The sequence below is a fragment of the Musca vetustissima genome, unplaced genomic scaffold (assembly GCF_032173495.1).
Source record: "Musca vetustissima isolate MV318-11 ecotype Yass unplaced genomic scaffold, APGP_CSIRO_Mvet_v1 utg49227, whole genome shotgun sequence".
NCBI classification, from domain to species: domain Eukaryota; kingdom Metazoa; phylum Arthropoda; class Insecta; order Diptera; family Muscidae; genus Musca; species Musca vetustissima.
The window spans coordinates 1-144,179 of record NW_026878644.1 but is presented as its reverse complement, the minus strand read 5'-3'; the positions used below and the strand labels follow the sequence as shown (position 1 = coordinate 144,179).

Genomic DNA, 144,179 nt, shown 5'->3' with positions numbered 1-144,179 from the left:
GAAGAAGAAGAAGCTGTTGTGGTAAATGACAGTTATAGAATATTTTATGACATACTGACATACACACACATACATAACTGGAATTTTGTGTAAATTAAAAGTAACAAACAGAACGACAACAACAATAATAATCATAATGGAAATATGGAAGATGATCATTTGACAGATGGTGTCAAGGTTAAAAAAATATGAAATTTAATATTCTAAATCTGAACAAATTTTCACGAAATTCAACACACATATTTCTATACTTAATTCGGTACCCTATACAAAATTCGCGCAAATCGAAAGATATATAGGGGCTTTGGTGCACCAATTACCTAAAATCGGACGAAAATATATATGGAAGCTATATCTAAATCTCAACCGATTTTCATGAAACTTTGCACACATCATTTTAGACTTAATTTAGTACCCTATAGCAAAATTCGTGCAAATCGAAAGATATATAAGGTCTTTGGTGCACCATTTCCATTAAATCGGACGGAAATATATATGGGAGCTATATCTAAATCTGAACCGATTTTCCCGAAACTCACCACACATCATTCTAGACTCATTTCAATACGCTATACCAAATTTCGTGCAAATCGAAAGATATATAGGGACCGTTTACAGAAAATCGGACGAAAATATATATGGGAGCTATATCTAAATCTGAACCGATTTTTCAGAAAACTTAAAACACATCATTCTATACCTAAATCATTAGGCTGTGCAAAATTTCATGCAAATCGAACGATATATAGGGACCGTTTACATTAAATCGGACGAAACTATATATGGGAGCTTTATCGAAATCTGAACCGATTTTCCCGAAACTCACTACACATCATTCTAGACACAATTCAGCACGCTGAGTCAAATTTCGTGCAAATCGAAAGATATATAGGAACTTTGGTGCCCCATTTACCTAAAATCGGACGAAAATATATATGGGAGCTATATCTAAATCTGAACCGATTTTCACGAAACTTAACACACATCATTAGTTATCCAATTCATTACGCTGTGCCAAATTTCGTGAAAATCGAACGATAAATAGGGACCGTTTACATTAAATCGGACAAAAATATATATGAGATCTGAACCGATTTTTCCCAATTTCAATAGGGTTCTTTATTGTGCCAAATAAGTCATCTATGTCAAATTTCATCCTATTCGGATAATAAATGCGACCTGTACTTTGTTTACAATTTAACATGGACAGACGGACATGCATAAATCGAATTAGAAAGTGAATCTATGCATATTCTCAAAAGGAACCATGTGTCTGTCATGTTTTCTTTTGCCTGTTACAAACATATGCACAAAGACATAATACCCTGTACCACAGTGTGGTGAAGGGTATAAAAACCAGTGAGTGGGACAGTATAGTCGGACGGGGCCGACCATACGATACCCTACACAACTACCACGGAACTCTAACTTTCTGCGGATGTTTATTCCGAGTCTGGGCTATACTGAGTGATATTTGCAGAGGTCAAAAGCACCTCACTACACTTACACACATTTACCGAATATTACTAATATTCAGCACAGCCCTTCTAATTACTTGTCCAGATACTCTTCACCGTGGGTTGTGTTGTGTCGGCTTTCAACTGTGGCCACTTGCGATCCACTTCATCCCAATATTATTATCTGATCATCACCGAAAATTATAGGCGTTGTCCTTGACCATACCGGGATCATCATGGTAAATTTCAAAGCGATCAGCTCTATATTTCCGCCCTCTAGTGTGGTAATGGGTTACTAAATAACATATGAATACGTGAACACCTGTAAATATTTAAGTGTAACTCCCACAACTGAGTACATATGTTCACCTTTGCCTCTCGTATTACCTTTTCCAGCAGAATGTTAAAAACTATCAACTTGTCAGAATCCTCGTTCGGTATTAAAGGGCTTCGAGAGGTCCTTTCCGACTTTAACTACTGATCTTGTACCAGTCAAAGTTAGCCTGCATAGCCGTATTAATTTTGCAGGTATGCCAAACGCAGACATGGCTTTATACACCTTCTAAACCGATAAGGCTGTGAAATACGATTTTATAGTCGACGAATAGGTGGAATGTGTCGATGTGTTTTTTTCCGTGGGTTTTTTTCAGGATTTGGCGCACAGAGTGAAAATCTGATAAATGGTGAATTTGCCAGGTCTGCAGGTGCATTGGTGGAATGTGTCGATGCGTTTTTCGTAAGGTTTTTCCGGGATTTGGCACACAGAGTGAAAATCTGGTCAATGGTGGTCTGGTATGCTGCATTGGTATGGTCTAATAATGTCATTGTCCATTGGTTTCAATCGTTCACACAGTACGCTGGATAGCACTTCATATGTGATGGGAAGGAGACTTATTCCTCTATAGTTGGCACATATCGTCTTGTCTGCTGGTACATGGAAAATCGCAAAAAAAAACGTAGAAACCACTAGAGAATCTCATAAAAATTGATTTTAATATTCCGCTCACCACCAGGGCGTATAAGTAGTGACAGCAATCATACGCCATGATGTGCTATTTAATCCGAATGACATATGTCTCTCATATTTTATTTATATAGTTTTTAATACCTTTAAGCGTGGATTTAAAAAACAAAAAAATTTATTTTATAGCCAAGATGAAGTCGGAATACCAATCAAAACAGCAGGTACCTATTTAAGACTGATGGTCAGATGCTGGTAAATCTGACCAACAGTCTTGAATAGTTCGGCTTGTAACCCATCGGCACCTGCTGCTTTATTATTCTTCAGCCGATTGATTGCTATCCTGACTTCATCTTGGCTATAAAATAATTTTTTTTTTAAAAAATCCACACTTAAAGTTATTAAAAAAATATATAAATAAAATATGAGAGACGTATGGCATTCGGATTAAATAGTACAGCATGGCGTATGATTTCTGTCATTACTTATATGCCCTGCAGGTGCGATATCTTAAATCGATTTTTATGAGGTTCTCTAGTGGTTTCTATAGATTTTTTTTGCGTTTTTTCCAATCTCATTGATGTTTTGTTTTTTATAAAATAATTTAAAAAAATTTTAATTCAATTTTTTGAATTTTTTTTTATTTTAAATTTAAAAAATCTGTTTTTTTTCGTTCACCTTCATGAAAAATCATTTCAAACCTATAATTCCATACAAAATCCTTTCAAACCGTTGAGTAAAGCAAAATGTTACTGCCAGCTAACATTAAATGTAATAAAGTAATTTATATGTCAAAATAATGTTTTTTTTTCTTTTCTTAAGCTTGAAGTCACGTCAGCACAACTGAACATGATTTAAAATAAAATAGCTCATAGCCATAAAGTAATCGTCGACATGACAGGCAAGCAAACAAACGAATAGTGTGACGGATTGTAAAGTAAACACCCACAAGAAGGAAAAAAAATATTTTTTTCAATATTTGTATGCACACGCTTACAATTTTTTATTGTTGAAAAAAATATTCAAAAGATAACCTTTAGAAAAATATTTAAAACAAGTGAAAAAGCGTTAAGTTCGGCCGGGCCGAACTTTGGATACCCTCCACCATAGTTATACTGACAGATACATGCAATGAAAATATAGGGAACATACCAAAAAGTGGGCACATACCGATAATACCGATTTATGTAAACCATTATGTACATTAAATACAAACTTCGGCAATTTTTAATGGGGATTTTCCCTAAAATCTGTATGATCCAAAAAGTGGACTGATATTTATAACGCATTGTAGAGTATGAAATCCTCAAACTACTGTAATTTAGATTACAAAGTTATATGAGGCTATGCCTAGAGAGGGACCAATATTGATTACATAGTGTAGGAAATAGTGAATATTTGGGGATATCATCATATGAGGGCTATGCCTAATTAATGACCGGTATATGCCAATTTTGAACCAAATATTTTAATTGTTTATCTCAATTCTTTCCTTCAGGAGGTATCACGATATTGAGGATATGCCTAAATGTCTGCCGATATATTTCATTATCATGTAAAAATTGACTATTCCCCGTAACGACTTACCAACCGCAACACACGGAACAAATCAGATAACTATCTTAATATAAAAAAGGGGGTTATATGGGGACTACCCCTAAAAAGCGGTGAATATTAATAATTTTTGGTGGGGAGATTTGTTACCATATACGACTACAAATTACCAAATTTCAGCGAATTCGGTTGAAAAACGCGCCCAAGAACCTCAAAATATCGAAAATCGGGGGTACCCTTATATGGGGGCTACCCGAAAAAATTGACCTATATTTATAATTTTTTTGTGAAGAGATTTGCTATCCAATAAGAACTCAAATTACTAAATTACAGTCAATTAGGTGAAAAAATCCGGTCAAAACCCCCCAAAAACTGGAAATTGGGAGGTACCCTTATATAGGGGCTACCAGAAAAAGTGGACCTATATTTATAATTTTTAGAGGGGAAATTTGGTACCCAAAAAGAACCCCATGTACCAAATTTCAGCGAATTCGGTTGAAAACCGCGCTCAAGATCCCTAAAATACCGAAAATTGGGGGTACCCTTATATGGGGGCTATCCGAAAAAATGGACCAATATTCATAATTTTTGGTGGAGAGATTTGTAACCTATTAGGAACCCAATGTACCAAATTTCAGCGTATTCGGTTGAAAAACGCGCTCAAGAACCCCAAAATTCCGAAAATTGGGGGGTACCCTTATATGGGGGATATCCGAAAAAATTCACATATGTTTATAATTTTTTCTGGAGAGATTTGGTACATATTAAGAACTCGAAATACTAAATTATAGCCAATTCGGTGGAAAAATACAATCAAAACCCCCAAAATACTGAAAATTAGGAGGTACCGTTATATGGGGGCTACCAGAAAAAGTGGACCTATATTTATAATTTTTTGTGGGGACATTAAGTACCCAATAAGAACCCAATGTACCAAATTTCAGCGTATTCGGTTGAAAAACGCGCCCAAGAACCTCAAAATACCGAAAATTGGGGGGTACTGTTATATGGGAGCTATGTCTAAACGTGGACCGATATATCCTATCTTCGAACTTGACCTGCCTGCAGACAAAAGACAACCCTATGCAAAATTTCAGCATCCTATCTCAATTCCTTCAGAAGATAGCGTGATTACAACAGACGGACGGACAGACGGACGGACGGACGGACGGACGGACATGGCTAGATCGTCTTAGAATTTTACCCTGATCAAGAATATATATACTTTATAGGGTCGGAAATGAATATTTCGATGAGTTACAAACGGAATGACAAAATTAATATACCCTCCATACTATGGTGGAGGGTATAAAAATATGTTCCACATCATTTGTTTGCGAATATTATTCGCTTATATTGTTCTGTAATATTTTATGGTTATGTGTTTCATGCGTGTTTAATCGTGTAAAATTTTGTATTCGGATTTCTTCCCTCTGACTGTCTCATTATACTCACTAATATTTATTTGCATATTTTTTTTCAACATATTTTCATAATTTTCTATTAATTTTGGCACACAAATGCCCTGAGAATAAAAATATTTAAAAATAGCCCAACAACAATTTTCAAAATTATAATAAAAAAAATCTATAAATAATGTGCTAATAAGCGGCAAATTCGGCAAAAAAAAATTCAAATTCTAATCAAACGATTAGTCGATATTTTTTGCTGGAATAAAATTTGACTAAAGGAATTTTTTTCCAAAATTTGTTTCTTAAAATTTTTTTTTTTTTTTTTTTTTTTTTTTTTTTTTTTTTTTTTGAGAAAAAGTGAGGCTTGAATTTTTTTTTATTTTAAAAAATATTTTTTTACAAAGACTATTTCTTATATGCATTAAAAACTATGATAATTTCTCTCAATTGTCCACCATGTCGTATGAATTCTGTCACTACGTATACGCAATATGGGTCAAGAATTAATAAAATGCAGATTTTCTATAAGAAAATAAATTGGAAAATGCCTAAGGAAATATTTTCTAAATAATTCGGAGACAGGACATTTTAACAATGGGGCAGGACATTAGCCGATATTTTTTGGTGCAATAAAATTTTGCTATTTTTGAAATTTTGGATCTTTTTTTCCAAAATTTGTTTCTTTATTTATTTAATTTTTTTTTTTTTTTTTTAAAGTGAGTCTTAAGTTATTTAAAAAAAATATTTCTTTTCAGCGACTATTTTTTATATGAATCAAAAATATTAAAAATGTTCTCAGTTGTCCACCATGACGTATGACTGGTGTCACTTCGTATACGCAATGGGGGCCAAGAATTAATAAAATTCAGATTTTCTATAAAAAATTAATTTAAAAAAGCCGTAAAAATATTTCCTAAATAATTCAGGAGCAGGACATTTTAAACAATGGGGCAGGACATTTACAAATAATGCAATAACAAATTCTAGACAAAAAACTAGCCGATATTTTTTTTTGTGCGAATAAATTTGGCTAAAGGAAATTTTTTACAAAACTAGTTTTTTTGAAAAAAATATTTTTTTATAGAAAAAGTGAGTCTTAAGTTATTTAAAAAAATATTTCTTTTCAGTGACTATTTTTTATATGAATCAAAAATATTAAAAATTCTCTAAGTTGTCGTCCACCATGGCGTATAAATGCTGTCACTACGTATACGCAATGGGGGCCAACAATTAGTAAAATGCAGATTTTCTATAAAAAATTTATTTAAAAAAGCCGTAAAAATATTTTCTAAAGAATTCAAAATTAAATGACCAATTTTCAAGTTTCTGCAGGTTCTTTTGACTTTTTTGAACACTTCTCCAAGAGAATTATATGTGAAATTCATTCAACTTGGCCCCCATTGCGTATTAGTGATATCACTACGTATACGCCCGAGGAGACCTGTAATCAATAAAATTCCGATTTCTTAGGAAAATAAACTAAAAATGTCTTAATAAACAATTTTTAGGCCCCAGTAAAGGGCTTCTGAATCATCGGGTATCATAGCTTTGTGCATATGTTTCGTTCGTTCTGAGAATATGCATAGAATCACTTTCTAAGTCGATTTATGCATGTCCATCCCGTCCGTCTGTCTGTCCATGTTAAATTGTAAACGAAGTACAGGTCGCATTTATAATCCGAATTGGATGAAATTTGGCATAGTTATCTATTTGGCCCAAGGACGAACTCTATTGAAAGTGGGAAAAATCGGTTCAGATTTAGATATAGCTCCCATATATATTTTCGTCCGATTTAAGGTAAATGGTGCACCAAAGTCCCCAAATATATTTCGATTTGCACGAAACTTGGCATACGGTACTAAATTAAGTCCAGAGCAATGTGTGTTAAGTTTCATGAAAATCGGTTTAGATTTAGCTATAGCTCCCATATATATTTCTGTCCGATTTTAGGTAAATGGTGCACCAAAGTCCTTCAAAATCATTAGATTTGCACGAAATTTGGCATAACGTACTGAATTAAGTCTAGAATGACGTGTGCTAAATTTTGTGAAAATCGGTTCAGATTTAGATATAGCTACCATATATAGTTTCGCCCGATTTTAGGCAAATGGGGCAACGAAGTCCCTAAAAATCCTTCGATTTGCACGAAATTTGGCAAAGCGTACTATATGACATCTAGATTGATGTGTGTATAATTTCTTGAAAATCGGTTCAGATTTAGATATAGCTCCCATATATAGTTTCGCCCGATTTTTGGATAAATGATATGCCAAAGTCCTTATATATCTTCCGATTTTCATGAAATTTGGCATAGCGTACTGGATTGGGTCTAGAATGATGTGTGTAAAATTTCTTGAAAATCGGTTCAGATTTAGATATAGCTACCATATATAGTTTCGTCCGATTTTAGGTAAATGGTGCACCAAAGACCCTATATATCTTTCGATTGGCACGAAATTTGGCTGAGGGTACTGAATTAAGTCTAGAATGACGTGTGCTAAATTTTGTGAAAATCGATTCAGATTTACATATAGCTACCATATATAGTTTCGTCTGATTTTAGGTAAATGGTGCACCAAAGTCCCTAAATATCTTTCGATTTGCACGAAATTTGGCATAGGGTACTGAAATGAGCCTAAAGTGATGTCTGCCAAGTTTCATAAAAATCGGTTCAGATTTAGATATAGCTCCCATATATACTTTCGTCCGATTTAAGGTAAATGGTGCACCAAATTCTTTATATATCCTTCGATTTGCACGAAATTTGGCACAACCTACTGAATAAAGTCTAGAATGATGTGTGTTAAATTTCGTGAAGATCGGTTCAGATTTAGATATAGCTCCCATATATATTTTCGTCCGATTTAATGTAAATGGTACACCAAAGTCCCTATATATCCTTCGATTTGCACGAAATTTGGCATAGGGTACGGAATTGAGCCTAAAGTGATGTCTGCCAAGTTTCGTGAAGATCGGTTCAGATTTCGATATAGCTCCCATATATAGTTTCGCCCGATTTTAGGTAATGGGTGCACCAAAGTCCCTATATATCTTTCGATATGTACCAAATTTTGCCTAGCGTACTGAATGAAGTCTGGAGTGATGTGTGTTAAGTTTCACGAAAATCGGTTCAGATTTCGATATTTTATTTCCATAATAATTGTTTTCAAAATAATAAATTATGAGCAAATCTCTTTAGTTGGCCACCATTGCGTATGAGTGGCGTCACTATGTATACGCAACGGCGGCTGGGTAATAAAAAAGGCCAGATTTTTACATGAAACTCAATTGAAATTGCAGAAATAAATATTTCCTAGAGATGTATGGACAACCACAAGAGGGTATTTGATAGCTTGGGAGGAGAAATTTAAATTTTTTATTAATAAAATATTTTTTTTTAATGAAAAAATTATATTTTTTTTATTACTTCAAAAAAATGTTAACCTGCCAATACTAATTTTTCCCATTTATTTTCTGTCTATTTTCAGGTTTGTTGAATTTCTAAAATTTGTTTCATAAAATTAATTTCTCCATGAGTAAGTGATTTAAAAAAAATATATTGCATCATATTTTTTTTTTTGGAAAGACTTTGAACATATTTCCCACATGTTTCCATATTGATCACGCACGCTCGGCTACAACATGTTGTTCCCGAAATCCGCAAATCTTCCTCTAAGAACTGCATACATATGTGCATTGCAGATTTTTATTTTATTGGGCATGACTTCCTCCATATCTTGTCTGTAATGAAAATCTTTAATTTCCGTTTTTTATTGCTTCGTCCGCGGCTAAATGGCAGCATAGCAGCCGCAAATATCAGACAGCCGAAATAGAAAAAACAGCAATAATTTCCAAAACCGATAAAGACATTAGGTCACTGAGGCAAATATCGGTTTTTGTGTGTTTATAAATGCCTTTACACATTTTGGCAATAAAGAAAATATGTTTTTTTGGAACATAAATTGAGCGACTGGGAGCCCACATTTTTGTTGGAGAATTTCCTATAAGACTTAGAAAATGTTTTCAATATTTTTTTTCCTGCAATAACCTTTCCCATTTTATTTTTAAATATATTTACCTTGTTTTTGCTAATGAGTCTTAAGGTTATTTATTTTTTTTCTGTGCTTCTTCTGTTCGCTGCCTCTCATACATCTGCCACTTAAAAGTTTTGTGGCCTATCCCGGCACAGAAAACCACGAAAGGCAAGAACCACTCAGTCATGTGACGAGCCAGGTAGTCAGTCACTTCATCAGCCTTCTCATAAAAGTTTTGCCATCTTCAACATATCTTCTCAAAGCTGTAACTAAATGATGGCGATGATGATGACGAAGAAGGCCTAAAGGGGCCTAAGGCCCACCAAGTAATGCTAAATATATGTGCGACATATGGCATTCGGATTAAAACACAATGAAGAAATGAAAAAATAAAATTAAATACAAAGGACCTCTTCAAGCAAAGGATTTAAAAATAAATAACAAAAGGTTAAAAATCGCGGCAAAGGGTTAAATATAAATATGAGGATACTAGCTACAAAAATAGTCAAGAAGTTAAAGAATAGAAATGGAAAAAAATCGATTGAAAAAGTCCTGAATTGCAATGGAAAATCGCCAAAATAACAAAAATGGTACCGCATGACGTATGATTGGTGTCAGAACGTATTCGCCCAGGAGTTCAAAAAAAAAGTATTGACTTTTAAGAGGTTTCCCAATAGATTCTGGTGATATTTTTGAACACTTCTGAAAGAGAATTTTCAGGGCATTAATTACAAATAAATTTTTTCTTGTCTTAAAAAAGGAACTTACAACTAAAAAAAAAGGTTCAAAATGGTGGCAAAGGAGTAACTAGAAATATCAGATTTCTCGCTATAAAAAAGTAGTCAAGAAGTTGAAGAATAGAAATTAAAAAAAAAAATCATTGAAGAAATCCTGAAATTCTATGAAAAATCGCCAAAATAAATATGGTACCGCATGGCGTATGATTGGTGTCGCAACGTATACGCCCAGTAGCTCAATATTAAATAATCAACTTTTTATGCGGTTTTTCTGCAGGTTCTCTTGTCTTTTGTGAACACATCGCTAAGAGAATTTTCAGAGCATTAATTACAAATAATTTTTTTCCTGAATTTTTCAAAGAGGATTTAAAAATCAAAAAAAAATCTCGGCCAGAATACTAGCTTCAAAGATTGTCAAGAAATTCAAGTCCTGAATTGCAATGAATAATCGCCAAAATAAAAATGGTACAGCGTGGCGTATGATCGGTGTCAGAACGTATACGCCAAGGTGTTCAAAATTAAATAATCGATTTTTATGAGGTTTTCCTGCAAATTCTCTGAATTTTTTTGAACTCTTCTCTGAGAGAATTTTCAGGGCAATTATTACAAATAATTCTTTTCTTCACTTCAAGAAGGGGACTTAAAAATAAATAACGAAAGCTTAAAAATCGCGACAAAGATAGTCAAGAAATTAAAAAATAGAAATGGTAAAAAATCAATTTAAAAGTCCTGAATTGCAACGAAAAATCGCCAAAATAAAAAAATGGTACAGCGTGGCGTATGATTAGTGTCACAACGTATACGCCCAGGCGTTCAAAATTAAATAATTGATTTTTTATGAGATATTCCTGTAAGTTCTCCGAATTTTTTGCACTCTTCTCCAAGAGGTCTTTCAGGGCATTAAATACAAATTACATTTTTTTTGTAAAATTTTAAATTGGAAAGCCAAAAAATCTTTGTGGATTTTTTCCTTCAAAAAAGTCAAAAAAAAAAAAAAATTAAATAGAAATATCAAAATTTGAAGTGGAAGGTAAAGGAGGAGGAAATAAATAAGAATTTGAAAATCTATTTCAAAAAAAAATCTTAAAATTCCCTAAAAAATTCTCAATATTGAAAATAATGCATCACGGCATATGATTTCTGTCACTACTTATACGCCCAGGAGTTACGATATTTTTAATTTGATTTTCTTTGAGGTTTTCTTACAGGTTCTGTTGACTTTTTTGAACTTTTCTTCAAGAGCATTTTCTAGACATTAATTACAAATAAAATTTTCCAGATTTTTTTTTTTTATTTTAAGCCAAAAATCGTCGCTAATTTCTTGTCTGTAAAGAAAACCAAACAAATTAATAGAAGTAGCAAAAATTTGGTCTGCAAAGTGGAAGGTAAAGGAGGATATAAATACGAAATTGAAATTCTATTTCAAAAAATCTTTCAAATCCCTATTAATAATACTGAATATTAAAAATTATACATCGTGGCGTATGATTAGTGTCACTACGTATACGCCCAGGGGATACGATATTTTTCAATCGATTTTCTATGAGGTTTTCCTGCAGGTTCTGTTGACTTTTTTGAACTTTTCTTCAACAGAATTTTCTGGACATTAAATCCAATTTATTTTATTATTTTTTTTTTAAATTTTTTAGGAAAATCAAAATTTGTTGCTATTTTATTTTCTTTAAGTAAGTCCAAAAAAATTAAATAGAAATATCAGAATCTGATCTGCTAGGTGAAAGGTAAAGGAAAAAATAAATAAAAAATGGAAATTATATTTCAAAAAACAATCTTAAAATTTGCTCAATGCTCCATATTAAATACAGAACACCAGGGCGAATGATTGCTGTCACTACTGATACGCCCAGGGGATTCGATATGTTAAAATCGAGTTTTATGAAGTTTTCCTGCAGGTTCAGCTGACTTTTTTTGAACTTTTCTTGAAGAGAATTTTCTGGACATTAATTACAAATAATTTTTGTTTCCAGATTTCTTTGAATCATCAATCGTCAAAAATCCTTGCTAATTTCCTTTCTTTAAGTATGACCAAAAAATTAAATAGAAATATTACAATCTGATCTGCTAGGTGAAAAGGTAAAGAAAGATATAAATAAAAAATGGAAATTATATTTCCAAAAAAAAATCTTAAAATTCCCTAAAAGTATAGTCAATATTAAACACAGAACACCAGGGCGTATGATTGGTGTTACTACGTATACACCCTTTTCTCATACCTCACTTTCTTGCCATCAAATAAATTTTTTCCAGATTTCTTTGTATTGAAAGGTTAAACATCCTTGCTAATTTATTTTCTCTTTAAGTAAGACAAAAAATGGATTAGAAATATCAGAATCTGATCTGCTAGGTGGAAGGTAAAGTAGAAAATAGCAATAGCAAATTGAAATTCTATTTCAAAAAATCTTAAAATTCCCCAAAAGAATGCTCAATATTAATTGCAGATCACCAGGGCGTATGATTGGCGTCAGTACTTATACGCCCTTAGGGTGTGAAGTTTTTAAATCGATTTTTAATGAGGTTTGCCAAAAAATTAAATAGAAATATTACAATCTGATCTGCTAGGTGAAAGTTAAAGAAAGATATAAATAAAAAATGGAAATTATATTTCCAAAAAAAATCTTAAAATTCCCTAAAAGTATAGTCAATATTAAACACAAAAGACCAGGGCGTATGATTGGTGTCACTACGTATACGCCCTTTTCTCATACCTCACTTTCTTGCCATCAAATAAATTTTTTCCCGATTTCTTTGTATTGAAAGGTTAAAAATCCTTGCTAATTTATTTTCTTTAAGTAAGACAAAAAATGAATTAGAAATATCAGATTCTGATCTGCTAGGTGGAAGGTAAAGTAGAAAATAGCAATAGCAAATTGAAATTCTATTTCAAAAAAATCTTAAAATTCCCCAAAAGAATGCTCAATATTAATTGCAGAACACCAGGGCGTATGATTGGTGTCGCTACTTATACGCCCTTAGGGTGTGAAGTTTTTAAATCGATTTTTAATGAGGTTTGCCTGTACTTTCTCTTGACTTTTTTGTACTTTTCTCATACCTCATTTTCTTGCCATAAAATTCAAATAAAGTTCTTTCAGATTTCTTAGTATCGAACCAGGGCGTATGATTGCTGTCACTACTTATACGCCCTGGGGGTGTGAAGTTTTTAAATCGATTTTTATGAGATTTGCCTGTAGCTTCTCTTGACTTTTTGTACTTTTTCTCATGCCTCATTTTCTTGCCATGAAATACAAATACAGTTTTCCCGATTTCTTTGAATCGAAATGACAAAAATCCTTTCTAAATTGTTTTTGTTTAAAGTATGACCAAAAAATTAAATAGAAATATCAGAATCTGATTTGCTAGGTAAAAGGTAAAGGAATATATAAATACAAAAATAGAAATTATATTTCCAAAAAAATCTTAAAATGCCTTAAAAGATGCTCAATGCTCCATATTAAATACAGAACACCAGGGCGTATGATTGGTGTCACTACTTATACGCCCAGGGGGTACGATAATTTTTAGATCATTTTTTACGGTTTTTACTGTAGCTTTTCTTGACTTTTTTGTACTATTCTCACACCTTATTTTCAATATTCAATATAGAACCCCATTGCGTATGATTGCTGTTACTACTTATACGCCCAGGACCACGAAATTGAACAAATTTATTTTTAGGAAGTTTCTCAGCTGTTTCTCCCGATTTTTTTGGACTTTTCTTCAATCTCATTACCACTTCTTTCCATTAATTAAATAATAATTTATCAAATTTAAGTCCATAAATCTGTAGCCCAATTTATTTCCACTAATTAAGACACAAAATTAATTAGTGGCGAAAAAAAATTACATAAATTATTGCATTTTTTTCTTCTTCTCTTAAAAAATATCTTTTTTTAAGCAAATTAGAAAATCTCATACATCTATGACCACTTAAATGATTGCATATTATATAGAACAATAAAAAAAAAAAAAAAATCCGCTTGACAATAGTTCTGAAGATGAATGAATTTTTTTAGTTTGTTCTTATTTTTGATATTACAGGCTATAGAGAGGGTGGAAGAAGAGGTGTGAAGAGACAGATTTTTTTTATTTTTGATATTAGAGTCTATAGAGAGAGATAGAGAGGAGGTCTGAAGAGGCAGATCATAACGCTGACATATTACATGTATTTGATCAAAATGTCACATAGCCGCATCTCATTATATCTGGTCTTTTGTCTTTTTTTAATTTTTTTTTTGTTTTCATTCCCTTGTGTTTTTTAGACTTAATAAAGAATGACAGATTTTCTTTTCTAGTTTTATTCTTTGCATTTTCTTTGGTTTATTTTCGTTGATCTTGTGTAGAGATTTATGACAGCTAAAGAAACAAGCAAGGACATTCGGGTATAATTTTCTAAGTGCTGAATAAAAAAAAATCACCCCAAATTTAAAAAGAAATCACCCCAAACCCGAATAACTAAGATTTTGCTCCTTGGGAACACCATGGCGTATGAGTAGCATCAACACGTATACGCACCCTGGGTCGTCAGACACAAAATCCTATTATTTCAAGGTCAGCAAATAAGTGTGGATTTAAAAAAAGAAATTTTTTAATGCCCTAGGGCAGGTGTGAATTTAAAAAAAAAATTTAAGATCCCAGAACAGCATTGGATCCACAAATAGGTGTGGATTTTTAAGAATATTTTTTTCAGGGTCTAAAAGGGTCTTTTAAAAATAAGTTTTAGGGTCTAGAAAAAGGCATGGATTTTCAATTTTTTCGGGGTCTAGACATTTAAAAAAAAAATAAACATTATCCTGAAACATCGATTTTTTATATATATTTTTTTCTAAATTCCCACTCCCTCTTTACAAGAAAACAACCCAAATAGAAAAAAAATCACCCCAAACTCGAATAACTAAGATTTTGCTCCTTGGGAACACCAGGGCGTATGAGTAGCGTCAACACGTATACGCACCCTGGGCGTCAGACACAAAATCCTATTATTTCAAGGTCAGCAAATAAGTGTGGATTTTTAAAAAAATATTTTTAACGCCCTAGGGCAGGTGTGAATTTAAAAAAAAAAAATTAAGATCCCAGAACAGCATTGGATCTACAAAAATGCGAGGATTTTTAAGAATATTTTTTTCAGGGTCTAAAATGGCCTTTAAAAATAAGTTTTAAGGTCTAGAAAAAGGCATGGATTTTAATTTTTTTTCGGCTTCTAGACATTTAAAAACATTACCCTGAAACATCGATTTTGTATATATATTTTTTTCTAAATTCCCTCTCCCTCTTTACAAGAAAAATCCCAAATAGAAAAAAAATCACCCCAAACTCGAATAACTAAGATTTTGCTCCTTGGGAACACCAGGGCGTATGAGTAGCATCAACACGTATACGCACCCTGGGCGTCAGACACCAAATCCTATTATTTCAAGTTCAGCAAATAAGTGTGGATTTTTTAAAAAAATAATTTTAAGGTCCTTTGACAGACGTGGATTAAAAAAAATGTAAGGTCCCAGAACAGGTGTGGCTTAAAAAAATATTTTGAAGGTCCTAAGACAGACGTGGAATTTTTAAAGAAATATTTTTAAGGTCCTAGGACAGACGTGGATTTTTAAAAGAAATATTTTAAGGTCCTAGAACAGGCGTGGATTTAAAAAAATATATTTTTAAGGTCCCAGAACAGGCGTAGATTCAAAATATATTTTTAGGGTCCGAGAAAAGGCGTGGGTTTTAAAAAATATTTTTAGGATCCCAGAAAAGGCGTGGGTTTTTAAAAAATATTTTTGGGGTCCCACAAAAGGCGTGGGTTTCTAAAAAAATGTATATTTTTGGGTCCTAGGACAGACGAGGATTTTCGAAAAACTATTTTTAATGTCCTACGACAGGTGTGGATTTTTAAAAAATATTTTTAAGATCCTAGGACAGACGTGGATTTTTAAAAGATATATTTATAAGATCCTAGAACAGGCGTTGATTTTCAAAAAATCCTAGAAGAGGCGTGGATGTTAAAAAAATATTTTGAAGGTTCTAGAACTGGACTTCTTAAAATATATTTTGAAGGTTCTAGAACTGGATTAAAAAAAAAATTACTTAGCCTATCTTGGGGCTTGGATTTTTTAAAATGTTATTCTAAGGTCTTAGCATGGGCGTGATTTTTATACCCTACACAACTATGTTGTCAGAATATTATAGCTTTGTGCAGCCCCAAAAGTTTGTAACGCCGTGAAATATTGGTCCTAGACCCACCTTTAAGTATACCGATCGTCATATCTCGACTTGCTGAGTCGATCTCGACATGTGTGTTCGTCTGTCCGTCTGCCCATTATAATTTGTAAACACGATACAGGCCACAGTTATGGATCAATCTTCACGAAATTTTGCATGTAGGATGAGTTCTGGTCAATGAAGACCCCTATTGGTTTTGGTAAAGATTTAAGGGGATGAAATGGACCAGATACTTAGTTTCTGTCGGGTTTTCTGGTCGCTCCACAGTTCGCAATTATGGCCGAAACATCTTGAAATTTTACATAGAGAAGGGGATCGGACCAAAGAATAAGCATCCCTGTTTTGATAAAGATCGGTCAATATTTAGCGGGTCAAATGGACTCCGACTTTTGTGTGAAAAATTACAAAAATTGTATTCTATGGGGTATATATTTGCACCTGAAGGTCCTAGACCCCAGAAGTTGATATTATATCCAAATGGAGTCGTTGACCTTTAAATTGATACCAATTATATTGTCGTATGTACTCGGACGCGGGACTTACACCTAATTATTTACAGGTGCTTACGTATTCATATATTATTTAGTAACCCATTACCACGCCGGAGGTCGGAAAAATAGCGCTGATCGCTTTGAAATGTTCCCTGAGGTTCCAGTTATGGTCAAGGACAACACCGATAATTTTCGGTGATGATCAGATAATAATTTGTGGATGAAGTGGACCGAAAACTTAACTTTTTGTTTGTGTGTGTGTTTTTTTTTTTTTTTTGAGTCGATCTATAGGCCACAATTGAAGGTCCAACAGTTGTGTAGGGTATTATATGGGCGGCCCGTCCGACTATACTGCTCTGCTCATTGGTTTTTTTATTGTATAGTGTACTGAATAAAAAAAAAATGAAAAAAAAAATCACCCCAAACCCGAATAACAACGATTTTACTCATTGGGAACACCAGGGCGTATGAGTAGCGTCAACACGTATACGGACCCTGGACGTCAGACTAAACAGCATATTATTTAAAGGCCACCAAATATTTTTTAATGTCCCAGCATATTAAATATTTTTTAAAAATATTTTTCATAGACTATCCTGGGCGTGACTATGATTGTTATTATAGTCAAGCCTATGGCGTGGATTTTTGTAAATATTTTTTTATGAGGCCTAGATTTTAAAAAATATTTTACGTGGTCTACAAAAAGGCTTTTTAAAATATTTTTCAAGGTCTATTTTTTCGTAGGCTACCCTATGGCTTCTATTTCTATTCATTTCCTTACCTAGATTTCCCCACGTTGTACCAAGTTATAGGGTGCGTATGACTGTTGTCATTACTTATACGCCCAGGGTGGGCATAAAACAGATAAACCGTATTTTCTATTGTCTCAACTAACAATTTTAAAAATTTCTAACTGGAACTAGGTTCTACTGGCCCCATTATTTTTTTAATTTGTTTTCTGTTTTCTAGTTTAGTTTTTTTTTAATGTTTTGCATAAATTATGCCCAACTCACGACCCGTATATCTATCTCTGTGTTAATGGTTTCTAAGCGTGCAGCGGCGCATTTTTCGCATCATAAAATATCGTTTTTCTACAAATTATTTTGCACTTGCTCCGCTGATCTAAATACTTTGCTGTCATGTCGTCCGTATGGCATGCAAGATTTTTTTTTTGATTTAAACATCGGCTAATAAAATGAAAGACTAAATAAATATTCTGATGTATGTATGTAGGTATGTCGGCCTGAAGATGCTACGAATTTACAACTATTTTGTCTGGCATTGTTTTTTCTTCGTTTCGTTTCATTTTCGTTACTACTATTTCCATTTAGCTGCAATTACGCCTACACTTGATCTACAAATGGTTTTGCTATGGCCCACAAGAAGATACGATTTTTTTTTTGTCTATGTGGCTGTGGAGGAAGATGACACGATGCAAAAAAATGCAAATAAGTAAAGAAGAAGAACGACAACAACAAAAACAAATCTGTGTATAAATATGCCAAATGATTAAGTTAAGTACAGATGAGTGCATCCTATCAGATTCGTTTTGTTTTTTTTTACTACTAGTAGCTGAGGGAGGTTCTCTCGTGTGGCACGGCACCGTGTGTGGGTTTATCTTTGAAATTTAAACTACTTTTTCAGTTCAGCCATAAAATATTATGAAGCAGATAAACATCATGTCTCCATAAAGTCTACATATAAATTTATCAATGAATTATTATCAGCTAAAGAATTAAATCGGGAAAAACAAAGTTCGAAGTTCTGCAATGAATTGCCAATTGCTATATATTGTGGCAAAAATACGGCATAACTATTCCTTTCTGTTTAAATTTTTTAACACAGAAAAAATTCGACATCCAAATCCATGCTACGCTGGAAAATCTTCCATTGAAATCCGCCTCTAATTGTCTTATAAGCTGATTTTTTTTATTTTGCATAAAGTGGTGCGTATTACTGACATCAATACGTATACGCAACCATGATCCCAATGGAATACTTGTAAAGCTGGCTTAATTCAGTATACTACACCAAAATTCGTGCAAATCGAAGGATATATAGGGACTTTGTCGCACCATTTACCTTAAATCGGACGAAAACATATATGGGAGCTATATCTAAATCTGAAACGATTTTCACGAAACTTCGCGTACGTTATTCTAGGCCGTCCTTAGTACGCTATGCCAAATTTCGTGCAAATCGAAAGATAGTTAGGGACTTTGTCGCACCATTTAACTTAAATCGGACGAAAATATATATGGGAGCTATATCTAAATGTGAACCGATTTTCACGAAACTTCGTGTACGTCATTCCAGACTTAATTCAATACGCTGTGCCAAATTTCATGCAAATCGAATGATATATAGGGGCATTGGTGTACCATTTACCTTAAATCGGACGAAAATATATATGGGAGCTATATCTAAACCTGAAACGATTTTTACGAAATTTACCACACATAATTCTAGGCTTAGTTCAGTACGCTGTGCCAAATTTGTGCAAATCGAAAGATATATAGGGGCTTTGGTACACCATTTACCTAAAATCGGACGAAATTATGTATGTGGAGCTATATCTAAATCTGAACCTATTTCTGCTAATTTCCAGAGGGTTCGTCCGTGGGCCAAATAAGTGACATATGCCAAATTTCATCCAATTAGGATCATAAATGTGACGTGCGACATTGGTTTACAATTTAACATTTAAAGACGGACAGACGAACGGACATGCATAAATCGTTTCAGAAAGTAATTCTATGCATATTCTCAAAATGAACCATGGGTCTATCTCGTTTCCTTTTCCCTATTACAAACATATGCACAAAGACAAAATACCCTGTACCACAGTGTGCTGAAGGGTAAGAAAACCTCACCAAAAATGGGGCCCGGAAAGTTATTTTCCAAAAAAATAATGACGAAATGGGACCAAAAAAAAACCCGCCCCTATTTGTAGACCTTAAATATTGTTTCTTTTTACCCAAAAAGCGAAAAATTAACTTGTTTGCCCGCTATTATGCAATCTGACCCCCGAGTGCGTATACGTATTGACGCTATTCATACGCACTGATGTCCTCAAAATGGAAACTGCTTTAATAAGGTCATATAAAAAATCCACGCCTATTTCTGGAACCTAAAAAGATCCACGCCTATCTACAGACCCCAAAAAAATATTTTTTAAAAATCCACGCCTATCTACAGACCCCAAAAAAATATTTTTTAAAAATCCACGCCTATCTACAGACCCCAAAAAAATATTTTTTAAAAATCCACGCCTATCTACAGACCCCAAAAAAATATTTTTTAAAAATCCACGCCTATCTACAGACCCCAAAAAAATATTTTTTAAAAATCCACGCCTATCTACAGACCCCAAAAAAATATTTTTTAAAAATCCACGCCTATCTACAGACCCCAAAAAAATATTTTTTAAAAATCCACGCCTATCTACAGACCCCAAAAAAATATTTTTTAAAAATCCACGCCTATCTACAGACCCCAAAAAAATATTTTTTAAAAATCCACGCCTATCTACAGACCCCAAAAAAATATTTTTTAAAAATCCACGCCTATCTACAGACCCCAAAAAAATATTTTTTAAAAATCCACGCCTATCTACAGACCCCAAAAAAATATTTTTTAAAAATCCACGCCTATCTACAGACCCCAAAAAAATATTTTTTAAAAATCCACGCCTATCTACAGACCCCAAAAAAATATTTTTTAAAAATCCACGCCTATCTACAGACCCCAAAAAAATATTTTTTAAAAATCCACGCCTATCTACAGACCCCAAAAAAATATTTTTTAAAAATCCACGCCTATCTACAGACCCCAAAAAAATATTTTTTAAAAATCCACGCCTATCTACAGACCCCAAAAAAATATTTTTTAAAAATCCACGCCTATCTACAGACCCCAAAAAAATATTTTTTAAAAATCCACGCCTATCTACAGACCCCAAAAAAATATTTTTTAAAAATCCACGCCTATCTACAGACCCCAAAAAAAAATATTTTTAAGAATACACGCCTATCTACAGACCCCAAAAAAATATTTTTCTAAAAATCCACGCCTATCTACAGACCCCAAAAAATATTTTTTAAAAATCCACGCCTATCCACAGACCCCAAAAAAATATATTTTTAAGAATACACGCCTATCTACAGACCCCAAAAAAATATTTTTTAAAAATCCACGCCTATCCACAGACCCCAAAAAAATATTTTTTAAAAATCCACGCCTATCTACAGACCCCAAAAAAATATTTTTTAAAAATCCACGCCTATCTACAGACCCCAAAAAAATATTTTTTAAAAATCCACGCCTATCTACAGACCTCAAAAAAATATTTTTTAAAAATCCACGCCTATCTACAGACCCCAAAAAAAATCCACGCCTATCTACAGAACCCAAAAAAATATTTTTTAAAAAATCCACGCCTATCCACAGACCCCAAAAAAATATTTTTTAAAAATTCACGCCTATCTACAGACTCCAAAAAAATATTTTTTAAAAATCCACGCCTATCTACAGACCCCAAAAAAAATTTAAAAATCCACGCCTATCTACAGACCCTAAAAATAATTTTTATCTATCTGCTGACCCCAAAAAAAATAATTTTAAAAATCCACGCCTATCTACAGACCCCAAAAAAATATTTTGTAACAAATTTCACGCATCTTAAATCCTATTTTCGGTAATTTTCTTTGTGAGAACCCCATTGCGTATGACTAACGTCACAACGTATACGCCCCCCATGTTGTTAATGAGATAATTCCCTATAAAATATATTCGGAATAGAAAAATATAAATATTGTAACACAATAATAATGAATTTTATTACCTCTCTCTCCCTTCCTCTTTGGGGCCTCCCTCCCTCCCCTCTCCTCTAACACCTATAAATATCAATAATTAGATAATTTAAGTTAATTTGCCATGTCTAAATATATACCTCGTGCCAAGCCGAAGCCGATGTAATTATACCAATAATATGAAGCACTTAAATGAGACTACAACAACAACAAAAAGAAGAAGACATAATGAACAATTGCAGTTTGAGGGTGCTTCTTTGCCCCCACACATCTGGAAAAAAATTAGGCTTACCTTTGCCGGAGAAAAATTTAACTGCACCCTCTGCCAAATAACCTCAGATTTTTTTTTTTGGTTGAGCGATGCTGGAATACAAATTGGACAGACCCGGAGACACATACACACACACACGAAGTGTGAAAAAAATAATCATCATAAACATCAGACGACACTGACAGTGAAGGAAATGGGTGATGACTATGGCACCACTAATAGAGATAAATGAAGCTCAGGGTGGCTGTGGTTGCTTGGTGGTGGCGGTTATGACGTGCCAACAACACCTTAACCGAACAACCATGACAATAATAATGACACTTACATTATTATTATTATCACCGTCGATGTCGTCGTCAGCATCGCCACTATTTGTCGTTTAAGAAGGTGTAAGGCATCCGACACGGCAACTAATGACGTGACAAAGTTCAGGTATTAACAACGTGACATTATATTTCGTAGCTAACCTCTCGCTACACTTCTACTTCACTCCTGCACTGCTCCGGGATATTTTTGGAGGTGCGGAGATTCTCCCGATGCTGTTAAGAATTAAAACTTAAGTAATAGGAAATTATGTACTTCGTTTTTTTTTCTCTTAATATTATGGGCAACTAGTTCGCAGCCTAGGATCCTGTCGGAAAATTCTAACTAGCCCAAGTGCCAGTCTGCTTTTTTTATCAAATAAGCCCTCTCTATTTAGTGGTGAAGTTTTGTTTGGCAATATTTTTTAGACAACAAAAAAATTCCGCAGCTCAGACTCTATTCATTGTGCGATGATGATGATGATACCAGTAGCAGAACATGGCAAAAAAGAAAAAAATAAACTCACAGAGTTAAATTGTTGTTAGCCGAGGACCAAGCAGCAGGAAAAAATTGCTTTGTACGTGTTGCTGTCAGCAAGACAATAAAATCAAGGGAGACAATCCGAACCGCTTAAAAACAGTGACAGTGGTTCGAAGGAATTTTAGAAGAAAAATTGAAAAAATATGGTCCCATGGCCTTTTTAATGAAATTTTCCTTTAGATGATATCAGGGCGTATGATTAGCGACAATACGTATACGCACACAGGGGGTCAGAATGAAGAATAGCAGGAAAACAGGTTAATCGGAATGTTTTTCGGGCGGAAAAAATGGATTTAAGGTCTACAAATAGGCTTGGATTTTGTAGAAATATTTTCTGAATCCCGAACCGCTTAAAAACAGTGACAGTGGTTAGAAAGAATTTTAGAAGAAAAATTGGAAAAATATGGTCCCATGGCCTTTTTAATGAAATTTTCCTTTAGAGGACATCAGTGCGTATGATTAGCGTCAATACGTATACGCACAGGAGGTCGGAGTGAAGAATAGCAGGAAAACAGGTTAATCGAAAGGTTTTTTGGGCGGAAAAAAAAATTAATTTAAGGTCTACAAATAGGCTTAGATTTGTTAGAAATATTTCTCGGCGTCCCAACATTGTGCGAGGATTTAAAAATAAAAAATCAGGGCCCTATCCAATAAAATCAAGGGAGACAACCCGAAGCGCTTGAAAACAGTTAGAAGGAATTTTGGAAGAAAATTTGAAAAATATGGTCCTATAGCCTTAGTAACGAAATTTTCCCTTAGAGGAGAACGTCCCAACATTGTGCGAGGATTAAAAATAAATCAGGGTCCTATCTTTCTATTTATCTGTTGAAGACATCAGTTCGTATGATTAGCGTCAATACGTATACGCACTGAGGACTCAGAATGAAGAATAGCAGGAAAACAGCCTCATCAGTAGGTTTTTCGGGCGGAAAAAAATTTATTTAAGGTCTACAAATAGGCTTAGATTTGTTGGAAATATTTCTCGGAGTCCCAACATTGTGCGAGGATTTAAAAAAAATCAGGGCTCTACATTTCTATACACACTGGAGACTCCGAATTAAGAATAGCATGAAAACAGCTTAATCAGTAGCTCTTTCGGGCGGAAAAAAATTAATTTAAGGTCTACAAATAGGCTTAGATTTGTTAGAAATATTCCTCGGAGTCCCAACATTGTGCGAGAATTTAAAAATAAAAAATCAGGGCCATATCCAATAAAATCAATTGAGACAACCCGAACCGCTTAAAAACAGTGACAGTGGTTAGAAGGAATCTTAGAAGCGAATTTGAAAAATATGGTCCTATAGCCTTGTTAGCGACATTTTCCTTCATAGGACATCAGTGCGTATGATTAGCGTCAATACGTATACGCACTGAGGACTCAGAATGAAGAATAGCAGGAAAACAGGTTAATCGGTAGGTTTTTTGGGCGGGAAAAAAATTAATTTAAGGTCTACAAATAGGTTTGGATTTGTTAGAAATATTTCTCGGCGGCCCAACATTGAGCGAGGATTTAAAAAAAAATCAGGACCCTCTCCAATAAAATCAAGAGAGACAACCCGAATCGCTTAAAAACAGTGGCAGTGGTTAGAAGGAATTTTAGAAGAAAAATTGGAAAAATATGGTCCTATGGCCTTTTAACGAAATTTTCCTTTAGAGGATATCAAGGCGTATTATTAGCGTCAATACGTATACGCACTGACGACTCAGAATAAAGAATAGCAGGAAAACAGGTTAATTAGAAGGTTTTTTGGGGCGGAAAAAATTAATTTAAGGTCTACAAATTGGCTTAGATCTGTTAGAAATATTTCTCGGCGTTCCAACATTGTGCGAGGATTTAAAAAATAAAAATATTAGGGCCCTATCTTTCTATTTATCTTGTGAGGACATCAGTGTGTATGATTAGCGTCAATACGTATACGCACTCGGGGTCAGAATGACGAATAGAGGGGAAACAGGTTAATCGGTAGCTTTTCGGGCGGTCTACGAATAGACATAGGTCTTAAGGTCTATAAATAGACTTAGATTTGTTTGTATGCGTATGATTAGCGTCAATACGTATACGAACTGAGGACTCAGAATGAAGATTAGTAGGAGAAATGCTTCATTAGTGGATTTTTCGGACGGAAATAAATAATTTAAGGGCTACAAATAGGCTTAGATTTGTTAGCCTTATGCGAGGATTTAAAAATAAAATCAGGGCCCTATATTTCCATTTATCTTTTGAGGCCATCATTGCGTATGATTAGCGTCAATACGCATACGCACACGGGGGGTCAGAATGAAGAATAGCAGGAAAACAGGTTAATAAGTAGGTTTTTCGGGCGATAAAAAAATAATTTAAGACCTACAGATAGGAGTGGCGTGGATTTTTTAAAAATATTTTTTTTTTTGAGACTATCCTGAGGCGTGGATTTAAAAAAATATATTTTGGAGACTATCCTGAGGCGTGGATTTAAAAAACAATATTTTTTGGAGATTATCCTGAGTCGTGGATTTTTTAAAAATATTTTTTGGAGACTATCCTGAGGCGTGGATTTTTTTAAAAACTATTTTTTGAAGACTATCCTGAGGCGTGGATTTTTTAAAAATGTTTTTTGGAGATTATCCTGAGGCGTGGATTTTTTAAAAATATTTTTTGGAGATTATCCTGAGGCGTGGATTTTTTAAAAATATTTTTTGGAGATTATCCTGAGGCGTGGATTTTTTAAAAATATTTTTTTGGAGACTATCCTGAGGCGTGGATTTTTTCAAAAGTATTTTTAGGGACTACCTTTAGGCTAGAATTTTTATACCCTTCACCACACTGTGGTACAGGGTATTACGTCTTTGTGCATATGTTTGTAACAGGCAAAAGGAAACGAGATAGACACATGGTTCCTTTTGAGAATATGCATAGAATAACTTTCGAAGTCGATTAATGCATGTCCGTCCGTCCGCCTGTAGATGTTAAGCTGTAAACAAAGTACAGGTCGCATTTATGATCCGATTCGGATGAAATTTGGCACAGCTCACTTATTTGGCCCAAGGACGAACCCTATTGAAATTGGGAAAAATCGGTTCAAATTTAGATGTAGCTCTCATATATATTTTCGTCCGATTTAAGGTAAATGGGGCACCAAAGTCCCTACATACGCTTCGATTTGCACGAAAGTTGGCATAGCGTACTGACTTAAGCCCAGAATGATGTGTGCTAAGTTTCATAAAAATCGGTTCAGATTTAGATATAGCTGCCATATATATTTTCGTCCGATTTTATGTAAATGGTGCACCAAAAACCCTAAATATCTTTCGATTTACACGAAATTTGGCACAGCGTACTTAATTAGGTCTAGAACGATGTGTGGTAAGTTTCGTGAAAATCGGTTCAGATTTAGATATAGCTCCCATATATATTTTCGTCCGATTTTATGTAAATGGGGCGCCAAAGTCCCTATATATCCTTTGATTTGCACGAATTTTGGCCTAGCGTACTGAATTAAGTCTAGAACGATGTGTATAAAATTTCATGAAAATCGGTTCAGATTTAGATATAGCTCCCATATATATTTTCGTCCGATTCGAGGTAAATGATACACCAAAGTCCCTATATATCCTTCGATTTGAACGAAATTTGGCCTAGCGTACTGAATTGAGTCTAGAATGATGTGTGGTATGTTTCGGGAAAATCGGTTCAGATTTCGATATAGCTCCCATATATATTTTCGCCCGATTTATGGTAAATGGGACACCAAAAAAATATTTTCCCCTTCCTCACCACTGTTTCTCCCCGCTTTTTGCGTTTTCACCTTTACCTACCCCTTCCTTAGTTTTACGACCACGGCATAACTTTACAATACTCGGTAATGCTTCAAATGGAGCAGTTACTCCTTAAACACATGTTAACAACAACAGGCAACTTAGAGGTCTTAGTGTTAGCGATGGTGGTGGGGGTGGTAGTGGTGGTTGCGGGGTTGGGGGTGTCCTCATTGTCATCACCGTTGTCTCATCAGCCGCTTTCTGGCTTCCCTGGTTTTTTTTTTCCTACGAAATGTAAGCGCAATATAATGGTCGTTTATTTTATGAGAAATTGCAAAAACGTGCCTCGAATGCAGAACATGCAGTTCTGTTTCGGATTCGCCTTCGTCGTCATCGTGGCTTCTTGTCATGTTGTAAGTCTCTGAGACATAACAAAACTGTGATTGTCTTAAGACAGGCAAGCGAAGAAAAAACATAAAACTGTAACTAAAGCTCTTTGAAAATTATATACATCACCGGTTATGGCTCTATAACCCGACATGGGCACATACACAGACACACATGCATACCCACTCGAATAGAGCCTCCTTAATGTTTCTGTATGAACTTTTGATGATGTGCGAATTATGAATGAAGGATATAAACAACCAGTCGCTGTTACATATAAAAAGGACATGATGACTTAGATTTAGCCTCACCGAAAGGATAAAAAGTCGGAGAACCAAAAATGAGCTATAAAAACGAATGTTAGTTTCGCTATTTTTAATATTAACGCCTAAAGATAGGCTAAGGAAAAATATCTTTCAAAAATTAAGACCTAAGGATTTGTCAGGTTAGTCTCTAAAAAATATTTTTAAAAAATCCACGCCTTAGGAGAACCTCTAAAAAAATATTTTTAAAAAATCCACGCCTTAGGAGAACCTCTAAAAAAATATTTTTAAAAAATCCACGCCTTAGGAGAACCTCTAAAAAAATATTTTTAAAAAATCCACGCCTTAGGAGAACCTCAAAAAAAATATTTTTAAAAAATCCACGCCTTAGGAGAACCTCTAAAAAAATATTTTTAAAAAATCCACGCCTTAGGAGAACCTCTAAAAAAATATTTTTAAAAAATCCACGCCTTAGGAGAACCTCTAAAAAAATATTTTAAAAGGTCCACACCTAAGGGTAGGCCATGAAAAGTATTTTAAAAGGTCCACGTCTTAGGAGAACCTCTAAAAAAAATATTTTAAAAGGTCCACGCCTAAGCGTATGCCATGAAAAATATTTTAAAAGGTCCGTGAAAAGTATATTAAAAGGTCCACGCCATAGGATAACCTCTAAAAAAATATTTTATAAGGTCCACGCCTTAGGGGAACCTCTAAAAAAATATTTTAAATAGTCCACGACTTAGGGGAACCTCAAAAAAATATTTTAAAAGGTCCACGCCTAAGGGTAGGCCGTGAAAAGTATTTCAAAAGGTCCACACCTAGGGGTAGGCCATGAAAAGTATTTCAAAAGGTCCACGTCTTAAGAGAACCTCTAAAAAATATTTTAACTTTTATAAAATCCACGCCTATTGGTCTTAAGAAATTTCTTTATAAAATCCACGCCTATTGGTCTTAAGAAATTTCTTTATAAAATCCACGCCTATTGGTCTTAAGAAATTTCTTTATAAAATCCACGCCTATTGGTCTTAAAAAATTTATATATAAAATCAAATTTCTTTATAAAATCCACGCCTATTGGTCTTAAGAAATTTCTTTATAAAATCCACGCCTATTGGTCTTAAGAAATTTCTTTATAAAATCCACGCCTATTGGTCTTAAGAAATTTTTTTATAAAATCCACGCCTATTGGTCTTAAGAAATTTCTTTATAAAATCCACGCCTATTGGTCTTAAGAAATTTCTTTATAAAATCCACGCCTATTGGTCTTAAGAAATTTCTTTATAAAATCCACGCCTATTGGTCTTAAGAAATTTCTTTATAAAATCCACGCCTATTGGTCTTAAGAAATTTCTTTATAAAATCCACGCCTATTTCTTTATAAAATCCACGCCTATTGGTCTTAAGAAATTTCTTTATAAAATCCACGCCTATTGGTCTTAAGAATTTTTTTATAAAATCCACGCCTATTGGTCTTAAGAAATTTCTTTATAAAATCCACGCCTATTGGTCTTAAGAAATTTCTTTATAAAATCCACGCCTATTGGGCTCTTTATAAATTTCTTTAAAAAATCCACGCACTATTGGTCTTAAGAAATTTCTTTTATAAAATCCATAAAAAATCTAAGCCTTAGGATAAGCCCCGAAAAGACTTTTAAAAATCTTTTTAAAAATCCACGCCTTATGATAGGCTATAAAAAATATGTTTCAAAAATCTAAGCCTTAGGATAGACCCCGAAAAGACTTTAAAAAATATTTTTAAAAAATCCAAGCCTTAGAGTAGTCTCTAAGAAATATTTTTAAAAATCTAAGCCTTAGGATAAACCCCGACAAGTTTTTAAAAAATTCAAGCCTTAAGATAGGCTATAAAAAATATGTTTAAAAAATCTGAGCCTTAGGCTAGGCTACAAAAAATTATTTTAAAAAATCCACGCCTTAGGATAGGCTATAAAAAATATGTTTAACAAATCTAAGCCTTAGGATAGACGCCGAAAAGACTTTAAAAACTATTTTTGAAAAATCCACGCCTTAGGATAGGCTATAAAAAATATGTTTACAAAATCGAAGCCTTAGGATAGACCCCCAAAAGACTTTCAAATATATTTTTGAAAAATCCAAGCTTCAGGGTAGTCTCTGAAAAAATGTTTTTAAAAATTCTACCAAACTAAACATATCCTCCCCTCCTCGGTAGGGTATCCTAAGACCACTTATTTATGAGCGATATCCCATTTAATATCTCAAATAAATAAAACAAGAAGAAGAAGACGAAGTCAGAGATTTTAAACAAAATAACCCCACTTTAGAACCTTAGACAGGCAAACAGTCGTATAGAAATGGAACTTCGTTCGTAATAATTCCAAAGGGGGGAGATAACAATGCCACTTTGAGAGCAGATGCCGCAAAGTGTGCCACAATGCCACAAATTTGTAAACACTTAAACAAACACCCACACACATGCACACAACGACAACAGGCAACAATTGCAGACAAACAAACAAGCAAATAGATAGACGAAGTATCAGACATACCGACAATCACAGAGAGACTCTGAAAGACTCCAAAAAATATGAAAAAAGGCATCACCCAAAACCACCATCCCCTTCCACGGAAATCAAAAAACAAACAACCCGACCAGAGATCAATAACAAATTCGTGGGGGGAGGGGGAGTCTGATATTTAACGACATCATTATTATCAACGAACATCTTCGGCTGACAACCAAAACAACAAGGTTCGATGTATCGAAGTGCTAACAAGCCAAACAAATCAGTCATCATTGGGATTTTTAATGGGAGAATGAAGGAGAGGAGGGGAGGGGGATTGATAAATCGGATTGAGACAAAGCAATCTGTTATTGCACCTGTCCAATGGAAATTGAAAAGGGGAAGGGAATATCCAGGCCTAAGGGTAGGCCTTGAGAAAAAAATATCTATAAAAAATCCACGCCTTAAGGTAGGCCTTGAGAAAAAATTCTCTAAAAAAACCCCACGGCTTAGGGTAGGCCTTGAGAAGAAATCTTTAAAAAATCCACGCCTTGAGAAGAAATCTTTAAAAAAATCCACGCCTTGAGAAGAAATCTTTAAAAAATCCACGCCTTGAGAAGAAATCTTTAAAAAAATCCACGCCTTGAGAAGAAATCTTTAAAAAATCCACGCCTTGAGAAGAAATCTTTAAAAAATCCACGCCTTGAGAAGAAATCTTTAAAAAATCCACGCCTTGAGAAGAAATCTTTAAAAAATCCACGCCTTAGGATAGGCCATGAGAAAAAAACTCTTTAAAAAATCCACGCCTTAAGATAGGCCATGAGAAAAAACTCTTTAAAAAATCCACGCCTTGAGAAAAAACTCTTTAAAAAATCCACGCCTTAGGATAGGCCATGAGAAAAAAACTCTTTAAAAAATCCACGCCTTAGGGAAGGATTTGAGAAAAAAATCTTTAAAATATCCACGCCTTGAGGGTGGGGTAGGCCTTGAGAAAAAAACACTTTAAAAAATCCACGCCTTAGGGTAAGCCTTGAGAAAAGCATATTTAAAAAAAATCCACACCTTAGGATAGACCTTGAGAAAAAAAATCTTTAAAAAATCCGCGCCTTACGGAAGGCTTTGAGAAAAAAATCTTAAAAAAAAAATCCACGCCCTAGGGTAGGCCTTGAGAAAGAAATCTTTAAAAAAATCCACGCCTTAGGGTACGCCTTAAAAAAATATTTTTAAACCAGTGAGGAAAGTAAGTAGTAAAGTCGGAGTTCGGTGTACCATTTATGTAAAATCGGACGAAAATATATACGGGGGCTATATCTAAAACTGAACCGATTTTCACGAAACTTAGCACACATCATCCTAGGCTTAATTCAGTACGCTATGCCAAATTTCGTGCAAATCGAATGATATTTAGAGACTTTGGTGTACCATTTACCAAAAATCGGACGAAAATATATACGGGGGCTATATCTAAATCTGAACCGATTTTCATGAATCTTAGCACACATCATTTTAGGCTGAATACAGTACGCTGTGCCAAATTTCGTGCAAACCGAAAGATATTTAGAGACTTTGATGCATCATTTACCTTAAATCGGACGAAAATATATATGGGAGCTATATCTAAATCTGAACCGATTCTCATGAAACTTAGCACACATCGTTCTAGGCTCAATTCAGCACGCTATGCCAAATTTCGTGCAAATCCAAAGATATTTAGGGAATTTGGTGCTCCATTTACCTAAAATCGGACGAATATATATATGGGAGCTATATCTAAATCTGAAGCGATTTTCATGAAACTTAGCACACATCATTCCAGACTCAATTAAGTGCGCTGTGCCAAATTTCGTGCAAATCGAAAGAAATTTAGGGACTTTCCTGCACCATTTACCTTAAATCGGCCGAAAATATATATGGGAGCTATATCTAAATCTGAGCAGATTTTCATGAAACTTAGCACACATCATTCGGGATTTAATTCAGTACGCTGTGCCAAATTTCGTGCAAATCGAAGGATATTTAGAGACTTTGATACACCATTTACCTTAAATCGGACGAAAATATATATGGGAGCTATATCAAAATCTGAACCGATTTTCTTCAAACTTAGCACATTTTATTCTAGGCCTAATTCAGTTCGCTGTGCCAAATTTCGTTCAAATCGAAGGATATATAGGGACTTTGGGGCACCATTTATCTAAAATCGGACGAAAATATATACGGGGGCTATATCTAAATCTGAACCGATTTTCACGAAACTTAGCACACATCATTCTAGACTTCATCGAGTACGCTATGCCAAATTTCGTGCAAATCGAAAGATATTTAGAGACTTTGGTGCCCCATTTACCTAAAATCGGAAGAAAATATATATGGGAGCTATATCAAAATTTAACCCGATTTTCATGAAATTTGGCGCACAACATTCTAGACTTAATCGAGTACGCCACGCCAAATTTCGTGCAAATCGAAAGATATTTAGAGACTTTGGTGTAACATTTACCTCAAATCGGACGAAAATATATATGGCAGCTATATCTAAATCTGAACCGATTTAAATTGTATAATTTTTTTATTGTTGTTTTTTTATTACTTCCCCAATCATTACGTCAAATTACGGCTGTCTGGAATGTCCGATGGCCCTTATCGGCAATCCAATTTTGTTGTTTTTGGAGTGCATTAAAGTAGTGCAACCGAGCACCGAGATAACGAGGAGTAGCTGCCAGCCTTCGCTTTCTATTCTGCAATAATGGAAGTGAATTAGAAAATCCCATCATAAACCCACATTTAACTACCCAAACCCCACTCCCTTCCCAAAAACAAAAAAAAAAATCTGAAGTAGGGGGGAGGGTTTGATTAATAACTTTGTATTCTATTATCGATAAGAGCCTCTGAAATGCATTAAATATTTGTGTGTGTGTGGACACTTTTAATCGTTTGTAATTTGACCTAGTTTTGTGCCGAGTGTGTGTGTGTGCCACCCTACCCTACCCTACCCCCATCCCCAATCACCTCCTTTAACTAATTTTTTGTCAATGAGGTTTGTTTTTTTATTTATCTTGTCGCTATTATTGTGTGTTCGTTCGCCTGTTCGTCTGTTTGTTTGTTTGTGTGTTAAACAAACAATCATTGATAAGTTGTTCGATGCCGTCAAATGTTGCAGTGGGAAAAAACAGTCGGGCGGGAAAAATGCATACAATTGTTATCGGCCACCCTCAGGCCAAAATGTTATGTATCGGAAAACAATTCTTTGACAAATTGTTGTGTTACATATTTCCATTGTTTTACCGAGATGATAAGGCCATGGTATTGTTTCCTCCTCGTGGAGAAGAAAATCTCTCTCAAGCCCTTTTTGATCTTCACAAAAAGAAGAAAGGAAGGAAAAAAGAAAACAAAGAAATTATTTGTGATGTAGTTGGATGCAGGTCCAAGACCACGAATTTCCCATGCTCTAAATTTGGTGGCAATGAATAAAAAGAAATAAAAAAAAAATCGAAAGATATTTAGGAAATTTTGGTGAAATTTCGTCCTAAAATCGGACGAAACTATATATGGGAGCTATATCCCGATCTGAACCGATTTTCATGAAACTTAGCACACATCACTCTAGGCTCAATTCAGTACGCTGTGCCAAATTTCGTGTAAATCGGATGATATTTAGAGACTTAACTGCTTCATTTACCTTAAATCGGACGAAAATATATATGGGAGATATATCTAAATCTGAAACGATTTTCATGAAACTTAGCACACATTATGCTAGGCCTAAATCAGTAGGCTGTGCCAAATTTCGTGCAAATCGAAAGATATTTAGGGGCTTTAATGCACTATTTACCTTAAATCGGACGAAAATATATATGGGAGCTATATCTAAATCTGAATCGATTCTCATGAAACTTAGCACACATCATTCTGGACCTAATTCAGTAATCTTTGCCAAATTTCGTGCAAATCGAAAGATATATAGGGACATTTACATAAAATCGGACGAAAATATATATGGGAGCAATATCCCGATTTGAACCGATTTTCACGAAATTTAATACTCATCGTTCTATACTCATTTCAGTACGCTGTGCCAAATTTCGTGCAAATCGAATAATATTTTGGGAATTTGGTGCTTCATTTACCTAAAATCGGACGGAAATACATATAGGAGCTATATCTAAATCTGAATCGATTTTCACGAAACTTAGCACACATCATTCTAGGCCTAATTCAATACGCTGTGCCAAATTTCCTGCAAATCGAAAAATATATAGGGTCTTTGGTACACCGTTTACCTCAAATCGGACGAAAATATATATGGGAGCTATATCTAAATTTGTCCCGATTTTCATGAAATTTGGCAGACATCACTCTAAGCTTAATTCAGTACGTTATGCCAAATTTCGTGCAAATCGAATGATATTTAGGGACTGTTGTGACCCATTTACCTTAAATCGGACGAAAATATATATGGGAGCTATATCTAAATCTGAACCGATTTTTAAGAAAATTAGTACACATCATTCTGGACCTAATTCAGCACTCTTTGCCACATTTTGTGCAAATCGAAAGATATATAGGGACATTTACATAAAATCGGACGAAAATATATATGGGAGCTATATCTAAATCTGAAGCGATTTTTCCGCAACTTGGCAGACATCACTCTAGGCTCAATTCAGTACGTTATGCCAAATTTCGTGCAAATCGAAAGATATTTACGGAATTTGGCGCCCAATTTAACTTAAATCGGACGAAAATATATATGGGAGCTATATCTAAATTTGTCCCGATTTTCATGAAACTTGGCAGACATCACTCTAAGCTTAATTCAGTACGTTATGCCAAATTTCGTGCAAATCGAATGATATTTAGGGACTTTGGAGCACCAATTACATTAAATCGGACGAAAATATATATGGGACCTATATCAAAATCTGAGCCGATTTTCATGAAACTTAGCACACATCATTATAGACTTAATTTAGTACGCTATGTCAAATTTCGTGTAAATCGAAAGATATATAGGAACTGCGGTACACCATTTACCATAAATCGGACGAAACTATATATGGGAGCTATATCTAAATCTGAACCGATTTTCACGAATCTTGGCAGACATTATTCTAAGCTCAATTCAGTACGTTATGCCAAATTTCGTGCAAATCGAAAGATATTTAGAGACTTTGGAGCAGCATTTATTTTAAATCGGACGGAACTATATATGGGAACTATGTCTAAATCTGAACCGATTTTCTCCAATTTCAATAGGATTCGTCCTTGGGCCAAATAGATGAGCTATGCCAAATTTCATCCAAATCGGATCATAAATGCGACGTGTACTTTGTTAACAAAAATACATGGACGGACGGAACCATGGGTCTATCTGGATTCCTATTGCCTGTTACAAACATATGCACAAAGTCATAATACCCTGTACCACAGTGTGGTGAAGGGTATATAAACCACGCCTTAGGATAGGCTCTTAAAGATATTTTTAAAAATCCCCGCCTGGGAAAAAATATATTTTTTTTAATTCCAAAAATTTTTTACCCTTGAAAAAAATCTCTTTGGCCCTTAGAGGGTTAATTCTTTTTACAAATTTGTATTTCAATTTTTTGTCGGTGTTTTTTTCTTTTAAATTTAATTTTCAATTATTTTTTTCCGCCACTACCACTGCCGGTTAAGACTAATTGAAGTTTGTCAGGTTTATTGTTACGACCATCCAACCACCACCACCTCCATCTGCTCCGAACTAATTGATAGGACATGTGAGTAGATTTTGCTGCTATTGTCTGAGGTTATGAGCAAGTTTCGTCTGTCTATTCTAACAAATATTGTATCTGTTTTGACTGTAAATAAATATTCCCAGTACAGATTTCACCTGTATGAACCCCAGACCTGATGGAGAGGAGGAGGAGGTTCAGTGGAAGGTGGTTGCCACTGAAACTTTCTTTTGAAACCTTTTTCTATTTAAATGGTTTCTGTTTCTGCCAAAACAATGGAAAATGTTGTTGGTTGATGGTTTTAGAGGTTATTGGGTTCAAATGGAGTTGGAGAAAATTTTTAAAAAATTAAAAAAAAATAAATTTTTGGTTAAAAAAAATTTAAAAAAAAAATATTTTTAAAAAAACAATTTTTTTTTTTCATAAAAATTGATATTTTTTCCACTCACAGAAAAATCTGAAATAAATTTTCCCGAACCTTAAACAAAACTCTCCACAACAATTCTCTCCAACACTCTCCACATTCACCATGTTAGCAAAGCCAACACAAATGCAAATGAACACACCACGACATAGCAAAGCCACAAACCTCATCCAAGGCAACAGCATTGCCAACCACCTTTGGCAAGTCTAGAGTAGCCAAACACCTGAAATAGCTTTCAAATTTAATAACAAATTTTTCAAATATTTTTTCAAAATTAATTTTCAAAAATTTTATTAATTTTCTCTCCCTCTTTGCAGGATTTACAAAACGATTTATCCTTCGATGACACCTTCGATATCGATCAAATTGACGACTCAAAGCTACGCAGTTCACGCGACCTCGAAGAACAGGCCTTTATCGAAGATGAACTCCAGCCGGTCGACGAAACGGAAGCCAACAGCGAAGGCAGTTGGTTGGTCCAAAGTGTAAAACGTGTCCGACGTGAATTGGGTCGTTTGTTCGGCGGGGAGAAACAAGCTGCCACCCCCGGCGAACACAAAGTCCGCAAACATCACAAAAAACGTTCGGAACGTAACAATGAGCTAGCTGGTGCAAAGAAATCTCATCCTGAGGGTCACAAAAAGGCTCATCGCGGAGAACATCAACAACTACAAAATGGACATACCAAACATGCGGGTGCTAAGCTCCAGAACAAACCAAAGAGAACGCACAAATTGCAATCGCTGAACAAGCACAACAAACGTCAGTTGTATGGTGATGAGAATGAAGGTTCCGGTTTCGGACCCGGTGATGATGAGGATCAACCAATTGATGATTTTGGCGAGACTGATTTGTGTAAGTAGAGAACAGAATTTTTCAAAATAGTTTATCAAGGACCTGAGATCCTTTTTAATTAGAAAAAATCCTCAGGTCCCTGAGGCTAAAATTTTGTTATCGAAAAAATTCCTCAGCTCCCTGATGCCAACTTTTTTCTATAGAAAAAAATTCTTCAGCGCCCTGAGGCCAACTTTTTTTTCTATCAAAAAAAAATCCTCAGCGCCCTGAGACCAACTTTTTTTCTATAGAAAAAAATTTCTCAACGCCTGAGGCCAACTTTTTTTTATAGAAAAAAATCCTCAGAGCCCTGAGGCCAAGTTTTTTCTATCGAAAAAAATTCCTCAGCTCCCTGATGCCAACTTTTTTCTATAGAAAAAAATTCCTCAGCGCCCTGAGGCCAACTTTTTTTCTAGCGAAAAAAATTCCTCAGCGCCCTGAGGCCAACTTTTTTCTATAGAAAAAAATTCCTCAGAGCCCTGAGGCCAAATTTTTTTCAATAGAAAAAAATTCCTCAGCGCCCTGAGGCCAACTTTTTTTCTATCGAAAAAAAAAATCCTCCGCGTCCTGAGGCCAACTTTTTTCTATAGAAAAAAATTTCTCAGCGCCCTGATAGACCCTGAAAGGGATAGATAGACCAGGGATAGACCCTGAAAAATATTTTTAAAAAATCCACGCCTAAAAGTAGATCATGAAAATTTATTTTAATTGTTTTTTTTTCTCAGGGGAATCACTCATCGTTGTCAACCTACCCTGGGAGGATACCTACTCCGATAGACTTAGCCAAGATTTCAACAACCTGCAAGCCCAAATTGAGTCCGCCTTTGTTGAGTGGTTCGATGAAGAATATGGCTATGAGGAATATGCCCTGCATGTGGCCTTGATCAGTGCCAAGTAAGTGTTGAAAAAAAAATATTTTTTTAAGAACAATATTTAAAAAAAAAAATATCTACTTTTGTAGACCCACCAGTGACTACTATAAGGTCCACTGTATTATCCAAATGGACTTGCCCGAGAAATTCCTCAACTTTGGCCAAAGGCTACAACATCAATTGACCTCCTATCACAAAATGGCCGATTTGGGCATGGAAGCCGATGATCAATACTATTTCAGACGTGTTAGAGGTAAGTGTCGGGTGTGGTGTGGGGAAGTTTCTATTTCTATTTTATTTTTTTTTTTTTTGCAGTTTAGAAATTAAAAAAAAAAATTGAAATTTAAAAAAATAATTAATTTTTTTCAAAAAAATTTAACTGGAAATATTTTTTTTTATAAAAAAAATTGGAAAAAAAATCAAAACAAATTTTAAAAAAATTTCAAAAAAAAAATTTGAAAAAATTTCAAAAAAAAATTTTGAAAAAATTTCAAAAAAAAGAAAAATTTTCAATTTTTTTTAATTTGAAATTTGAAAAATTTTTAAATTTAAAAAAAAAATTGGAAAAATTGATTTTTTTTAAATTTTTTTTTGAAAAAGTTTCAAAAAAAAATTTAAAAAATTTAAAACAAACGTTTTTTAAAAAATTTAAAAACAAATTTTTTGAAAAAATTTAAAAACAAATTTTGAAAAAATTAAAAAAAAAATGAAAAAATTTCAAGAAAAAAATTTTGAAAAAATTAAAAAAAAAAATTGAAAAAATTAAAAAAAAAAAAAAAATTTCAAAAAAAAATTGAAAAATTTTCAATTTTTTTTTTTAATTTAAAAAAAAATGGAAAAATTGATTTTTTTTTAATTTGTTTTTGAAAAAGTTTAAAAAAAAATTAAAAAATTTAAAACAAAAATTTTTTGAAAAAAATTAAAAACAATTTTTTTTGAAAAAATTTAAAAACAAATCTTGAAAAAATTGAAAAAATTTCAAGAAAAAAATTTTTAAAAAATTAAAAAAAAATTTTGAAAAAATTGACAAATTTTCAATTTTTTTTTTTTTTTGAAAAATTTAAAAAAAAATGCATTTTTTTTTTAAATTTGTTTTTGAAAAAGTTTCAAAAAAAATTAAAAAATTTAAAGCAAAAGTTTTTGAAAAATTTAAAAAAAAATTTTTTTGAAAAAATTTAAAAAAAAAATTGAAAAAATTTAAAAAAAAATTGAAAAATTTTCAAATTTTTTTTTGAAAAATTTAAAAAAAAATTGAATTTTTTTTAAATTTGTTTTTGAAGCAAAAAAAATTAAAAAAATTAAAACAAAAATTTTTTGAAAAAAATTAAAAACAATTTTTTTTGAAAAAATTTAAAAACAAATTTTGAAAAAATTTAAAAAATTTCAAGAAAAAAATTTTTAAAAAATTAAAAAAAAATTTTGAAAAAATTGACAAATTTTCAATTTTTTTTTTTGAAAAATTTAAAAAAAAATGCATTTTTTTTTAAATTTGTTTTTGAAAAAGTTTCAAAAAAAATTTAAAACAAAAGTTTTTGAAAAAATTTTAAAAAAAAATTTTTTGAAAAAATTAAAAAAAAATTTATGAAATAATTTCAAAAAAAAATGAAAAATTTTCAATTTTTTTGAAAAATTTAAAAAAAAAAATTGGAAAAATTGATTTTAAATTTGTTTTTGAAAAAGTTTAAAAAAAAATTTAAAACAAAAGTTTTTGAAAACTTTTGAATTTTTTTTTTTTTTGGAAAAATTTAAAAAAAAAAATTGGAAAAATTGATTTTTTTTAATTTGTATTTGAAAAAGTTTAAAAAATTAAAAAATTTAAAACAAAAGTTTTTGAAAAAATTTAAAACAAAAGTTTTTGAAAAAATTTAAAAAATTTCAAGAAAAAAATTTTGAAAATTTTTAAAATTTTTCAAAAACAAATGTTTATGGAAAAAATTAAAAAACCAATTGAAATTTTTTTTTTTTTTGTTGAAAAATTAAAAAAAAATTTACAAGAAATTTTCAAATATTTTTGATTTTTTTTTAATTATAAACTGCAAAAAAAAATATTTTCTGAAGATTTTTTTTTAATTAAAAAAAAAATTTAAAAAAAATTGGAATTATTTTCCAAATTTCTCTCTTAGAAAATTTCGAAATTTAGTTAATTTTTTGTTGTTGTGTAAGGTAACCAAGAAAGGATAGTAAAATCCTTTGACAAAAAAAATCTGTGAGTCCTTAGAATTCGAAATCTGTTTAGAAAAAAATTGTTGCGGGTATAGTTTGGTTTAGATTTGTAAAAAAAATTGTTTTGAAACCCCATTTGTAAATTATTTTTTCATTATTTTGTAAAAAAAAAATATTTTTCTTTCCATCCAACCCAAAAAAATACAACAACAACAACAACATTATACACTACCCATCCACATTTGCTAAATACACTTTATTTCGAATAAACCCCGCCCCGAACACCCATTCCAAAACAAATTCCATTAGATTTGCAAAATCATGATTTCGTTGATGTCACCGAATCGGCCCATGATGCTGCTGGTCATCCTCAAGCAACTAATAATGGTGGTGGTGCTTATGATAATGACAATCAGGACAATCGTGGTCATGGCTACTATGATCAGGGCAATCAGGATAATGGACAGGGCTATTATGGTCAAGATCAAAATAATCATGAACAGCCAGGTCATGAGGTGGATAACAACAGTCCCTATGATGATCGGGATAGATATGATCCCAATGGCTATGATAGTACCCATGGTTATGATAACAACAACAACAACGAAAATGACAACAACAATGCCTATGATCCTTATGGCGATAATGAAAATAATAATGGCTATGACAATAACAACAACAATAATGCCTATGATCCCAATTACCCCTATGGCCAGGATAACAACGAAAACAACAGCAACAACAATGCCTATGACCCCTATGGCCAGGGTAATACCGAACAGAATAATGCCTATGATCCCAATGATCCCTATGCCCATGGCAACTCCGATCCCTATGCCCATGGCAACTCCGATCCCTATGCCCATGGCAGCAATACTGATGATGAACATCACGAAGCCGAACATGAAGCACCCCGCACCAACATCATGACCTACGATTGTGATCAAAACCCTGAGGGTGAATTCCAATGCGGTAATGGTGAACTGATTCCGTGCTATAGACGTTGTGACAATTATGTCGATTGTTCGGATGAAACCGATGAAGAATCGGAAATGTGCCGCATTGTATTGGAACGTGAAGATGAGGAAAGAGAGGGTGAAGGCGAAGAAGAACCGGTTGATGTAAATCGCGAGGATAATGGCTGGGATTCATGGCCAAATACTCATAAAGGTACACATACATACAAAAAACATAAATACATGCATACACCACGCACACACACACACATATATACACGCACACACTCACCCATAAGCTCATGAAACAACTGATAACACACACACACATACATATGCATTTAATTTTTCTAAGGAAATTTTGCTTACTAAACACTTAGGATATAAGGCATTTGAGGGGGTCTATGGTTTGTAATAAAACTAGAAAAGGATATCAGGATACAGGAAAAAATATTTTGAAAAAAAATCCCCTACTAAAAATTAGGTCCTAAAAATAATTTTGAAGAATCCATCATTTACCTGAAATCGGACGAAAATATATATGGGAGCTATATCTAAATCTGAAACGATTTTTACGAAACTTAGCACACATCATTCGAGGCTTAATTCAGTACGTTGCGCCAAATTTCGTGCAAATCGAAAGATATTTAGGGTCTTTGGGGCACAATTTACCTGAAATCGGACGAAATATATATATGAGAGCTATATCTAAATCTGAACTGATTTTTTTCAATTTCCATAGGGTTCGTCCTTAGGCCAAATAAATGAGCTGTGATAAATTTCGTACAAATCGAAAAATATATAGAGTTTTTGGTGCACCCTTTACCTGAAATCGGACGAAAATATATATAGGAGCTATATCTAAATGTGAACGGATTTTCACGAAACTTAGCACACATCATTCTAGGCTTAATTCAGTACGCTATGCCAAATTTCGTACAAATCGAAAAATATATAGAGTTTTTGGTGCACCATTTACCTGAAATCGGACGAAAATATATATGGGAGCTATATCTGAACCTGAACCGATTTTCGCGAAACTTAGCACACATCATTCTAGGCTTAAGTCAGTACGTTGTGCCAAATTTCGTGCAAATCGAAAGATATTTAGGGACTTTGGTACACCGTTTACCTTAAATCGAACGAAAATATATATGGGAGCTATATCTAAATCTGAACCGATTTTAACGAAACTTAGCACACATCATTCGAGGCTTAATTCAGTACGTTGCGCCAAATTTCGTGCAAATCGAAAGATATTTAGGGCCTTTGGTGCACCATTTCCCTGAAATCGGACGAAAATATATATGGGAGCTATATCTAAGTCTGAACCGATTTGCACGAAACTTAGCGCACATCATTGTAGAGTTAATTGAGTACGCTGTTCCAAATTTCGTGTAAATCGAATGATATTTAGGGACTTTGGTGCACCATTTAGATAAAATCGGACGAAAATATATATGGGAGCTATATCTAAATCTGAACTGATTTTTTTCAATTTCTATAGGGTTCGTCCTTAGGCCAAATAAATGAGCTGTGATAAATTTCGTACAAATCGAAAAATATATAGAGTTTTTGGTGCACCATTTAGATAAAATCGGACGAAAATATATATGGGAGCTATATCTAAATCTGAACCGATTTTTATGAAACTTAGCACACATCATTCTAGAGTTAATTAAGTACGCTGTGCCAAATTTCGTGCAAATCGAAAGATATTTAGGGACTTTGGTGCACCATTTATATTAAATCGGACGAAAATATATATGGGAGCTATATCTAAATCTGAACCGATTTTCACGATGGATGGATGGACATGCGTATATCGTAAATCGACTCAGAAAGTGATTCTATGCATATTCTCTCGTTTCCTTTTGCCTGTTACAAACATATGTACAAAGACATAATACCCTTTACCACAGTGTGGTGAAGGATATAAACATTCACGCCTAGGGATATGCCCAAAAAATATTTTTAAGACATCAGCGCCTAAGGTTATACCCCACAAAATATTTTTAAGACATCCACGCCTAAGGATATGCCCCAAAAAATGTTTTTAAGGCATCCACGCCTAAGGATATGCCCGAAAAAGTATTTTTGAGACATCCACGCCTAAAGATATGCCCCAAAAATATTTTTAAGATAACCACGCTTAAGGTTATACCCCACATAAAATTTTTAAGACATCCACGCCTAAGAATATGCCCCAAAAAATATTTTTAAAACATTCACGCCTAAGGATATGCCCAAAAAAATATTTTAAGACATCCACGCCTAAGGATATGCTCCAAAAAATGTTTTTAAGACATCCACGTATAGGAAATGTCCCAAAAATATTTTTAAGACATCCACGCCTAAGGATATGCCCCAAAAAATATTTTTAAGACATCCACGCCTAAGGATATGCCCCAGAAAATATTTTTAAGACATCCACGCCTAAGGTTATACCCCACATAAAATTTTTAAGACATCCACGCCTAAGGATATGCCCCACAAAATATTTTTAAGACATCCACGCCTAGGGATATGCCCCACAAAATATATTTGAGACATCCACGCCTGACGATATGCCCCAAAAAATATTTTTAAGACATCCACGCCCAAGGATATGCCCCAAAAAATATTTTTAAGACATCCACGCCCAAGGATATGTATTGTAGGAATAACTTTTTATGCGTGTTTGCAGCTTCAATAAAACGAAAGACTTCTTTACTGGTTGAGAACTTTATTACGAGTGACAACTTCTTTCTTACACACTACGCATGAAATCTTAATACTACAACAACTATGTACAAATAGTGTGCATCGCACTCTGCGATCATGCTGTAATTACTCAACATGTGTGTTGTGTTGTACGATCGTATCGTGGAGATTCAATAATTCCAACACTCCTCCTCAACACACATACACACATGCCCAAACAAAACTCAACCATTTCTTTATTTATTGTAAACACATTACAAAAATTTCAAAATATAATACACACAGTATTTAAATACTAAATTTTAAGATTAATAATTCATGCTCCTCCTGCATGCTGTCCCCTCACAAGGGATCGACAATGGTTGACCTAACTGTTCTTGTTTGTCTTCTTCTAAACTTATTCAGCTTATTCATTTCATCAGCATTTCGTTTAAGAGGGCTCTCCCCATTCTGGTGACCGTAACGGCACCTCTCTGAATTTGTTGTTGTTTTCATAAGAAACACATTCTTTTTCGGCTCGCTGAACAAAAACAAATTTCCAACCCTTCTAGCGGTCAGCACAACTCTTCGCTGGTTGTCTATTATCTGCGCACATTTTTCTCCAAATCGTACATCATGTTTTGCCGCTACTCTGCCTACCGATATAAAATTGCACTGCAGGTTAGGCACAAACAACACATCATTTAGCTCGATGTCCCCTTCATTTATGAGTACTCTCCCCTTCCCTTTTGCATGAACGGTTTTATTACTTGCTAGGGAGATCTCTTCATTGTGGTGCTGAAACTGCGTAAACAAATTACGGTCGCTGCATAAATGCGAAGAAGCACCGCTATCCAAACACCAAATGTTCTTTCTTGTGTTGTTGTTGTCGCTCTTACTTATAACTGTGTACGTATGCTCGTTACCCTTTTTCGCTGCCTTGCATTGCGCTGCGTAATGTCCTCTGCCGCCGCAACTGTAGCATCTAAAATTTTGTGTGCGCGTTCTATTTTTGTCTGCACCCCATCTCTTTTTGCGGCTACCTGCGTTGTTGTTGCTAAATCTTTGCTTGTGCGTATTGGACACTGTACCTTTGTTGTTGTTGTTATTCGTTGTGCGTTGAGCCATAAACGCCTGATTGGAATACGCATCATTCATATTTGCTAATGATGTTCGCCTTTCGCTCTCCTCGGACAATTTCACCTTCAATGCACACAGCTTAGGTAAATCGTCTCTCGATTCCAACGCAACAACCATGTTTTCGAATGACTTTGGCAAACTGGCGAGGATTAATATAACTAACAGCTCTTCGCCCAACTCGATACCTGTGTCGGCCAACTTGTCTACGACGGACGTAAACTCGGACAGGTATTGTTGTATTCCTTCGCCTTCCTCCATTCTCATATTGAGCAGCCTCTTAAACAGTGACACCTTCCTCACTGGGCCTTTTGGTCTATGTACCGCACTCAAACTGTCCCACGCTTCTCTTGCTGACTTACAACTCTTTATGTATGTTAGCTGGACAGGAGTGATGCTCAATATGATGGTTGCCATCGCCTTCTCATCTCGCATTTTCCATTTTGCAGTTTTATCTGGAGTCTCCTCCTCGGAGATCACGTCCCACAGATCTTGGTGGACTAATACTGCCTTCATCTGCAAACACCATGACTCGTAGTTTCCTTCTTCTAGTTTTTCAATCATATACATTGAAGACATTTTGTTGTATTTATCGACACACGATATGGATGAACTGACACACAGTTTAACAAAATGTTCCACAGCTTCAATGTTATTCTTATAGGACACTCTCAATCACACAGATTGATATTAGCTATTTCTCAACTTTGCCTTTCCGTTTTCCAATTGCGATGATCCTTTGACTTTCCTTGTCACAACTCAATTTCCATTTTCCAAATCGATTTCCTTAGAGTTGTCCGGGGTACACTTTGCTTTAATTTTTTCCTTGTCCAATACTATTCTTTTAATTCCGATTATCCTTAGCGTTGTCCTTGTACTTTGCACTTATTAATTCACCGTCGAGTGTCCTGGGCCCATAACCTATTGTAGGAATAACTTTTTATGCGTGTTTGCAGCTTCAATAAAACGAAAGACTTCTTTACTGGTTGAGAACTTTATTACGAGTGACAACTTCTTTCATACACACTACGCATGAAATCTTAATACTACAACAACTATGTACAAATAGTGTGCATCGCACTCTGCGATCATGCTGTAATTACTCAACATGTGTGTTGTGTGTTGTACGATCGTATCGTGGAGATTCAATAATTCCAACAATATGCCCCAAAAAATATTTTTAAAAAATCCACGCCATTGTTTATATCCAAAACAAATATATTTTTTTTAAATCCACCCTGAAAAATATTTAAATTTTCTCGCCTAAATATAGGCTATGAAAATTATATAAAAGAAAAACCCATGCCAAAATGAAGGCTATGGAAATAATTTTTAGAACATCCATGTCTGTGGTAAGGCCCTGAAAAATATTTTTAAAAAATTCTCACCTATGCTGAGACCTTGAAAAAATATTTGTAAAAAATTCTCGGTAAATTTAAAACAAATTAGGGTGCGTTGCATACTTTTCGGCGTACTTTTGAGTTTGATTCTGATATCCTTTTAGTGTTGCAAATTTGATTGCCTTTGGCTAGCTTTTTAAAAAAAAATATTTATATATATATATTGGTTTATGGAATTTATTGTAGAGGGTACTAATTTGAATTTGAAAAAAATAATTTTTACTAATTTCTAATATAAATTAAAAACAAAATATTATTTAGAAAGCATTGCTAATTATTCTCTCATTTTTTTTTTTAAATTTATCCTCATTACATCTCTCATTAGTTTGAATTAAAAAAAACCCCATTTGCATTATTTTAAAAACATAATTCATAATATTTAAGAAGTGTTCATATTTTTAAGAACCATATTCATAGCTTTAATGAATCTTTTCACATAAAGGAGAAAATCTATTTTTCTCTCTCTAAAAATTTCGCTCACTTAATTCTCACAATCATTCCAAAAAAATTTTTATAAATTTCAAATACATAATATTTAAAAAATTTTCCTATTTTTAAGAAGAAAATTCATAGCTTTTATGAATCTCTTGACATAAAAGAGAAAATCCAATTTTTTTTCTCCCTAGAAATTTGGCTCTCTTTATTCTCGCAATCATTCAAAAAAATATATATATATATATATAAATTTCAAAATCATTTCATTCAAAATCACTGCTCCCGCTGGCCTTTTGGGCCGAACTGGTATGGCTTACCCACTCGCTCATTTCAATCCCATTTTAATTTCATCAGTTCAAAATTTCCATCCTCTCCATCGTTGAAGTAGAAAATTAAAAATTTCTGTGTTTTTTTTGTTAAAAAAATTGTCTGTCCTGGGTCCCTGAATTACCTGGGCCCCTCACCTCTTTTAATTATCTATGTTGTGTCCTGTCCTTTTTTTGGTAAAAAAAAACTTTTCTCTCAAGGCGCTACTAAGGCTTGGCTTAAAAAAAAACCTGAATTTAGTTTAGTCAACAACCTCTTTTCAAATCGAAATTCCTAATGGGTAATTTTGAAAATTAATTTAGACACCAACACCGATGATGATACCTGGAATACTCCCGTATCTCCACAACCCGACCACCATGACCAGCAACCAATTGACCGCGACGAAGATCAAGAACAAGATCGTGACAATAAACAGGATGGACGTGAAAATGTACCCACCTATGGTACCGTTGATTATGATCGCCACGAAGAGCCTACCTATGGTCACCAAGACCCAACCTATGGCCAAGAAGAGCCTACCTATGGCCACCAAGAGCCTACCTATGGCCATGAAGATCATCAAGGTGGTTCGAATAACGGCGTGTATGAATCTTCGGGAGATTATGATCCCATCACTGAAACCAGTGCCGTCTATACCCCCTCCGCTGGCTGTCGTGGTGATACCACTTTCATCTGTCGCGAATCGGGTGTTCAAATCTGTGATGAACAGCGTTGTGATGGTATGGAACAATGTCCCGATGGTGAAGATGAGCTGGATTGTGGCAGTGATGATGACTTTAACTATGAAAAGGGTATAACGCAAAAATTCTCTCTCTCTCTCTTTGTCTCTCTGTGTCTGTCATGCTGTTCCCTTTTTGTGTGTGTGAAGGGCGTCGTTTCATCTGTGACTTATTTGTGTGTGTCTTGTCTTCATCATTCTAAAACAAACAAAAAATCCTGAACCCAAAACCCGACCCCCCCAAACCCTGACTCCTATCCCCCTCTCACTTTGTGTTTTTGTGTTCATTTTGTGTTGTGTCCTCTCCCTCTCTCTCTCTTTTACAGGTGTAGGGAATGCAACGGAAACATACTTTTTAGGAAAATTAAAGGAAATCCTACAAATTCTGGAAAATTTGCAAAAAAAAAAAAAATATAAAATTACTCAAAAAATAGAAAAAAGTAACCGGTTACTTAAACGCAATTTACAGTATTTCCCATGAATTTACAACACTAATAATTACAACACTCCAAGAGTAATTAATTGCTATTAAAATTAGTTTCAGCCAAAAATCGGAGAAAAGTAACCGGTTACTCAATAATATTTTTCTACATTTCTTCGATTTTAACATCACGAATAGTCACATGTTAACCTAAATAATCAAAAAATTTGATTTTGAACGCTTTCCAACAAGAAATAGAGAAAAGTAATCGGTTACTCGAAATTATTTTTTCCATATTTCTTCAATTTTAACGCAACAGATGGATATATTTTAATCTAAATAAGCAAATATTTGCATTTTGAACGCTTTCCGACAAGAAGTGGAGAAAAGTAATCGGTTACTCGATATGTGTTTTTTCTATATTTCTTCGATTTTAACGCCAGGGATGATCATATATTAACCTAAATAAGAAAATATTATAATTTTAAACGCTTTCCGACAATAAATATAGAAAAGTAACCGGTTACTCAACTGCAGAAATTAACAATTTTTTGAATTTAGCAACAGAATTGAGTACATGGTGGGATAGATAAGTAAAAAATTACGTTTTTCATAGATTTTCCAAAATAAATACAGAAAAGTAACCGGTTACTTAATAGTAAATATTTGCAATTCTTTTAATTTTACACCACGGAGTATAATATGATAAACTAAAAATGCGAATATTGTGAATTTTAACCGGTTACGATAAGAAATATAGAAAAGTAACCGGTTACTCGAAATTCCATTTTCTATATTTCTTCAAATTTAACACTATGTATAGTCATATATAAACCTAAATAAACAAATATTTGCATTATAAACTATTTACGACAGTAACTGTAGAAAAGTAACCGGTTATTCAACAGCAAATATTAAAATTTTCTTGAATTTTGACAACAGAATTGAGTAGAGTTTTAAAAATAAATATAGAATTTTTGAATTTCAGAACAGAATTGATTATATGATGGGCTAGATAAGATTTTCTATAGAAATTAAGTAGTGGGTAACCGGTTACTTAAAATAAATTTCTTCGAAATTTGCCAAAAATTTTTAAGTAAATGGTAAAACGCATTAACTAATTTTATTATTAACATCAATAATGCCATTTGTTGTCAAAGTATTCGATTTTTCAGTCCTTTTGTATATGGGTAACCGGTTACTTAAAGTTAGCTTGTTCATAAAATGACTTAAAATTCGCATAAATATAATCAGTTGGTTCTAAATATTAATAATGTGTTGAAAGATATGTAGGTTTTTCGGAATTTGAGATGTGGGTAACCGGTTACTTAAAATAAATTTTGGCGAATTTTGTAGAAAATTGATTATCTAGAGGTTACTTACAATGAAATACTTTGAAATATTTGGATTTGAAGTGACAAATTTGATATTTGAAGTGTTTAAATATACGGTTAACCGGTTACTTAAAGTTAATTTACGCATAGAATGACTTAAGATTGCCGTCATTATAATCAGGAGGTCCTAAGTATCAATAATGTGTTGAAAGATATGTTGGTTTTGCGAATTTGGGATGTGGTTAACCGGTTACTTAAAATCAATTTTGGCAAATTTTGAAAAACATCGATTATCTTGGGGTTAATTACATTGAAATACTTTGAAATATGTGAATTTAAAGTGAAAAAATGTATATTTAAGGTGTTTAAATATACGGTTAACCGGTTACTTAACGTTAATTATTACAAAAAATATATTAAAATGGGCACAAATGTAATCAGGAGGTCCTAAATATCAATAATGTGTTAAAATATATCTGTTTTTTGGAAAATATGGAAGTGGGTAACCGGTTACTTAAAATCAATTTTGGCGAATTTTGAAGAAAATCGATTATCTAGAGGTTAATTGCAATGACATACTTTGAAATATTTGAATTTGAAGTGAAAAATTTTATATTTGAGGTGTTTAAATATACGGTTAACCGGTTACTTATAGTTCATTTGTGCATAAAACGACATAGAAGTGGCATAAATATAATCAGGAGATCCTAAATATCAATAATGTATTAAAATATATGTATTTTCTTACAAATATGGAAGTGGGTAACCGGTTACTTAAAATCAATTTTCATGATTTTGGAAAAAATCGATTATGGAAAGGTTATTTTTAATGAAATACTTTGAAATATCTGTATTTGAAGTGAATTTTGATATTTGAGGAATTTTACTATGCGGATAACCGATTATTTTTGGTGAATTTTTTAAAAAATTAATCGAAAAATATATAGAAAAAAGTTATATAACCTTCTACAGCACTCTGTACAAAAAAAGCACCTGTAAAAAATAATCCGAACAACGATTATCTCGATCCGTCCTAACCTAAAAAAAATACTGAAATCACATTTTCCGAAATTGTTTGTGTAAATATCACCTTGTTACTAACCTGTGAAAAAAATTAAAAAAAAATATTCACTTCTAACAAGACTTGTTTGAAAAAAAACTCCCATTTTTGTGTTTTTTGTGAAAAAAAAAATATTTTTTTCAAAATTTTAAATAATTCTCTTTTTTCTTCTTCTTCTCCTCCCCCTCTTCTTTATTTGGATTTTTTGCCTACTTTTTGTTTTGTGCACTTTTTTGAAAACGAATAGTCTGCTCAAATAACGAATTTATGTGCGACGAACGTTGTCTGCCCAAGGACTATCTCTGCAATGGCTATAAGGAATGTGCTGATGGTACCGATGAACGGGATTGTCCAGAAATAGGTAAGTCCAGAGGTTTTTTTTTTATTCTGTATTTATTATTAGTTGACTTTGGAGGGTATCAAACTCAATCGAACCGATTTTGATTATATCATACCGGGTTGCTTAGTGTCATCTCAGATATCCTAAGTATCGAACATATTGTAAAATTCTTTTATTTGGACTCTATAGGTCTCAAACATGATTTTTCCTGGCATCAAACCATTTTTGGTTGCATCAAACATATGTTGAGAATTTTTTCAAATTTATTTTTTATTTACGTATGGGTTTTATGTTTAAAAAATTATTAAAAATCATTCCAATATTTTTTGGTTACATCGAACATAACTTGTTCCATCAAACATGCTGTGAAGTTGAATCGAACCAATTTTTTTGTTAACCAAAAATTATTTTTTACTAATTTTTAACAAAGGATTTATGTTAGACATCACAAGAAATTAAAAAAAATATTTTTGGTTGCATCGAACATGTTACAATGTTGCATCAAACATATTACTATAATATCAAAAATTTGTTTTTTAGTAGACAAATAGGGTTTTAATGTCAAAATATCGTTGAAAATTCTTAAACAATTTTTTTGGATGCATCGAACATGTTGTAAAGTTGCATCAAACATATTTCTAACATCATTTTTTTACATCAAAAAATTTATTTTTTTAATGTCGAACAGTGTTATGATGTCAAAACATCATTGGAAATCATTTAAAATATTGTTTGTGGCATCAAACATGTTGCAAAGTTGCATCAAACATATTTCTATAATATCAAAAATGTGTTTTCTTAATGAAAAATAGGGTTGTGATATCAAAACGTCATTGAAAATCCTTTAAAATATTTTTGGTTGCTTCGATCATGTTGCAAAGTTGCGTCAAACATATTTCTAACATAATTTTTTAACATCAAAAAATGTATTTTTTAATGTCGAACGGGATTGTGATGTCGAAACATCATTGGAAATCATTGAAGATATTTTTGGTTGCATCAAACATGTTACAATGTTGCATCAAACATATTTCTATAATATCAAAAATGTGTTTTCTTAATGAAAAATAGGGTTGTGATGTCAAAACGTCATTGAAGATCCTTTAAAATATTTTTGGTTGCATCAAACATGTCGCAATGTTGCTTCAAACATATTTCTATAACATCATAAATACGGTTTTTTAATGTCAAACAGGTGTCATGTCATAAAATAATTAAAATTCCTGCAAAATATTTTTGGTTGCATCAAACATGTTCTCATGTTGGATCAAACATATATTTATAATATCAAAAATTAGTTTTCTTAATGCCAAAAAGAGCTTAACATCAAAACATCATTGAAAATCCTTCAAAATATTTTTTGTTGCATCAAACATGTTGCAAAGTTGCATCAAACCTTTCTTTGTAAAATCAAAAATTTGCTTTTTGTTAACAAATCCGGATTTTTGTTACAAAAAAAAAATAATTTTTGTAACAAACATGGTCAGTTTGATATCAAACCTTTTAGTTTGATGCCTGTAAAATTTCCTTAAAAATGTTGAAATAAATTTTAAATCGCAAAACTGTTTTCCCATCCTCTTAATTCCCCTTTCTAATGACCCTCTAAACTATTTTGGTCTGTCAAATTTCATTTTGCCGCCATATCTCACTCAAACCTCTTCATACAAAACACACTTGAACATGTTTCCATAATTGATAGTTTCAATTTAAATCAAAAGAATGTATTTTTATATATTTTTCTGAAAAAAATCACATCCAGACAAAAACCATTTACATTTATTTCCAATATTTTGCCTCCCAGCGTCTAATGAGAAATCAATCGCCATTTTCGAATTAATTAAAATTTATAATGACCCTGAACTGAAAATATATGTGGGTATAGAGTGACCGCAAAAACAAAAATATGAAATATCTAAAAATATATTTTGCCAAAAACATTGTTGGTACAAGAACAAATAAATTATCTAAAGTTTTGTATGGGATTTAAATTAATAATAATTTGTATTTTGGCAATGGCAAAAACGAGCCACTCCTCTTAAAAATCTAGAGCACAGGCACACACATATGCACACAGCAATGAAGTCTGGGATAAATTGAAACATTTTGGCGGGTGTTGGGGATTTTGGCAACGTCAGTGACTTACCAACACCAAATTCAACTTTCATTTGTGGGTGTTAACATGCAAGAGAGATTAGTATTTAACAACAACAACAAAAATAAATTTACAACAACTAAATTGAATACACTGAAGGAAGGTTGTGCCCCCCACCAGAGGGGTGTAACTCTACACACTGTTGATATTTAATTTTGTATTTAAAATACGAATTTCTTTACATGATGGAAATAGGAAGGATCAGAATGAAAATAATTTTGGAAAAAAATATTTTACTGGAAAGGAAAATGGAAGAATCAGGACAATTTTATTCTAATTTAATTCGTATTTAATTGTTATTTTTTATTTTAAAATTTCTTAGAATTATTTTTATTCATTAAATTGCGATTTAAAATTTTTTTGTTAAAAATTTCAAACGAAATATTTTTTCTTTACAATTTTCTATATGACTTCCTTTAACTTTATTCTTTTTATCATAATTTCTATTTAAAGCCACAAGTCTTGGCTTTCCAAAACAATTTTTCTTTTCAAAATCGGCCGAGAATTTCAGAAGTTACCAGCGTTTTTGTAAATTATGCCAATAATTAATAATAATCATACGCTCTGAGGCTACATATATTTTAAAATCCTCATAACTCATTAACTATTTGAGGGATTTTGATATTTTAAATTGGGTTTTGTATATCTGAAAATCTGCCTTGCGATGGCCTCTTCAAGTTGTAATATCTAAAACATTATACAATATCATTTACTTGAAAATATTCTTAATGGATTTCCAAGACATTTTTTTTCTTAGCAAATTGTTTTAGATTTCAATAATGTAATTTTTAGAAAATTATTATTTTTAATTTGTTTGTAGGGTTTTCATTTATTGTTTAAAATTTATTTTATTTATTATATTAACTTTTTAGTCAAAAATATATTTTTTAGCTGGAATGAAATATTTGTTTTTTTCTCCGCAATTTTTTCTATGCCTTCCTTTAACTCTATACTTTTGGTGTAATTTCTATTTAAAGCCACATGTCTTGACATTCCAAAACAATTTTTCTTTTCAAAATCGCCCGAGAATTTCAGAAGTTATCAGCGTTTTTGTAGAATATTCCAATAATTAATGATAATCATACGCTCTGAGGTTCATATTTTAAAATGGTCATAAGTCTCGAAGAAATGGTGGAATTTTGATTTTTTAAATTGGGTTTTGTATAACTGATATCCATTCTTCACCTGAGAAACTCATACTTAGAAAAAAAAATATATTCAATTTTATAAAATTTTTGGGAAATATTTTTTCTTTAAAATTTCTCAGTAACTTTCTGTCATTCTTTATCTTTCACATAATTTCTATTTAAAGCCACATGTCTTGGCTTTCCAAAATAATTTTTCTTTTCCAAATCGCCCAAGAATTTTAAAACTTAGAAGGGGTTTTCTAAATTATGCCAATAATTAATAACAATCATACGTTCCCAGGTACACATTTTAAAATCCTCATAACTCATGAACTATTTGAGGGATTTTGATTTTTTAAATTGGGTTTTGTAAATCTGAGAATCATTCTTGCCATGACCTATTCCCGTTTCCAGATCTTAAACATTATCCAATGTCTTGCACATGAAAATAAACTCGGTGATCATAATTTTTTGCGTCTTCACTTTTTATTAGACTTCCTGTTCCCAGTCACCCCACAAAAGACCTGTTAAGTGTTTTTGTGTGTGTGCGTTTATGAGCTAAACTCTTAAAACAATTTAGTTAAATATTATTTTTCAGATTTTTGTTACTTCTTCTTCGCTGGAAAAACATTTTCAGCAGTGAAAATTCCTCCATGCCACTCTCAATAGTACGGGTTTTTTCCTCTGTCATTTATGTTACACAGTTATTTTTTCGCAACTACTTTACCACTTCTAATATTGCAAACAAGAAAACCTATCCTGTATATCCTTCATAAAATAAGTGAGCATTTTGGGAGTCATGTTTTTTCGGTTCTTTGTCAGAAATTAAGTGCCACTGTATGCTGATTTTTTAAAGGTCCTTCCTAGCTGCTGCTGCTATTACCACTTCAGTGAAGTTAAAATGACAAGATACTAGAAACATTAACGCTTATGGAGGATGGGAAGAGTGGATGCAATTGCCAGGAAAATATTTAATCAACACGAAAATAGAAAGTGCGACAAGAGGTGGAGGTGAAATCGACCAACCTCTTTTTCGAAAAATTTAAAATTTTCCCCAATCTTCTGTCATGTATGTTTAATAATTTCCTTGCACTTACCCCCCTCTTTTTGCGGTGTTTCACAGAACACACCCCACCTCGTATTTTACCAACCTCCCAACCGAATGTATGGTGTGTTCGTGTGTGTGTTTTGTAACTCCTTTTGGGAGTTATTTATGCTTGTTTACAAATTACATTGAAAAGTCCTTGTTGTCCTTGCTCACACAAATCGCTGTTGTTATGCTATGCTACGCCACAACCAGACATTTAGATGGGCGAACTGACACACAGACATAGTCAGATAAATGTGCCGAGCTCTCTCACTCTCCCCTTCCAGTCTTGGGCAAGCACTACAATTGAGCATGGTAATTTTTATGATTGCAATGGCAAAACATCAACAGCGTGATGGTGATGATGATATGCAAAAATAACTGGCAAAGGTTTGCTGGTACTGCTGCTATCAACATTTTGGGGATAACACTTAGATTGGAGGATGGAGATTAGGCAAAAAAATACACTTTGGGGAATTTTTCAGAAAAAATTTTTAATAAAACAAACTTGGAGATAAGCTTTCTTTATTTTCTTTAAATTTTTTTCAATTGAAAAATAAATTCATTATCCAAAAAAAAAATTAAATAGATATCCTATAAAAAATATTTTGTTAAAAACCCCTTTTATAAAAATAGTTTTTTGTTTAAAAAAATATTTTTTAAAAAATATATTTTCTTATATACAAAACCCAATTGAAAAAATCCAAATCCCACAAACCGTTTCTGAGTTATGATCACTTTAAAATGTGTACCGCGGAGCGTATGATTGTTATTAATTATTGGCATAATTTATAAAAACGCTGCTAAGTTTAGAAATTCTTGGGCGATTTCGAAAATAAAAATTGTTTTGGAAAGTCAAGACTTGTAGTTTTAAATAAAAATTCTGATAAAAATATTTAGTCACTGGGAGGCATAGAAAAAATTCTGGGAAAATGAAAAAGATATTTCTCTCTATACAAAAAATTAAAATTTTTCAAAAAAAATGTTAATTTAAGTGGCAAAATAAATTTGATTGCTAAAGAAAAAACAAACGGAAAAGAAATTAAAAATGAATAATTACATTAAAAATATAAAATAATTTTCTATGATTTTCATGAAAAATGCGTCGAAAATATTTTCATGTAAATTATATAGGATAATATTTTGACATCCTGAAACCTTTAGAAGCCATGGCAAGAGGGGTCTCTGATTTAAAAATCTAAATAAGAAAAATCAAGATCCGACCAATAGTTAAGGAATTATGAATATTTTAAATTGTGTACCTCAGAGCGTATGATTATTATTAATTATTACCAAAAATTACAAAAACACTGATAAGTTTTGAAATTCTTGGGCGATTTTGAATAGAAAAATTGTTTTGAAAAGCCAAGACAAGCGGCTTTAAATAAAAATTAAACCAAAGATATTGAGTGATAGGAGGACACCAAAAAAATGCTTAAGAAAAAAATGTTTGTTAAAAAATTGTATAAAATTTTAATAATAAACATTTTTTGAGAAACCTGAAGAGATCAATGGAAAGCGGGTTCTTAGATTTACAAAACTCATTTAAAAAAATCGCAATCCCACCAATAGTTCAAGAATTATGAGCATTTTAAATTGTGTACCTCGCAGCGTATGATTGTTATTAATTATTGCCAAAAATTACAAAAAGGCTGATAAGTTTAGAAATTCTTGGGCGATTTTGAAAAGAAAAATTGTTTTGGAATGCCAAGGCATGTGGCTTCAAATAAAAATTGTATGAAAGATATTGAGTTATAGGAAGGCAACGAAATTTTTTTAAGAAAAAAATTTTTTGTTCCAAAATTTTATAATATATTTTTTAAGAAACATAAAGAGGTTGTGGGAAAAAAAAAGATCCCCAGATATACAAAACACATTTAAAAAAATCGAAATCTCACCAATAGTTTATTAGTTATGAGCATTTTAAATTGTGTACCTCGGAGCGTATGATTGTTATTAATTATTGGCAAATTTTAGAAAAACGCCGATAAGTTTAGAAATTTTTGGGCGATTTTGAAAAGAAAAATTGTTTTGGAAAGCTAAGACGTGTGGCTTTAAATAGAAATTATGGGATCGATATAGAGTAACAGGAAGACTCCTAGAAATTGTCATGAAAAAAATATTTCGCTCAAAATTTTTATACAATTCTTGAATATATATTTTTTAGGAACCTGAAAATGTTGTGAGAAGAACGATTATCAGTTTTACAAAACTCAATTGAAAAAATCGAAATCTCACCAATAGTTCAAGAATTATGAGCATTTTAAATTGTGTACCTCGCAGCGTATGATTGTTATTTATTATTGGCATAATTTACAAAAACGACGATAAGTTTAGAAATTCTTGGGCGATTTTGAAAAGAAAAATTGTTTTGGAAAGCCAAGACATGTGGCTTTAAATAGAAATTATGGGATCGATATAGAGTAACAGGAAGACTCCTAGAAATTGTCATGAAAAAAAACATTTCGCTCAAAATTTTTATACAATTCTTGAATATATATTTTTTAGGAACCTTAAAAGGTTGTGGGAAGAACGATTATCAGTTTTACAAAACTCATTTGAAAAAATCGAAATCCCACCAATAGTTCAAGAATTATGAGCATTTTAAATTGTGTACCTCGCAGCGTATGATTGTTATTTATTATTGGCATAATTTACAAAAACGACGATAAGTTTAGAAATTCTTGGGCGATTTTGAAAAGAAAAATTGTTTTGGAAAGCCAAGACATGTGGCTTTAAATAGAAATTATGGGATCGATATAGAGTAACAGGAAGACTCCTAGAAATTGTCATGAAAAAAAACATTTCGCTCAAAATTTTTATAAAATTCTTGAATATATATTTTTTAGGAACCTTAAAAGGTTGTGGGAAGAACGATTATCAGTTTTACAAAACTCATTTGAAAAAATCGAAATCCCACCAATAGTTCAAGAATTATGAGCATTTTAAATTGTGTACCTTGCAGCGTATGATTATTATTAATTATTGCCAAAAATTACAAAAACGCTGCTAAGTTCTGAAATTCTTGGGCGATTTTGAAAAGAAAAATTCGTTTGGATAGCCAAGACTTGTGGCTTTAAATCAAAATTCTATCAATTTTATAGGCTTAATGAAAAGTATAGAAAAAATTGTAAAGAAAAAAAAAATATTAAAAAAAAAATACAAAAGATTAAAATCATCCCATAATTTTTTCTCAGTGGATCTAAATACTTAAATACTTGAGTGTATGTTCACTTCACATACACCCAATGTGGTTTATTAATTACATTTTCAATGGTACTGATTTTTTTCTTCATATTTTGTTACACTTCCATATATATTTTTTTTCTATTGGAAGTTCCTCTATAGGGCAGCAGTATAACAGCGGAAATTTACATATTTGATTAAAATTTTGTGGTGTTTGGGGAAAACATTGGCAAATTATGTAATAACAATAAATTTTGGATAAAGAAAAAAATCAAAAATTTTTCAAAAAAAAAAAAATGAAAAATAAAAAAAATATAATATATAAAAATTAAAAAAAAAATATTATTCAAAATCTTGAATTTTGTTCCCGCCAATTCTTCCCATAAACTCTTAAATTTTTTCGCAATTTTTTTGCACAGCAAAAAAATTGTTATCTTAAATCAACATATATCTATTTAAAAAATAGTTAATTATCTTTATGACAGATTGTCTAGATTGCCAAGAGATAAACCGCCAACGGTGGTTCATCAAAGATCCCACACACACAACTTATCACATTTTTTCCTAAATGAATATTTAGTTCCTGTTTTTGGGCTGGCGCCAACAAAACAAAACACGTGCTTCAAACCTGTTGGCCATCAATTTTCATGTCCTTAGCCGCTCTCTTTCACTCTCTCCCACTCTCTTTCTCACAGAGTCAATCCCATTCCAAACACATAAAATGTAAGCATAACATCTGCCTCCAATTGCATTTGCCCAACAGCCAGGCAATCATGTTTCAGCAACATTGTTGCTGTCATGGCACTCTCTCTCCTACACACACTCACTCGCATAGTCTCATAAGGAGAATGAAAAACATAACTGAATTGTTGTTGGCAACATTTATAGGATTGCGTTGATGCATATAAAATAATGATGCATAAATTTTACCAAAAAATTGGTCGAATAAAAAAATGGTCGAACTTGTTCAAAAATGTCCAAATAAATGGTAAATTTATCCAAAAAATATTGGTCGAATTTTCCAAAAATAATTTTTGGTCAAATTTTCACAGAAAAAATTGGTCGAATTTTACCAAAATAATTTGTCGAATTTGTCCAAAAAATTCCAAAAAAGGTCAATTTAACCAAAAAATATTGGTCGAATTTTTCAAAAATATTTTTTGGTCAAATTTAAAAAAAAAAATAGTAAAATTTTCAAAGAAAACAAATTGGTCGGAAAAAAATTTCCAAAAAATGGTCGAATTTTCACAAAAATAAATGGTAGAATTTGGTCAATAATTTTCCAAAAACAAAAAACTAGACAATTTATCAAAAAAATATATATATATATATATATATATATAAAAATAATTTTCCAAAAAAAAGTCGTCAATTTTTACAGAAAAACAAATTGGTCGAATTTTACTATAACAAATTTAATCGAATTTTTGCAGACAAAAAGTGGTGCATTCAAAAATATAAAAAACAATTGAACGAATTTGGTCAAAATTTGTCCGAATTTTATAAAAATAATCTTAATTTAAAATTGGTCAGAAAAAAGTTCCCAAAAAATGGTCGTATTTGGTCAATCATTTTCCAAAAAAAAAACTGGACAACTTATCCAAAAGAAATTTGACCACATTTTCCAAAAAAAATTTGGTCAAATTGTGTTATGATGTAGAATATTTCAATTTAAAAAAAAAATTTGAATACTAAAACTTTTTTAGTTTTAGAATTTTTATCCTTCAATTTTTATGATTTTTTTCTTTTATTAACTTTTAATTCTTTAATTTTATTTATTTATTTTTTTAATTTTCTTATTTTATTTCCATATCTCATATTTTGGTTATTTTTTCCCCATTACCCCACATTTTTTCACCTGGCAACTCTTTTCATAATGTTGCCTTCTTTATTTGTAACACTGAAGCACTGTTGCTTCTTGTTTTCCCCAACATGATGGGTTGTGATTCTTTGTTTTATTTAATTTCTTGTTGAAGAGGGTATTGCTGAGTGGGTGGTTGGTTGGTTGGCTGCATGATGTGGCTTGTTTACTTGCCGAGTTGATATTGTGTCACCCCACGAATAGACAGACGACATGTAACGATTTGTGGTTTGTTTTTCTTTGCCTTATGTGAGGGAATGAGTGTGTGTTTGTGTGGCTGTGTGGACTCCCCTTCAATCATTTGTTTTCGTGTAACAGCACACTCACTCTCTCTGTCTCCCCATATATATCTCTTCTCCTTTAAGTGATGCTCCACATTGACTGCTCTCGTTAAAGAGACCCTCGTACACCTACATTTCACTTTAACTAGACTCTAACATTTCGGGATCAGCTAACTGACTGACGACTAACTAAAATCATTATGTTGTTGTTATTGTTACTACAGATGTTTGTTTGTTCGTTCGTTTGCCTGTTCGTTTGCTCTGTAACTTCGTGTTCAGGCAACGTAACGTCAACGTAAACGTTGCCATTGCCTTTTGCCATTGTGTGTGGTAGTGCTGCGGCTGCTACGCCACAGTGTGGAAATTTCAAATATTTTTTCGTTAGCTTATCGTCGGCTAGCCGTCAGTTGAACCTCAGACGTTAAACTGTGCAAAAGCTTTTCCCAAACGAACGCGGGTGGTTGGACAAAACAAAACGAAACAAGAAAACAGTCAACAAACACACTTCCTTTCCAAACAAGAAACAATTCAGTCTGTTTTGTGCCGTGCTTGTGTTCTATTTGGGCCAGTTTTTTATTCGTTTGGCCAAAAAACGGTTAATTTCAAAATAGAAAATTAGAAAAAAACGGAAAATTTTTAAAGAAAAAAAAACGAAATATTCAAAACGCCAACGGCAAACTATTTTTTTTTTTTTTTTGTAGTGGAAATTAACGAAGAAAAAATTTAAAAAATATATATAAACGACTGTTACGAATTTGAAAAAGTTAAAAAATAAAAAAGAAGTAATACAAATTAAAAATTGGTGATACTAATATTGAAAAAAATTGAATTCAAAGGAATATTGAAAAAAATATATTAAAAAATAAAAAATATTTAAACTAATACAAAATACATTAAAAAGAAAAAAAAAATAAATTTAAAAAAAATAATATTTAAATCAAAGGATTTTAAATTAAATTGAAGTTAATAAAACATTATTAACTCCATAAAACTATTTACAAAAAATGGAAAATTCTGCAAAATTTTGAAACTGTCACCAAAGGATATATTTTGATTTTTTTAATATAATGATAAAAATATTCAATTTGAAAAAAATTAATAATTAAAATTTAACATTTTGAAACTGTCACAAAAGGATAAATTTTTAAAGTCGTATTTCAAAACTTGATTCCCAAATATTCAGAAAAATATTTTTTTTTGAATGTCATAAAAATATTCAATTTTTAAAAAAACTAAATAATTAAAATTGAAAATTTTGAAACTGCCACAAAAGGATACATTTTTAAAATATTTGAATGACGTATTTCAAATTTAGTTTTTATAAAGAAAATAATTAAAAAATTGAAAATGAAATTATGAAACACAGGATTTTAATTTTAATTTAATTCAATTTAATAAAAAATTATCAACTTTTCAAAACTATTATAGAAATTTGAAAATTCGGCAATAATTTGAAACTTTTACAAAAGGATATTTTTTGACTTATTTATTTATTTATTTTTTTGCAAAACATACTTCGATTTTAATTTATAAAAAAAAAATATTTAAATTTGTGCAAGACAAATTTTCAATATGGGAAAAAAATATTCTTAAAATTTCCAAAAAAAAAAAAACAAAAAATATTCCACTCACATTTAAGGATATTTATGAAAGGATGACGAGAGAAAAAAATTTAATAAAAAAAATCAAATGGTTTAAAATTTAAAAAAAATAATTAAATTTGAAAAAGCAAAAATTTCAAAATTTTAAATTAAAAAGGAACATATTTAAATTTATAAAAAAAATTAATTTGAAAAATTTAAAATTGGGAAATAATTATTTTAAAATTTCGAAAAAATTAAACTGTGGGGTGTTGATTTTTAGAAATATTTTGGAAAGTCAAAGGCCTGGATTTCAAAAAAATTATTTTTAAGGTCCCAGCATTTTTTTAAAAAAAAATATTTTTTTGAGATCCAGGCGTGTTTTTTTAAATGTTTTTTTTTTTTTTGAGTCAATAAATATTTTTTCCAAAAGATATTTTTGAAATTTGAAAAAAAAATTTAAATTTGAAAAAATATTTAAAATTGAAAAATAAATCGTTTCGGAAAAATTAAACTGTGGGGTGTGGATTTTTTGGAAATATTTTGGAATATTTTAGAGTCTGCTCAAAGGCCTGGATTTTAAAAAAAATTATTTTTAAGGTTTTTTTTAATTTTTTTTTTTTTAGTTTTAGTCAAAGGCTTGGGTTCTTTAAAAATATTTTTTCAAACCCTACTCAAAGTATTGGTTTTTTAAAAATATTTATTAAAGTCAAAGGCCAAGCTCAAAAATAAAAAAAATTTAAAGGCGTATTTTTTTTTTAAATATTTTATCTAGTTCTCCCCAAAAGGCGTAGATTTTTTTAAAAATATTTTTTCAAGATCTCACCAAAGGCGTAGATACCGACATAGCCAGAAATTTTTTAAAAATATTTTTTCAAGATCTCACCAAAGGCGTAGATACCGACATAGCCAGAAATTTTTTAAAAATATTTTTTCAAGATCTCACCAAAGGCGTAGGTACCGACATAGCCAGAAATTTTTTAAAAATATTTTTAAGGTGGATTTTTTTCAAAATATTTTTCTAAGGTCTCTTCAAAGGCTTAGATTTTTAAAATAAAACCCGTTAGCGGAGCAGTCGGACGGGGCCGACCACGGAACTTTTTACATTCTGCATATGTATATTCCAAGCCTGGGCAATATTTCGTGATAGTTGGACCCTCTTGACCGATTAGAGGTCAGTAACACTCTTCCTTACATTGATATAAATTTTCCGAATATTACGAATATTCAGTATAGCCCTTCTAATGAATAGTTCAGATTCCCTTCACCGTGGATTGTGTTGTTGTGATGTTCGGCTTATTATTGTGGCCCAAAAGAAGTAAATTTTCGGTCCACTTCATCCCAAAATTATAATCTGACCATCACCGAAAATTATAGGCGTCCATAACTGGAGCCTCATGGCACATTTCAAAGCGATCAGCGGTTTAATTCCGCCCTCTGGTGTGGTAATGGGTTGCTAAATAATATCTGGACACGTAAGCACCTGTAAATATTTTTGAAAACTTTTTTTCAAAGTCCAATTTTTTTATAAAAAAAATCATTGGGTCTTTTGTATGTCATATGCGTATCAATATCCATTCTTGACACTTTGTAGCTTCTTACAGCTGTTAAATATGTGATTGGCCGGAGAAGGAATTTTCTAACACCCCCCACCTCCCTCCTCCTATGTTTCTGCTTTGGGAAGGAAAAAAAAATTACGTTTTGAAAAATTCCTTCTTAATGATCTCAGTGATATATGTGATGTGTGATTTTTTTGGTGTAAATTAGATGTTGGAATTTTTGTGTTGTTTTAGGAATTCCGAAATGCACTTCGTGGCTCGGTTCAGTGAAAAAAAAGAACTTTGAAAATTAAAATCGTGCCAAATGTCATGGTGTGATTATGAAATTTGAAAATATTCAATTTTATATTTTGAAAATTTATTTTCAAAAATATTTTTCTTAGGTCTAACAATAGAAGCGGATGTTTCAGATCCCTACATAGGCGTAGATTTTTAAAAATATATTTTTCAGGTCCTAGCAGAGATGTGGATTTTAAAAAAATATATTTTTAAGGTCCCTACCTAGGGATAGATTTTTAAATATGTGTTTTTAAGATCCCTACTTAGACGTGGATTTTTTATACCCTTCACCACACTGTGGTACAGCGGATTATGTCTTTGTGCATATGTTTGTAACAGGCAAAAGGAAACGAGATAAATCCATTGTTCCTTTTAAGAATATGCATAGAATCACTTTCTGAGTCGATTTATGCATGTCCGTCCGTCTGTCCGTCCGTCCGTCTGTTGATGTTAAATTGTAAACAAAGTACAGGTCGCATTATAATCCGATTTGGCTGAAATTTGGCACAGCTCATTTATTTGGCCCAAGGACGAACCCTATTGAAATTGAAGAAAATCGGGTCAGATTTAGATATAGCTCCCATATATATTTTTGTCCGATTTGAGGACTTTAGTCCCTGAAAATCATCCGATTTGCACGAATTTCGGTACAGCGTACTGAATTAAGTCTAAAATGATGTGTGCCAAATTTCGAGAAAATCGGATCAGATTTAGATATAGCTCCCATATATAGTTTCGTCCGATTTAAGGTAAATGTGGCACCAAAGTCCCTCTGTATCTTTCGATTTGCATGAAATTTGGCACAGAGTACTGAATTAGGTCCAGAATGATGTGTGCCAAGTTTCGAGAAAATCGGTTCAGATTTAGATATAGCTCCCATATATAGTTTCGGCCGATTTAAGGTAAATGTGGCACCAAAGTCCCTCTATATCTTTCGATTTGCTTGAAATTTGGCACAGAGTACTGACTGACGTCTAGAATGATGTGTGCTTAGTTTCGTAAAAATCGGTTCTGATTAAGATATAGCTCCCATATACATTTTCGTCCGATTTAAGGTAAATGGGGCACCAAACTCCCTATATATCTTTCGATTTGCACGAAATTTGGCATAGGGTACTGATTTAGGTTGAGAATGATGTGTGCTTAGTTTCGTAAAAATCGATTCAGATTTAGTTATGGCTCCCATATATAGTTTCGTCCGATTTAAGGTAAATGGGGCACCAAAGTCCCTAAATATCTTTCGATTTGCTCGAAATTTGCCATAGGATACTGAATTAGGTCCTGAATGATATGTGTTAAGTTTCGTGAAAATCGATTCAGATTTAGTCATGGCTCCCATATATAGTTTCGTCCGATTTAAGGTAAATGGGGCACCAAAGTCCATATATATCTTTCGATTTGCTTGAAATTTGGCACAGCGTAATGAATTAGGTCCAGAATGATGTTCGCTAAGTTTCGTGAAAATCGATTCAGATTTAGTTATGGCTCCCATATATAGTTTCGTCCGATTTAAGGTAAATGCGGCACCAAAGTTCATATATGTCTTTCGATTTGCACGAAATATGGCATAGGGTACTGAATTAGTTCGAGAATGATGTGTGCTAAGTTTCATAAAAATCGGTTCAGATTTAGATATAGTTCCCATATATATTTTCGTCCGATTTTATGTAAATGGGGCACCAAAGTCCCTAAATATCTTTCGATTTGCTCGAAAATTGGCATAGGATACTGAATTAGGTCCTGAATGATGTGTGTTAAGTTTCGTGAAAATCGATTCAGATTTAGTTATGGCTCCCATATATAGTTTCGTCCGATTTAAGGTAAATGGGGCACCAAAGTTCATATATGTCTTTCGATTTGCACGAAATTTGGCATAGGGTACTGAATTAGTTCGAGAATGATGTGTGCTAAGTTTCATAAAAATCGGTTCAGATTTAGATATAGCTCCCGTATATAATTTCGTCCGATTTTAGGTAAATGGTGCACCAAAGCCCCTATATATCTTTCGATTCATACGAAATTTGTAATAACGTGCTGAATTGAGCCTAGAATAATGTTTGCCAAGTTTCGTGAAAATCGGTCCAGATTTAGATATAGCTCCCATATATAGTTTCGCCTGATTTAAGGTAAATGGGGCACCAAGGTCCTTATATGTTTTTTTGTAAATTATGGCCTATATGAACCTTTTGAACCATTATCCCCATCCTCCTCCTCTTCCTGCCACCTCCCGCCTGGAAGACATCTTCGAAGGCAACACACACACTCACACATTTGAAAAAAAAACCTAAATCGGAACAAACCAACAACTTAACGGAAACCTTAGAAAAATTGTGATACGATTGTGTGTTGTTGTTGTTATTTTTGTTGTTGTTTTTGTTGTTGTTGCAACCACAAAACGTGTACTCAACTATGTAGCATAGAGTTTTGTTGTTGTTGTTGGAGTTTTGCTCCCCTTTTTTTATGAGACATTTGCCGCATCTTCGAGAGAGAGGGGAGGGGGAAATCACCGTTGGGTGGAAAAACGATGATGCATAATCTGAAAAGCAGCAATCAAAAAGCTATTGATAGCTTCATGTTTTGTTGTTTGTTTCTTTCCTCGCCTCGTTGCTCCATCAATTTTCTAAGTTTTGTTATTGTTGGAAGAGACAAAAAAATACTACACACCTATAAATAGAGGAGTCAGTCAGTGAGGCAGCCAGCCAGCCAGTCAGCCGACACACAGCTTCTTCTTCCGCAGCCAGCAACGACAACAACTTGTGGCATAAATAGGGCCCAACCGGCAACAACAACAAAATGTTGCAATGGCATCTTTATCATCGGCATCGGAGCGCGTAGAGTCATCTCTTAACGCGACACAAATCACGCAAATTAGACGATTGATGCATGGCAACAACAACAACATTCAACTGCCGCATACTCCACTTACTTTTGCCTCGATAAAAAAAAAGAAAACAAAAGCATCGGGAGGAACAGTGGAAATGTTCCCCACCCGAATGGGTATCCCATGAAAATCTTAATTATTTACATTAGTTGCCTATTGAGGCCCACTGTGCTGCATTTGTTTATCTTTGGTGTGTTTTTTTCTTCGTGCCTCAAATATGATAGGCCGCCTTCGTAAATGTGGTCCACACACAAACACACTCAATTCGATGCTGAGACATTTGCTGTCTTTGTGGAAAATAAATGTCGGGAGGGGTGATGATGGTGTACTTGACAATGATCTCTAAGACATCAACAACAACAACAACAGCAAAAAGGGCTCTAAATTATTAGGGTGACCAGGTGCATGCCACATATATTTTGTTGTTGTTGTTCTTGTCAGTTTTCAAAAAAAGAAAAAAATGCAACATTAAGGAAGCGTAACACAAACGAACATGACTTTTTTTTGAGTGACACCTAAATTAAGAAAAATAATGAAAATTAAAATTATCGATTAATTTTCTTTAAGGTGACAAAGTGGGGATGGGTGGGGAATTTGCTGGTTAATCTCTCAAGGTATGCTGCCGAGATTTATGAGGAAAATAAATTATTTTGTTAATTTTTTCTACAGATTTTTTTCTACAACAACAACAAATGGACAAGAACAAATTTGGTTTTAACGAGAAATAAATATTTTTCGTTTCAATATTTTTTTCCATAAAAAATAAATGTTAAAGTTTTTTTCAATCTCAAAAAAAAAAAAAAAAAATATTTTTTTATAATAATTGTCCCAATTTTATCTACGAATAAAAATTGTCCCATTAAACAACATTCTATTAAAACAATTTTCCAATTTTCTATTAAAAAATAATTGTCCCAATTTTTTCTATATACAAAATAATTGTCACAATATTGTTCTAAAGAAAAATTATTGTCCTCTTTTGTTCTAAAAAAATATTTTAAGTAATTGTCCATGTTTTTTTTTTCTCAATTTTTAGCTGTTATCCAAATTTATTAGAAATATTGTCCCAATTTTTTATATTTAAAAAATAATTGTCTCAATATTCTTATAGAACATATTATTGGCCCAAAATAGTGTCCCAATGTTTTTGTATAGAAAAAATTATTGTTCCAATTTTTATAAGTATTGTCCCAATTTTTTCTATTTTTATATGTAAAAAATAATTGTCCCAATATTGTTTCTATAAAAAAATTATTGTGTCTTTTTTCCAAAAAAAAAATTGTCCCAATTTTTTTCTGTTCAAAAATTGTTGACCCAATTATCTATAGAAAAAATTATTGTCCCTAATAAAAAATTGTCCCAATTTTTATATGTAAAAAATAATTGTCCCAATATTGTTTCTATAAAAAAATTATTGTGCCATTTTTCAAAAAAAAAAAAAAAAATTGTCCCAATTTTTTTCTGATCAAAAATTGTTGACCCAAGTATCTATAGAAAAAATTATTGTCCCAATTTTTATAAGAATTGTCCCAATTTTTTATATTTATTGTCCCAATTTTTTCCATTAAATATAATTGCCCCAATTCTTCTTCTAATAAAAAATTTGTTCCACTTTTTATATGTAAAACAATAATTGTCCCAATTTTGTTTCTATAAAAAAATTATTGTCACATTTTTTTCAAAAAAAAAAAATGTCCCAATTTTTTTCTGTTCAAAAATTGTTGACCTAATTATAGAAAAAATTATTGTCCCAATTTTTATAAGAATTGTCCCAATTTGTTCTATTTATTGTCCCAATTTTTTCCATTAAATATAATTGCCCCAATTCTTCTTTTAATAAAAAAATTGTTCCAATTTTTATATGTAAAAAATAATTGTCCCAATTTTGTTTCTATAAAAAAATTATTGTCACATTTTTTTCAAAAAAAAAAAAAAAATTGTCCCAATTTTTTCTGTTCAAAAATTGTTGGCCCAATTATCTGAAAAAAAATTAAAAATTATTGTCCCAATTTTTATAAGAATTGTCCCAATTTTTTTCCATCAAATATAATTGCCTCAATTTTTCTTCTAATAAAAAGTTTGTCCCAATTTTTATATGTAAAAAATAATTGTCCCAATTTTGTTTCTATAAAATAAAATTATTGTGCCATTTTTTCCAAAAAAAAATTGTCCCAATTTCTCTCTGTTAAAAAATTGTTGACCCAATTATCTATAGAAAAAATTATTGTCCCAATTTTTATAAGAATTGTCCCATTTTTTTCTATTTAAAAATAATTGTCCCAATATTTTCTATAGAACAAATTATTACCCCAAGTTTTTTCTATTAAAAAACAATTGTCCCAATTTATATTTTCTATTAAAAGACAATTGTCACAATTTTTGTCTGTAAAAAGTAATTGAATTGTCCCAAATTGTTTTCTATAAAAAAACGATTGTCCCATTTTTTCTAAAAAAATCCCAGTATTTTATATTTAAAATAACTGTCCCAACTTTTAACTACGAAAAAAATTTATCCCAATCTTAAAAAAATATTTGTCCCAATTTGTGTCTGTAAAAAATAACAAATTAGTGTCCCAATTTTTTCTATTCAAAATAATTGTCCCAATTTTTATTTTCTATTAAAAACATTTGTCCCAATTTTTGTCTGTAAAAAATAATTGAACCAATTAAGAAAATAATTGTCCCAAATTGTTTTCTATATAAAAATTATTGTCCCATTTTTCAAAAAAAAAAAAATATATATACATTTTTTAAATTATAAAAAAAATTTTCTCAATTTGTATCTATAAAAAAATAATTGTCCCAATCTTAAAAAAATATTAAAAAAAAATATTGTCCCAATTTGTATCTATGAAAAAATAATTGTCCCAAATAAATACTAGTTGTCCCAATATTTATCTATAAAAACAATTATTGTCCCATTTTTCTAAAATTGGTTCCATTTTTTTTCTATAAAAAAGTAATTGTCCCAAATGTTTCCATTAATAAAACAATTGTCCCAATTTTTTTCTATAGAAAAAACAATTGTCCCAATTTTTTTCTAGAAAAAACAATTGTCCCAATTTGTTTTTATAGAAAAAAACAATTGTCCCAATTTTTTTTTATATAGAAAAAACAATTGTCCCAATTTTTTTTCTATAGAAAAAACAATTTTCCCAATTTTTTTCTATAGAAAAAACAATTGTCCCAATTTTATTCTAGAATCTCAATTTTTTCTATAGAAAAAACAATTGTCCCAATTTGTTTTTATAGAAAAAAACAATTGTCCCAATTTGTTTTTATAGAAAAAAACAATTGTCCCAATTTTTTTCTATAGAAAAACCAATCCTCAGAGACCTAAGGATTTTTTTTCTATAGAAAAAACAATTGTCCCAATTTTTTTCTATAGAAAAAACAATTGTCCCAATTTTTTCTATAAAAAAAACAGTTGTCCCAATTTTTTTTCTATAAAAAAATCATTCCAATTGTTTTAATTTTTTTATATTTAAAATATAATTCTAAAAAATATTACCTATTTAAAGCAATTGTCCCAATTTTTTTATTAAAAAAACTGTCCAAACTTTTTTATTGAAAATCTGTCCCAATTTTTTATTAAAAAATGATTGCCTCAATTTTTATATTAAAAAAAAAAATGATTATATATTTTTTTCAAAAAAAAAAAATATTGTCCTAAAAATTGTGACTATTTTTTACCAAAGAAACTGGGACAATTTTCTATGAAGATTAATGGACAAATGAGCGTTTTTTCATAAAGAAAATTGAGATCAAAACTTTTCCAATTTTGAAAAAATCTTTTCCAATTTTGAAAAAAAAATTGGGACAATGGCTTTTGGACCAAAAGCAGAAAAACAAAATTGTCCCTAATTAGATTCTAAAGTCTTTGAACTAATTTGTGACATTTTTTTTTTTTTTTTTGTTATTATGACAAAATGTTTGGGACACTTTGTTTCTTTACCATTTTTGTTCACAAATCTGGTCACTCTCTTCCCTGAGCATAGAAAATTCCATTACATCGGGGAAAAAAAAGAACAAAAATATAGACATTAATTTGATCCGTTGCGCCCTTTTTCCGCATCAATCTTAGATCTTCATTTTTGTTGTTGTTGTTGCAATTTATCTCTAATAAATGGTCCATTATCTCCAGAATATGATCTGCAACTGTGGAGGGGGAAAAGCCCCCCTCAAGGCAAATTCCCATATTGCCAGCCAGATGATGATCGCCAGGATGAAATGGGAGCTAACAACATTGCTTACATTTCATTTTTTGGGATTGGAATTTTTCCTCTTCTTCTTCTGTTTATGCTAAAATTTTCGAATTCGAATACAAAACAAATTCAAATGTCGTCTTCTGGTTGAGGAATTTTTTTTTTCTGCTAAGCTCAGCATAAAAAAGACGCATCGCATAACATGTGAGACAAAACAACATAAATTCTGATTCTTTGTTGTTGTTGTAGTTTTTGGTTTGGGGAGTGGTAGTAAAAAATGCTAGACGATCCGTCCTTCTTTTTTTGCAAAAAAAAAAAAAAAAAAAAAAAAACAAATTCCATTGAAACTTCCTTGGGCCCGCAACACCAAAAGAGAAGCGCTAAAGCGACGTGATTATTTTAATGAGACTTTAGAATTTATAATTCTCTTTTGTTGTTGTTGTTGTTTTTGTTTTATTCAGAAAAAATCAGGGGAAATATATGTCAACACTAATGGCCAAATGAATTGAAGAATGTTTGTTGGTTTGTTGGGGCGCATTGAATACGGTTACAACTTTTTTATTTCCTTAACATGCAACCCGTCTCATTAGGAATACGTTTCAAATTTTTTTCTATGAATGTTTTATTGAATTGTTTCTTATTGAAAAATGAAAAAAATAGTAACATTTAAAAAGCATTTTATAAACAGATTTTGTCAGACAATTTTTTTTATGTCTGCAGTAATGGTTCATTAGAGCAACATTTCTTTGGTGGACTGCTACAACTCAGCTATTATGTAAAAAGGCATTTCAATACAAAACAAAATTTCCAAGTGTTTTTATTTGGAAAAATTTTGTATTTCTATAAAACAAAAAAATATTTCAAAAGAATGCCGAAAAAACAAAGACGTAATGTTAATGACCAATATTTTTTTCTGATATACTAATTGGCAGTAATTCAAAAAAAATATATAAATTTTTTCTTAGCAGATGTTTTCTAAGGCAACTAATTCTGGTATTTGGAAAATTTTGAAAATTATTTTTTAATTAAAAATATTGGATTCAAAATATGAAAAGAAATTTTAAGAAAAAAAATGTTGTCCCAAATTTTTTTCTAACGAAAAACATTTGTCCCAAATTTTTTTTCTAACGAAAAACATTTGTCCCAATTGTTTTTCTAACGAAAAACATTTGTCCCAATTGTTTTTCTAACGAAAAACATTTGTCCCAATTGTTTTTCTAACGAAAAACATTTGTCCCAAATTTTTTTCTAACGAAAACCATTTGTCCAAAATTTTTTTCTAACGAAAAACATTTGTCCCAAATTTTTTTCTAACGAAAAACATTTGTCCCAAATTTTTTTCTAACGAAAAATATTTGTCCCAAATTTTTTTCTAACGAAAAACATTTGTCCCAAATTTTTTTCTAACGAAAAACATTTGTCCCAAATTTTTTTCTAACGAAAAACATTTGTCCCAAATTTTTTTCTAACGAAAAACATTTGTCCCAAATTTTTTTCTAACGAAAAACATTTGTCCCAAATTTTTTTCTAACGAAAAACATTTGTCCCAAATTTTTTTCTAACGAAAAACATTTGTCCCAAATTTTTTTCTAACGAAAAACATTTGTCCCAAAATTTTTTTCTAACGAAAAACATTTGTCCCAAATTTTTTTCCTATCGGAAAACATTTGTCCCAAATTTTTTTTCTAAAGAAAAAACATTTGTCCCAAATTTTTTTCTAAAGAAAAAACATTTGTACCAAATTTTTTTCTATCGAAAAACATTTGTCCCAATTTTTTTCCAACGAAAAACATTTGTCCCAATTTTTTTCTATCGAAAAACATTTGTTCCAAAATGTTTCTCTATTTCAAAACACTTGTCCCAATTTTTCTCCAACGAAAAACATTTGTCCCAAATTGTTTTCCAACGAAAAACATATGTCCCAAATTTTTTTCTGAAGAAATTTATTTGTCCCATTTCAAAACATGTTTTTCGATAGAGAAAAATTGGGACAAATGTTTTCGTTGAAAAAAAAAATTGGGACAAATGTTTTTTTATAGAAAATAAAAAAAATTGGGACAAATATTTTTCTATCGAAATTTTTGTCTACGAAAAGCATTTGTCCCATTTTTTCTATCGAAATACATTTGTCCCAAATTTTTTTTCTAAAGAAAAGTTTTTTTTCTAAAGAAAAATATTTGTCCACTTTTCAAAACATTTTGGACAATTTTTTTCTATATAAATATTGGGACAAATGTTTTCGATAAAAAAAATTTGGGTCAAATGTTTTTCTATAGAAAAAAATGGGACAAATATTTTTCTATAAAAAAGACGTATCGCTAATGAGTCATCCTAAACGAAAAACATTCGTCCCAAAAAAAAACATTTGTCCCAAAAATTTTTTATCGATCGAAAAACATTTTTCACAAAATTTGTTTACGGGATTTAAATAGAAAAATAATTGTCCCAAATTTTTTCGAACGAAAGAAATTTCCATTTTTTTTTTTTTTTTTTAAGGAAAAATATTTAAAATTTTTTATTAAAAATATGTACAAAAACAAAAAAATTGTGTTTTTAATTAAAAAAATTACAAACAATTTTTATAAAAAAAATGAAATGAAAAAATATCGTAATTTTGTGTTTAAAAAAAACTATTTTTGAACTATTTTTTTTTCAATATTTGCATTCATAACTAATTGTCACCACAAAACACTTTCAATTTTTTTTCCTAATGTCACAAGCGAAAATTATTCAATCAGGTCCACATGGCATACATGCATGGTGGTATGGCAATAAATCACAAACATATATAAAAAATTACAATACAAAAAAAATAAATAAATAAAAAGCCACCTTCATGCCTCCAAAAAAAATTAAAAAAAAAACACAGACTTGTGACTGAAAAAACCAATATCAAGACCGGTGCAAGTTCAAGTTCAAATTGCAATTTATTTTAGATTTTTTTCTGCCACTGCTCTGAGTAGAGCAAAATGCCAAACTGTTTTATTTTGCATAGACAGGCAAATAAATGTTCAAACACTTTAGAGTGGACCTCTTGGCCGCTCACACACTCCTCTATCTCTCCTCTCTCTCTCCCTCTCTCTCTCCCTCTCTCTCGGCTCCATAGACACACAAATCAAATATTCAGAAACACACCGATAACCAATGGGATTGTAATATGAATAAACAATTTAATTTAAGCTTAAAGCTGCTACAATAGCAACAAAAAAATTCGCGCAATAAAACCTAGAAACCATTGACAAGCAATATGCCATGCAACAGCCAGTGCCACACGGTGGCAGCAACAACAACACCCTCAAACAAACAAATGCATTAAAATCAAGAGCCAAAAAAATAAAATAAATCCAAAAACAAATTGGCGTCATCATAACCAAAACTATTTCTATGATTTCAAATCTACCTCCCTCCTCTCCCGTGGCTTCCCTCTCTCTCTCCCCTGCTCTCTATACACCTCCTGCATTCATGTTATTGTTGTAAACCAATGTCTTGGTCTCTTGAGTGTTTTGTGGACAATAAAATAAATATTAAAAAAATTTGTAGTAAAAAAAATATTCAACAAATTTGTTGCACCCCCAAAGCAACAACAACAAACACCCACTGTAGATTTTGGAATTTTAATAAAACCGAAATGATATCCACTGCCTTCGTGACGGGTGTTTGAAATATATATTTATTGAACCACAAGTCAAGTGGATCAAACCATTAAAATGGGGTAAGGGATAAAATATAGGGGAAAAATATGAATTTTAAAAAATTTTGAATTTTTTTGTTAGTGAATTTTTTGGGACAATTTTTTGTAGTAAAAAAAATGTGGGACATTTTTTTACAAATTAAAATTGGGGCATATTTTTTATGGAATGAATATTTTGGAAACATTTTTTGGATGTAAAAAAATAATGGATATTTTCCTCGATAAAAAAAAAAAAATATTTTGAAAAAATTTGGCACAATTTTTTTTCTATGAACCATTTTGGGACAATTTTTTCTATGACAAATTTTGGGAAAATTTAGGGGGAAAATATGAATTTCAAAAAAATTTGAATTTTTTTGTTAGTGAAATTTTTGGGAAAATTTTTTGTAGTAAAAAAAAATTGGGACATTTTTTTTAAATTGAAATTACGACATTTTTTATAGAATGAATATTTTGGGACATTTTTGGTATGTGGAAAAATAATAGATATTTGCTTGGATATAAAAAAGAATTTACTTTAAAAAAAAAAGTAAATTTTTCATAGAAAAAATTTTTTTCTATGAAAAATTCGGATATTTTTTTCTATGGAAATTTTTTTCTATGAAAAATTTTGACATTTTTTTCTATGGAAAAATTTTGACATTTTTTTTCTATGGAAAAAAATTTGGGAAAATTTTTTTCTATTCTAAATTTTGGGACAATTTTTTCTTTGAAAAATTTTGGGACATTTTTTTATGAACAATTTTGACATTTTTTTTTATGGAAAATTTTGGGGAAATTTTTTTCTATGAAAAATTTTGGGACATTTTTTTCTATGAAAAATTTTTGGGACAATTTTTTCTATGAAATATTGGGACAATTTTTTCTATGAAAAATTTTGACAATTTTTTTAATATGAAAAAATTGGGGACAATTTTTCCATATTTAAATATATCTGTGGACAATTGTTATCCAAAATCATTGTCACAAATATTTGTCTAGACAAAAATTTGTCCCAAAATTGGCCTCATTATTTTCGATAGATAAAAAATAAGTTTTCCGAAATATTTTCAATCCTAAAATGTTTTCACTTAAATAACAGTTCAATTTTAAATTTGTAGAAAAATGGAAATAATTTTTTTAAATTGGGACACATTTTTATAACATTTTTAATTTCAAAATTTTTCAATATTTTTCTATGCAAAAATTGTCCCAAATTTGTTTATAAAAAAAATTTACAACTTAAAAAAAACAGTTTTTTATAACAAGTTGTCCTAATTTTCCTTCTTTAAAAACTGTCCCAAAATATTTTTATAAAAACAGGTCTCAATTTTTATTTTTAATTCCAAAATGTTTCAATATTTTTTCTATGCAAAAATTGTCCCAAGTTTGTTTATAAAAATTTTGAAAACTTTAAAAAAATTCCAACGATTTTTTATAACAAGTTGTCCCAATTTTCCTTCTTTAAAAACAGTCCCAAATATTTTTATAAAAACATGTCTCAATTTTGTTTTATAAGAAATTGTCCCAATTTTTTTTCTATTTTTGTCCCATTTTTTTCTTCATTAATAATTATGCCAACTTTGTCCTAAAAAATTTTTCTCTCTTTTATTGTCATAAAAATTGTCCTGATTTTTTTTTTGTATTTAAAAATTGTCCCAATTTTTTTTTCTTCCAAAAATTGTCCAAATTTTTCGTCCTCAAAAAATTGTCCCAATTTTTTTAAATTTATCAATTTTCCCAATTTTGTTTTTTGTAGAAAAATTTGTTCCAATTTTTGGTAGAAAAATTTGTTCCAATTTTTGGTAGAAAAAATGCGTCCAAATTTTTTAAAAAAATTGTCCCAATTTTTTATAGAAATTTGTCCCAAATTTTTGTAGAAAAATGCGTCCAAATTTTTTAAAAAAATTTTCCCCTATTATTTATAGAAATTTGTCCCAAATTTTTTGTAGAAAAATTTGTTCCATTTTTTTATAAAAATTTTTGGTAGAAAAATTTGTTCCAATTTTTGGTAGAAAAAATGCGTCCAAATTTTTTAAAAAAATTGTCCCAATTTTTTATAGAAATTTGTCCCAAATTTTTGTAGAAAAATGCGTCCAAATTTTTTAAAAAAATTTTCCCCTATTATTTATAGAAATTTGTCCCAAATTTTTTGTAGAAAAATTTGTTCCATTTTTTTATAAAAATTTGTTCCAATTTTTTTCTTATAAAAATTTGTCCGAAGTATTTTTATAAAAAACGCTGAAAAGTGCTTATACGAAATTTGTCCCATTTTTTTGCAAATATTTTTATAAACATTTTGTACTATTTTTTTTATAAAAATTTGTCCCAATTTGTTTATAATTGTTTTCCACAAAAAAATTGTCCCAATATTACTTTCTATAAAAATTGTCCCAATTTGACTTTCTATAAAAATTGTCCCAATTGCCCAATTTTTTAATAAGAATTTGTCCCCAATTTTTTAATAAAAATTTGTTCCAATTTTTTAATAAAAATTTGTCCCATTTTTTTTTATAAAAAATGCCCAAATTTTTCTTTCTATAAAAATTTTCCATTTTTTTCTATAAAATAATTGTTCATATTTTTGTATTAAAATTTCTTCCATTTTTCCTAAAAAAATTTTCCACTTTTTTTAATCATTTTTTTTCAGAAAATTGTCCCCATTTTTTTTTAAATTGTCCCCAATTTCTTTGCCTTAAAAAAAATTGTCCCAATTTTTGTTCCTTTAAAAATGTTTTGCCCTTGTTATCTAAAAAAACCGTAATTTTTCCATAAATAAATCTCTCAAATAAAGCCCTTCTCTCTCTCCCTCCCTCATGCCTCTCACCATCTTGAGAGCATCTCTTGATGGTTTGTGGCTTTTCTTTTTTAACTCTGTCATGGTGGTGGTAATACATCTTCACCACATGTGGTCTCTGTGTGTGTGGTAATATTAAGCAGTCATTATTATTAACACCATGTTTTGGCCAAGGAAGAAGAAGGACACCAATGACAACAACAACAACAAGAGAAAATACCAGCAATGCTCATTTAAAAACACAACAACAAATAAAATGAGACAAATAAGGCAAAGGATATCCTTCTTCAAGTATCATTTTCTTTATCAACAATTTTGTGGAGTGGTGAAGAAAGAGGACAAGGGGGGGGAGAGAGGGGGTTAGCTGGTTTGGATACTGATGTTACTCAGGATGTTATTCTCTTGGTGCTCTTGTTTTTTTTTTAATATTAAACAAATGTCCTTTCACACATATACTACATGTGGGTTCATCTCACAACCATGGAGTATGGGAGGGGTGTGGGATACAAACCACAAAAGGAACACCAAAACCAAACCGGAAATGCTTTGTATCATTTCCGTTTTATTTATGAGTTAATGTTGCGGAGTAACAAAATGTATTTTTTTTTTTTTGTGGTTCTCAAATCAAGGTTATTTTTGGTGTAAACGAAGTGGACATGTTTTGTTTGGTTTTGGATTCCTTTTTTTTCTAATTTCCAAGATTTAAAATTTCAATTTTCTTAAAGCATATAAAAAATTGGAGGCGTTTCTCTTTGGTCATTACATTAGAGAGTTGCTAACAATGATTTGTTAATGGCAAATATTTATGTTAAAGCGTATGAAGGCAGGGTGGGGAGGAGGAGGCGGGGTAGTGTCTCTCTTGTCGCTGCTGAAGACGTTAATGATTTTATTAATGCCTCATCAAGGGGTTCGTTCTTGTTTTTTTGGTTTGATTATTTTGTAATGAACTTTTTTTGTTTGTTGCTTTTGTTGTTGTTGTTGGTCTGGCTGTCTCGTTTATGACAATTTGTTGGTTTTTTTTTCTTGGGGGAGGGAGATTTAATTTTTTTTATTGTCATTGTAAACAACAAGATATTTAGCATAAAAAGCACAGCAGTTCAGTTCTAAATTAACAAAACTTGGACAAAAATTGAAGTCATAAAAATATTGAATGGAAAAAGCACATTAAGAAAGAAAATTTAGGATAAAGTTTTAATAGAAAAAATGTTGAGAAAAAAATTGAAAAAATATATGGAGAAAATATAAAGAAAAATTTAGGAAAAATTTAAAAAAAAAAATTATTTGAAGAAAATATTGAAAAAAAATTTTAGGGAAAATTAACAAAAATAATTTTGATGAAAGAATATTTTTTTAAATAAACTTTAAAAATTTTTTTTTCAAAAAAAAAATAAAAATATATTTTTTTTTAATACTAAAAACTTTTTTGAAAAATAAAAATTAAAGAAAATATTAAAAAAAATTGGGGAAAATTTAAAAAAAAATGATAAAAAATTTCAATTTTTTTTTTTTTTTTTTTTTTTTTTTTTGAAAAAAAATAATTTTTTTTTTTTTTTTTTTTTTTTTTTTTTGAAAAAACAAAATCTTTAAAAATATATATATATATATATATATATATATAAACATTTTTAAATTATATAAAAAAAGGAAAAAAATTAGAAAAAAATGATAAAAACGTTAAAACATAGTTTTATTTTTTTTTTAATATTAAAAACTTTTTTGAAAAATAAAAATTAAAAAAAAAAATTATTTGAAGAAAATATTAAAAAAAATTGGGGAAAATAAAAAAAATAGATAAAAAATTTCAATTTTTTTTTTTGAAAAAAATAATTTTTTTTTTTTTGAAAAAATAAAAACTTTTTGTTTGAAAAAATAAAAACTTAAAAAAATATATATAAAAACATTTTTAAATAAAATAAAAAAAGAGGAAAAATTAGAAAAAAATGATAAAAACGTTAAAACATAGTTTTATTTAAAAAAAAATATTAAAGACTTTTTTGAAAAATAAAAATTAAAAAAAAAATATTTGAAGAAAATATTAAAAAAAAATTGGGGAAAATTTAAAAAAATTTATAAAAAATTTAAATTTTTTTTGAAAAAAAAAAATATTTTTTGATAAAATAATAACTTTTTTTTTTGAAAAAAAAGTATAAAAACATTTTTAAATAAAAATTTTAAAAAGAGGAAAAAATTAGAAAAAAATGATAAAAACTTTTAAACGTAGTTTTATTTTTTTTAAATATTAATTTTTTTTTTGAATAATAAAAATTAAAAAAAAATTATTTGAAGAAAATATTAAAAAAAAATTGGGGAAAATTAAAAAAAAATTGGGGAAAATTAAAAAAAAATGATAAAAAAATTTCAATTTTTTTTGAAAAAATAAAAACTTTTTTTGAAAAAATAAAAACTTTTTTTTAAAAAAATAAAACTTAAAAAAAATATATATAAAAACATTTTTAAATAAAATAAAAAAAGAGGAAAAAATTAGAAAAAAAATTGATAAAAACGTTAAAACATTGTTTTATTTTTTTTTAAAAAAAAATTGTTTGAAAAAAAAAATTAAAAAAAAAAATTATTTGAAGAAAATTAAAAAAAATTGAAAATTTAAAAAAAAAAATTATTTATTTATTTTTTTTTTTTTTTTTTGAAACCAAAAAATTAAAAAACGGAATTTATTTTTAAAAATAAAAGACCAATTAAATGAAAAAAAAAAAAAAAAAAAAAAAAAAAAAATTTTGAAATAAAATAAAAAAAACGGAAAGAATTAGAAATAATGATAAAAACATTAAAATATAGTTTTTTTTCAATATGAGAAAAATATCCTTTTGTGTGACAGTGGTACAAAATAATTTTTTTTTTTTTTTTTTTTTTTTTTTGATGTTTTGAAAAAAAAATTGGGAAAAAATATTTAAATCATTTTTAAATTAAAATCGAAAAATTTTTTTTTAATATAAGAAAAATATCCTTTTGTGACAGTGGAACAAAAATAATTTTGCAGAATTAAAAAAAATATATTATTTTTTAAAGTTTTAAAACCCCTTTTAGATTTTCTATTTTTATTATTATCTAACAATAAAAAATAAATAAATTTTGCAACGAGAAAAAAGTAATAACAAACAACGATTGCAAGAGGGCAAATTTAAATAACAACCAACATGGGGTGTTTACACCCCCTGATATTGCTGCTGGCGGCAGTTTTACTGCAAATTACGCACACAGAAACAAAAAGTTATTATGAATATGGTAAGTTTGAAAATAAATACACACACACAAACATACAATTAACAAAAAAAACAAATTGTTTTTATAAAGAAATGGTTGTGCCAATATTTTAAATATAGCTTATAAAAATAGGTTATATATAATAAATAGGTTATATAGGTTATATATAAAAATAGGTAATACAAAATTTCACAATTTTCTTTTATAAAAAAACCTGTCAAAATTTATTTCAAGGTAGAAAAAGTTTTGAGAATTTTTTATAGAATAAAATCGTGCTATTTTGACAAATCAAAATATTGTCTGCTTAGAAATTTTTTTAAGGAATTTTTTATATTAAAAATATTTTTTTAGTTTTTATGATCAGTTTTTTAAAAATAGCCCGATTTTTTTTGTGTATTTTTTTTATTAAAAAGTATCTACAAATTTTTTCTTATAGAAAAAGTTGTTTTTTAAATATTTTTTTTAATAAAAAATTTAAAAAAATTTATTTTTATAATAAAAAAAAATTTCCGTATTTTTTTATTTTTCTAAAATTTTTATTAAAATAAAACAGTTCCTGCCGCCATGTCTTTATGTCCCAATTTTATTTTTAATAAAAGAATCTTTCCACTTTTGTTTTTTTTTTTCAAAATTTGGTCGATTTTTTTACTTTTAATTTCTACAATTTCCAATATGCCTTGTTTTGAAGTTTTTTTTTTACTATTTATTTTGTTATTGTTACTTTTGCCAGCGAATTATGAGGCAAGTGTAAATTAATTGGCCTTTTTTGTGCAACAAAAAAAACAGATTTTTTCTAAACATAAACTAAACATTAGTTCCAAATATTTAGCACATTGCTAAAAGGCAGTGGCGTAGTAATGTTGAGGGGGATACAAATTTTATTTTACTAGAAAATATTAAATTATGAGACATCTTTAGATGGGATTTATTTTTTGTTTTTTTTTTCAACTCACCCCTTTCTTCCTTCAGAGAGTTTTTACCCACGCCCATGTTTTGTTTTTATTTGTTTATCTTCATTGCATTTTAGCTTCTATTAATTAAAAACGAAGATTCTCAGTTTGTTTTATTTTGCATTTTGAGTACACAATTTGCCATGTGGAAGATGCTGTCATAAACCAGTGATGTTTTGGGGTCAATTATTTGACCCAAAATTTTTAATTTCTATGCAGATAATTTTTTTATGATTTGTCATTTGATTTAGTTTTCAAACAATTTTTTTAATAAAAAAAATATTTTTTCATTAAAACGAGTATTTAGAGATTATTTTCTTCAAAATAAAAACCTATGCCTAAAGCCTATGCCTAAATGGGGGACCAATATTGATTACATAGAGTAGGAATTAGCGAATATTTGGGGTTATCATTATATGAGGGCTATGCCTAATTAATGACCGATATATGGCAATTTCAAACTCAATATTTTTGTTATGTATCTCAATTCAGGAATTATCATTATATAAAGGAGATGCCTGAATGCCTTCCGATATACATGAAATACAAATTTTAGAAATTTTCATGGATATTTTTCCTAAAAACCCCAAAAAGTGGATCGATATTAACGACGCATTGTAGGATGGAACTTATTCCAAAATACTGCAATTTAGAGGTTACAGTTATATAAGGTCATCACCATAGGTTTTATATAGTTCATTCTCATCTTCTAATTTTTTATCTCTATATCCTCCTGATTACATCAAAGTCTTAGAACCCCGCAACAAAACGCGCAACAAATCAGATAACTATTTTAATATAAAAAGGGGGGTTATATGGGGAATACCCCTAAAAGGAGGCGAATATTAATAATTTTTGGGTGGGAGGTTTGTTACCATATACGACTACAAAATACCAAAATTGCAGCAAATTCGGTTGAAAAACGCGCTCAAGAACCCCAAAATATCGAAAATTGGGGGTATCCTTATATGGGAGGCTACCAGAAAAAATTGTCCTATATTTATGATTTTTTGTGGAGAGATTTGGTACCCAATAAGAACCCAATATACCAAATTTCAGCGAATTCGGTTGAAAAATGCGCTCAAGAACCCCAAAATACCGAAATTTGGGGGTACCCTTATATGGGAGCTACCAAAAAAAAAAAAATGGACTTATATTTATAATTTTTAGTGGAGATATTTGGTACCCAATAAGAACCCAATGTACCAAATTTCAGCGAATTCGGTTGAAAAACGCACTCAAGACCCCAAAAAATTGGGGGTATCCTTATACGGGGCCTATCCGAAAAAATTGACATATATTCATAATTTTTTTTTTTTTTTTTTTTGAGAGATTTGGAAGCTATTAAGAACCCAATGTACCAAATTTCAGCGTATTCGCGCTCAAGAACCCCAAAATATCGAAAATGGGGGGTATCCTTATATGGGATGCTACCAGAAAAAATTGACCTATATTTATAATTTTTTGTGGAGAGATTTGCTACCCAATAAGAACCCAATATATTAAATTTCAGCGAATTCGGTTGAAAAACGCGCTCAAGAACCCCAAAATACCGAAATTTGGGGGGTAACCTTATTTGGGACCTATTCGAAAAAATGTACATATATTCATAATTTTTTTGTGGAGAGATTTTTTACCTTTTAAGTATCCCAAATACTAAATTACAGCCAAAAAAATTAACCTATATTTATAATTTTTTTTGTGGAGAGATTTGGTACTCAATAAGAACCCAGTATAGAAAATTTCAGCGAATTCGGTTGAAAAACGCGCTCAAGAACCACAAAATACCGAACATTGGGGGGGTACCCTTATATGGGGGCTATCCGAAAAAATTGGCCTATATTTATAATTTTTTGTGGAGAGATTTGTTAACCTATTAAGTACCCCAATTACTAAATTACAGTCAATTCGGCGAAAAAATACGATCAAAACCCTCCAAAATACTGAAAATTTAGGAGGTACCGTTATATGGTGGGTATCAGAAAAAGTGGACAGATATTTATAATTTTTCGTGGAGAGATTTGGTACCTAATAAGAACCCAGTGTAGAAAATTTCAGTGAATTTGGTTGAAAAAATGCGCTCAAGAACCCGAAAATACCGAAAATTGGGGGGGGGGTACCCTTATATGGGAGCTATGCTTAAACGTGGACCAATGAAGCCCATCATCGAACTAGGCCTGCCTGCCGACAAAAGACGACACTATGCAAAATTTTGACGATCTATCTCAATTCGTTTAGACGCTAGAGTGATTACAACAGACAGACGGACATGGCTATATCGTCATAGAATTTTACGCTGATCAAGAATACAGAATATATATATATATATATATGTATATATGAATTTCCTCACTAGAAAAATTGCAGCTAATTTTCACCACCAACAAAAAATTTATTTCAAACAATTTTGAATTATTATTTTGATATCATCACCAACAACAACAAAAGGAAATCACATTTCTTTGTCAAGTGTTTTTTTTTCTTGTTTGCTGTTAATATCAACATTTTTTAATAATAAAAAAAAACATTTGTATATATACACACATATTTATGTGTTCCAAATTTCCATGTCAATAAATTTTGTAACACCCAGCTATTACAAATAAAAAAAGTTCCTAATAAAAATTCTCAAAAATTCAATTTTTGGCCACTTAAGAGATTTGTCGAGTGATATAAAAAGAAACAACAACAACAAAAACTGCTTACAAGAAGCTTTTAAAAAATCATAAAAAACAACAACAATAAAATTATAAACATAAAAAATTTATAAACAGACATATTGGGGACCAATCAGTTGAAAATGATCATGATGATGGCAATTATTGGGAAATTATTTTTTGTTGTTGTAATAAATTAAAAAAAAAACACCAAGAAAAAAATATTTCATAATTCCAATGACATTGGACAAATAAATTATGACTTAAAAAAAAAAATTATATGGTTATATATATAAAAAAATTCAAAATTAAAAAATTTTTTATTTCAAAATTTATTTAAATTTATTTACATTTATTCAAAATTAAAAACATTTTTTTATTTTTGATGAAAACAAATTTTTTTTTTGAAAATTAATTTAAAAAAATATATCTTCCCTTTTATATGGTGTTTATTTTCATCTGTCTCAATTACTAATTGCTTTGCAATACAACTTTTTTTTTGTTACTCTGAACTGTCTCGTCTATCAACAACAAGAAAGAAAAAATAAATATTAAACAATTAAATTCTTAACGCCATTTAATTACAACAACAAAAATCATCAACAACAACATAAATTGCAGTCACAGCTGCAGTTGAACTACATTATCCACCTCCTCCTATCCCTCTCCAACCTTCCCTCACCATAACATCATTCTTAGATCACGTTTTAACTGACATCGACTGTGGAATGTGGAGATGTACAATTCGCAAGAACTTTAAATGACTGCAAAAAGCAGAACAGAACATACATTCGTTGGATGGCTGTGTCTCTGTATGTGTGTGTGTATGTGTATGAGTGTGAATGACATAGTCTTTGGATATAATGGTGATGTAATAATCAATAGAATTCATTATTATTAACGAGAATTTATTCTGTAATAATTTTTATAGAAAAAAGGGAGAAAAAAATTCTAAAATAAATATTCAAGAAAATTGGTAGAAAATCTTTTTGGTCGGAAATTAAAAAAAAATTAAGAAAGTTAATAATTTTTCGGGGAACATAACTCTATTTATTTATTATTTTATTTAAACTATGTGGTAACATAGTTGGTCAAAAACAATTTTTGCTCCGGAAATGTTTTTGGTCGAAAAAATTGGGTTCCAAAATTTATGGGACCAGGAATTTTTAATCGAAATTAAGTAGGCGTTTTTTTAACGTTTTTAAAAATAGATTCTAAAATTGAAGTGATAAAATTTCATTTTGGTAGAAAATTTTTTTGGTCGGTAATAAAAAAATTTTGGTCGATAATTTTTTGATGGAAATGTTTTTGGTCGAATTTTTTATTTCTAATTTTAAAAAATATTGCTTAACAAAGTTGGTCAGAAAATTTTTGGTCGGAAATTGTTTGAGCTATAATTTTTTTATCGTACATTTTTTGGTCGGATTTTTTTTTTGTTTTGCATAAAATGCCAAAAATAAAATTGCCTAACAAAGTTGGTCAAAAAAATTGTTCAAAAAATTTTTGTTTGTTTTTGTAGAACATTTTTGGTCGGAAATTAAAAAAATATATTGATCGGAATTTTTTTCTTTTCCATTAAATTGTAAAAAATGGTCATAAATTTTTTGATCGAAACTTTTTTGGTCGGATTTTTTTTTTGTTTCTAATAGTTAGTCAGAAAATTTTTGGTCGGAAATTGTTTACGCTATAATTTTTTGATCGAAACTTTTTTGATCAGATTTTTTGGTCGGAAATTATTTAAGTCGGTTTTTTTGTATCTAATTCTAAAACAATATTGCTATTCTAAAAAATAGTTGGTCAGGCAAACTTTGGTCGGAAATTCTTTGGTCTATAAATGTTGAAATCGAAATTTTTTTGGTCAATTTTGTTGGTTTTAATACTAAAAAAAAATGTTGCTTAACAAGGTTGGTCAGAAAATTTTTGGTCGGAAATTGTTTAAGCTATATTTTTTTTTTTGGTTGAAAATTTTTTGTTTTGCATAAAATGCGAAAAAAAATTCCTAACAATGTTGGTCAAAAAAATTGGTCAGAAAAGTTAAGTTTTTTTTTTGTTTTTTTGTAGAAAATTTTTTGTTTGGATATTAAAAAAAAAATATTGGTCGGATTTTTTTCTTTTGCATTAAATGGCCTAACAAAGTTGATCGAAAATATTTATTTTTCAGAAAATTTTTGGTCGGAAATTTTTTGGTCATACATTTTTTGATCGAATTTTTTGTTTCTAATTCTAAACAAATTCTTAACAAAGTTGGTCAGAACCTTTTTTGGTCGAAAATTGTTTGGTTTATAATTTTTTGATCGAAATTTTTTTTGGTCGGATTTTTTTGTTTTACATAAAATGCTAAAAAAAATGCCAAACAAAGTTGGTCGAAAAAATTGGTCAGAAAATTTTAGGTTTTTTGTAGAACATTTTTTGGTCGGAAATTAAAAAAAAAATATATATATTGGTCGGAATTTTTTCTTTTGCATAAAATGATAAAACACATGTTGCCTAACCAAGTTGGTCGAAAATTATTATTTTTCAGAAAATTTTTGGTCGGAAATTTTTTGGTCATAAATTTTTTGATCGAAACTTTCTTGGTCGGATTCTATATTTCTAATTCTAAATAAAAAGTTTGGTCCGAAAATGTTTGGTCTATAATTTTTTGATCATTAATTTTTTTGGTCGGATTATTTTGTTTTGCATAAAATGCTAAAAAAAACTTTGCCTAACAAAGTTGGTCAAAAAAAAATTGGTCAGAAAATTAATAAAAAATATATTGATCGGATTTTTTTTCTTTTGCGTAAAATGGTAAAATAAATGTTGCCTAACAAAGTTGGTCGGAAATTATTTGGTTCAAAATTTGCTGATCGAAATTTTCTTGGTCGTATTTTTTGTTTCTAATTCTAAGAAAAATATAGCTATTCTATAAAAAAATGGTTGTTTCGACACGTAAAAATTTTTCAAAAATAAAATTTTTAATTGTTTTTACAATTGGTAAGATTTTTAATTGAAGAAAATTGGTCGATATTTTTTTTTTTTTTTTTGATAGGAATTTGTAAGTTTTTTTTTGAATTTTGTAAGCAAATATAAAACTGTGAAAAACGGCATTTTTTTTTTTTTTTTTTTTTTGACAAGTATCACAAAATATTTAAATTTATTCGAAAATATTTAAATTTATTATAATTTCCAAATTTATTCGGTTTCTTTTTAATAAGACTAAAAAAACTTTAAAATTTATTGCCATTTGACTTGGCACCCACAAATATTTCTCTTTTCCATATTTTATAAACAAATTATTGTTGCTGGTGTTGTTGTTGCTGGTTTTTCCTCTAGACCAAATAAACAATTACAACAAACAATCACAACACTCCAATATCACAATTTGAATTCAAAACATTTTGTCTTCATTGTTTAGTTTATTAAGAGCATTTCTTTAGTTTATTTTTATTTATGACTTCCCCTCCACCCTGCACCTCTTTTCCTTCCTAGGTGGCATTAAAAAACTCCATAGAATTTACATTAACATTCATTGAACTTTGGTTGATTACAACAACAACAAAAATCGGACATCAGTGTGGGGGAGTTTGTTGTAGGATCAATTATGTGAGTGTATGTTAGAGGAATTGGAATTTTTGTTGTCAAAAAAAAAAAAAAAAAAACTCTGAAAATGAATTTTGATATTTTTGAAGAAAAAAAATTAAAAATATTTTATTCAGATTAAAAAAAAATTAAAATTAAAAATTAATTTATTATTTTTTTAATTTGTTTATATATAAATATTTTTCTTTTTTTATTTTTTCTGATAGTTTTAGTCAAAAATTTGTCTCCTTCAAATCTGCAACTTTTCAAAACAAGTTTTATTTTTTTTTCAAAACATTTTGTGTGACCTCTAAATATTCTCAAAACAAAAAAGGCAGAAAACAAACCTCTACTCATAACTCTGAAAACTGAAAATCACAACAGAAGTAATGAAAAATTTAACTACAACGAAATAACAACAACAACAAAACAAAACAAAAAACGTCATTATTTGCGACAATGACATCCTTGACTTCATTATATTCCGTATGTAATCTGATCCTAAGCCCATGAGTGAATGACAATAAAAGCACCAAACAAACAAACTTGGAAAAATTAAATAAAAATATTAAAAAATAACAACAACAGTAACGATATTTTGTTAAAGTTATTATGCATACAAAAAAAAAAAACAACAACATTGTTAAAAAATATGTGCATATTCAAGCTTGCATGCAGGCTATGAACAAAATGAGAGATTATTGCTGGCAATGGTAGAGAAAAAGAGAGAGGGAGAGAATTTAAAATTAAAAATGTGTAAGAAACAACTGTACCCAATTAAAAATATTTTTTTTTTAATTAAAAAAATATTAATTTTAGTAAGAGCGAAAGAAAGTTCAACTTATGTTGCATACTTTTAGGATAAGAAGACGAAACATTCTATCGAGAAACATCGCTAAAGAAATTTTCCAAATTTATCAATATTTTGAAGTTATTTACAATTATTGAGGACACATTTTGTTCCAAGGCCAACAACGAAATATTCTGTAGAATAAAAAATTCAATTAAAATATTTTCAATATTGTTGACCACATTTTTCAAATATATTTTATATATACCGATTCTTTGTTGTTCAGAGACTAATAGTGAAATTTTGTGTAGAATATTTTTCCAATTGCCACCAACCCTCTACAAAGAAGTCTAATTGGATTTTTCTAATCAATAAGAAAATGTACCAAATTAAAAATATTGAAATATCTTACAAAATTTATTTTCAAATTGTTATCGATATTTTTCATATATATGTCACAGTTAGCGATTTCTTTTGTTCGGTGACCCATAGTAAAATTTTGTATAGAATATTTTTCCCATTCCCACCTACCCTCTATATTGAAGTCTAATTGTTTTTTTTCGACTATTTCGAAAATGGTCCCAATTAAAATTATAAAAATAAATAAACAAAATATTTTCACTTACTTACCGATATTTTTCAGATATACGTCACAGCCAACGATTTCTTTTGTTCGGTGACCCATAGTAAAATCTTGTATAGAATATTTTTCCCATTACCACCTGCCCTCTATATTGAAGTCTAATTGGATTTTTCCCGACTATTTCGAAAATGGTCCCAATTTAACTATAAAAATAAATGAAATAAATATAATTTAAATAACTTAACGCTATTTTCAAATATATATACCACAGCTTGCGATTTCTTCTGTTCCGTGGCCCATAGTGAAATATTGTGTAAAATATTTCTTCCCTTCCCACCTTCTTTCTATATTGAAGTCTAATTGGATTTTTCGAACTATTTGGAAATTGGTTCTAATTAAAAATACAAAAAATAAATATAAAAAAATGTCTTCACATCTGCGTGGATTTTTATGGATTTATGTTATAGTAACCGATTTCTTTTGTTCGGTGACATATAGTGAAATTTAGTAGCGAATATTTTTTTCCTTTACAGTACCTCTCTAAAGTGGAATCTAATAGGAAATATTTGACCTAAATGAAAATCTATTAACATATTATTGGAAAATCAATTTATGTTATTATGTCCAGATTGGAACCGATATCTTAGGGTTCTATGTTATAGCTACCGATTTCTTTTGTTCGGTGACCTATAATGAAATTCGATGCAGAATAGTTTTCTCCTCCACTGTAACCCGCTACCATTAAGTCTAATAGGAAATATTTGCCTAAAATGACAATTGATAACATTTTCGTAAGAAATTTAAATTATATTTATTTTTCCAGGTCGGAACCGATATTTCAGAGTTATATGTTATAGCTACCGATTTTATTTGTTCGGTGACCCATAGTGAAATTCGATGTAAAATATTTTCCCCTTCACTGTAACCCGCAACCATTAAGTCTAATAGGAAATATTTGATCAAAATGGAAATCGATAACATTTTACATGAGAAAATTAAATTATTTTTATTTTGCCAGATTCGAACCTATATCTTAGGGTTATATGTTAAAGCTACCGATTTCTTTTGTTCGGTGATCTATAGTGAAATTTGATGTAGAATATTTTTCCTCTTTACAGTAACCCTCTACAGTGACGGCTAATGGGAAATATTTGACCAATGTGAAAATCGATAACATTTTCATGAGAAAATTAATTTATATTAGTTTGTTCATATTCTATATTTTAGGGTTATATATTACAGTTACCGATTTCATTTGTTCGGTGACCTATATTGAAATTTAATGTAGAATATTTTTCTCCTTTATTGTAACCCTCTACAATGAAATCTAATAGGAAATTTTTAACCCAAATGAAAAGCTATTAAATTATAATTGGAAAATTACATTTTATTTATTTGTTCGAATTACTAGCGATTTTATAGGAATATATATCAAATCTACCGATTTAATTTGTTCGGTGACCCATAGCAAAATTTGATGTAGAATATTTTTCACCTTTAAAGCATCGCTCTACAGTGAAGTCCAATAGCAAATTTTTAACCCAAATGAAAAGCTATTAAATTATAATTGGAAAATTACATTTTGTTTATTTGGTCGGATTGCTGGCAATATTATAGGGATATATATCGAAGCTACCGATTTATTTTGTTTGATAATCCATAGTGAAATTTGATAAAGAATATTTTTCTCCTTTACACCGCCTCTCTACAATGAAATCCAATAGGAAATTTTTAAGCAAAACGAAAAGTTTTTAAATTATTATGTGAAAATTACATTATGTTTATTTTTCCAGATTGGAACCTATATTTTAGGGTTATATGTTAAAGCTATCGAGTTCTTTTGTTAGATAACCTATAATGAAATTCGACGTAGAATATTTTTTTCCTTTACAGTAACCCTCCATAGTTACGACTTATAGGAAATATTTCATTAAACTGAAAATCTATTAATTTATTATTGGAAAATTAAGTTTTATTAATTAGTCCAGATCGGAACCAATATTTAAAGAGTATATGTTATAGCTACCGATTTGATTTGTTCGGCAACTTATAATGAAATTTTGTAGAGAATATTTTTCTCCTATATAGTACTTCTCTACCATTAAGTCTTATTGGAAGTTTTTATCCCAAATGAAAATCTAATTAATTATTATTGGAAAATTTAATAATCATTTATTTGTTCCGATTTGCTAGCGATATTACAGAGATATGTGTTGAAGCTAGAAATTTATTTTGTTCGGTGACCTATAGTGAATTTTTGTGTAGAATATTTTCCTCCTTTACACCACCTCTCTACAATGAAATGCAATAGAACATTTTTAAGCAAAACGAAAACCATTTAAATTATTGTGGGAAAATTTCATTATGTTTATTATCGATATCAATATTTTACATAAATATCTTATTCCAATCGATTTCATTGATACTATAACCTAAATTGAAATTTTCTATATACTAATTTTTCCCTTGAAAGGTTTTCAGGTGTTTATTCATTGTCATAGTTTCAAGTATATTTTCAGTTTTGTTTTTCCATAGAACTTCCCTTTTTAACTTATTTCCCTTTTTATGTGTGTTTCCAAAGCCCGCCCTTGGCTTTCCGTTTTCGTCTTCTTCCGTAAAAAAACCTCAATGCAAAACTCAAACAACGGAAGTTAATATTTAGATTCTAGGTTAATATCTAATTTTTTGTTTTCAAAAAAATGCCCATCCATCTTAACGGTATGTGTGGTAATTTTACTACATTAAGAAGGTTTATTTTTTGAAAAAGCTCAAGTGTAATAGTAGCTCATAGCTCAATAGTAACTTTCTTCTACTATTTATGTATCTTCTTTTGTGTGTGTGTGTGTGTGTGTATAAGTGTGAGTGTTTGTGTAAGTGTGTACCTTTTGTTTCATTGCCAATTCCCAAGTAATTTAGATGACATTAATTTTAATTGTAGCAAACCAAAGCAAACTGGCCAGAGACAGCAGTTTTGCTCCGTTAAGACCATAAGTAAATGTGCAACATTTTGTTGTTGTTGTTGCTGCTGCTGTTGTTGTTGTTGCACATGAAAACATATCTTTAATGTCATCTTTTCTCCAAAGCATTGAGAGCAGCAGCCTCTGGCCAGAACAATGAATTTGCAGCTCAAGTGACGAAACGTTAAATATAATAATAATTCACACACACTCACATACATATGATGATGACAACAAAGAGATAAGCAAACACATACATACAGACATATATTTTTTGAGATTGCAATATTTTATGTTGCCATATTTTTTTGTGTATATGCAAAAAAAGAAGATGCACTTACATCAGCAAAAATCCAAAAAAAATCTAAAACAATTTGTTTAGATTGCAAATTAACTACTGGGGATGTTGACGACGACGACGATGATGATGAAGAAGAAGAAGAATATGATGGCGACTACTAAGATTATACCAAATGCATGCTTAGCAACCCATCGACAATAATCGGCCTTAAGCCACAACCATATATGGTGGGGGATCCAGGCAGCCGTTATTAAAACAGGAAATGCCAAGATCAGGCAACCATAACAAAGTAGCTATGAAAATGAAGGGGGGATGAAGAAAAAGAAGAAGAAGAAAACATGGGCGCAAGCGCGCAATTTTTTTTCTCTTCAAAACTGTTCTATTGTAGTGGCAACAATTTGAGATCTAAATCATTGTCTTAGAAAATTTGTAAACATAGACTTATTAGCTAAGAACAAAAGGAGTCCAGTAGCAAAAATCGTATGCATGTAGTAAATCATAATTAAGAGATAAGCTGCATAGCAGAACAAAAAAAAAATAAGGTATTAAAAATAAAAATCATGTAAATTTCTGCTAATTTTTTTTCATAATTTCATGGTGAAATGAATTTGAATGAAAATGAAAAAAAAAACAATTAAAGGGAAATTTTAAAATAAAAAAAATATAGAAATTGCGTTTTAGAGAAATTTGTTCATCTTTCTGACACCAAATCCCAACTTGGGGACCCTATTTACCCATTTCATTTCTTCAGTGACCTCTACTAAAATTTGATGGAGAATAAATTTCCCTTTAACTCCCTTACCCTACAATGACATCTAATGGGAGATTTGGGCAACATTTCAAAACTAGTCAAGAAACAACCAAATACTTTTCAATACCAATATTCTAAGCGTTATTTCCAAGGCAAATATTGTAGTGAGAGATTTTATTTGTTCAGCGACCTCTAGTGAAATTCGATGGAGAACAATTTTCTTATTGGAAGCAATGCGTTAAAATTAAACCCAAAGGCAGATATGGGCCCCATATGAAAATATGCCCAATAAAAGCAAAGGAATACAAAAAAAAAATACTTTCCAACTTTGGGACCCATTTTTCAACGATATAAACCCTATTTACCGACTTCATTTCTTCACTGACCTCTACTGAAATTTAATGGAGAACAAATTTTCCTTTGACTCCATCAACCTGCAATGACATCTTTTGGGAGATTTGAACACCATATCGAAGCAAGTCATGTAAGAATCAAATAAATTAATATATCAATTTTCTAAGCCTTATTTTGAAGACAAATTTAAAAGTTAGAGATTTTATTCGTTCAGCGACCTCTAGTGAAATTTGATGGGGAATTATTTTCTCCTTGGTAACCCTACGCTAAAATCAATGCCAAGGGGAGATATGGGCCCTATAAACAATTCTTCTTTAAAAATAAAACAAGAAAAAATTAAAAAATAAATCTCCAATTTGAGACCAATTTTTAGATATATGTTGAGTAGCTACCGATTTCATTTGTTCAGTGACCTCTACTGAAATTTGATGGAGAACAAATTTTCCTTTAACTCCATTACCATACAATGACATCTAACGGGAGATTTGTGCACAATTTCAAAGCAAGTGAAAAAAAAGCAAATAAAATTCTATACCAATTTTCTAAGCATTTTTTTAAAGGTAAATATTAAAGCTAGACATTTCATTTGTTCTGCGACCTCTAGTGAAATTCGATGGGGAATATTTTTCTTCTTGGTAGCATTTCCCTAAAATCAAAACTAAGGAAAGATATATGCCCAATATTAAAATTTACCATAAAACAAGGGAATAAGAAATAAAATGTTTGCTCTCCAACTTTGGAACCAATTTTTAATAGCTCAAACCCTTATCTACCGACTTCATATGTTCAGCGACCTCTAGTGAAATTCGATAGGGAATAATTTTTTCCCTTAGCTGCATTTCGCTAAAATTAAATCCAATTGGAGATTTTGGTCTCATAAGAAAACATAACCAATAAAAACAATACAATCCAACACAATATTTCCTTCCCAACACTGGAACCAAATTTTCAAAGATATAAACCCTACTTACCGATTTTAGTTGTTCAGTGACCTCTACTAAAATTTGATGGGGAACAATTTTCTCCTTGGTAGTATTTCGCTAGAACCAAAACTAAGGGGATATATGGACCCCCATAAAAAACATAAACAATAAATACAAAGAAATAAATAATAATATTCCCTCCCCAACTTTGGAACCCATTTTTAGTAGGTATAAACCCTATTTACCAACTTCGTTTCATCAGTGACCTCTAGTTAAATTTGATGAGGAACAATTTCCTCCTTGGTAGCATTTCCCTAAAATCAAAGCCAAGGGGAGATATGGACCCATTAAGAAAATATACACAATAAAAACAAAGGAATATAACATAATATTAACTCCTCGACCTTGGAACCCATTTTTAGTAGCTATAAACCCTATTTACCGACTTCTTTTCTTTAAAGACCTCTATTAAAATTTAATGAGGAATAATTTTCTCCTTGGTAGCGTTTCCCTAAAATCAAAGCCAAGGGGAGATATGGACCTTATATTAAAATATACCCAATTAAAACAAAGGAATACAAAATAATATTAACTGTTCCAACATTGGGACCCATTTTTCAAAGATATAACCTCTATTTACCGATTTCAATTCTTCAGTAACTTTCACTAAAATCTTATGGAGAACCAATTTCCCTTTGACTCCATTACCCTACAATGACATCTAGTGGGAGATTTTGGGCTTGTTTGAAAACAAGTCATGAAAACGCAAATAAATGAAAATACTATTTTTTATTTAAATTGTTAACGATAATTCTTAGACATATATATTATATATACCGATTTCTGTTGTTCCAAGACTTATAGTTAAATTTTATGGGGAACAAATTTTCCCTTGGCACCTCTATTCTAAAATAAAACCACATAAGAGATTTTCGAACATTTGGAAAAGTTAACGAATAAAATATAGTTTTTTCGTGTATTGTATTTCCCCCAATATTGTTGCCAATATTTAAAAGATATATACCCTTTATTCCGATTTCATTTGTTTTCGGACCCATAGTGAAATTTTATGTAGAATAATATTTCATTTGGACCTACCTCTCTAAAATGAGGCCATCTCGGAAATATCGGTACCTTAACGAAATATGGTGAAAATAAGAAATTGAAAGTTTATGTAATATTTTCTCTAATTTGCGATCGATGTTTAAACATGTATATCTTAATGTTAACGATTTAATTTGTTCGGCGAGCTATAGTCGGATTTTCTGTAGAATATTTTTCCCCTTTATACCGACCCTCTACAATGTAAGTTTATTGGAGATTTAAACCTGAAACCAAAAATCATGAAATTAAAATCGAAAAATGAAAATAGATTTAGTTGTCCTGATCCTGATCGATATTTGGTGGATATATGTTAGAGCTACCGATTTCATTTGTTCGATGACCCATAATGAAATTATCTATAGAATATTTTCACCCTTTACTCCACCCCTCTAAAATGAAGGCCTATAGGAAATTTGCAACCGAAATCAATATCTGTAAAATTTAAATCAGGAAATTTTAATTGTATTTATTTGTCCTGATCCGAAGCTTTATTTCGAGAATATAGGTTATTGCTACCGATTTCATTTGTTCGGTGACCCATAATGAAATTTGTTGTAGAATATTTTTGCACTTTACACTAGCCCTTTACCTTGAATGCTTATAGGAAAATTTCAATCGAATTTAAAAATCCAAGAAATTAAAATCATAAAATTAAAGTATATAGACATCTTCAGATCATAAGCGATATTTTATGGATATAGGTGAGAGTTACCGATTTTATTTGTTGGGTGACCTATAGTCAAATTTTCTGTGGAATATGTTTTCCCTTTATACCGACCCTCTACAGTGTAAGCTTATTGGAGATTTTCGCCTGAAACCAAAAACCACGAAATTAAAATCAGAAATTTTAAATTATATTTATTTGTCCCGATCCGAAGCTTTATTTCGAGGGTATAGGTTATAGCTATCGATTTATTTTCTTCGGTGACCCATAATGAAATTTGGTATAGATTATTTTCCCTTTTCATAGCACCCCTCTAAATTGAAGGCTTATAAAAATGTCCAACCAGATTGAAAAATTCATAAAACTAAAATCAGAAAAAATCATTATTTTTATTTGTCCTGATCGGAAGCAATATTTCAAGGATATAGGTTATAGCTACCGATTTCTGTTGTTCGGTAACCTATAATGAAATTTGGTATAGATTAATTTTCCCCTTTATATCACCCCTCTAAATTGAAGGCTTATAGGAAATTTCCAACCAAATTGAAAAATACATAAAACTAAAATCAGAAAATTGCATTATATTAATTGTCCTGATCGGATGCATTATTTCGAGGTTATAGGTTATAGCTACCGATTTTGTTTGTTCGGTAACCTATAATGAAATATGGTATAGATTAATTTTCTCCTTTACCGCACCCCTCTAAAATGAAGACTTATAGGAAATTTCCAAACAAATTGAAATATGCTTAAAACTAAAATCAGAACATTGAATTATATTTATTTGTCCTGATCGGAAGCGCTATTTCGAGGTTATAGGTTATAGCTACCGATTTTATTTGTTCGGTGGCCTATAATGAAATTTGGTATAGATTAATTTTCTCCTTTACAGCGCCCCTCTAAATTGAAGGCTTATAGGAAATTTCCAAACAAATTCAAAAATGTATAAAACTAACATCAGCAGAACATTGAATTATATTTATTTGTCCTGATCGGATGCGTTATTTCGAGGTTATAGATTACAGCTACCGATTTTGTTTGTTCGGTGACCTATAATGAAATTTTCTAGAGAAAAATTTTTTCTTTGGTGGTTTTTGGCTACGAAGAAGTTTTAAATCAAAATAAGCTAATCTTGTGAATTTTTACAATTAATGGGTGGCTTTGAGAGAGAGGGGTCGGAACTAGCCTGGGCCTTATAGAAGGACCTATATATTAATTTTAAAATGTGTTTTTGTTTAAAAAATATTACAGGTTATATATTTTTTATAAATATTTTATTATTTATTTAATTATTTTATTATTTTTTTATTTTTTGTATTTGCCTTAAAATAAATAATAATTTTTTGTATTTTCTTTTCTCATTTTAGGTAAGTTTTCCAAACCAAAATTTCTTGGAATTTTCCAAAACTTTGCTTAAATACGAGTATACGCACGTAAGTCCAAAAAATTATAGTTCTCAAAATGTCTATTTTCTCTCAGAAAAAAGTAGCTCCAAATATTTTCTAAAGAAAATAAAATAAAATGCCCAGTCTCTCCTGAAGTACACACACATTCGAGTGTGTATATATGTGTGCATTAAAAAAATATGTCATTCTGAAATTAGTCATACCCCTTATTGATGTTTTTGTTTATTTTTTTTTTTTTTTTTTTTGTTTATTTTTCTAATTTTCTAAATTGCAAACTAATTAAAAATAAATGTATTTTAATTAAATGCAATTTTGCAAAGCACACAAACACACCCCTTGGATTGCAAGGCTGTCACACACACTCTCTCTCTAAGCGTTCTCCTGACTTGGCTGTCATACTCATCAATGACAGATGAGATTCATCGACGATGATGATCATTTGATTGCTACAATTTCAAGCAAACATGCAAAATTTTATTAAAACTAATATTTATCTGGCTTAAATCATTGATAATTGAAAATGATAGGCTTCCAAGGGGGAGTGACTTCGCCCCTAGGCCCCCCTATAAGGCGTTTGATCTACAAAGAACGAACAAAGGAATTTATGACCATATTGTGGTGATGGTGATGATGCCATCAATTGTGACAAATTTCCAGCTGTGAATTCATTATTTTTTTTTATAATAACACTTTCGTGTTGAATTTTTTTATTCAATATTTTCATAAATATTCATATAATTATAATCTAGAATCATAAATTCTATTTTTTTTTAAACAAAGAAAATGACAGAGATTTGTAATTGAAACTCCTTTTCAATATGAATTTGAATAAATGATTTTTTAATATCGAATATTTGCTGAATGACACAGTTTTCTAAAATAAACGCCTTGCTATAAATTAGTATTAATGCATTTTTAATAGAAATCCATTGCTGAATAGGATTTAAAGGAGCTGAATTATGACTTTTTAAAAGATCTCATTTCTGGAAAATTGTGTAAAGAAAAAACCTTTGCTGAATTGCATTTCCGGTGGCTGAATTAGCGATTTCACAATTGCTATGGCATGGTAACACCCCCTGGAATATTGTGGTAAAGAAAAAAATTAGCTGAATTGCATTTTCGTTAGCTGAATTGATGTTTTAAAGAAGGATTCGAGGATTTCTTCACATGTTCAGAAAAAAAAAATTATTTTTTTATAATTTATCAGAGAAAATTCTTGCTGAATTGAATTTCCGGTAGCTGAATAAAAGATTTTACAATTGCTAAGGCATGGAAAGGCCTTTAGGAAAATGTTGTCACAGAAAAAATTTAGCTGGATTGCATTTTTAGCAGACATCTTAAAGCAATATTTTATTATTTCTTCATATTTTCGAATGATGATATATTTCCGCTAATTCAGCTAGGTAAATTGTCTGCTGAATTACATTTCCAGTAACTGAATTGAGATTTTTACAATTTCTATGGCAGGAGGAAGGCTTATGGAAAATATTGAATACAATTTTAAATAACTGAATTGTTATTTAAAAACAAATTAAGGGAATTGTTTTAAATTTTCATATTTTTTGCAAATTAAAATGTTGCTGAATAGGGTTTCCAGTAGCTGAATAGCAAAAATTGAAATTGTAAATGAAAAATATGTTTACGTAAAAAAATTCCAATGCAAAAAATATTAGCTGAATCAAGTAAAACCTAGCTGAATTGGTAAAAATGTGCGACTATTGGTAATTTTATAAGGGAAATAATCTATTTAGTTTAATTTTTTGACATTTTTGTAAATTAAAATGCTGCTGAATAGGTTTTCTAGTAGCTGAACAGCGTTACGGAATTAGCTGAATACCATTTGAGCTTGCTGAATTGACTTTTAATATAGTAAACCATAAAATTCGATGTTTCACAAAGGAAAGTAATAATTTTAAATTATTATTTGTCGATTTTTTGCAACTTAAAAGTTTGCTGAATAGGTTTTCTCGCAGCTGAATAGCCATTTTTGATGATGAATACCAAAAATATGTTTGTTTTAAATAAATTTGTAAAGAAAAACCGTTGCTGAATTGGGGTTAACTTTGCTGAATTAACAGAAATATATACAAAAGTGTGATTTCCTAAAAAAACAATAAATTGTAATAATTATTTGGATATTTTTGCAATAAAAAATGTTGCTGAATAGGCTTTCTAGTGGCTGAATTGGATTAATTACTGAAATTAATGATTTGTTATTAAAAAACCTTAGCTGAATTAGATAAAATGTAGCTGAATTGAGAAAATAAAGTAATAATTATTAAACTGAGGTATAACAATTCAATATTTAAGGGGAATCTCCTAGCTGAATTAAATAAAATTTAGCTGAATTGAGAAAATAATGGACTTTTTTGTCTAAATGCACTGTAGAATTAGAGAAAACTTAGATGAATAGTTGAAATTTGATAACTAGAAAACTCTTAGCTGAATTATTAAGATTAGTTAAAGTTAGTTTATTATTAAGATTAAATATAATTTTTTTTAATGAAATCCCTTAGCTGAATTTGATAAAATATAGCTGAATTACCAAAATAATTACCATGATCTAAAAATATCAAATATGAAATTAATATTTCATGTAGAAAACTTAGCTGAATTAAATAAATATCAAATAATTAATATATTTAGTTAGCTGAAATAAATTTCAATTTATTTTCCTACTTCAAGAATTGAGTTTTCAATTAGCTGAATTGCATATTTTTATAGACTTCTTGTATTTGATGACAGCAAAGAAAAAAAACTACAACAACACAAATTGTAACTGTCATTTAGTTGTTGTTTTTTATCCACATGTGTTGTGTTATCCTATACCCCTTCCTTGTGATCAGTGTCTGTTTTTTAGTTGTCTCTGATTTTCTTTTCTAAATTCAAAGCTAGAAAATTTGACACCTGGTGTGTGTGTGTGTTTGTGCGCAAAAAAAGAGTACATCATAGAGTAAGAGAGAAGGAGAGAGCGTGAAAAATACCATGCAAAAAACAAAACCGACCAGCAAATAGGTAGGTGTCAAAAAAGAAGCCTACAACCATACCAAGTGACATATAATTAGAGACCGGCCGGGTGAATTGAAAACCGAAAGGCAACAACAACCATCAACATCAACAACAACAACACCACCATCTGCCACCTGACCACTTGATGTTATTTATGTTGTCTCGTTAAAATGCAAAAGAGCATAAATCATTTGTAAGCGCTGTGGACAGGCGGATTTAGTTGAGTGGTGATGTCAATTTGAAGTGATTTTCTATTTCATTGGGCAATTCTGTTAAATTCGAAGCAATTCAGCTAAGTTTTTTCTTTATTGAAAAATGTTTGAGAAGTTCGATTTTAATATTCAGTTAAAAATTTTGCTATTCAGCTACTGAAAGCGCTATTCAGCAAGGTTTTAAGTAGAAACAAAATTTAAATATAAATATTTTCACGATTTTTGATAAATAAAATTTATTTTTTTCTTACATTCAGCAAAGTTTTTCTTCGCGAAATTACATTTTTCATGTGTAACTTTAATTATTGCTATTCAGCTATGGGAAATCCAATTCAGCAAAATTTTATACAACCAGAATTTAAAAATAATGACTTTATTTGATTAGTTTCCTTTAGAAAATATCTAAATTTGGATTTTTTGGTTAATTCAGCTAAGTTAGATGCAATTCAGCTAAGTTTTTTCTTCATAGAAATTTGTTAAAGAACCCGGTGTTTCATATTCCATGAAAAAAATGGTTATTCAGCTACTGGAAATCCTATTCAGCAACTCTTTAAGTTGAGAAAAATTTAAATATAAAGTTTTTAAAGATTTCAGCCACTTAAAACACTATTCGGCAAGATTTTATACAACCAAAATGTACACAATATGAATATATTTCATCATTTTTCTTTTTAAAACACAAAAAATAGCAGTTTTTGTTAATTCAGCTAAGTTAGTAGCAATTCAGCAAAGTTATTTCTTTAAAGAAATATTTTAAATGACTTGAATTTTGATATTCCGTTAAAAATTCAGTTATTCAGCTACTGGAAATCCTATTCAGCCAGGTTTTAAGTTGAGAAAAATTTAAATATACAGCATTTAAATATTTTTTAATAATATTTTTGGTTTGTGTAAATTTTCGTAAATATTGATGAAATTTTGAATAATCATGTCTATCATATTCAGCTTAAATTATGGCTATTCAGCTAGTGAAAATGCTATTCAGCAAGATGTTAAGTGACAATAATGAAAATATAGGGAGTTTATTCTATTAATTTCCTTATGAAAACTTCAAAATTGGCATATTTTCACCAATTCAGCTAATTTAAAACCTATTCAGCTAAGTTTAGAGGCAATTCAGCAAAGTTTTTTCTTCATAAATTTATTTAAAATTAACTGATTTTTCATATTCCATTACAAAAATGGTTATTCAGCTACTGGAAACCAAATTCAGCAAGGTTTTAAATACAAAAAATAAAAAAATAAAGGTTTTCAACGATCTTTTAAAATAAAATTTAGTTTTTTGGGGGCATATAAGCAAACTTTTCAATATGAGCTAGTTTTTCATATTCCGTTAAAAATTTGCTTATTCAGTTACTTGAAATCCAATTCAGCAAGGATTTTTCTTCCGAAATATACTTTAAATGACCTAGTTTTTCATATTCCATTACAAAAATGGTTATTCAGCTACTAGAAACCCAATTCAGCAAAGTTTTTTCTTTAAACATATATTTAAAATTACCGGATTTTTTATATTCCATTAAAAATTTGCTTATTCAGCTACTGGAAAACCAATTCAGCAAAAATTTTTCTTTAGAAATATATTTAAAATTACTGATTTTTCATATTTCGTTGAAATTTTGCTTATTCAGCTACTGCAAACCCAATTCAGCAAAGTTTTTTCTTTTCAAAAATAATTTTAAATATCTATTTGAGGCAACTAACAATTGTAAAAAGGACTATTGGGAAATAATGAGTTGTTTTTGAGAAGATTTGTTGCCAATCTAAGTATTTGGGGAAAGGGGTATTTTTTGGACCGGAAATTGGATCCATTGGCTACGATTTTTTCCTAGAATTTTGAAAGTTTTTTTATTAGTTTCTCTTAAAGTTTTAAGAATGTTCTTTAATATATTTTCTATGTGAAACTTTTTTAAGTATTAAATTGTTGTTGGCCAAGGCCAATTGTTGTTGGTCCTTCCAAGGAATTTTTTTTTTTTGGCGAAATAACAGTAAAAAGTAAACATTTGATATTCTTATTATTTTCGTACAAATCTCAAATTCTACTGGCAGCTTAAAATACCAGAACAAACATCACAACTTGATTATATTTCGCAACCAATTTTTTCGAAGGTGCCAACAGCAACAGGCAACAATACAATGCAATAGACCCTGAACTCGAAGCAGGCAGGCTAACACCACCAAAAAAATATAAAAAATATAAAAAATTATTTTCAAAGAAAGGAGCCATGTGTAATCATGCTCACACACACACTCACCCACACTCTCAACTAAATGATGTTTGCTCAAGACTACAATAAAGGGGTGAAATTGAAAAAAAGAAACACAATTCTCGGCCAACAATGCAGCACTTCAGCGGAGGCCCATTGTCAAGGAAATTGTTGGGGGTGGTTGAAACTCCAACAACAACAATAAAAAATAGCAAAAATAGAATTTTGCCAAACAAAAAAAATTAAATTTCAGAAAAATCAAAGTTTTTTCCAAGGTAACAAAAAAAAAAATACTGAGAAAAAAATCCTTTATTTTTTTCTTCTTAAAACAACAACAAAAATAAGTTTCGAATTCAAAACATATTTTCATATGCATTACCCATTGCAAAAAAAGAGAAAAAATGGCCAGATAATGGCCGGGAGCGCAACATGTTACGATTAGGTCACGTATTTAATCAGCACCAAACGTCACTGCGAACTTGGAGTTCTGGTGACAGCTTCATTCAGCAGCAGCGTCAGCAGTCAGGCTGGATGACAAGAAAATAGCAACAAAATCGTGCCCCTTTTTTTCCTGCAGATGCTATGCAAAAAACCCAAACACACAGACACACACACAAACATGACTTGTCTACCAAAGCCATATTAAAATCAAAGTTTACAAGAGGCAACAACAACAAAAAACAACAACAACAACAACTGCACAAAAGAATCTCTTCAACTTCATTACATGGCTTTTTTTCTACTTAGGGCAAACAAGAACAACAACAACAACAACAAACATGATAATAAATGTAATTTTCACCTTGAAGGACAATGCTGGGTGGGGAAGGGGAAAAAATATAAAATCGAATCATGAATAACATCATACGATAATAAATAGGAAAAAAGGGAAGGGGCGGAGAAGTAGGGGTGGGGGGTGTAACACATCTCAAATTTTCCATTAACACACATTAAGAGAGTGTGTGCGGAAAAAAAGTTAATTTGCAAAAAAAAAAATCGAAATACGAAAAATTGGAAAATCATATCAGGTAACCCTAATGGCTTTCCCATGAATTTTAATTTTTTGGAAAACAAATTTTTTTAAACAAAATATTTAATATTGGGAAAAAAATTCAGCTGCGAAAATTCTAATTGAGCCAAGATTTTTTAAACATTTTGCGGTTGTGTGTAATTTTTAAATTATTTTTGAGTTTTATTTTCAATATTCAGCTACGAAAATTGCAATTCAGCAAAGTTTTTTTTCAGTTGTTTTAGAGTTATTATTTAAATTAATATTAATTGTAAGTGTTTTTCGACATATTCAGCTATGAAAATTGTAATTCAGCTGAGTTTTTTAAACATTTTGAGGTTGTTAATTAGCTTAAAATTATCTTTTTGATTTATTTTCCGTATTCAGCCATGGAAATTGTAATTCAGCTAAGGGTTTTTACTCGTTTATAAAATTGTTTTTAATTTAAAATAATTTTCAAGTCTTATTTTACTTATTCAGCTATGAAAATTGTAATTCAGCTAAGGGTTTTCAACTATTATGGCATTATTACTTTAGTTACAATTAAATGTGACCTTTATTTTACCCATTCAGCTACTAAAATTGCAATTCAGCTAATGTTTATCATTTAATTTTGGATTATTGAGTAATCTAAATTATTTTCATGCCTTTTTTGTCTCTTCAGCTACGAAAATTGTAATTCAGCTAAGGTTTTTCAATTGTTATGTAATTATTACTTCTGTTACAATTCAATTTCAACTTTTTTCACATATTCATATTTGTAAATTTAAAATAATTTTCAAATTTTATTTCACCTATTCAGCTATGAAAATTGCAATTCAGCTAAGGGTTTTCAATTGTTATGGCATTAATATTTAGTTATTAATTAAATTTGAACTTCATTTCACCTATTCAGCTACTAAAATTGCAATTCAGCTAAGATTTTTTACTCGTTTTTGAACCATTAATTTATTTAAAATAATTTTCCGGCTTTATTTCACTTATTCAGCTATGAAAATTGCAATTCAGCTAAGGGTTTTCAATTAATTTTGAATTATAAAGTAATCTAAAATTATGTTAATGCCGTTGTTTACCTATTCAGCTACAAAAATTGTAATTCAGCTAAGGGTTTTCAATTGTTATGTCATTAATATTTAGTTAATAAATAAATTTGACCTTTATTTCACCTATTCAGCTATGAAAATTGCAATTCAGCAAGGGGTTTTCTCTCGTTTATGAAGTATTTGTTAATTTAAAATAATTTTACAGTCTTATTTCGCCTATTCAGCTATGAAAATCGCTATTCAGCTAAGGTTGTTTAATTGCTAGGGCGTTATTACTTCAGTTGCAATTAAATTTGACCTATATTTCCCCTATTCTGCTACTAAAGTTGCTATTCAGCTAAGGGTTTTCACTCGTTTATGAAATAATTCTTAATTTAAAATAATTCTTAATTTATAATAATTGTAATTCAGCTAAGGTTTTTCAATTGTTATGCCATTATTACATTAATAACAGTTAAATTTGAAATTTATTTCACCTATTCAGCTGCAAAAATTGCAATTCAGCAAAGGTTTTTTTACCAATTACAGCATTGAATATCAACTACAAATTTTCTGGTTACATTATTTTCGCTATTCAGCAACGAAATTTGCAATTCAGCTGAGATTTTTCAAAAATTATGGGCTTGCCAATAAAGTAAAAAACGGGTTTTCGGTTTTATATTCCCTATTCAGCTACGAAAACTGTTATTCAGCTAAGATTTTTCGTTCGCTGTGGAGTTGTTAATTAGGTATAAATTATTTGTAAGTCTTTTTATTCATATTCAGCCAGGAAAATTGTAATTCAGCAAAGGTTTTTTTCAGTCACTTTAGTGTTAGTAATTAAATTAAAATTAATTATAAGTCTTTTGCGACATATTCAGCTACGAAAACTGTAATTCAGGTAACGATTTTTCGGTTTCGGTTATTACTTCATTTATTTATTTCCTCAAAAGTCATTCACCCACTATTAAAAATTATTTATTACAAAAACAACAACAACAACAAAATTTAAAATCAGGCGTTAAGAGCAATACTTTGTTGATTAAATACCATGGCGGGGAAGGAAGGGTGGTAATGGTGTTCGATTAGCACCAGTTACCATTGGCATCAAACGAAAAAACTTTAATTGTCGCTCTACGGTATCTGTGTGTGTGTCTGTGACATCAGCATGCAAGTTTGATCAAATTACAAAGATTACAAGTTGGTTGGTACGTTGCAAAAACAATTTTGTTTGATAAAATAAAAGAAATAACAACAACTGAAGAATTTGTTAAAAAAAGGCAATTTAATGCTCTTTTAGTTTTCATGTCATAGCATGAGAGGGGAAACGACAATGCGAGAGAGAGAGAGGGAGTTAAGTGAGAGACAGATAGACAGTTATGTGAAAACAATATACCATGGAGAATGAGCATTGAAATGATGTGGAGTTATGACAATGATATTCAGTAACACCAATGCGTGCCAGTCACACACATGTGTACATACATGTGTATGAGTGTGTGTGTGTGTGTGTTTGTATGCATTTAAAATGCGTTACCATTTATCATGTCAAGATGTAATTTTAACGATAAGGAAATTTCTCCTTTGTAAAGGGTTCAAGTTCGCTGGAGCATTACAATTGATATTGTTGTTGGCAATTGAATGGCGGGGAGGAGGGGAAGGAAAGGGAAGGAGGTAGAAAAAATCATGCTATGATTTATGCATCAAGATCAACTATCAGACAATCATTTGACAATAATTTACATAGTTATTTTTTTGCGGAATTTATGGCATACGAAATGTAAAGAATTTGCCATCGAATGTGTCACACAAGTATGACTGTCGTCGGTTTGTCTATCAAAGCGATGCAACATCATTCATGGTTGGGCCTCCCCCACCCCCAAACAATTACTGACACTTCGGGGAAACAATCACGTTTTCACAATCAATTCTCAATACTCAGTTCAGATTCGCAAAATCATGATCATCATTTAAAGCGATCACATCCGAAGTGTGGGAGAGTCAGCAAATTTATGCTGCTGAGTAGTGTGCAAAAAAACAAATCCTCGGGAAAAATAATTTACATAACAAAGTATGAAGTCATGTTCGAACATAAAAATTGGTGTTCATTGTTCACCTCAAGGCATCTTCGGTTGCCATGGATATGATGTCCATTAAAACAAAATATTACAGCACTGCATGTCAACCACTGTAATTGACATTTAATTCACAGCTGGTAATAAATGTAAAAAACGTGAGTAATTTGTTTGTCATAGATGTTGGGATCCTCTACCCCTCCCTCCATGGCTCTTGCTAACAAAACACTTAGATATCTCACAAGCATTGTGACATCGTCAAGTTAAAATAAAGTTATTAAAAAACAACTGTTTAAATAAAATTATTACACTATCGAAAAAACACTTCTTAATCAAAAAAAAATGTTAAAAAAATTGAAAATAGTTAGCTGAATTATCATTTTCATAGCTGAATAGCATTAATATCATTTAAAAAGCATTTTAAATGATGTCATTTTTCGAAAATCATGAAAAAAAACTTTGCTGAATTAAAAATTTTCTAGCTGAATTGGACAATTTTCAAAGACAAAATAATGCCCAAACAAACAGCAATCCCATAATGACTTCAATTTAAATTTTCACATTGAAAATAAGGTTTAAAAATCAATTTGTAATTAACTAACAACAAAAATCCTTAGCTGAATTACGATTTTTATAGCTGAATATGGCAACGAAGTCATACAAATAACGTTGCATTAATTCGCAATCCCATAACGTTTAAAAAAACCTTAGCTGAATTCAATTTTTTGCAGCTGAATAGCTAAAAAAGGGCTGAATAAAAATTTTTACTTATATAAGAAATGGTATACAATTGAAAATCCTCAGCTGAATTACAATTTTTATAGGTGAATAGAGAAAATATGTAACAAAAATTAAATGTTATTAATTCAAAAACCTATAACGATAGGAAATCCTTAGCTGAATTGCAATTTCAGTTGCTGAATAGGGCAAAAAATCCTCAACAATAATTTCTACTTATATACAAATTATTAATTCCTTGAAAATCCTTAGCTGAATAGCGATTTTAGTAGCTGAATAGAGAAAATATGTACCTAAACTAACAGTTCATTAATTAATAAACCTATAACGATAGGAAATCCTTTGCTGAATTGCATTTTTTGCAGCTGAATAGAGAAAATATGTACCAACAATAACATTTCATTAATTAACAAACCTATAATGATTGAAAATCCTTAGCTGAATTATAATTTTCGAAGCTGAATAGACCAAATATGTACCAATTACAACATTTCATTAATTAATAAACCTATACTTATTAAAAATTCTTTTCTGAATTGTCATTTTAATAGCTGAATTGGGAAAATTAGACCCAAAAGTAATTTTTTTAATAATTTTATATTCTAAAACGATTAAAAAAGTTTAGCTGAATTCCAATTTTCGCAGCTGAATAGATAAAATAATGTTAAACGTTAATTATAAACTGACTAACAACCCTGTAACAATTAAAAATCCTTAGCTGAATTGTCATTTAAGTAGGTGAATATGGAAAATAAGGCTAAAAAATAATTTGTAAATAATTTATATTTCTAAAATGATTGAAAAACATTAGCTGAATTGCAATTTTCGCAGCTGAATAGATAAAATAATGTTGAAAATGAATTAGAAATTAACTAGCAGTCCTATAATAATCAAAAAACCTTTGCTGAATTGACATTTTAGTAGCTGAATTGGGAAAATAAAACCCAAAGATAAATTTGAAATAAGTAATAATTCTAAAATAATTAAAAAAATTTAGCTGAATAAGGAAAATATCAATTTTTTAAAATTTTTTTTTAATTTGATTAAAACTAATGGAATGGGAAAAAATAGTTCCTATTTAATATGCACGAAAGCAAAAGTGCTAACAAATGTAAAGATAGACAGCCAGGTTACACGCACGCACTAAACATAATGAATAATTAATAGAAAAATTAAAATAAAACAAAAAAATAATTAACATAATTAAAATTATTTATTTGATTTACTGGGCAATATAAAATGATTGTTGCATGCCTTCGATGAGTTAACATGCCAGATTAATGGCAATGTGATCACAAGAGAGGGGAGAGAGGAAGGATGATATTCACTAAAATGGCAGGGATGGGGAAAGAGAATTTATAAAAAATAAAAGGGGAAGATTAAATTAAAAAAATTGGAATTTTTTATTACAAAAAATGTAAAAATTAAAAAAAATAATTTAAAAAATTTACCTTCCTCTTTGAGTTCATATTACCCAACCCTGCACATCTTACCTCCCTGTCTGTCATTGGGACATGCTAAGCAATAATATCTCACCTAATCAGAAATTAAAACAACAACAACGAAATCACTTATTAGCATTAATGGCATAAGTGTGCCGGACTGCCTGCATACAGCTTCCCCTACTTGAGGAGCCTCTCGATGTGAGCAGGCCACCGCATCGACTTCGACATGTTTCGATAATTTGCCTTGCAATAAAACAAATCATGATCGTGGAAGTCTGAATAATTGAAACAGACAGATCTCTTGTCTCTCAAATAATCGCCGTCCCGACTGCTTTGGTTTAATGCGTAGCCAATGGACCTGCTTTGTTTTGCATTCAATTGAGATTAGAATTCCTTAGTGGCTGAGGAATTTCGAAAAAAGCAAATTTAATTCACTATTATGACACCAGCACTCTTTTTGAGGCAGCACTCTTGGCAGGCAAGTTAAATGACCCGCAAGATCAGGCGGCAATCTTTAAGGCTGCCTGCCGCCTTTAAGTTGAACGGGGTGGTAATCGCCACTAAAGATCAATGGAATATCAAAACAACGCACCAACAAATTCACAATTGCCAATCATGAAATAAAAAATCAGCGACAATACAGTTATTAAGAAAATCCAGCAGCCAATTCAAAAAAATAAAAAAATACCAACAACAACAATAAAAAATGTTTAAATTCCTTTCAGAAAGTTGTTGGCTTGGATTTTAGTGCCCAGCCCAGGCAGAGTTCACCGATAGGCTGGCTGTCTGGCCAGCCATATGGAATGTTTGCAATGCAATTGTCATTGTTTTTTGTGTGTGCACTTGTTGTACAACAAACAAATCAACAACATTGGAAAAATGCCTAATTGTTTGTTCAAAAAACAACAACAACAACAACCAAACGAAAAAACACATTTTTAATAGGAAATCAATGAAAATTTCAGATTTTTTGAAACACAGTGTTAAAGAAAAAAATAAATATAAAAAATCAACTAAAAACATTATTTTGAATTAAAATTTAAAAAAAAAAGATTTTTTTTTCGAAATTTCAGCAATTCAGCTAATTTTTTCTGCACAAAAACTCAATTCAGCAAGGTTTTTCCTCTAAGAAAGTTCCTTTGAACTCTGTTTTCAACATTAGTGTGATGAATTTATTCATTCAGCTGCAAAAATCACAATTCAGCAAAGTTTTTTGTGTAAAAAACTCAATTCAGCAAGGGTTTCTACTTATAAAACAATCTTTTATAGGTGTTTTCAACATTATTGGGTGTGAATTTCTCCATTCAGCTACCAAAAATCACAATTCAGCAAAGTTTTTATATAATATAAATTAAATTCAGCAAGCATTTTTTCTATTGCGAAATTCCTATATATGCAAATTTATTACATTTTGTGACAAAAATTATCAATTCAGCTAAAAAAATTTCAATTTAGCAAAGTTTTAGTTGCAAGAACTCAATTCAGCAAAGTTTTTTTTCTATGAAAATGTGTTTTAAAAAAGATTTATTTCACTTTTGTGTCGGAATTTACCAATTCAGCTACAAAAATCACAATTCAGCAAAGTTTCTTATCTAAAAAAATCAATTTAGCAAGGTTTTGTGTATCGAAAACATATCTTCGATGCATGTTTATTACATTTTGTGATATAGTTTGTTAATTCAGCCGAGAAAAAAATTTAATTCAGCAAAGTTTTTTTCTATAGAAAAAAATAATTCAGCTAATTTTTTAATGAAGGAATCAATTTAGGCAAGTTTTTCTATTGAAAATCTATTTTTTAATAACATGTAATTACATTTTGTGACAAAATTTGTTAATTCAGCTAAGAAAAATGAAATTCAGCAAAGTTTTTATCTAAAACAAAGCAATTCAGCAAGGTTTTTTTTTTATGAAAACTAATTTTCGATTCTTGTTTGTTACATTTTGTGAAAAAATTTGTTAATTCAGCTAAGAAAAATTTAATTCAGCAAAGATTTTATCTAAAAAAATCAATTTAACAAGAGCTTCTCTATCTAAAACTACTTTTCGGTATATATTTATTAATATTTGTGAATTTTTTTTTTTAATTCAGCTGAGAAAAAATCAATTCAGCAAGTTTTTTTTCTAATGAAACAAGCATTTTTTGTTTGAATCTTAGAAATTTTTGATCATATTTGATTAATAGTGACTGAATTTAATTGGAAATATTATGACAGACTTCCACAAACGTCACAAACATATTTCATTACAGAAAAACCATAGCTGAATTAGATTTTTTTTGCAGCTGAATAGCAAATTTTAGTATGTGTAAGTGTTCTAGTGACAGGAAATCTTATGTTGGGAACAAAAAGTCCAGCTGAATTGTATTTTTCTTAGCTGAATAAGTTATTTTTCATGGTTTTTAAGTAAAACTTTAGCTGAATTAGATTTTTTGTAGCTGAATATCAAATTTTAGTATGTATAAATGTTCTAGTGATAGAAAAATCAAATGTTGAGAACAAAAAAGTCCAGCTGAATTGCACTTTTTGCAGCTGAATAGCAATTTTGGTATTATAGAAGTGTTCTCCTAAGAGAAAATCTTATTTTCTAATTAAAAAAGTTTTGCTGAATTGCATTTTTGTTAGCTGAATTGCAATTTTTGTTACATAGAAGTGTTCTCCTAAGAGAAAATCACATTTTCGAATTAAAAAAGTTTTGCTGAATTGCAATTTAGGTAGCTGAATAGCAATTTTCGTTACATAGAAGTGATCTCCTAAGTGAAAATCATTATGATTATAATTAAAAAGTTTAGCTGAATTACGTTTTGGTTGGCTGAATAGCAATTTTTGTTACATAGAAGTGAGCTGCTAATAGAAAATCCTTTATTATATATGAAAAAGTCTTGCTGAATTGAATTTCTAGTAGCTGAATACCAATTTTTGTTACATAGAAATGTTTTCCGAATACAAAATCCTGTATTCAAGATGAAAAAGCCCTGCTGAATTGCATTTGTAGTAGCTGAATAAAAAAATTTTTGATTGGAAATGTTAAAGAAAATATTTAATTTCTTGTTTTAAATGCCATAACAACAAAAAGTGTTCCCATTCATTAATATTTTATCTCAATTTAAATTTATTTTTTGCGGAAAAAATTATCATTTGCTATGCCTGAGTGGGAATTACTACTTAAGAATACAAAGTAAGCTACAAATTTCTATACCCTATATAAAATTTATTCAGCTAATATTTTTTGTTCTTTCTCATTATTCAGCAAATATTCGTATTTCATTCATAAATTTGCCACAGACTATTTTTCATTCATGAATTCACTGTCACTTTGGGTTTGAAATAATCATGGCACCGGACTAATTCATTCATATGGCCAATTTATAATTTTTTTGTTGTAGTTGTTGTTGTGGTTTTTTGTTGTTGTAAAACTGCCTTTGTTTATTATAAAATGAGCTATGACAGTTTTTGAAAGCCCACAAACAAGCTATGATTATTCAGACACTTGTAAGCAAGCAAAATCATGCCAGCAAACAATACCTGTCCCGATATGATGTTTCAATTATTCATTACCTGCTGCCGATGAGGATCAAAAAAACCGGAATCTGTGATATTTCATATCAATATTAATGACATTTATTATTATTATTATAGATTACAAATGATTTGTTAACAATTTTTGCTGAATTGTTAAGAAGAAGAAAAAAACTTAGCTGAATTACTTAGTTTTATATTTATCGGGCATCAAAAAGTGTTTAGGCGGTTGAATTGATTTTAACAGGGTATTATACAAATATATACACATATACATGTATGTGTGTGTGTGTGTCTGATCTCGTCTCTTGTTAATTAATCCAATGTAAACATATCTGTATTGGTTTCAATTAGCTGTAGTCTGTAAATAAATTTTGCTGCAACATGATCTCATTGCCTGGGAAGCCTTTGGCGTCTTGCTGAATTAATTAAAAAGTTACAAAATACATAACAAAAACCTTTTAAGATTGAGGCCAAGGGATTCTTAAAAAAATTAAAAAAAAACATTTTTTTCCTTTGCTGAATTAAAAAAAAACATTAGCTGAATATGATTTTTTTTAATTTTATAAATTTTTTGTAAACCTATGTTAACAAAAAATTAATTTTTAAAAAATTTATTACAAATTTTAAACAAAAAAATCTTTGCTGAATAGGATTATTCATAGCTGAATAGCAGGTTTTTGTAAATTTTCCTAGCTGAATAGCTGTTATACACAAAATCAGCTTACATTTTTGCCGAAACACCACATTTTCATTACCGAAACCTTGCTGAATATCTTAAAAAATCAAAACATAATTTTTTTTTAACATTTTATTTCAAATCACAGAAAAACAATTTAGCTGAATTAAAATTAACATCAATTTTTTTTATAAAAATTAGCTGAATTGCTGAAAACTTAGCTAAATTTGTAAAATAGAGATATTTTCGTAGCTGAATTGTTAAATTACTTAGATTTCATCGAAATCTGTACAATTTCAACTGCATTTTACTTAAAACCCCTTAGCTGAATCGCCGAAAACTTAGCTGAATACACTCAAATGCTTAAATCCGCATAGTTTGTTAGCTGAAAGGATAGAATATTTACAAATTTTCAATATATACCAATATAAAAAGTAAATTATTCTTTGCTGAATTACATAAAATCTAGCTGAATTGCAGAAATCTGCAAATTTCGTTAGCTAAAGTGATGAAATATGTACATTGAGTGGTTAAATGTCATATTGTAATCATATTTAAAGTGAATATTCACTGCTGAATTGCAAAAAAAAAAAAAAAATGCTGAATTGTCTAAATCTGCAAATTTTGTTGGCTGAATTGATTAAATATGCAATAATAAACGATATTAATGACATTTTTATTTAAACTATGTAAAAAAGACGTTGCTGAATTACATCAAATTTACTCAATGTCAATTATCCTTTGCTGAATAGCTTAAAATGTAGCTGAATTGGCTAAATCTGAAAATTTAGCTAGCTGAATTGATGAAATAAACTACATTTGTCTATATTCTTTCCGTTTCTATGCTAACCAGGTTCATTAACCTTTGCTGAATAACCTAAAATGTAGCTGAATTGCCTAAATATGCAAATTTAGTTAGCTGAATTGATAAAAGAAGTACATTTGTATAATATCTAGCACATTTTTATGTCAATCAAGTTAATTATCCTTTGCTGAATAATCTAAAATGTAGCTGAATTGCAGAAATCTCCTAATTTAGTTATCTGAATTGATAAAATACGAAACATTTGTCTATATTCTTTCCGTTTCTATGCTAAACAGGTTCATTAACCTTTGCTGAATAGCCTAAAATCTAGCTGAATTGTCTAAAACTGCAAATTTTGTTAGCTGAATTTATAAAATAAGTACATATGTTCCATATCTGACACATTTTTATGTCAACCGAGTTAATTTTCCTTTGCTGAATAACCTAAAATCTAGCTGAATTGCCTAAATCTTCAAATTTTGTTAGCTGAATTGATAAAATAAGTACATTTGTTCAATATCCAGCACATTTTTATGTCGACCAACTTAATCATTCCTTGTTGAATTACAAAAATCTTTGCTGAATTGCCAAAATCTAGCAAAATTTAAGTTCATTTTAAAAGAGCCATACATCACAGTGAAAACCATCAATACGCCCTAAATTATGCAACACATTTAATTTGTTACTTTGTTCCAATTGTAAGTACATATTCCAATTGGAACAAAGCTTACTCCATTCTATTTCAATCACTATTTGGAATTATATAGTTGTTGTTGTTGTTGGTACTGTTATGCCAGTGATTTATTTGTGTTATTCCACACTCAAACACACACACACCCACACAAGTGTGCACCTTTTGACCACCACAATCAAAACATTTTATTTTAATCTTTAATAACAAATATTAAATGCTATTGATGGCAGTAAATCGTCATCGTCGTCGTCGCATGACATATATTTCCAATTTCAATATCAGTCATCCATGGATGACCTCCATCGTCAAACCGAATTTCAAATTGTTCCATATTGGGGGAGGGGGACCATTGACGAGTCCATATGTCTGGCTGGCAGTTGGAGGTAAAAGTAGTGCTGCCAAAAACAAAAAAAAACGGAAAACCAGAAAATACGCACAAATTAAATTTTTCCTGTCTCTCTCGCTGACTCTGTTATCCTTGATCATCATATCAAGCCTTTTTTCCATTAGCCACAAAAACAACAACAACAACAATGAAAAATATCGAACAAATAGCTCACACAATACCATCGGACAATCACATAAATATTCATATTTACTTGAAAACATTTTACAATACAAACACACACACAAACACACATGTGTGTGTGTTTATATATTTATGTCAGATGATTTTTGATTGATGACTTTTTTTGTGGGTGCGGGGAGGGGACGTGAGGGTGAGGATGTTATCTTAATGTTTGATAGGTATATATTTTTTTGTTGTGGTTATTGTTGTGTCTCTTAAAGCGCGTTGATGGTGGTGGTCGGAAAAAACTTAAATAATGGGAATTTTTTTTCGGCAGGTCACTTCAGGAGAGGGTTGAATATTTTCAGTGTCCTTTGATTTGTTACATTTCGAAAAAAAAATCCAAAGACCCTAATATAGATTTTGGGATAAAGCATACCCTTTAAAGGAACCAATATTTTCAAAGGGTCCTTTAAATAAAAAATCGATTTGTAAGGCTCCAAAAAAATGTCAAAATTTCCTACCAGGAAGAAAGGCTGTAGCTCGATTTTTTTGTCTTTAGAAAAAGGGTCCTACAAAGGACCTTAAGGGTCTTCTGTTTAAAAAAAAAAAAAGATTTCCTCCAAGGAAAAGGGGCTTTAGGTCCATATTTCCTATAAGAAAAAAATTGCTGTAGCTCCATTCTTTCCTGTGTAAGCATATTTAAATAACGGGAATTTTTTCGGCAGGTCACTTCAGGAAAGGTGTAAACATTTTGAGTGTCCTTTGATTTGCTACATTTCGAAATAAGTTTCTAGAGTCTCAAATGAAGATTTTGGGATAAATCAGGTCCTTCAAAGGGCCCTATTTTATTTTCAAAGCGTCGTTTAAATAAAAAAATCGATTTGTAAGGCTCCAAAAAATATCGAAATTTCCTACAAGAAAAAAAAAGGCTGTAGCTCCATTTTTCTGTCTCCAGAAAAAGGGTCCTACATAGGATATTAAGGGTCTTCCGTTTAAAAAAAAATGATTTCCTCCAAGGAAAAAGAGCTGTAGTCCCATTTTTCTTACAAGAAAAAATGGCTTTAGCTCCATTCCTTCCTCTAAAGGAAAAGGTCCTACAAAGGATCTTCTTTAAAAAAAAAATGATTTCCTCAAAGAAAAAAGGGCTGTAGCTCCATTCTTCCCTCTCTAGAAAAATGTCCTACAAAGGACTTTAAGGGTCTTCTGTAAAAAATTTTTTTCTGCCTTCCTAACAAAGTCAGAAATTCGTCCAAGGCATAGAGGTTCCCAACAGTCGCCGTAACCCTACTTTTAAGGCTCTAAAAAATTCAAAATTTCCTATAAAGAAGAAAGACTGTATCTGCAATTTTTCTGTCTTCAGAAAAAGGGTCCTACAAGGGTCTTATGGGTCTTCTGTTAAAAAAAAAATGATTTCCTCCAAGGAAAAAGGGATGTAGCTCCATTTTTCCTACAAGAAAAAATGTCTGTAACTCCATTTTTCACGGTCTATAGATCCATTTTTCTCTCTCAAAAATGATCCTACAAAGGACCCTTAGGGTCTTCTGTTACCACAAAAAAGATTTTCTGACTTCCAAAAAAAATCAGAAATTCAAAATTCGTCCAAGGCATAGAAATTCGCAACAGTCGGCGTAACCCTACTGTTTATACCCTTCTCCCCACCGTGGTACAGGGTATTATGTCTTTGTGCATATGTTTGTAACAGGCAAAAGGAAACGGATAGACTCATAGTTCCTTTTGAGAATGTGCATAGAATTACTTTCTGAGTCGATCTATGCATGTCCGTCAGTACGTCCGTCTGTCAGTCCATGTTAAATTGTAAAAAAAGTACAGGTCGCATTTATAATCCGAATTGAATGAAATTTGGCACAGCTAATTTATTTGGCCCAAGGACGAACCATATTGAAATTGGGAAAAATCGGTCCAGCTTTAGATATAGCTCCCACATATATTTTCGTCCGAATGGTGCAACAAAGTCCCTATATATGTTTCGATTTGCACGAAATTTGGCATAACCTACTTAATTGAGCCTAGAGTGATGTGTGCTAAGTTTCGTGAAAATCGTTTCAGATTTAGATATAGCTCCCATATATAGTTTAGTCCGATTTAATGTAAGTGGACTATTCAAGCCCCTATATATCTTTCGATTTGCACGAAATTTGGCATAACGTACTTAATTGAGCCTAGAGTGATGTCTGCCAAGTTTCGTGAAAATCGGTTCAGATTTAGATATAGCTGCCATATATATTTTCGTCCGATTTAATGTAAATGGTGTACCAAAGTCCCTATATATCTTTCGATTTGCACGAAATTCGGCACAGCGTAATGAATTAGGTCTAAAATTATGTGTCTTAAGTTTCGTGAAATCGTTTCAGATTTAGATGTAGCTTCTATATCTGACCAAATGAAAAAAGTTAGTATCGGTTGCAGAATGAAATGTTTATGATCCAATTTTATTTTACTGGTCCTGTAAAAATGCGACGGATTCATCTGTTGAATATACCCAAAGTGGTGAAGGGTATCATATAGGCGGCTCCGCCCGACTTTACTACTTTCCGTACTGGTTTAAGAGTATCTCTTCTCTACCTCCCCTCCCCTTCCCTTTCTCTCTCTCTCTCATTATTATTTATCCTTTTAGTTTTTATCACACCCACAAATAAAACTTGATTGCCACGGTGTAATTGTGTTCGTGTATGCGTGTGTGTGTGGTTGTAATTGTATGGGTGTAATATTTTAATTGTTGCTAAGATAAAAATCTATAATAAAAAAACAAAACCCATCAATGTTTGCTGCCATCGAAATACGAGTATTGAGAACTGTTTTTTGGACTCCGCATATTTTTGTATGACAAACATTCAAATATTTGGAAATTTATGCCTTTTAATTTATGAAAACAAATTTTAATAAATATATTTTTTTTCTATTTTGTTTCATTGCAGGTATGTCGTTGAATAAAAAAAATTGAAAAATTACAAATATACACTTGTATGTATGTCACAAGCGTGAGTTATTAATATTAAAAAAAAAAATTGGCTTTTTTTAGCCTGACAAAAAAATTAAAAAAAAAGATTCAATCCTTATTGTCACCCTTATATATTTAAAAAAAATTCAGGCCTTCTTTTTGACCCTAAAAAATATTTTTTAAAAATTTCGAAATATTTATAAAAATTCCAAGCCTTTTAAAAAATCGATGCCTTCTTTTAGTCTCTAATATTTTTTCAATAATTGAGGCCTCCTTTTAGTCTCTAATTTTTTTCAATAATTGAGGACTTTTTTGTCTCCAAAAAAATATTTTTTAAAAAAATCCACGCCTTCTGCTAGACTTTAAAAAAAATTTAAAGTCTACACATATTCCATAAAAATCTACTAGACCCTAAAAATATTTTTAACCAGTGAGTGGAGCAGTATAGTCGGACGGGACCGACCATATCATACCCTACACAACTACCACGAAAATCTAACTTTCTTTTTATATTCTGAGCTTGAGCAATATTACGCCATAATTGCACTCTCTTGACCGACTAGAGGTCAACAGCACCTCCTCAATACACTGACATATGTTCCTTTACTTGTCTAGATTCAATTCACCGTGGGTTGTGTTGTGATGTTCGGCTTTCAATTTAATTAAGTTTTCAATTTACTCCATCTCAATCTTATTATCTTAACATCACCGAAAATTAAATGCCTTGTCGTTGACCATACCTGGATCCTTATGGAAAATTTCAAAGCGATCAGCGCTATATTTTTGCCCTCTAGTGTAGCAATGGGTTACTAAATAATATCTGAATACGTAAGCATCTGTAAATATTTAAGTGTCTCTCCGAGTACATACGACAATATTGATATCAATTTAAAGGTCAACCACTCCTCTCGGAGATACTATCAACTTCTCGACTCTATGTCCTTCAGGAGTAAATATATTCGCTATAGAATACAAAGTATGTCACTTATTCACACAAAAGTCAGGGTCCATTTGACCCGCTAAATATTGAATGATTTTTTATCAAAACAGACATGCTTATTCTTTGGCCCGATCCCCTTCTCCATGTAAAATTTCACGATGTTCGGGCCATAATTGCGGCCTCTGAAACGACAGAAAATCAGACAAAAATTACGTATTTGGTCCATTTCATCCCCTAAATATTAACCGATCTTTACCAAAAACAGTAGGGGCCTTCATTGGCCAGAACCCATCCTACATGCAAAATTTCGTGAAGATTGGTCCATTACAGTGGCCTGTATCGGGTTTAATTTATAATGGACAGACGGACGGACAGACACACATGTTTAGATCGACTCAGCTAATCGTGATATGACGATCGATATACTTAAAGGTGGGCCTAGAACCAATATTTCGCGGCGCTACAAACTCTTGAGGCTGCACAAAGCTATTATACTCTGACAACATAGGGTGTAGGGGTGTAGGGTATAAAAATCTCCACCTTTTTTTGGACCCTGAAAAATATTATTTCTAGGCATTATTGTAGTCGCCAAAAATAATTTTTTTAATTTTTTTAACGCAATTCAAAATTTGTCACCCATCCATCCTCCCTACCCTAAGAAGCAAACAATTAAAATCCTTTAGCAGGAAATGGTCATGGTTGTTTGTTGGCAGGCACAATCATCATTGTCTGGCAACCACTATGCAGACACCAAAAAGGCAAAAAACAACAACAAACAAAACATTAGCCATTGTGTGGAGTAATCAAAACAAAACCCAAACAGATATGTATGTCCTGGAGAAGGCAAGTGCGGAGAAGAGGGACGAGAAGAGGGAGGAGAGAGGAGGTCCTCTGTGGTTATTTCTGTTTGTACTTTTTTTTCGGATGCCTTCTTTTCATTCACTCTGAGACAAGTGAAAAGACACACGCCACGGTGCCAGACACCATGTGACACAATGTGCAGTGGTGTAGAGATGTTAAGCTGTTCGGAACGCATACACAGAGGCAGACAGTCATAGTTTTGTCAACAAACAAACAGTAAATCCGTAGCGTTTTTTCATCGTTCTCAAAAAATTGGAACAGGAAACCCCGCTATAAGTCGGAATGGTCAGTCAGTGTAAAGTTTTGGAGACGGGAACTCATTAAACAATGGTGTTCCCTTTGGTTTTGAGGAGTAAAGGGAGGTGGTTTTAATGTTTGCAAATTAACCCATTCAGGGGTTAATAAGCCAAAAAAAATATTTTTAAGAAAATCGAAGCCATGTGAATGTCCCAAAAAAAATTTAAAAAAAAATCTATGCCTTGTGGAAGTCCCAAAAAACTACATTTAAACCAGTAAGCGGAGCAGTATAGTCGGACGGGGCCGACCATATGATACCCTCTACAACTTCTACGAAAATCTAATTTTCTGTGGTTCTATATTCTGAGCTTGCGCAATATTTGGCGAAAATTGCAACCTCTTGGCCGACTAGATGTCAACAAATATTTCTAATATTCAGTAGACAAGGGCTGTACTTATCCAGATTCTCTTTACTGTGGGATATGTTGTGATGTTGGGCTTTCAAAAAAAAATTAAGTTTTCGCTCCGCTTCATCCAAAAAATTATAATCTGATCATCACCGAAAATTACAGGGCGTTGTCCTCGACCATAACTGGAACCTCATGGAAAATTTCAAAGCGATCAGATTTATATTTTCGCTCTGTAGTGTGGTAATGGGTTGCTAAATACCCACATCCCCGAACATACGACAATATAATTGGTATCAATTTAAAGGTCAACTACTCCTCTTGGATATACTATCAACTTCTCGGGTCTATGTCCTTCAGGAGTAAATATATACGCAAGAGAATACAAAAGTCAGGGTCAATTTGACCTGCTAAATATTGACCGATCATTATGAAAACAGGCATGCTTATTCTTTGGCCGGATCCCTTTCTCCATGTAAATCTCGCGATGTTTTTGGGGCATAATTGCGGTCTCTGGAGCGACTAGAAAAATGGACCAAAATTAAGTATTTGGTCCATTTCATCCCCTAAATATTAACCGATCTTTTCCAAAAAACAATCTTCATTGGCCCGAACCCATCCTACATACAAAATTTCGTGAAGATTGGTCCATAAATGTGGCCTGTATTATAATGGACAGACGGACGGACGGACACACATGTCTTAATCGACTCAGCTAGTCGAGATATGACGATCGGTATACTACGACCAATATTTCGCAGCGTTACAAACGTTTGGGGCTGCACAAAGCTATAATACCCTGACAACATAGTTGTGTAGGGTATAAAAATGTAGTCGTTAAAAATTATTTCCCCTTCGGAAGTTCTAAAAAAAATGCATTTTAAAAAATCTACGCCTTATTAAAAGCGCTAAAAAATATATTTTTTTAAAGCTATGCCTTCAGGAAGACCCTAAAAAATATTAGATTTTTTCTACGTCTTCTCGTAGCCCCCCTCCATTTATTTATTTCCCCAAAGGGGTTAATCTATCCTCTCTCTCTCTCACAAATTCCAAAACAAACTTTCCAAAGACATATCGCAGTAAGTCACAAAACTAACCACATTTTAAAGCGGAAAAACACAGACACTTCATGTTCTTCTTCCAAGCACACATACACACACATTTCCATGATGCAACTACATACATACATGTTTGTAAATATGTCCTTGCTTGCAATACTTTCGCTTTATGGCACAGTCGGGCGTATCACTGCACGCGTGCACTCTCGCGAGAGTAAGTATCACTATTCTCTCACACACATTCAACTGAACCAATTGAAAAACCATTGACACACACACAAAGCCAAGTGTGTGAGAACAGAATTGTTTACGCTCTGCCCGTGCCTGCTTTATGGCAAATGAATAACAGTAACACACAACAACAATAATTTGTTGACCAATCTAAACGAACGCACGCACACACGAATTTGTATGCGTTTCTAAAATGCTTGCCCCTAAAAGGCTGCAATGAAAACAAAAACATTTTGTTCAGCAAACAAAAAAAACTACCCAGCAAGTGCATGACGAATTGTTGGTCTGAGCTTCACGATGTTCAAACCACAACAATGTTTATCACCAACTCCTCCCCTCTACCCTCCAATTCCAGCAAACACTTAACTTAAAATATTCTGGTACAAGTTCGGGAACAACTTCGGAGCCAAGTGTTGATATAAGAGCTGGTTGCATACTTACACTTCCACCTATCCTGTTTTCCAGTTCCACATGTGTGTGGGAGTGTGTTTTTGTGTAAATTTTGTATTCCAGCTTGTTGCATGACACTTGAATTTATACCGGGACAAGTGTGTATCATCAAATGAATGAATGAGTGAGTTGTTTGTATCCTTTTCGTTGGCAAACTTATTCATGCCCTCCGATTGTCTCTTCTGTGATTGATATTCCATTGTCCATATAGAGTTTTTTTTTTTGCGAACATACATTTTGAAGAAGTTAAGTAAATAGTCAACGGTTTGTAGGTTGTCATTTTTACCTCGAGAAGTTCTGCAAATATTTTTTGCATTGTCATAGAAATCTTAAAAAAAAATTTTTGAAATCTTTTGGCAAATCGAATTAAAATTTCAAGAACTTTTAGAAATCAAAAAAAAAATGGTAAATAAATATTTCCGAACATTTAAAAAAAGTGTACGTTTTACCTGTACAAGCTTTCAATACTTAAAAAAATAGTCTCGTGACCAGGGTAGCGTATGATTATTATTAATTATGACAACATAGGCGTAAAAGTACTGTCACTACTCATACGCCCTTTAAACCACAATTAATATCGATCATACGCTCACTTATGCATTCTGTTTTCTTAAATTAAAAGAAAATATTTTTTTTTTAATTATTTAAAAACCAGTGAGCGGAGCAGTATAGTCGGACGGTTCCAACCATACGATACCCTACACAACTACCATGGAACTCTAACTTTCTGCTGATGTTTATTCTGAGGCTGGGCAATATTACGTGATATTTGCACCCTCTTGCCCGATTAGAGGTCAACAGCACCTCTTCCTTACACCTACACTAACACATTTTCCGAATATTACAGTCCTTCTAATTACTTGTCCATATTCCCTTCACCGTGGGTTGTTTTGTGATGTTCGGCTTATAATTGCAGACTATAGATCGACTCAAAAAAAAAAATGTTTTCGATCCACTTCATCCCAAAATTATTATCTGATCATCACCGAAAATTATAGGCGTTGTCCTTGACCACAACTGGAATCTCATGGAAAATTTCAAAGCGATTAGCGCCATATTTCCGCCCTCTAGTGTGGTAATGGGTTACTAAATAATATCTCAGTATGTAAACTCCTATAAATCTTTAAGTGTAACTCCCACATCCGAGCACATACGACCATATAATTGGTATCAATTTAAAGGCCAACCACTCCTCTTCGATATATTAGCAATTTTTCGGGTCTATGTCCTTCAGGGTAAATATGTACGCTATAGAATATAAAATTTTGTAAATTTTCACACAAAAGTCAGGGTCCATTTGACCCGCTAAGTATTGACCGATCCGTATCAAAACCGGTATGCTTATTCTTTAGCCCAATCCCCTTATCCATGTAAAAATTCGCGACGTTTGGGTCATAATTGCGGCCTCTGGAGCGACCAGAAAAACCGATAAAAATTAAGTATTTGGTCCATTTCATCACCTAATTATTAACCGATCTTTGCCAAAATAGGGGACTTCATTGGCCAGAATCCATCCTACATGCACAATTTCATGAAGATTTATCCAAAACTGTGACCTGTATCGTGTTTACAAATTATAATGGACCGACGCACTGACGGACACACATACCTAGATCGACTCACCTAGTCGAGATATGACGATCGGTATACTCAAAGTTGCGTCAAGGACCAATATTTCGCGGTGTTATATACTCTTGGGGCTACACAAAGCTATAATACCCTGACAACATAGTTCTGCAGGGTATAAAAATCCACAGTCACTAAAAATAAAATTGGACCAAAAAAATATTTTATAAAAATTTACGAATTCTGTATGAACCCAAAAAAATATTTTTAAAAAATCCACGCCTTCTGTTAGGCCCTAAAAAAATATTTTTAAAAAATCCCCAACTCCAGGTTTTCTTTTTGTTCTCAAAAAAATATTTTTTAAGAACTCTACGCCATCATTTAGACCCTGAAATATTTTTTAAAAATTCGACGACTGCTTTTAGCCCCCAAAAAATATTTCGAATTATCCAAGCTCATGTTGGTACTTATGATAGCGTAAGGCGTATGACTGTTATCATAACTCATACGCATCATATGATTATTATGGCATAACAGGCGTATGCGTATTGTCATGACTTATACACCCTATGGTCCACAATTAAAATCATACGCTACTCTAAATATTCTTTGTTTCTTAAATTTCGAAATATTTATCCGGCAATTTTTTTTTAATTTCTTTTGCCTTTTTGCATGCAAATTTAATACCATCCCTAGAAGTTCAACTGAACTTTTAACTGTCGTCATCGCCATCGCCATCATCATCATCCTCGTCAGCATTTGCAGGACGCTTTATTGCTTTAACTTAAGACAATAAAACTATGCAAAAAAGTATATAGAACTGCACGAAGAAACCTCATACTTCTTGAAGTCACAAGGATAAGGTTTTCCGCTCGTACTGGCTTTGTAGGCTCATTTTGTTTTTTGTTTTCTTGTGATATCTGCAATGCCGGAAAAATCGACTGAACGTTAAATGCAAAACTAAGCAAATCGTTTGCATTAACCGCACAACGAAATAAATATTATTTTGCAAATTTAAATTGGGCATGTTTCGTTTGGCTTCAGTTTTTTTCCAATGCTGGGCCATTATAAATAATGCAATAAGTTGTAAAGTTTCGTGGAGTTGTAGTTTTTTTTTTATAAACATTTGTCATTTAGTTACAGAAAACTTTTTTTTGATTGCCGAACCAAGACAATAAATAGTTATTTTCGGTTCTTTTTTTTCTCAGAAATAATACCTGAAATCTGGAGTTTAATTAGTTTGGTAAACATAATTATCGGAAGAAAATAAAAAAAACAATTATGAAAAATTGCTTTGGAATTTTTGTAAACAATTTCGAAAGCAGGCAATATAATTTATAACAATCATATGCTCTAAAGACCCATTTGATATTAATAATACGCATACGCCGAGTGGTACCGCAGAAATAATTAATATTAATTATACGCAATAGTATACAAAATTATTTTTTCTTAATATTTTTAAAAATATATAAAGTTGTATAAATAAAAAAATTCAATTTTTGTATTGTTCTGACAGAATTTATTTTATAACAATCATACGCTTCATATGCCACCCAAAATTAATAACACTTATACGCAGCATAGTGCCGAATAAATTAATATTAATTATACGCAACAGATTTCAAAATTTATTTTACTTTAAAAATACTGCAAAATTTCTCTTCAAATATTGCATTTAAATTCTTTAATGAATTAAATTCTTTAGAGATTTTTTTTCACCTCCCAAGTCATGGCCCCAATTACCTGTTGAAAATTTTATTTTTATTACCAATTTACGATTTATTTTATTCAGCTAACAAACGGCAAATCCTTTATATCAACATTGTTATCCTCGCATTGTTATCCTTTTTGTATTTCCCTCTTCCTTGTATAACAATTAACAATTTAACGGGATGTATTTCTTAAGGCTTCGGGCTATTTAAGAAGATTTTGTTCTCTCTCTCTCTCGAGAAAAAAAGTTTCAATTTCACGCAGAGAAAAGAAAGTGGATTTCTCAATGTTGAGCAATAAGAGAAAAAACGGTATAAAATATGTTACATGATTATCTTTCGCCTAAAAGTATGCCATGTTTATTATGGCGCCCTAACAATAGGCAATAAACATTTCATTGAAGGTCATTATAGGTACGTTCAAGTACAGGTGAGGTCTGAGAAATTTTTGTATACAATAGAGCCCACTGGAAGCTTCGAAAAAGTTTCTATAAAAAATTTGGTCTCCGAAGAGTTCTCAAAATTTTTCGAAATTTATCCTTCAGAAAATTTTCTCACCTTAAGCTTAGAAAAAAGTTTCTATAAAAAATTTGGCCTCCAAAGAGGTCTCAACATTTTTCAAACCTCAACAGAGACTTAAAAAAGATTTCTATCTATTTTTCAATAAAGACCTAAAAAAATTCTATAGTCAATTCAGGTCTTCAAAGAGACCTCAGAATATATTCCATAGAAAATTTGACCTCTTGGGAGGCCTTAGAAAGTTTTCTGTATAAAATATTGGCTAATTGGGAGGCCTTAGAAAATTTTCCAAGAAAATTGGCCTCTTGGAAGTTCTCACCGACAATTTTCTATAGAAAATTTGGTCTCTTGGGAGGCTCCTGAAAATTTTCTATAAAAAAATTCTACGGTGGCCTCAGAAAATTTTCTAAAGAAAAATTTTGCCTCTTGAGAGGCCTCATTGAAAATTTTCTATAGAAAATTTCACCTCTTGGGAGGCCTCAGAAAGTTTTCTGTAGAAAATATTGGCTAATTGGGAGGCCTTAGAAATTTTTTCCAAAAAATTGGCCCCTTGGGAGGCCTTAGAAAATCTTCCAAGATATTGGCCTCTTGGGATGCCTCACCGAAAATTTTCTATAGAAAATTTGGTCTCTTGGGAGGCTCCAGAAAATTTTCTATAAAAAATTTGCACTCCACGGTGGCCTAAGAAAATGTTCTAAAGAAAAATGTTGCCTCTTGGAGGCTTAACCGAAAATTTATTATAGAAAATGTTGGCCCCTTGGATGGCCTCAGAAAATTTTCCAAAAAAAAATCCATGTCTGAAAGTCTCAGAAAATTTGGCCTTTTTAACGGTTTCAAAACATTTTCTATAGAAAATTTTCTGAGAAAATTCATTATTGAAAATGTTGGTCTCTTGGATGGCCTCAGAAAATTTTCCAAAAAAAAAAAAAAAAACATGTTTTAAGGCCTTAGAAAATTTGGCGTTTTTAAAGGTTTCAAAACATTTTCTATAGAAAATTAGGCCTCGTAGGGAGGCCACACCGAAAAATTTTCTATAGAAAATTTGGCCTCGTAGGGAGGCCACACCGAAAAATTTTCTATAGAAAATTTGGCCTCTTAGGGAGGCCACACCGAAAAATTTTCTATAGAAAATTTGGCCTCTTAGGGAGGCCTCACCGAAAAATTTTCTATAGAAAATATGGCCTCTTGGGAGGCCTCTTAATTTTGTATTGCATACTTTCCGTCAATTTTCATTTATTTGACGTCTTGTATCCGAAATAATTTTCCCTGATATATCCCTATGACAATTTCTGTTTTCCTAATCTCTGTGAGAACAATCAAAATGTCGTTTGAATATTTTAAAGGAGAAGAAGAAAAACTAATAAAAATTAATCGTGGTGTTGGAACTCTAACACTTGAACTCAAACAAAACTCAATTCTGTTCCGCAACATACTGAACAAAAAAAAAACAAATCTGTAACAACATCTGTTTGGAGATTGCTAAACACCAGCAATTACCATAATTTATTGTTGTTTTTGTCCAACGAAGCAGAACAGCCACAGAACAGTCCTTTCCAAAGGACACCCAGCATTTCACACAGCCCTCAAAAGTATGCAACAGTTGGTTGTTGATGAAACAACATCGCAATACACAAATGTTGCCACAAATCCTGTTGAATATTTCTTCGATCCTGCTACTTAGCGCTGTTAAGAAATCATGTTTTGTTTTGTTATGGCAAAGAGCCATCCATCCATTCAACATTAATGATTATGTTTATGGCATACTTTAAGGGGAGAAGAGAAGACAGTGGGAGAGGGGAGGGTAGAGGGGGTATGGCTGGTATCAAAATCGGTATTGGCAAATAAAATAAAATCCTTGTCTAAGGATATGTGTAAACAATGTGTTAACATGTTGATTCAAAAAACAAAATTGTTTTGAGGATTTGTTATTTTTGTTAGTCGAAAAGGAATATGGGACTGAGGGAATGTATCAATAAAGGATAATCTGGGATTTTCCTTTCAATTTTTTTTTCATAGGGAAGGAATTTTACGAAAAAACAACAACAATATTGATATTAAGATTATGGAAAATACATATCTATTGAATATAATCAGGATTTAATATTTGTATTGCATACTTTTAGGGTTCTGTGCGGGGCAGGGGTTGGTAACTAAAACAACCCTTGGTTTTTGCTATGATAATTCAATATTTGGCCAATATTGCTTCATTAAGACGATTAAGAATCCTGTTGATTTAAATATTTAAAAATAACGAAAAAAAATGTTGCCTACATTTAGGCGAATGTTTTCATAAAATAATTATTAAAAAAATTAGAGTATCTTTAGATCTTTTTAGAACCAACTAAATTTTTTTTGTTCTAATGTTTATAAAAATAATTTCTGAAGCCTCCCAGGAGGCCAAATTTTCTATAGAAAAATTTCTGTGGGAGGCCCCACAGACCACATTTTATATAGACAAGTTTCTGAGGCCTCGATAGAAGCAATATTTTCTCATAAAAAAAATCGGAGGTCTCCCAAGATGTCAACATTTTTTTACAGAAAATTTTTGGAGGCCTCCACATTTTCTAAAGAAAGTTTTCTTGGGCCTCTATAAAGACCAACATTTTCTGAGGCTTCTGTCGATTTTGAATTTTCTATAGAAAATTTTCTATAAATTGGCCCCTTGGGAGGCCAACCTTTTTTTGCAGGAAAGGAATATTTTCTGAGGCCTCTTATGAGACCAACATTTTCTATAGAAAATTTTCTGAGGCCTCCTAAGAGGCCTTTTTTTTTTTTTGAAAGGAAATATTTCTGAGGCCTCCCAAGAGGCCCATGAGGCCCAAATTTCCTGTAGAAAATTTTCGGTGAGGCCTCTTAAGAAGTGAGATTTGTTCTCGAAAATTTTCTGAGGTCCTGACAGAACCTAAATTTCCTTTAAAAAATTCTGAAATCTTTGTGGAGGCTCACAAGGACAAATTTTCTATAGAAATTTTTCTGAGGCCTCCCAAGAGACCAACATTTTCTATACAAAATTTCCTGAGGTCAACCCAGAGGCCAAATTTTCTCATTAAAAAAATTCGGAGCTCTCCCAAGAGGCCAACTTGTCTATAGAAATTTTTTGAGGCCTCCCTAAGAGGCTAAAATTTTCTATAGAAAATATTCTGATTCCTCCCTAAGAGGCTAAAATTTTCTATGGAAAAATTTCTATAGAAAATTTTCGCTGATGCCTCACAGACGGCAAACATTTTCTCAGGCCTCTTAGGAGGTGAAATTTGTTGTCGAAAATTTTCTGAAGCCTCGACAGAGCCTAAATTTTCTAATGAAAAAAGTATGAGGCGTCTGTGGAGACCCAAATTTTCTATAGAAAATCATCGCTGAGGCCTACCAAGAGGCCTAAATTTTCTATAGAAAATTGTCACTGATGCCTCCCAAGAGGCCTAAATTTTCTATAGAAAATTGTCGCTGATGCTTCCCAAGAGGCCAAAAAATTCTATAGAATATTTTCACTGGGGCCTGTCAAGGTGCTAAAAATATTTCTGGGGCCTATTTTTTAAAGAAAATTTTTGGTGAGGCCAAGAGGCCAAAATTTTCTAAAGAAAAATTTCGATGAGATCTCCTAAGAGGCCAATTTTTGTACAAAAATTGTTCTGAGGCCTCCTTAGAGGCCAAGTTTTCTATAGAAAATATTCGTTGAGGCCAACATTTTCTATTGACATTTTTCGGATGCCTACTAGGAGACTAAATATTATTTCAAAAATTGTTGCATACTTTTAGGCACCTAATATGTTGCAGCATATTTAAAATGTATTACGGCATAAAAAGCGCATGTCATATCCATATGACAGCCGCACACTTATACACCTCTATATTCCGCACTTGTTGTATGTTGCAGCAATGCTGATGTTTGTTGTAAAATATTCTGACAAATTTAATTTATTACTAACATTCATTTCCGTTTATTTTCCCCTGCCACCAAATAGGGGTGGGAAAAATTATGAGTAGATTTGTATGTGCGTGTTTGTGTGTGCACACCACTAAAAGTCTACACACCCTTAGAAACACACACAGGATACCCTCACTATGTGAAGTACAAGTGGAGCTGTAGATTTTATTGTTTGTGTGTGAGTGGTGCCTTTGGCCTTCAAACCTGACCTTTGAGATTATGGGCTCCTGTTCAAAAGTCCTTCAAGAGAGATGACACTTCCGGTTTGGTGTTTTTAGCTTCGAGGAAAATAAATGAGAAAATTTTATGGCAAACTAAGTGTCACTGAGTAATGGAGTAGTATTCTGACACAATTTCCAAGAAGACATATTAAAAAAGGCATTGAGGAGAACTTCTTCGCGGTGCTATGCTTTTTGTTATTTTAAGAAGAGAAAATCCCTAGAAGATGATGAGAGAAATATTTGGCATACTTGAAAGTGGAACTTCGATTGGGAGAACAGCATGTTTAGGTGGTAACATTTTTTTTCTCCACCAATTGATGGTTTGGAATTTGAAAATTTACCAACTGATGTTGGTAGAGGTGGGGGTGTAGGAGGGTAGCTGCCCATCATTATGTGTTAATTGTTTATAAATTTTTAAAATGAAAATCATGTTCTGTTTGGCTGCCCGATGTTTATAATTAGTCGTCCGTTTGTGGGGGAAAATATTGCATGCTCGGCTGCAACTACATTGTTCAAATTAAAAGAAGAGCCCGACTAGTCACGTAACCGTTGTTTAAGGATATTTAACGGTGACAAAAGTTCAGTGGGGAAATCAGGAGACATGGGAGAATTTTTAGCATGCAAAAATGATACAACAATGTATAGGAGGAGTCATAATAAAAATTGAAAGGATTTCCAAGAATATTCATAGACCTTGGAGACGACAACGAAAATTTTCTGTAGAAAAGAATTTTGTATAAAATGTTGGCCTCTATAGAAAATTTGGCCTCTTGAGAAGTCTCAGAATTTTTCAATAGAAAATTTGGTCTCTTGGATGGCCTAAGAAATTTTATCCTCGACAGAAACCTCAGAAATTGTTCTACATAAAATTTAGCCTCGAAAGAGGCCTCAGAAAATTAGCTATATAAGCCTCAAAATTTTTCAATAGAAAATTTGGTCTCTTGGTTGGTCAAGAAAATTTAGCCTCGACAGAAACTTCAGAAATTGTTCTATATAAAATTTAGCTTCGAAAGAGGCCAATTTTCTAAAGAAAATGTTGGTCTCTTGAGAGCCCTTACTGAAAATTTTCTATAAAAAAAATTGGCATCTTGCGAGGCCTCAGAAACTTTTATATAGAAATTGGTGGTCTCTTGGAGAATTTTCTATAGAAAATGTTGGCCTCTTGGGAGGACTCAAGAAAATTTTTAAAGAAAATGTTGACCTCCTGGGAGGATTCAGAAAATTTCTAAAGAAAATGTTGACCTCCTGGGAGGCCTCAGAAAATTTTCTATAGAAAATGTTGGCCTTACGGGAGGCCTTAGGAAATTTTCTATGGAAAATATTGGCCACTTGGGAGGCCTCAGAAAATTTTCTATAGAAAATTTGGCCTCTTGGGAGGCCTCAGAAAATTTTCTATAGAAAATTTGGCCTCTTGGGAGGCGTCACAAAATTTTCTATAGAAAATTTGGCCTCTTGGGAGGCGTCACAAAATTTTCTATAGAAAATTTGGCCTCTTGGGAGGCGTCACAAAATTTTCTATAGAAAATTTGGCCTCTTGGGAGGCGTCACAAAATTTTCTATAGAAAATTTGGCCTCTTGGGAGGCGTCACAAAATTTTCTATAGAAAATTTGGTCTCTTGGGAGGCCTCAGAAAATTTTCTATAGAAAATTTGGCCTCTAGGGAGGCCTCACAGAATTTTTTTTTTTATAGAAAATTTTGGCCTCTTGGGAGGCCTCACAGAAAATGTTCTAATAAAAATGTTGACCTCCTGCGATTCCTCAGTAAATTTTTTTATAGAAAATGTTGACCTCCTGGGAGGCCTCAGAAAATTTTCTAAAGAAAATGTTGACCTCCTGGGAGGCCTCAGAAATTTTGTTATAAAAAATTTGATCCCTTGGAAGGCTTCAGGAGAGATTTTTCAAAATGTGTCCAATTTGAAGCATACTTTTTGGCGTTAATGAAAAAAATATAAAATTTTGTAGCATAATTTTAGGGAAAGTATTTTATTTAATTTTTTGAAGTTTTAAAGCATATTTTTAGGATTAAAAAAATATAATTTTTTCATTGCATACTTTTAGGCTTAGTTTTGAATTTTCAGATTTCCCCCTTTAATTCCAAAAAAATTCTTTGCAATTTAACTTCTGAATAAGAAATACTTTATTCATTGTCATTACAATGACAATAACAACAACAACAAAAAATCATTAATATGACATTGTCAAATAACAACACAAAAATATGCCAATTTACGCTTTGTATAAACAATTTAACATGCAAAAGAGACATTTGTGGGCCTTACACAGGCTCATCAAAAAATGAGTGTGTAACCAAAAAATATATATGAATAGCGGTAAATTATGCGTGTGAAAAACTTTTCCAATGAATTTCAATGTTTTTTTTTTATTTGTCAAACAAATAAAAAAATGCGCAAAATTTATTTAACCTAATGTCATTATTAAAGAGTTTCTTTGAGGGCCCACAACAAACTCATTAATATGTCTAGAAGGCAGGGGGAAGTTAGAAGGGGGGAAGTTAAGTTTTTTCCAATGGGGAACATTTTGCCTGCACTTTCCCTAATCACCACACATACTTCAAAGTCCTGGCTGCAATGTCTTGATGTCTGCGAACTGCATTTGCGCTGGCTCATCGCCATCAACCATTTGTCGCCCCCTTATTTTATTTTTTTTTGTGTCCTTTGGTTTGTTTACCTTTTCATAAACTATGCATGCATATTCATGACATTCGTGTTATGTTATCATTTTTATGATTTGTTCACTTTACCAAGTCTGAATGACAAACGTTATGGTCGTATAAGTGATTGTATCTGTGTGTGTGTGTGAGTGCGCGCACCAATTTCTGATACAGTGAGAGTAACTGACAGATGAAGTGGCTTTCCGAAATGAGGCATTTGTTGTCAAATCACTTGACATATTTCCACTAAATGTCTTTCCCTACCGAAGAAAATATAGATTTTACTACTGAATAGGTAAATATCTATATCGGGGTGATGCCGTAAAGTAGGCTATATTCAAAAGAATTTTCAATGTAATAGGTTAAGAGAGAAAATAACAATTTTTTGCTGCTGCATACTTTTGGGGGTTGGGGTGGGGGCGTTAGAGGATGCTTTTATTGTTCACATGTGTTGCCTAAGTGAAAATCAATTACCACCTCTATTAGATGATGAAGACATTGGAAATTGCCGCAAGGAAATTAGTTAGACATATGGGGGAAATTAAATTGTAAACTATTGCCTACTATTAGGCTGAGAGTAATTTAATCCAAGGTGGTGGATTATTTCAACAAGTAGGACAATTTTTTGAGCTCAGAAATGTTTCTATATAAAATTTGGCCTCTTAGGAGGCCTCAAAAAATTCTCTATAGAAAAGTTGGGCTCCTGGGAGGCCTCAGAAATTTTTTTATAAAAAAATTGGACTCTTAGGGAGCTCTCATAGAATTTCCTATAGAAAAACTTGTCCTCAGATAATTTTTTATAGAAAATGTGGCCTCTTGGGAGGCCTTAGATAGTTTTCTATAGGAAATTTGGCCATTGGGAGGTCTTAGAAATTTTTCTATAAAAAAATTGAAAATTTCCTATAGAAAATTTGGGATCTTGGGTGGCCTCAGAAAGTTTTCTGTTAAAATTTTGGCCTCTTAGGGAGCCCGCAGACAATTTTCTATAGAAAAACTTGGTTTCAGATAATTTTTATAGAAAATTTGGCCTCTTGGGAGGCCTCAGAAAATGTTCTATAGGGAGGCTGAAAATTTTCTGCAGGCAATTTGACCTCCTAGGCAGCCTCTCAAAATTTTCTGCAGAAAATTTGGCCTCATCTGGAAGCCTTAGAAAATTTTTTTTATAGAAAATTTGGCCTCTTAGGGAGACCTCAGAAAATTTTCTATAGAAAACTTGGCCTCTGGGAGGTCTTAGAAATTTTTCTATAAAAAATTGAAAATTCCCTATAGAAAATTCGGGATCTCAGAAAATTTACTGTTACAAATGTGGCCTCTTAGGGAGGCCTCAGAAAAATTTGTATACAAAATTTGGCCTCTTGGGAGGCCTAAGAAAATGTTCTTTAGAAAATTTAGTCTCTTGGAAGTCCTCAGAAAATTTTCTATAGGAAATTTTGGCTATTGGAAGGTTTTTGAAAATTTTCTATAGAAAACGTGGCCTTTTGGGAGGTCTCAGAAAATTTTCTATTCGGTCTCAAATTTTTTGTAAAGAAAAAAATGACTCCACAAAGGCCTCAGAATTTTTTCTTTAAAAAAATGTTCCGCCATAGAGGCCTTAGAAATTATTCTACAAAAATTTTCCACAAAGGGCTCAGAAAAATTTCTATAGAAAATGTGGCCTCTTAGGGAGGCCTCAGAAAAATTCCTATAGAAAATTTGGACTCTTGAGAGGTCTCAGAATTTTTTCTGTAGAAAAATTGGCCTCTTGGTAGGCTTCAGACATTTTTCTATAGAAAAGGCGGTCTGTTTGGAGGTTTCGGATAAGATTTTGTCTAAAGAAAAAATGTCTCCATAGAGGCCTTTCCTCCTTAAATTTCCGCCTTAGAAGGTCTTAGAAAATTGATATAGAAATATTAGCCTCCATTAAGGCTTGAGAATTTTTTCAAGTATATTGAGCCTCCTCAGAGGCCTCAGATTTTTTTTTAAGAAATCAGCCTCCGTGGAGTCTTCTAAAGGCCTTAGAAAAAATTCAATAAAATATTTAACCTACGTAGAGGTCTCTGAAAAATTTCTCCATAACATTTTGCTACCACAGAGGCTCCAGAAAATTGTGTTTTGAAGTTTTAGCCTCCATGGAGGTCTCAGAAAAATGTCTATAGAAAATTGATGATGTCACCATTAGAGCTATATTAAAAAAAATGCAAATTGTTATTTCAATGTTTTTCCTTTTCCTTTTTTATCTTCCTCCCAACCTTCATTGTTCGTTCGTGTTGAGATTTCACGTTTCACACACAAGCTAAACACTTTCGTGATGAGCACAATGCCATTAAGTACTTATCGATAATCAGTTTTTGTAGAACAAATCTGATTAGGGAAGGATAAGAACATTACAGGTGATGGTAAGAGGAAAATATTTAAAATTCTGAAACTTAAATTATGGGAATTTTTTTCCTTAACATTTCAGTTTAAAAAAATATTTGCTATTTAAAAGCAGGGTCCTGATAAAAAAAATGTTGGCCAAATGGGCGTATAATCGATATAAATTTGTATTACGCAGCATATTCACATGCATACTTTGTTTATGGACCGTATGAGTGTTGTCAGTACTAATACGTCCCCTAAGTTCATTGAAAAAATGGCAACCTGGGTTGTATGAGTATTGCCAACACTAATACGCTCCAATAGACCAATTAAAATAATTTAAAATGGTGGGTAAAAAACTTGATTTTTCCTTATTTTTAAAAATTGCATTGCATTTTTTTCTATGCCCAGATCCAGTGTCGTCCCACTGAAAAAAAAAATTGTTTTTTGATTTGTTTTTCTTTTTCGCCTTGCCGTTAAGTGTTTTGTTTTACATCAATTAATATTTTTCTATTTTTTTCAACCCACCAAATAATAAATCGTGATTCTCTCGTTAAGCGACAATTGAAGGCGAGACATATGGATGCCAAGGTTACAATGTTACTATTTGTAATCATATGTAAAAAATATTTATAAAAAATATAGCTAACAATTGAAAAGAGTACCACGAGGAAAATAAAAAAAACGGAAAGCTATCATTTTATCAATTTATAGAGACAATTGAATGTTGACACCAATAAATATTGATGGCAACTAAATGAAATCAAATCGTTTAGGAAAATACGGGGACATTTTATTTTAGAAAAAAATAAGTGAAATAAAAAATATTTTTTTTAAAAATCTAGAGAAAAAAATAACTCAAATAAAGGTAAAGAACTCTGCATATCGTGGAAGACTTCTGAACATTTTTCAATAGCAGATTTTCCTTCCTGGAATATTTTCTATAGCCAATTTTAATTTATATTATTATGCTAAATAAAAGCTCTAAATATATTCTAACCATATACAAAAATTCAGAATTCTAGCATTTACTATGAAGAAATGAGAGCATTTTTAAATGTTGGCCTTTGGTGCGTATAACTAGTATTAATTATGGCATTATTTGGGAAAATGCTCATAACTTTTTCAATTGTGGAGATATTTTCGTGCAACAAAATCCTACAAATACCTAAGACTATAAGCTAAAAATATAAGGAAAAATATTTAGAAAAAAAAAAATTAAAAATAATTGAAAATTTTTTATATATTTTTAAGGAAAAAATTTTCTAAAAAAATCGATTATCTATCAAAAATTTCTATACAGTTTTATACAACATAATCGTATTAAATACCTTTAAACGATGTGCAAAGAAACCTGCATCCCAGCATTTTTTTAATAAGGGAAATATCGAATTTTTAAATCTTGGCCTTTGGTGCGTATAACTAATATTAATTATGGGAATATTTGGGAAAATGCTTATAACTTCTACAATTTTAGAGATATTTTCTTGAAACAAAAACCTAAAAATAGCTAAGACTATAGGCCAGTTAGATATGAAGAAAAAATAGTACATAAATAGATTATTTGATTTCAGGAAAGACTTCAAAAAAGCTTCTAGAGAAAATTTGACCTCGTCGAAGGTTTTAGAGTTTTTTTTCTGCAGAAAATTTACCTTCAAAGAATGCTTCAAAAATTCCTCTAGAGAAAATTTACGTTCAAAGACAGCTTAAAAATTCTTCTAGAGAAAATTTACGTTCAGACATGACTTCAAAAATTTATGTATAGAAAATTTACCTTCCGAGAAGAGTTAAGAAATTTTCTATCGACATTTCACCGACAGACTACAGAAAATTTTGAATTTTCTTCTATAGCAGTATTGACGTCAATAGAGGCTTCAAGAAATGTTCCTACAGAAAATTTGCCTTCAGAGATGAGTTTAGAAATTTTCAGAGAATTTTCAAATGAAAGACTAGAGAAAATTGCAATTTTATTCTGTAGTAAATTAGGCATGAAGGAAGGTTCCAAGAAATTTCTATGAAAAGATTGTATTCAAATAACTTTTCAATGTATTTTTTGAGGGTCTTTTATTTTATACAAGTCTCTTTCAGGGTCTTAGATTCTACAGATGTTCCTAGAGAACCCAGAAGACTTGAAAAAGTCTTCTGTTCAATTTAATAAAAATCCGGAGGTCCTATATATTCTGTAGGAGCATTTTTCGAAGGTATTTTAAAAAAGTCTTATGTAGAGGAATTTTGCCTTCAGGGAAGGTTTCAGAATTTTTTATAGGGAATTTGACTTCAGAGAAGAATTTAGAAAAAAAAATTCTATAGACATTTAAACTACTGGAAAGTCTACAGAAAAATTTTAATAGCAAGTTTACCTACTCAAAAGGCTTTAGATATTTTCTTTTGAAGAAAATTAGACTTCAGAAAAGGGTTTTGGAAATTTATATAAAAAAATTGTCCTTAATGAACCATTCCGAATTTGTCTCAATAAATTTACCTTCAAGGAAAGCTTCAGAAAATTATCTGCAACTATAATTTATGATAATTTCCTGTTAAATCCCTTCCAAGTCACATGGAGCGTATGAGTGGTGACAACACTCATACGACCCATAGTCTAATAATATAATTATTGATTTTAATGAGTAAATCCATGTAAATTTAACCGAAATTACACCCTACCGAACTAATAGACTGAAGCTTGTGAGGATTATGAGAATTTTGTCTCCATTTGCGACGCGTGTGTGTGTATGACTATTGCACAGGAAACGGAATTGCTTAGAATGTTGGCGAAACTATTTCCACAGGTTTTTTTTTTCATGTTGACATTCCGCCAGCCAGGTTTATGGTTGTGTTAATATCTTGTAACTCCACATAGACAGAGACAACTTCGTGGTACACTGTTATGCGTTACAAATATTTGCAGACAAGCAAACAATCATTTCGAAGTTGTGTGTTCTGCTTACAAATAAATAGATAGTTGGCTGGTGATAATGTTCAAAAGTTGTCGTTGTCATTGTTGTTGTTGTCCCATGTAAATGTCGTCGTTGGTTCCTTGCATGGATTGCATGATATTCGGTATTTATAGTCATGGTTACACAAACAAAACTTATTACAAAAATAACAACCACAACCACGTAAAAAATATTTAGCGTGTTCTGGAGTTTCGATTTTTTTCGGTTGACATGAGCATATAGCCGCCATCCGCCATGGCTTGGTAATGATGAATTAAATAAATTTATTTATATGCCTATAAATGCTAACGGTTTAATTTGAATTATTGGAAGCGTTTGTTTTAATGTCAATGGTGGAGCAACAAAAAAAATCAACGACAACAACGAAGCCACGAAGTAAGCCATTGAACCAAAGGCAGCAACATTAGACAAATGTCTTGTTGATATTAGCCGAAGTAGCTACTTGATAATTGGCAGGAAGGCACACAAGGGTTTTGGCATAAGGGTTCAAGACATTTGTGGTTCTTTTATATTTTTTGGAGGTTTTCGTTTTTTTATGATAATTTTTATGGCATGTCCTTGTCAGTATGAATTTCATACATACATATGTTAGAAAGGTTATTTGTTATTTGGCATATAAGCAAAAAAAATATTTCAGGGTAAGAATATAAATTTATTTCTTTGAAAATCAATGCCATTGTTATTATTGTTGACATGTTATCGTATTAAAGAGAATTATAATAAAACGCAACAAACTGTTGATTTTTTTATTTGATATGTACACATGTAAAACATTCAATACCTATAAACCAATTGCAAAAAAAATCAAAATCCTAGCATTTGTATTTTAGAAATTATCGCATTTTTAAATTTGGGACTTGGGTGCGTATGACTAATATTAATTATGGCATAATTTGGAAAAATGCTCATAACTTTTTTATTAATGGAGATATTTCCGTAAAACAAAAACTGAAAAATTCTTAAGACTTTAGGCTATAAATATACCTAAAAATACTTGAAGGAATAATTACAAAAGAATTAAAACATTTTAAGTTATTCTTAAGTATTTTTATATATTGATTTCAGGACTTCAACAAAATCGAAACATATATTTTCTATGCATAATAATCGTACGAAATACCTTTAGATCGCTGGCAAAAAAATCAGCATCTTAGCATTTATAGTTTAGAAAATATTGAATTTTTAAATATTGGCCTTTGGTGCGTATAACTAATATTAATTATGGGATAATTTGGGAAAATGCTCATAACTTTTTTATTTATGGAGATATTTTCGTGAAACAAAAATCGAAAAATTCTTAACACTTTAGGCTAGAAATACACCTAAAAATATTTGAAGGAATAACTGCAAAAGAACTAAAAAATGTTAAGTTATTCTCAAGGAGTCTTTTTTTAATATTGATTTTAGGACTTCAACAAAATCAAAATATATATATATATATATATATATATATATTTCTATGCATAATAATCGTAACAAATACCTTTAGATCGCTTGCAAAAAATCAGCATCTTAGCATTTATAGTTTAGAAAATATTGAATTTTAAAATCTTGGCCTTTGGTGCGTATAATTAATATTAATTATGGCATAATTTGGAAAAGGGTTCATAACTTTTTTATTTATAGAGATATTTTCACGAAACAAAAATCGAAACGTTCTTAAGACTTTAGGCTAGAAACACACCTAAAAATATTTGAAGGAATAACTGCAAAAGAACTACAAAAAAAATTATATATGCTTAAGGATTTTTTTAATATTGATTTTAGGACTTCAACAAAATCAAAAAATATGTATTTTTCGATGCATAATAATCGTAATAAATACCTATAAATCGTTTACAAAAAAATCAGCACCCTAACATTTATAATGTAGAAAATACAGAACTTTTAAATGTTGGCCTTTGGAGCGTATGACTAATATTAATTATGGCATAATTTGGGAAAATGCTCATAACTTTTTTATTAATGGAGATAATTTCGTGAAACAAAAACCGAAAAATACTAAAGACTTTAAGCTAGAAATAGGCATAAATCTTTCATAGAACAAATCTGAAAGTTTTAGAAAAATTTCAATTTTATAAGGTCTAGTTTTATTAAAAGAATTTCCAATTTTCCGATTTCAATTTTTAATAATTTTTTTCTTCTTCTATTTTTCTAGAATGCAAATCCAATGAATATAAATGTCGTGCCGGCAACTGTATTGACATTGCCAGACGTTGTGATACCATCAGAGACTGTCCCGATGGTGATGATGAGGATGATAGATGCCGTAAGTAGATTTTCACAAAAAAAAATATTTATTCTAAAACAAACCTAAGCAACACCTCTAGTCACTACTATAAATATCTATATGTATTTTATTATCACAGTATAACACATTTGTTGTCTATATATATATCAAGTATTTAATATATATATATATATTGAAGCTATTTATAGGCTAAGCTAAGACTTATAAAAAAAGCAAAATATCCTCAGCAAAACATATTGTATTAACTAAGTCTTATGAGTGTCCAAAACTAAACAAAAAAATTTAACAACAAACTAAAAATTAATATTATCCTTCTCTAATCTAATTTATTTTTCCCAAAACTAACCCAAAAAATTTTGTAAAAAACCTGAACTGCATGTCTAAAAAAAAAAACTATTAACCCCATCTCAACTGGACTAACCTGCTAACCCCCCTCTCAAAAAATGATCATCTAACTACTCGCCAGCCGTTGTATGCGCCAGTGATCAACATCTCTGTCGAGATGGTATCACCTGCATCAGTGAAGGCAATCTTTGTGATGGCGTCGAAGATTGTGTGGACGGTGATGATGAAGAACACTGTGATAGCAGTAAGTATTATTGTCTTGTGTGTAAAAAAAATAACAAACTTCAGTGTAAAATATTTCATCTACATTAAACGATTGTAAAAATTCTCTCTTCTTTCTCTATTTTCCCCTTTGCTGCTCTCTTTTGGAAATACCTTTTGTTCTTAAAAATAAAAAAAAATGGAATAGTTGTTCCCAAATTAAAATATTTTTGCCCCAAGGGCAAATTTACCTGCCGCGACTTCAGTTGCATTTCCATTGTCCATCGCTGTGATGGTCAGGTTGATTGCCCTCAGGATCGTTCGGATGAGGAAGGATGTCGTATGTTTGTTGACTTTTTGTTTATTTTTTGTTGGCATTTTTCAAAAACTCTAGGAAATTTTTTATTGAAATTCTCTTCTCTACTTTAAATTTGTTTAGCCTGCTTACATGATAAATGGCAGTGTGATGATGGTACATGTATTAGTAAGGAATTAAGGTGTAATGGCAATATTGATTGCCCCGAGGATATATCGGATGAGAGACGTTGTCATGGTGAGCTAAATGGCTTAGTAAAATAATATATTTAGCAACGTAAATTAGAAAAATTTAAGGCTTACCTTAGTTCATAGAAAATTTAATCAGGAATTTTATAATTATGAAAATAAAGTATTTGTTAAATATTTTTATCAGCTATTTTTATATCTAATAATAGTATATAAACCCCTTAGTATGTCTACAAAAAATCAGCACTCTAGCATTTATACTTTAGGAATTACGGAATTTTTAAAAGTTGGCCTTTGGTGCGTATGACTATTATTAATTATGGGTTACTTTGGAAAAATGCTCATAACTTTTGTATTTGTGGAGATATTTTCGTGAAACAAAAAGCTATAAATACCTAAGACTATAGGCTGGAAATATACAGAGGGAAAAACTACAGGTCTCATATGATTTCATGTGGAAAAACAATAGAAATTATTACTTATTATATTATTAATATACAATAAATATTTTTCTGTTATTATTTTAATATATAAATAAAGTATTTCAACCCCTTAGTACGCCTACAAAAAATCAGCTCTCTAGCATTTATAATTTACAAATTATGGCAATTTTAAATTTTGGCCCTTAGAGCGTATAACTAATATTAATTATGGGTTACTTTCGAAAAATGCTCATAACTATTTTATTTGTGGAGATATTTTCGTGAAACAAAAAGCTATAAATAACTAAGACTATAAGCTTGAAATATGTGGAGGGAAAAAATATAGGTCTCATACACCTTCAGGTGGAAAAATAATAGAAATTATTACATATGATATTATTACTATATAATAAATATTTTTCTGTTATTATTTCAATATATAAATAAATTATTAAAACCCCCATTAGTACGCCTACAAAAAATCAGCACTCTAGCATTTATAATTTAGGAATTACGAAATTTTTAAATGTTGGCCCTTGGCGCGTATGACTATTATTAATTATGGGATATTTTGGAAAAATGCTCATAACTTTTTTATTTGTGGAGATATTTTCGTGAAACAAAAAGCCATAAATACCTAAGATTATAAGCTTGAAATACGCCAAGGAAAAAATAATAGTACTCATACGCCTTCATATGTAAAAATTAATAATAATCACACATTAGTATATTCAGCTATTTAATATACCTGCAGTAAAACCCAAATAACTTCTAACCTATTTAAGCAAATCAAATGAAACAAAAACTAGCAAATACTTAAGATTGCGGACCCAAATTATAGGCTATGGCTTATATATTTATTCAATTAAAAATGAAAAATTTTCAAGCTTTGAAACAATTATTTTTCAAATTTTTATTTTTTTCATCCTTACATTTGAAGGAAAAAATTTCTTTGCTAACTTATTTTAATTCCGATTATCTTAAATATCAAAAATTCCCTTAGTACCTCTTCAATATTCCGCCCTGCATTCATTTAATTTATAAAAAAAAAATCCTCAAGATTTCTGATATTGTTCTCATGCTGCTCTGCCAGTTAAGTTTTACAAATTATTTTTATTTTATTTCATTTTTTTTTTTTTGCTGTCAACAATCACTTATAGCACTGCATTTTTGTTTTCGAAAAATTTATGACATGCCTTAGCATAGTTTTGAGATTAGTATGCCAACAATGTTGCAAACGGCAGCAGCCAGCAGCATTCACACCCATTTTAATAAATGGCCACATGCCATTAACACGAATCTTACCTCTCAACAAAAAATAATTTTTCTGTTTTCGATAAAAATCTCAAAACAGCAGTATTTAAATAACAATAAATTACCTGAAATAGTTTAATTTATTGCTGAAATTCTTCAGTACATTTTTTGTAATTCTTTTCTACGATTAAAATTCCTTTGACGTTTACAGCAACTGTCAAGAATTTTAATAAAACTAGATTTCGAATGCATACCTTGTTTCGGATGGCTGTCTTATTTTTTAATATGGCCCCACATTTACATTTGTTTGACATCTTGACGTCATATCCCTTTATATAGAAGAAACGCCCCTTATAAAAAAATTCACATTAGAAATATTTGTAACATTATAGCATTTCATCTGCCATAGATGTGGGGAAATTGATTAATTCTGAAATTAATTAATTCTGAGTAGAAAATAAAATTGTTCAGGAATGTGATGGCTATTTTTAGTTTAATAAATTATAAGAGAATTAAGTGTGCCAACGAAATTCCATATAAATTAATTTAAAATTCTGAGAATATCGTGGTGTATTTTAAATATTAATTCGGGTCATAGGGAGCGTATGATTTATAATAATTATTGTGTTAATTAAGAAAAATACTCATAACTTTTTTGTTTCCCAAGGGAATTTTGTGAAATAAATGGCATTTGGAAGGCAAGATATACGACTTTCTTGGGTAAAAATATCCTAGAACAAATTCATAACACATTCAACACAATTAATTTAGTTTTCTTAAAAAAATTTTTCTTTGAAAAATATTCCAATTTCTTTTAAATATTTTTTCTCCCAAAAAATTATTTCTTGGGGAAATTTTTATTCTTTATTGTTTAAA

General features: G+C 31.0%; 1 protein-coding gene across 1 annotated transcript; it reads left to right on the top strand.

Moving 5' to 3' along the window:
- Window positions 1–40,046: 40,046 nt before the first annotated feature.
- On the top strand, window positions 40,047–141,676 carry LOC133323426 (uncharacterized; the record flags this gene model as incomplete). Its single annotated transcript, XM_061532352.1, has 8 exons — window positions 40,047–40,055; window positions 40,109–40,832; window positions 46,902–47,393; window positions 50,383–50,496; window positions 140,485–140,595; window positions 141,044–141,183; window positions 141,364–141,463; window positions 141,563–141,676. Coding segments are annotated over exons 1-8 (1,804 nt in total), but the record flags the coding sequence as incomplete, so codon positions are not given.
- Window positions 141,677–144,179: the final 2,503 nt, after the last annotated feature.